The sequence below is a fragment of the Vigna umbellata genome, chromosome 2 (assembly GCF_029865625.1).
Source record: "Vigna umbellata cultivar VRB3 chromosome 2, Vumbellata_1.0, whole genome shotgun sequence".
Classification (NCBI taxonomy): domain Eukaryota; kingdom Viridiplantae; phylum Streptophyta; class Magnoliopsida; order Fabales; family Fabaceae; genus Vigna; species Vigna umbellata.
The window spans coordinates 1150778-1265153 of NC_142166.1; the positions used below are offsets into that span (position 1 = coordinate 1150778).

Genomic DNA, 114376 nt, shown 5'->3' on the forward strand with positions numbered 1-114376 from the left:
TTAATTTATTATTTTATTGATTTATTTTAAACTTAACAAAAAATAATACGTTTATTGTATTAAAATATTCTCAAAATAATTTATTTTGCCATATGATTGTCACTCATTTAAATATTATTGAAAGGCACAATTGCAGGGCATCAGTTGTATTTTAATTTTATCTTTCAATTACTTGACATTAATTGCATTTTAATTTTGAAGAAAGATACCTATTATGCGTCATAATGCTAATCCAAATTGAAATATGTACAATGTGGTGGGCCCGATATTTAATATAGTTATTTGCTTTTGTTACAAGTATATCATTGATAGCTTTGCAAGTATATGTGAAGTTTTAATTTTACTTATGTCTATTATTCTAATTCTTTCATACATCATACCTTTCGTGTTTTTCGTATCCTTCATTTTAAGTAATACAAATATAAAAATATAAATTTAAAAAATAATGATGGAAAATGTTTTCCATGTTTTCCTTTCTATATTTATACGGCCGTCCATATTATCTGGTATTTTCATTTTAAATGTATGAGTATTTGTATGATGTCTATTTAGTATCTTTTTCATTTCAAAATGATTAAAAAAATACTTATTTTTAAATGTACGAGTATTCATGCAACCATACTCTTTTACTGTGATCCTGAATTTGAATTAAAATAGGTATGAGTGAGTCTTGATAATTCATAGTTTATATATATATATATATATATATATATATATATATATATATATATATATATATATATATATATATACTCAAATTTCAACTAAGAATTCATAAATATAATTCAAATTTTTTTAATTTATCTTTTTATCTTTTTCTTCGTTGGCACTGAATCAGACGATATTCCTTCATCTGCTTCCGTATAACGAATTATACGATCATCGTACATACACAAACACAAACAAGTAGGGTGAGCTAACATGCAACAAATCATTTATAAAACATGCATAATTATTTTGATACACTCAACAAACATCATATAATAATTATGTCAGACACCCTCATACCATCATACAACAATCGCACCATAGATACTCATCCCATCATCCCACAATTCCTAATAGACACTCATCCCACAATATCTAATAGACATTCATCCCACAATACCCAATAGACACTTATTCGGATGATACGTAATAAACACTCATTCCACAATACTCACTAGACACTCATTCCAAAATACCCAATATACACTAATTCCACAATACCCAATAGACACTCATTCGGATGATACGTTGATGAGCGGTCATGGGAGGTTATGCACTTGTGATGACTTCTACTTCTTCTTACAAATACACTTCCAAAATATTTCATACCATCCATAAGGTTAGTCCTCAACACTATGTCCAAAACCGGCACATAGACCAGGACCTCCTGCCCCTCTCGCACATAATTCATCCTTCTCTACTTGAGACTGGATGATTATTAGAGTATCAGGATAACCTCCAACAACAGGACCCTCAACATCAACATATACACAAATACCATATCATTACAGAATCTCTCCACGAGACTCATACCATGCTCATATTCCTCAACTCATATTATACCATTACAAAATCTCCCCATAATACTAGTATCAGGATAACCTCCAACAACAGGACCCTCAACATCTTCATATACACTAATACCATATCATTACAGAATCTCTCCACGAGACTTATATCATGTTCAGATGCATAAATTCAAATCCAATATAATAAAATACAATCATCACAAAAATCATACAAAATGAATATATCACAAAATAAATTAACAATACTAACATATCACTATAAATGGTCACCGGAGAAGAATCAAATGTTTGACGAATCAAACTCACCATAAACAGTAGTACATATGACTAGTCACAACTTACTGGATTTGACCAGGGCTGCTCTATGGTCAGGGATGTACCAACTCCGGTTTTTAAGATTCCTCTATCCTACCATCACAATTATAATTCATAATTCCATATCTACCACAATAACCTGAATTCATCAGAAATTTTCATTCTAACAAGATATATTGCACAATAATTTAACAGTACATAATCTGTTCAACAAGATTTAAGTTAAAAACTTGTCGAGTAGACTTCCAGGAAAGAGATGTGTGTCACAATGGACAACTTAAATACCAAGTCTTTCCTTAGCCAAAGTGTTCCTCAACTAGTTTTAGCAAATTTCTTATTTACAGACTCAAAACAACAACATATAATATTAACACAGAAATTCAATATAGATAGATATATAACAAGCACCTATGTTTTTCATTAACAGTATTCACACAGAATTTCAAGACATGAATAGTAATAAAACAATACTAAATCATAATATAAAAGCTTAGAAAGGTTAGCTCCCTACCTCTATTCCAGACTTAATCTCTTGCTCAGAATTTGTTTCCCCGAAAACCCTCAAGAACCTCTACTCTTCTTGCAACTAAAAATTTCTTCCTAACTCTTTCTTCTCTATTTCTCAAGATTTCTCACTTGATTCTTCCTCTCTTTGTCCAGATTCTTAGAAAAGAGCTTGAACCCATGTTCTTGAAATCATCACAATTTTCTACCATTTAAGCTACCAAAATTTCTTATTTAGCTTTTCACATTTTATTTTTACATAAACTTATTATATTTTCCATTCACAAAGAAATTTATTATTACTAGTAATAAAATTGTTACTATTAAGGTAAATATTTTTCATGGGTCTTACAGGATTCACTTTCAAAAAATTTAAATTTTTTAAAATCATTTTTAGATAGTTTTTAAAAAATTAGGTAAGAACAAGATTAATCTTTTGTCAGATCTAAATAAATATTTTCAATTTTAAAAAATAATATATAAAAATTGTTTATTATGGGTTGAAAAATTTGTTTTCATAGATATGTCTTGTTTTAAAGTTTTTATGTAATTTTTCTAAATAAATTCTTCTATTTTCATAAAATGATTTGTGTTGTCTCGTTCTAACTTGATTGTGACACTCTGGTTATTTATGTTTTAAAACATATTTGGAGAAAGAATTTTAAAAACTTTAATCGAAGAATGATTCTATTTTATTTTATAACGTTTAAATATTTGTAATAATATTTAATATAAATTTACTTAAAATATATAGATAATTCAAAATAATTCTTCAACTAACTTATTTAAAGATTAAAATTAAAAGTATAACTATATAATACCTACTTCGTATTTGAATAAATATTTTTAAGATGAATTTGAACTTATATTTTCAAGTAAAATAAGTTAAATTTTATCCATGTTATTATTAATAAGAAACACTCAATTATCAACTAACTTATTCCACACAATATATCATTATAAATTTGACATTATTTATTCATATATCTGATAAGGTAATATAGTTGTATAATTTTAGGCTAAACTTAAATTTAGTGTTTGTTATTGTGAATTAAGCTTATTAAGATTTTTTTTAATACTACAAAAGCTTCACTTTTTGTTCTTTTATTTCCTTTTATACATATTCATAATTCATAATTCACAATAGAATACAAATGGAAGATGAGTAACGTCGAAATCGTTTTCTCTTACAATGAATACGCACAAAAAAATTAGTATTTACTCTTAAAATGAATGTAATGATTTTATTTAATAACTTAAATTTAAAAGAAAATCAAATAAAAACATTAAGAAAGGATAGCAAGTATTTGTGAATTAGATAACATAATCTTCATTCTAAACACATAAATAAGAGAACAATTAAAAACACCAAGTATTCATTAAAAAAACATGAAAATTTAATGATGTAACTGTTAATGATTAATGGTTTTGAAAGACTAAAGAGTAAAATAGAACATTCCAAGGAATATGCTTTGTACTCATAATCCCTTATGTACTTTGGCTATTATAAAAGGAAATAATTAAATGTAATAGCAATAATAACAGCGATGGCCAGTAGTGCGGTGCCTCTGCGCCACATACAAACTTGCTTTAATAGTTTTACTTTTTTTTTATTATTATTATTATTTGTTTTCTTTATCACTTTCCCATCTCAGCCACAAAGTGTAACAGAAAGTGTTCCAAAAAGATTCTCTTTTTTCCTATACCCACGCTTCCAAATTTTCACTTTTGTTTTTTCTAAGAATCACTCATACACCATTTTCATTTAGTTACAATAATATGTTTTTGTCTATTTTATTTAAACAACAATATACTTATTTTTATAATTATAATCTAATTATTTTTATTAATACACACATGTGTATGTTTTCATCAGTGTTAACTATATTTTAAAATATAGTATTTATTGTTTGAATTTGCATAAACTATAGATTTAAGAAACAAATATGGACTAAAATGTAAAATTTACTGCCTAAAATTATACATACCTGTAAAGTAAGTATTTAATATTAAAAATGAAAAATTAACTTTTAGAAGTTAATGAATATCAATTAGCAATCTTTTCCTTATAACAATTATTAATATATATATATATATATATATATATATATATATATATATATATATATATATATATATATATATAATTTGCATTTTTGGTGACGATAATGACACATGCGTAATTATTTTTTTGTTCCTTACGTGAAATTGACTACATTAAAGTTAAGAATAAAGTGATTGATGATCAAGTATCGAATTACTTTTTCTAATGTCACTATTTTTCTTTACTAATAATGAAAATTGATAATACACTTCATTTTTAAAATATAAATGACTAAATTAATTAAGGCTAATATAGAACCATAAATTTATGCTAATAATATAATGTTGGTTTTAAAATATGGATGTTAAAATATATACACTCACATAATTTTATAAATTTGGAATGATTCTCTTCATTAACTATCTTTGTAATTGATACTGATATAAAAATTAAATATGATATAGGTTAAAAAAGAATAATATATTACTTTCTAATCAATTTTAAAGGTCTTATGTAAATTATACAAGTTTTATTTATAACTAATATAGAAAAAAAAATATTATAGTAATTTTCGTACTAGTGTTATAATATCTAATATTACAAAAATAACCTATACTAGTAAAAAAAAGCGGATTCTGACGCCCCATATACGCTTCGGTTATTGAGAAATCAAAGCGTACAAGGTTATATACCTCGGTCCCCATCCAACCCGAGGTCCAAAAGCCATATTGCTTCGGTTAACACAAAACCGGTGCCTATAGCGTGACTACTGCCTCGGTTTGTTACGAAACCGGTGTCTAAACCCCTCCCTATTGTTTCGTTTGGAATGAGACCGAAGCCTATACACCTCTGCTGGGCACTGAAAAGTCTGAACCCATCCCTATTGACTCGGTTAAAGGTAAAACCGAGGCCTATTACCCGGTCAAATCTGTCACACCACACCTGACCCGCTTTTTCATTTTTTCCTCTTCTTTCCTCTGACACTCTCATCTCCCCTCTCGTTCTTTCCTCATCTCACTCTCATCTCACTTTCATCGAAACAGAGAGGGCGCGATCTCTCTTCTCCTCTCCCACTTGACAGCCACGGTGCGAGGACGAGACGCGATGGTGGCCGGCGTTGAAAGCCGAGGGGAAGCGCGATGGTGGTCGGCGTCGAAAGCGGAGGGGAGGCACGATGGTGGCCGGCGTCGAAAGCGGAGGGGAGGCGCGATGGTGGAGACGAGTACCGCGGCGGCGGTGATGGGAGGCTCGCCGATCTAAGGCGTTTGGCGAGGTGGCGGCGAGGTTCACCGATCTAAGAGTTGAACGGAGTTCCTTGGCGAGGTGGCGGCGAGGTGGTGGCGAGGTTGCAGCGAGGTCGCGGCGAGGTCAGGCGAGGTCCCGGCGATGGCGTCCTGTAGCGATGGCGTTGGCGAGCAACGAAGAGGTGTCGGCGAGGCGTCCTGCAGCGGTGGCGAGCAACCTCCCTTTTTCCCCAAATCTTTTCTTCTTCCCTAAACGCTCATTGTATCAAAATCCATACTTTTTTTTTCTCTGTTGTTTTGGGAGCAATTTTGTTAAGGTTGGTGTAGTTGATTTTTCTGTGTTGTTATGATATTTGGTTCTATGTTCTGAGATTTGGTTCTCTAAAAGGGAAAAAAATTCAATAACCCTTTGCTATTCTGATATTTGGTTCTCTTCTGATATTGGGGAAAAAATTCAATAACTTTGCTTGTCTGGACTGTGTAACGGAGAGATAGAAGTGGATTGTTTTGAAAAAAAAATACGCAATTGCCTCGGTTATTTTAGAACCGAGGCATCATCCTGTATCTTTTCAACCCGGTTCAAAATCGAGGCATAAAGCCACCCTCTTTTACACCGTCCGAATATGACTCGGTTGCAGAACCGAATCCTATTAAGTCATTTAACCGATGCCATTTCCTTATCTGTACTAATGATATATAAAATATCTTGCATTAAGGTGTTAACTTATTATTCTTCCTTTAAACTTTAGACAGCCAACTCTATATATAAATGACCTATATATAATGTTTTAAATTTTAAGATATTTTCTTTCTTGAGAGTTTGATTGTTATCATTTTCAATTGTTTCACATTGTTTGCGAACTTAACCTAAGTCTTTAATACTAAAAAATATGAAATTTAAATTGAGATTTTTACTTAACACTTAGTGCAACATCGACACGTAATATTATCATCACCATGTCACATTGCTTATATGATAAGATTCTCACTTAACACATATTTTTTTTTTAAATTAACAAAAATGAAAAAAAATATAATACAAATTAAAAGAAATTAAAACATTAGAAAAAACGAACCGACACGTGACTTATGAGCTAATGTCCTAAATAAAATCCAATTAAAACTAATAAAAAGACCTTTCAAACAAATAAGAAAATTTTAAACCAATTTTAATTTAGTTTATATCAATTAATTAGATTATTCACTATAAGGTAACACATTTAATTCTTTACTATAAGTTTATTAAAATATATAATAAATTCTCGATATATTGAAAATTTATCACATTTTAAAAACGAGATTAGTTTTAATGTCACTTTAAAATTCTCATTATTAAAAACTACATGTCATTGTCAATGATGAAAAAATGTCAGTAAAAGGATGGCTATATTTTCAAATGCGATGTTGAACAAGTGTCTGGTGATGCTATCAATATACTCAATTTCAATTCCAATGGCTAATAAGCAGCGTTTATTTATACCCTAGCTTTTTCGTACATTTTATGAAACTCTATCCTTTTACTATTTTTTCCCTCGTAAAGCGAATTTTACCTATAGACATAGAAATATCATTATTAAGATTAAAATTAATACTTTATCATTGTTAGATAAAATAAATTTGCCTCAATACACTATTCCTAAATTTTATGCGGACTTAAAGTCTAAATATTAATAAAAAATTTCTTTTGATGAGAACATCTAAATATCATACTTCAAAATTAATTTAAACTGAAATAAATTTTATAAAACTAATTTATTGAACAGAAATTTTAGAAATATTGTTTCAAACATAAAGGCATTGAGAAAGAAAACATAAATCACCTTAAAAAAATTAGAATCCAATTAATGCTTCTCTAAATAATTTGAGCCGAAAGAGCATCTCTACACATAATTAATATATAAATTCCAAATACAGGAACATGTTCTTGTCTGAGTTCATCAAGACTGAGGTAGAAGTAGTTATTCGTACGTAAGAACTTGTTATTTTTTGTCAACTTTTTTTTAAAAAAAAAATACAAATATTAAGATGGTGTAATACGCGAGACTTATTTTTAAATTTTACACAGTTTAACTTATTAGATGTGACATAGTATAAAAAACAGTTAAAAATCAGAGAAAGACTGAAAATAAAAGACATCAAATCAATATATTATTATTTTTTAAAAAAACAATATATATTAACACGTATGATAGAATTTGTTTGTTTTCTTTAAGCCTTTTGCTAAGGCCAATATCGGTATCATCAAAAGCTCACATGGTACACCACTGAGAACAGGCTCTTTATACACATGGAATAAAGTTCACAAAAACGATTGATAAAGCTTTTTCCTTAAAAAAAATAAGAAAGAAATGCAGGGTTTTGATTGACCAATAATTGTTGTTTTCTTTTTGCTGTTGTCTTTTCTAAAATTACTAAGAAGAAGAAAAGTATAAAGTTTCTCTATTGTCTGTTTTTTTTTTCTCACTCGTGATATTCTTTTGTCCATGATATCTTGTGACCCATTTCAGCTATTTTTATTCGATTTAAACAGTAATAGCCACACTGGGAAGAATTAACAAGTCACCAACAAAAATAGAGAAAAGGAACCCATTAATTGAAGAATATTAAAGGCTTTAACAAGTCATGTCTTTTCAATAACTCACTTTGTAGCAGTTCAAAATATTTATTACTTTTTTTTATTATTATATTTTCCTTTTTTCAATAAATAGTATTTTAGGAAAAAGAAATACTGAGGTTAAGTATGGTAGAGGAATTTGTGAATTGTATGATAGTGTACAAAGAGAATGTGATTTTCCGTCATTCCCATGTTATAATTTTAAAGAAAACATTCTTTTAATAATTATTTTGATAACTTTTTTACAATTATTCATGTACTAGTTTGTGATTGGTCGTTTCAAATATACGGATCAAGTGATACATCAAGTGATAAATAGTCTATTATCAAAAATTGTTAAAAAAAATTGTACGTATAATGATCCTAACTTTAAACCATTCTAGATTATCTTTATATTCTGATTGTACAACGGCTTTAATGATATATAGTATTTTAACGCATTCCACATTTTAGTAATTAAATATATTACATGAGATTACATTTATATTAATTCTTAAAATTATTGAAGAATTTACTAGAAGAGATATGGCATTGAAAATTACATGTTGGAAAGTAAAACTTTGAAAACCTGACTTACCGATTTAGATGTGAAGAGAAAACAGGTTTTGTGGATAACTTTCAAGGCACCTACGTACGTAGTTATTAGTTACAGACAAAGGAATAAAGACTGTTTTGACGTGTTCAAATATTACATCCACATCCACATTCAATCTTGTTAATGCTTTTCTATGCGTGCAAACAACATCTAGACCCAAAACTTAATTAATCATCCCTTATCCAAAATGGGATTCCATAATCATACCAAAAATCCATTCCTCTGTCTAAAAACCTCTAGTCCAAACATAAAATTCCAACCAATTATTGTTTATTTTTTCAAAGTAAGAATGTGATTTTTCAAATGTTATAAAGGGAGTATTGACTTTTAAAATGAGTATATTTAAGTGAATTTAAATCATTAATAGTTTACCACATTACTTTTAGATATTAATACGACTAATATATAGATGACAATACAAGACAGGTTAGTCGGTAAACTTGTAGGTTTTGAATTCATTGGCCTACATAAGTCTAACCAACATAATTTCTATGAGCTTGTGATGAGGTAGAGTGAGTTGGTCCGCTAGCTCCAAAACAATTCAAAATTCTCAATTTTTTTTCAAAACACACCTCATTCACTTATTTTTTGTGTTTCTCATTCCTTGTTTACATTTTTTCTTTCTCTCTCACAAATCATAATACAAAGTGTCTCATTCATTATCTTTTCCCATCTCGCAACAATACTTGCATAGTGATCTTAGTTATTTCATACATAACTATTAAATTTGATGAGAATGTAATAGTATAGAGTTTTAATCACTTCATTTTAATAAAACAATTGAATCAAGTATAAAATTTGTAAAAATTGTTGAACCATTACATACAAGTTAAAAAATAAATTTTATAAAATATGAAATTTATCATTAGTTGAGAAAAAGAATTAAGTCAAATATGCATGTGAACTCATACCAATTTCAATATGAATTAGATCACTATTTTCAACTCGCATATTTTATGTAGATGAGCTAAGACAATCTATATATTGTAGATTAAGTGTGAATCGAGTTTAAACAAGTCAAACTGATCCACATTATCACTTTTTTTTTTCACACAACCCATTACCCTAATTAAGGTAGTAATTTGATCAGAGACAAATAACTTACCATAAATATATATATATATATATATATATATATATATATATATATATATATTACTTATTTATTTATTTTGTTGCTAACTAAACAAACTTATGGGTCTAATTATGTCGTTTATTTGTCCTGTTTCTAGTATGTATCTATATAGTTTTGGATTGCATGTTTGATATAATAGTTTCTTCATTTTCTTTTTGGCTCAACAATTGGGTTGTTGGTCCCACAATTTATGGTGCGCAAATTGTCTGGTTCATAAATCAAGGACGGTTTGCATCTTATTCAATACATTATACGTAGCCATTATGCAATAAATTAAATTAAATGATTGTAGGGAAACTATTATTTACCACTCCTACAAAACCAATTTGCGGAAACAATAATTAAGAATTAACTTTATGCAATGTGACTTGCAGATACAATGGTTCCTCCAATGGCAATGTCGATGTGAAATTCATAATCATTTTCAAGCAATGCACAATTAAATTAATACCATGCATTTCAAAATTTGTTTATATCCTTCTCGGAAAGGACAGCTATAAACTATTTATATGTATATCTTTTTAGTTGAAATACTTCAGTTTTGATTAAAAAACATTTTAGTAATTTAATTAAGATACAATAAGCTATATATTCACTAATTCAATGTCATACGTTTATTGGTGTGTGTAAGTTGTATAATTAATCACACTTGAGTACGCAAACACAAGCTTAGCAGACCTAACACTCAAATTCCAACCATGAAATTTAACAAACAATGAACTTAAGTTGTCTACATAGTGTGTATGGATAATGTTTTGCTTCAAAATATGAGGCAGCCACTGTTTTCTTAAACTGATTAGTCAAACAAGGTTACGTGCTGCACAAATGACACAAATAAGGGAAAATAATTCATTAAATGTTGTGGTTTTTTCATTAATTAATATCAAGCATGTTAATTAAACCAACGACACATCTAATATTTCATATTAAAGTATTTTTGAAAAATATATCATTGATATTTATTATTTATTTACAATATTTAAAGTCGATAAAAAAAAGAGTTTGCTGAGAATTCCGCTTTCAATTTTTTTATGTGAAAACAATTTCATTCCAATAAATGATAATATTATCAGAGAAATTAATTAACATTTAATTTATAGGAATAAGATATCCGTGAAAAGAACCCATGAGAAATACTATATATAATCGAATATTGAAATAATTATTTTAAATTGATTATGTAAGAAATAATGTATTTAACTTACTAGTTGTAAAATTATTGCAATATCGGTACATATTAAAAATTGTAATAAAACACACTTCTTCACATTATGTCGTAAGAAAATCGGATTTATTGTTTTTAAGTTTATTCTGTCACTCAATCAATCAATTCAACTTTATTAGATAATTAATTAATTGTTTTAAGATAATACTAAAGAGAGGTTGAAAGTCTCACTTTCTAAGTTTTGCACCATCTTCCCCTTGTCTTAAAATAACTGCCACTTAAGTTTCTTTTTCTTTTGCATGAAGATTGAAAATAACAATAAACATACTATTTTAAAGTAGAAAACTAAAATTGCACTCATTCTGGGACTATAGTGAAGTGCTATAATCTATATATAGACAACTGCTATCAATAACCTTATGGAATTAGTTATGAATTTAAATAAATTTTTATGAAGATGAGGAGAAATGTACTCCCTACTCAAATAAAGAGAAAAAAAAGAATGATATTTTATAGTTAATTATAGCTATCTCAACTTACTTAATATCTTGTTTAAATTTAAACATCATTTACCACAAACATTATCAAAGATAATTAAAAAGAAACATGTTATTTATTGTATGAAATGATTTTTTTAAGAGAATCTAACTACCATTCTTAATCACTACACAATTAATTAGTTCTATTTTATATTTGAATCTAGAGGTAAAATCACCATAATTAATGCTTTCTTATGTAACTTTAAAAAAATTCCTCAAAGCAATTTCCTTAAATGCTTTTGCTAAAATCTAATATTAGATTGTAGAATACAAAGTGAGTAAAACAATGGTTTTTTGAAGTTATGAGTGTTATGGAGACTAGAAAAAACGTTCTCCTTATCCAAATGGCTCAATAATAGAGAAGATGATTGACTAATATTCAATTATTGTTACGCATGCTACTACATATTAAGAACAATACCTTAGAAAATTATTCTTCACTCTCTTTGTAAAATATGAGAGACATGCAGGCAAATTTGACTTCAATTCAGACCAATGTGCTTTTGGTTTCTTCCACAGTTAATCTATCACCAAAGAATCCGAGTTTTAAGACCTGAACTGAATGGATAAGTTTCTTCGATAATAAATGTTTTTCTATGAGTTGGAAATGTCTTCCGTGTAAATTCCTCAAGACACCAAACACTATTAGGTTAAATTTTTTTTAAGGTACATTTGTTTAATGTAGTACTTCAACCTTACATCTCGGTCTCCACACACTTCCCCAGGCAAAAGACGTGACTCTTTGCTATAAAAACTGAAAATATCAAATGTTTTAACACAAATATTTGACCTATTTATTGAATGAGAAAATTGAAATATATTTTATCTTATCTTTACTATTACTTAAACACTATAAATTTGTTGTATACGATATAAGAAAATAATTACTCTTCACTGATTGAAAAAGGTACTACATTTAATAGTGTTAATTTTGTTTAAAAAACTATATTTGAAATCTAGAAACAGTATTTACTGACTTATTAAACTGAGCAAGATTTATTGAAACAGAAAATTTAATATTTTGAAAAAAATTATAAATAATTTTTTTAATAAGTTATTATTTAAAATATAAAAAAATCAAACACCATTTCCTAATTTAAATTTTATAAGACATACCATTTCAAATTAAGTACCAAGATAAATTCTTTCAATGGACTCATATTCTATATCTATATAATAATACTAATTATAATTGAAAATTTTCTTGATAAATTTTATTTTAGATAAATTATGTTAACATTCTTAACTATTTTAATTTTTTTATTTTTTCAAAATTATTTTGATTACAAATTTATAAACAATTATATATTAAAAGATGAAACATTATTATTATACAGCTTAAAACAAATAAATTTTTACTCAGGATCCACATGAGCCGAAGTTAGAATAGATTAACGGCCCATAAAAGATGGGTACATGTTTTTGTATGAGGCCGAGCTCTGGCCTAATAAACAGGTAGATTACTTATAATCATGCCGGGTCATCCAATTTCACTCTCACAATTTTTCTATTTGAATTTAATTTTTATATATAAAGGTTTTTATATTTTTATTAAATAGAAACTATGTGTTAAATTTTTTTTAAAAATTAAAAAGAAGTTCTTTATATGTGTTATTTTTATTTTTTAATGACAATGTTCAATTTGTTACCTAATTCTTCTAAGGAGTAGTTAATTTTGAGGAGATTTCTCAAAATCACTTTTTTATATACATTTATTTAAATATAAATTAATGTATTTCAAAATATATATATATATATATATATATATATAGTTTTGCTGTTTTATCTCAATATTTTCTATTATGGATGAACTACCATTATAGATGAATTTTTATGACTAAATAGTGATTTGATATGTGAAAATGCAGGATGATTTTTAGTCGATTTTACAATAGGATCAAGTTAACAATGGTTTTTGAAAGATTAGCCGAGTCAAGAGTGACCTAGGATGTCATTGTCACTTTCTGAAATTTTAACTTCTTTTAAAATTTATAATATAAAAAAATTTTGTAGAAAGAAAACATAAGACAGTCTGTGTTGGTCTGCCTTGAACACAAATCCTGTCTTTGTCCTGTTTGGAAGTGCAAAACTTTAATTAATGTGGTCCATTGATCACTCCCAATTAGATCACATCATTTTCTCATTTTCAAGGTAACTTGTTTTTAGCATTCTTCTTTTTCTCATTCTTTTACCCTCACATTTTCATCCCAGCTACTTTTTCAATTTTCTTGGTCCATGTTATTACATTTGCAACTCTATTTCATATTCATATTGTTTCAATTAGGAGTACATTGTATATTATTCTTTGTTGATTCATTTGAGATTTGCCATAGTTTGGTGTATGATCATATTGTCATTCTTATTAAAGAATGCATTTTCCTAGTATTATTGAGAGTGCATTGTTGAAATTTAAGTGATTCTAAATTTTAATAAAATATAAATTAAAACACTAAGTATGAAATAAAAATAAAGTGAAACACCAATTAGTTGGACACCTAAATATGAAGAGATCGTCCAATTGGAGAACAGATGGAAGTGAAAGGGACAATACTTATAAGCCTCCTACAAATTCTTATAATTTTGAAAAAAATAACAATTTAAGAGTGCAAAAGGTTAAGAGAATAAGTAATGATAAATAAAATAAAAGAGTAAATATAACATCCTTTAAGGAAACTATGAAATGATACATCAATCATCTAGCTTGTAGAAGATCAATGAAATAGGTGAAAAATAATTTAATGAGGGCAAGAACCCGATTTAGACAATACAGAACCATTCTATAATCATTCTATAAGGAAACTAGCATGAAAATGTAGCGGAGTCTAAGGTAGTAAGCGTCAAACACAGATTTTATTGATTTGGAAAGTTATGATTAAGATCACAGTGTCTGTTGCTGAAAAAGAGATCTCCTTAAGTGCAAAATCTCTTTTTTTTCTGTGGACTTTGTTTTACAAGATATTAAGGTTCATGATTTCAAAACTTTTTAAGACCATATAGTATTTGTATATGATTTCGGACAATTCATTTATCTCTATTTAATATATTTCTTTTGATTGATACTTTTTTTATGTCTTTTATATCAAGGTTTATGTAATATTTTGTATCTCTTCTGTTACATTTTCCATGGACATAATCCACCCAATTGGAAAGAGAACTTTAATTAGGATAAGGATAATGATAATGTGTGATTTATTTGATTTTTTTGGAACATATAAAAAGTTATTTTTTAGTAAGTTAAAAATTTTATATCCATTAATATGACTAAATTATAATATATAAATAAGTGTAAGTCACTTATTTTTGTGAAGGTGAACATATATTTTACACTGATCACATCAAATGTTAAGATAAAAAAAGACTGATAGGTGACCAATTATATTTTAAAGTAATTGATTGAACTTTGATAAATCTTACAAGAGATTAAAGTGAACCCAAATAAAAACGATTCGGTTGTAAGATTTTTGTTTTGGAAAGGAATTTTAAACAATTTTTTTTTAGTGAGAATATGATTTAAAACATCACATTAAGTCGTCAATCAATTCTCAGAAGTTTGGAATAATTGCAAAGTTTAAACCTCACTAAAAACATGAGTTTAAATATTACAAAAACAAACAAAAGTGCACAAGATATCAAAGTATTGATTGATTGGATAGTCTAGATTGAAAATAGAGTTATGCATTTGAAATAAAATGGTGAAGGTTGGGTTAATATACTAGAAGAACTTTTAGCACAAAATAGTCAACTATATTTATTTTCATTGGTTAAATTTATTTATCCATGTTTGATATATAGTAGCAAATATTCTATACTGTTGGAACTTTTTAATGACTAGAAAATCTTTTGTCTAACTATTGAATTTTGAAAACAATTAAATGATTTCATTCTGTCTTTAATTCTTCCATAAGGAAAAAAAACAAATTAAGTTGAGATAACAAGTCATATGAGATTCAAACAATTAAAGGCTAATAGTTTATATATGAGGTTTTAAATGATATTAAGAATTATCAGTAGCCTTAAATTCAAAGTTGATATATTTCCATGTTTTTTACTTTTATTTATGTTGAGTTTTAGAAAGTTATTTGCTTTATAGTATATTTAAAGGAAACACTTTTAGAAGTAGTAATTGAAGAATCATACCTTAGTTTGTTATAGTTTTTCTTATCAATAAGTAGTTATTTAGAATTTAGAGAGAAATTATATCAACACTTGCATTTTTATTTTAAATATATACAAAGTAAGAAAAATCATTATGTAGATAAATTAATCAATTTGACTTTTATTCATAGAAAATATTAGAAAACATTACAAGTAACTTAATGTTTGACCTCAATATATTTATTTAAATCTTTTACATAATAAATATAATTTGTTTATATTTTGTAAAATGTAATTTTTATTATATTTGATATGGCCTTTCGTACTTGTTTTTATTTATTTATTTAATAAATTTTTATATAATAATAAATAATTGATGAACTTTGAAATGGTAAGATAATTAAGATGTAAAAATTTTAACATGAACATATTTGGAACAACACAACTTAAAATTTAGGTTTAATGTTTTAATAGGTCCTATTTTTGTTCAGAATTTGAAATAGGTCCCTTTATTTTTGGGCGTCTCAATTGGGTCCTTATTTTTGTTAATTTGATGCAAATAAATCTTTTAATAAATCTTTTCCGTCAATTTCATCAAAAGGCGTTAATGAATGTGTGACGTGGCCTGAGGACAGTATTGACACGTGTAAGGTCACGTCACACATTCATTAACGTCGTTTGATGAAATTGACGGAAAGGATTTATTTGCATTAAATTAATAAAAATAAGGACCCAATTGAGACGCCAAAAAATAAAGGAACCTATTTCAAATTCTGAACAAAAATAGGGACATATTGAGACATTAAATCTAAAATTTACATAGTAAATATATTTTTTTATTTTTTCCAAAGTTCCTATGAGTACAAAAACTAGTGTGGTACAAAGAGAACTTATTATACCACAACTACTTTAGAGGACCTACACTTTGAGACCTCTATCTAAGACTAATCTCATCTTGGTATAGACAACTGAATGAAATGATTATTTACTACAAACAGAGATATTATTAATGGATTCTCCTGTTAATGAATAAAGAGATTATGATAATTCTTCAGAATTATCATAATAACTTTTTAAATGTGTAATTTTAATGAGTATTATAATTAGAAAATAAAAATTATTTTTTCTTTATTTATTGATGTGCCATTTATTACTTAAGAATATTAGAGAAATTTTTGTTAGATAAGTATTAAAGTTAGAAATGATTTTTTGTTTATCAGTTTAGGATCATTTTGATTTATAGTTCGTTGTATTTAACTGGTTTGAAATTTATGTAAATTATTACAAAATGAGTTGGGTGAAACTCTTATCCCTAGTCAAAAACAATTCTTATCTCATTTGATTTTTACCAATTGGATAATCAATATTATACAACATAAATGCAGATACTAATTTGACTCATACTTCTTCGTGTCACGATAAAGTAATATGAAAAACAGAGAGATGATGAAACCTGCCAACAACACAATCTCCGAGAGTGTTATTGAATCCCTAGGATATAGAAGTTACATACACAAATGTTTGCATGAATGTTAATCCGTGACACGACATGTTTTGTTTTTATAAACACAATTAATAATGCTATCTGACATCAAACCATAGAAAGAACAAATTATTTAACGTTTTACTCTTTGAGAAGCTGTTTAGAATTTACCTAAATTCAAGAAACAACTTGTATCTGCACTTACAAAAACTGTTATAGATATTTACCCCATCACTGTTTTCCTTTTCTTTTTCAGAATGTTTTGTTCCGACATCCTGCCACAAGGTTTTGTTATATATGAATAATTTACTAGTATTTATATATGACATGACTTTTACCATCATTTTAGGTTGGTTACAGAGTTATGTTTTATTTGTAATTTAGAGATATATAAAAAATATGATTGGGTTAGTTTTGAGGTGGAACATGATGTTGGAGTTGATGATGAGACACAAAACAAAAAGATGTATGGCATTTCTCTGTACGAATGAGATGCCAACGTTAAATGCATGTGAAGAGATTTGCCTGTATTCTCACCCGATTTTCTTGAAACACGTTAATTTTAGCAGCATCGCCTAATGAACAAGCATGCGCGTGCAGAGGACCAAAAATTGACCAATTCAGTTTAACTGTTCCAGACTTATGTCGACATTCATTTTCACCAAAACTATGTAATTCATTTATAAGTATTTAACATACTTAATCACTGTTTAACAAACTTGTATAAATTATATAAACAGTGATTTATCATTTTATAGAAGCATAGCACAAAATACATAGTAGCTATCTTATTTGTGGATATGATGGTAAAATATGAGATAATTGCCAAAGTTATCTCTTATATAAGTATTTGCACAATATTAAACAAAAAAGTAGAATATTATATTTATATATTATAACCTAAAATATTATATAATCACTAACAATGATATCTCTAGTAAAACCTAACTAATTTCTTATACACATACATATAATAACACCAAAAAACGAAACAAAATAACATTCAACTAATTAATATAAATAATATTATATTTATATGAGTGAGTAAAATGTGGTAGTTCTAGAAATAGTAAAAGGTTAACCAATGTTCTATCCCATATTAAGATTATTAATTTGTGATATACTACTAAAAATATTCTTTAACCATTTTCAGTTCCAGCATTTCTTCTCTCTATGCACAGTACTTTTCAATAAAACTTCAAAAAAAGTCTCATTGTATAAGAGTTCTTTTAGGTGATATTTATGTTTTCACAGAAAAAGTTTGAAGGACATAAATATCTGGTAGCAATTGATAGAATCTACAGCTACTAGTAAGATAAAGGATCCCTTGTGCTTGGTTCAAACATCAAAACCTCTCGTAAGGATTCACTGTTATTTGGTATAGAAATAATTAATCTCATAAAACAACTAATTAATTGAATATCTTATTACACATTTTTTTTAATCTGAACTGGTGTATGTGTAGCATTGTACTCATGTTCATTCATTCAGTTGTTGTATTGGATAATCTTAAAAACACTCTAAACAATATCTGAAGAAAAAAATAATTTTTTTCTGGATGCATAAGCATTCAATTCTCACCAAATTCTGTGGGTTGTTTCTTCAAACAGTGGATTGGAAATTCTTTCGAGATTATCACAGTCTTCGAAAATAATTTTGAAATTTATTATGTATTTTGACTGTGAAGTATTACATGATGATGATGATGATCTAATTGGTGGATTAATTAATTTAAAGAAAGGTGATGAAGATGATTAAGGTCATTGAATATTTAACAGAATGAGTAGGTGAAAACTAATACAGGGTTGACCTAGCATGGCGTTAAAATTTCATGATGACTTCACGAGCTTTGGAATCAGGCAGCAAAAGGTGATCAGTTAGAGCACTGAGTTTGGGAATTAAAATACCCCACACTGTTTCAGACACTACTCCAGAAATCCAAAATTGGTCAGTGTCTCAGTACTACACCCACGGTAAACATTTACTGGTCCCCAACACAGCCCTTTGTTTTTTTTATGCAGAAACACCCATTAATGTTTAAATTTATTATGTTTTTTATGCAGAAACAACCATTAATATACACAGTAACTGTTGTAAAAGATGAGATGTATAAAATGAGATAAAACATGTTATGAAATGAGAGGTTTTTTTTTCCTTAAAAAAAGTTTGAAGTTTTATTTAGGTTGTTGGTGATGTGTTTTTGATTAGGTGTGAGAAATATGAGGAGTGAGAGAGAACATTTAATGAGAACCCCATCTGAGATTGACCTTACACTGCAGGGCAGGGCTCAATTATGAGACTGCAACGTAGAGTTATTACATAAGACGTGAGAATTAGGGCTTTGAGCTTTGCTTTATGTGAATTTGGAAATAGCAGGCAAAGGGACAAAAGCAACATTCAGTAAAGTAGGACTGGTGGGGAAGATCCCTTTGTAGCTAAGTTCATAGGGTTTTGTTTATGTTATTTCTCTGTCAATCAGAATGGTAGGAACCAAAAACCCAACAATTTATGCATTTTTCTGTGATGCTGCAATCTGCTATGTATATATCTGTGTGTGCCAACTCTCTTCATCTGCAATGTCCAATTACACTCTGCTTACTAATATCTATTATTCAACATCGATTCCACACCCTGCATGGCCCCATTCAAATTCAAACCTCCCCTACAGTTAATGCCTGTTCATGCATATGCTTCTCTCCGACTTTTCATTTTCAATAATTCTCATTTTATTACTTTCAAATTATTCCTATGTAAATTCAAAAAATATATATTCACTCGTTTTATTTTATTTAATAAAAAACACTATATAAACATATTTTATTATTGGTTTCTTATGATATATAGTGTTAATATATAAATTATCTAAAACTTTACATAAATCAGGAGAATCATTTACATTAGGGTTTATAAGTTTTTATATTTTATAAAAGGTTATCATAAAAATAAAATTTAAAAACCCATTATTCAAAATTTAATTGGAAACAACTTAATAATTTTTTGAATTAGAATAAAATTACGAATAACACAATTAAGTTCCTCTATCATACAAGCTACACGTGAGTATGTTCTCATTTGTAGATTTATGATGTAAATTAACTGTGTTTCTCTAAAAATGCATGTGAGTAGATTCTCTTGTTCATGGGACAGAAGGTCCTAGAATTTGTTTCTTCAAATAAAATAAAATAAAATAGTGTCCAAAAATAAACTAAAACAGAAACTAAAAAAAAGTTCAAATGGGTGAAAACAAAACCTGTGATTTCCCAGCTGGGTAAAAAATCAGAATGGTAGAGCATCCCATAAAAGTAATTGTTTATTGGATTGATACACACAGGTTTGACGAATAAGGAATGGTTAAAAACTTGCACAGTAAATTCAATGGTCAAAAGTCAGAACTTAAATCATTAATATATCTCAGCAGCTAGCTAACAGTTTTTTCAGTAGACATAATTATGAAATTAACTCATCTAGATTCTCACCTTGTGTGTATATAGAGCTGTTAAAAACTTCTTAATAAGAAAGTTAACAGAGTGTGAATAATATAGTTTCAAACACCATGATTGAATTTTTTTTAACATCTCAGCATTACTATATTCTTTCAGTCTATGAAATCTATATTTATTTTCTTCATATTCAATTCATTTAACTTCTTACACAACTGTTGTATCATGCAGCTTGTGGATTGGGTTTGGGAAGAAGGGATGCTAACTATTTATATCAGTAAAAAAAGTCAGATGTTAAACCAGAACAAGTTAATGCAAATTAGTAATATGTTAATCAATTGACATTAAATAATTCACTTTTGAACAAATTTTGAGCATATTATATGTATCCAACAACAGAACAAGGTGATTAATGTTGATGATGGTTAAATCCAGCTTACTGAATAATCCTTAAGGAAGAAAGATACATGGAGATAGAAATGCAAGCCAAGAACTGATATGTACGAAAACATTCACGGTTTAAAATGAAACCAAAATATTTTGCAGTTTGATAGGAAGAGAATGTCAGCAGAACCTGACATCATAATTTAAGAGGGCAGAGTGTCCATATCCAAGCAGGAATAGTGGGTTCATTTTTTGAATCCCAAGAAAACAAACTCTCATTATCCTTCCTGTCTCACCCTAGCTAGAAAGGGACACATCAACCCTAATTTTACGTGCAGGTAATCATCATTTATATTCACCGCTTCAGTGTTTGATGTCTTTTTTTTTTCATTTTCTTTTTCTCACTCTTAAATTTATTTCATTTATTGTTATGGACCGTGCTGACAGGACTGGGTTTTTTCATTATATATATAGCTTCCCTTACTCTCACATCTCATGCCACTGTTCAAAGTTGAGCTGAACTCAAAAGAAACACTCTTTCAGCTCAACTTCAACCACCTTTGTCTAGGTTTTCAACATGTCTTGTGTAATGCAGGACAAGCTCTTGAAGCTCTTGGTCATGATTCCTCGTAATGAAGGTCAAAATACTCCAAGTCCTGTCATGTGGTAGATGTTAAGGCGGTATCTCTCCTGAGCTTATTCTTCTTACGTTTTTTATTTCATTTTATCAACTTTATGAATAATGTTCAAGTTTTCTTGACCTTGCAAGTCCACAAAATGAATAGTGAGGTCAAAATTACTTGTAATTTGTTCATAAAAGTATGAGATTTAGTAGATTAGGTAGGATATTTTAGAAAGTAGGTATTTGATGCTATCCCTCCTTGAGCTTGACCTTGTTGGTTTACCATTTATCTTTTATTTATGTGTATTTTGCTTTGTGCAATAAATTTATTCTTCCTTTCCTAATAAGTGAAGATAGTGAATGGTTCACACCATCATATATTTGTCTGTTTTGAGTTGAAGAATTTATTTCTAGCCTTCCTCTTGGAACTTACACAGCTACTAATCATTCTTGTTTATAACAGTCAGTGTTACGAAGGCAAGAAAAACAAAAATACAAAGGTTGGAAAATAAAAAAGTGTCAGGAATATGAAAAAGGATAAAATTTTTTGCTCAGTGAGCTCAGTATCCAATTTAAGATTTTTGCTCAAGATATGTAAAACTGATCTTTAAGCAAGCACATTACAAAAAAATTATTTTTTTCCAGCATCCCCATCATTCCAGATTGATTGAAAAAAACAGAAAAATATATGAAAACATTTTAAGGAATTAGTAAAGTATCTTCTTTGGTTGATTTTGAGTTGGAAAAAGTTTCTTTCATTAATGAGAGAATAATATAAGAATATAAGAAAATATTTAAAATAGGTATATTTTTACTCATTTAAAAAAAGGAATTCATTATATAAGAATTGATAGAGAATAATTTGTGGTTATAAATGCAGTGAATCAAATGTCCACAAGGTTGGTCCCTATATTATATTAACTTATTTAGTTGCAATCAAATATTGAACCTAATAAAATGTTAGTCCAGCTAGTTGAATAATATTCCTTTTAAGAAAAAAAAAAGTTAATGAGTTTATTTTATAATTGTAATTGTTTTTTATAATTTGCTTTATGTGACTTTTAGTGGTCATTATGCTTATATGTAGACCAAAACTTTTTAAAATTCTAAGTAATCTTAACATTACAGGTCTTGTGATTTTGTCATTAATAGATCAAGTGAACACTTTTGAAGCAATAAATCAGAATATTTACTGATTATTTTGAATCCTTTTCTTTTGGTTCCAGCCAGTCCAAATTGTTTGAAAAGTGAATCTAATCTGTTGCTCAGTAAAAACTATTGTAGACTAAAAATTAAACCAAAAGTAAAGGAAAAATGTGTAAGTACTACCAAATGCAACATTCAGAATTTCTCGACATTTTGAAGGGGACTAATTGGAAATTTTGAAAAGACAGTAAAAAGAGAAAAGAAGTTTGGATATTCTATGCACCACACTTACTTGAGTGATCACACATACATGGTCTCTCACCTACTAAAGAAGATATGATAACAAGAGATAAATACATGCCCGTACTTTGTCCTCTACACAGTTTATATTCCGAAAGGTACTTTTTGCATTCTTGGGAGAGTATATGTCAATAGTTAACGGTCAAAATTGGATGAAATTATTAACTATTAAAATTAGATGAGGCTATAATCAGATAATAAAAGCTTTGAAATGTAAAGTGTACATCATTGTATGAATGAACAACTTGTCCTTATTTCCCCTGAAGTTAGCAATAATTGACAACCTAGTAGCCACTTAGTAAAAACCAACTATCACAATTGTATTAAAACAATCTCTTTCCAAGCTTCATTCCATAAAAAAAAAAATCCAATCACATCTATTTCCCACGGAAACACAAAGGAGGAAGTGAGAACCAAAAAGCACATCATGTGCTTACCAAAAAATGACAATATAACGAGAAGTCTCGTGTTGTTCTCCAAGGACCTTAACTTTATGTACCAACCAAAGGACAATTTTAAAATTAAATTAAGTTCACTTTCATAATCAATTGGAAAACTCAAATTTAACAAAATTAAACTGTAAAATAATTTTAGAAGACTTTATTGATTCTTCTCATAATCTTATATTTATAAAAATAAATTAATACAAAAATACATGATAAATAAGATATCTCTATACACAATATAATCATGATAAATAAGTAATCCTAAACACAATATAATCATGATAAATAAAATAACTCTTGACACTTAACAAACACAATAGTAATAAATTATTATGAATTTAAAAATTTCAATCATATATATCATGCGCTTTGCCAATATTATTACTATCACATGCCAAAGTTTATCTTTTAGTATCCGGGGGATTTGTTAGTACAAAATTTTAATACATTTGAGGTCCTCAATTGGTAAATTAATGATAGGTCCCTCAATTGGTTTATTGATACAGGTTCAGATGTTGCATTAAGATCCTAAAACCTGCAATATACATTTGAATATTATGTACAATTAACAAATGATATAGGAAAAGATAATACCAAATCCACATTCTATTCATTTTGCTCATGATCAAGCTGCAAGCACCAACACTTTAATGGTGCCTTGACTGTTGGCAGTTAAAATAGTTGGTCGATCACTCTTCCAACATACAGCACTAATAAAGTATGATCCTGTCTCATCTTCGGCATCATCCATATCAGGGGACCCAAACCTATGCCAAGTCAAAGGTTTTGAGATTTCCTGCAAAGCCCCAATTGAATAAGTAAAAGGTAAAATACACAAGAAAAAGACAATTTAACACCACAAACCTTGTGGTAGACAAATACTTCATTTGTTTCACTCCCGCATGCAATATATTCACTGCTAACAGTAAGACCAACAAAGTTTTTCTCATTTGCATGGCCTTTGAAAGTGCGAACCTACACAAATTTGAGTGAAAATGAAAAAAAATATATATACATCTATATTACACAATAGGTATCATATTGGTGCAATGATATTGATATACATTTATAGTAGACAATAGGTATGATATTGATATACATGAAATTAGTCTAATATAAACAACTATTAGCTTTTTAGAAGTATGACATGTAACATCAAGAAGCAGAGTGATGACTGTAACATTAAACTAAGTAACAAAAGTTAATATTATCCACAAACTAAATATAAAATGTAAGATAAATTTGAAACAAATCAACCAAATCATTTTGTTCCCGTTACTCACTGCTAAGTTTTCCTTCACATCCCATAATCTTAGTGTACTATCTGTTGATGCAGAAGCAAGCTCATAATTAGACAAAAATTTCACATATGAAACAGCCTTTCTGTGTCCACTGAAAACATGGACTGGCCGACTAATATTTCTCAAATCATAATAATGGATGTGGTGGTCTGCTGATCCAACCTGCAAAAATATACCAAGATGCCTGTATTAGATATATCAAAATTAAAGATGATCAGTCATTAACTAATTTCAGACTGCGATCAAGTTCAAATGATCCATTGAAATTTGATAATAGCAGGCAATTATACTACATGTTTATTGCTAATTATTAGCATGATATTTATAACATTTATCAACAATATTTATATGCTCCCATGCACTGGTACTAAAATCAATATGCATACAAGTAGCCCTTAGTCTAATGTTTTCTATAAGAAAATTTCTATATGCAGAATAAATATGGGCAGACAAGAAACACAATCATGTTGATATCTATTAAGTACAACTAGCACAAACTACTACTACAAAAACAATAAAATTGTGAGAATTATGAAAAAGAAAATGCTAGAGAGATCAAAGATATATAGAAAAATAATTATCAACCTTTAAGGAACCATTACTTCAGAGATATTTAGAAAAGTAATGATCAATCTACACAAAAATTAAAGGTTCTCCCATGAACTTAGCAAAATATCTGTAAGCTAATCATTGGAGCATAAATTTTATTTGACAACTTCCCTCAAATAAAATGATTATCAATCTCTCTTAGTTTAGTTCTCTCATGAAACTACATACAATGTGAATAGCTGTTTGCTTATAATAATACATGCTCATATGACAAATTTCTCAAGATTAGAACTCCTAGAAGAATTGTTTTATCAACACAGGTTCACAGGGAACTAATGTCATCGCCCTATACTCAACTTTAGCACTAGATCAAGCAACCACATTTGGTTTCTTGCTTTTCCACAGAACAATCTTGTCTCCAATGAAAACACGACATCCAGTAATGCATTGTCTATCTATAGATGATCTTGTTCAATCAAGATCATTATACACCGTCACCTAGGTATTTCTCTTATCTTTAAATATCATTCATGTTCTAGTGTGAATTACAACATTTCAATGGTCAAGACATGGAGGCCGCATAAAGGAACTAACCACTCGAACTGCAAAAAGACAACTCAAGTCTAGTAATAGTGTGAAATAAATTTCTCAACAAGTCTATTGTATCTTTTTTGGTTCAAGAAGAGCTCACTTTGTTTTGTCACTCATTTCTGATTTGAATCCATAGGACTATTCAAAGGTCTACAACCAATCATACAAATTCCTTTTAGGATATTGAAGGTGTATTTGCTTTGAGAAACTACAATATCTTCCTTTGCTTGAACTATTTCAATGGCCATAAAGTATTTAAGATATCCAAAATCTTTGATCTAGAAGTGATTTCATAAATGCTTCTTTAGCTGAGAAATTTTTGTAGCAACATTCTTTGTAATGACTATACCATCAACATCTATAATTAAGTTCACTCATTTCTCATAAGAAGTGATGTGATCCCAAGTCATGGATGATCTATGTTACAAGAAGATGAATTTAATACCAAGAGCTCAAGAAAAGAGAAATGAAGAAGTGGAACTTCAAAGTCAATATTAAGACTATGGAGGGAGATTCACAAAAGGAATGCAGAAGAGATTATAAAAAAATATAAAAATATTTCCTCTAATTTTCTTGTAAATAAAAATGTAAAAAATGTGTTCTTTAGAATTTTGAGACATAATTTGGACATTAGGCTGCTTTCAAAAACAAGGACCTTGGTTAAGAAATTATGTGCAACAACCAAACTAAGTCCTAGAATCTTCGTATTTCATGCAAGGACCCTGTTTAGAAAGGTGTGTGCACCAACCAAACAAGTCATAAACTCTTCCTTCTCTAGTTAGCCTATATAAGCATGTATACATCTATATGTAACATAACCCATACTTTGAAATAGAAAGTGTTGAGAATTCTCTCAAACATTGAGTTATGTTTGAGGCATATTCCTCATTTAATGAATCTTCTCTTAAGTTTTCCAGATTCAAGTGATGATTTCCCTAGTGAACTTTTCTTTCTCTTAGAATGTGAGTGTTTCTTCATTCTTATTCTCTTCAATCTTTTATAGTTTGTTGACTCATGTTTTGTTCTATATGTTTTTACATCCTATGTCCACGGCCAAACCAATCCAATCGCATTGAAGGATTCTTAACCATTTCTACTTAATGAATTCGTTGTTCTTGATTTCTAATGCATGGACTCACTTGTTTCTTCACTTCAATAGGTTCAAACAAGTTATAATTCAATTTTAACCAATTAAATGTCATGTTAACCGAATAGATTTGAGTTTCAATGGTTCATAGTTGAGTGAAAGTCGTGTTTGATAGATCCTAACTTCAAAACAGACACAGCAAGAAGTATCATAGTGAAAGATTGGATGATCTATTTTACCATGTATCAACCCAAAAGTTTGTACAATGTGAATGAATTTTCCATACCAAGCATGTGGCCATTGTTGAAGACCACGGAGAGATCAACACAATTTACAAACTAACCCACACTTCTCCTAAGCAACAAACCCAAAAAATTGCTATGTGTAGATTTCCTCCTCTAGATCACCATGAAGAAAAAATTCTTCATACTCAATTGATGGACAGGCCAATGGCAAATAGTGACCACAAAAAAGAGTTTGACCATATACGTATGAGTATCCTTTGGCAAGCAATCTAGCTTTAAGGAGGTCGATTTGACCACTTGACCCAACTTTAATAGCATAAACCCACTTCCATCCAACTATCTTCTTTCTAGTTGGAAGAGGAATAAGCTCCCATGTCTAGTTTTTATCAAGAGTTTGCCTTTCAATAATCATGGCTTGTCACAATCTAGAATGATAAAATGTTTGTGTACATTTTTTGGTTAGTAATAGAGAAAACAAATGAGATGAAGGATAGAAAAGAAGGAGAATCAGTACCTTTTCGAAGAGTGGAGTCAATCAGATAATCATTATCTACAGTGGTGGTACTTTAGAGGGTGGTGAAGGACATGAAGAAGAGGATTTACTAGGTAACATTGGACCAATCTCGTGTATTCCTGCACTAACAAGTGACCAAAGGAAGTAATGATGGTTTAGGTAGAATTGGAGGAGAGGAACCTTGAGAAGTGATTTGATTAGGTTTGCATGAGGTGGAAAAGGCAAATGTTCAACGAATGGGACAAGTCTTGTTGCACAAAACTGGCATCTTGGAATAAAGAAGGAAGGAAAGAAGTATGCTCAAACAATGTTGCATTGCCAAACATGTACCTTCTAGTTTATAGAGAATAACAACAATATCCTCTTTGGAGATGGGAATATCCTGGTAAAACACATTTGATAACATTGTTTTAGGCTTTACACTGATGCAATTTCTTGACCTGTTAGGATTTGGTCCAAAACATGATCACAGTTTGGGTGCATGGAATGGAGGATCATCACGATACAGAACTTATCCAACTTCTTCCCAATCTCTTTCAAAGAATTAACTTCTAAAAAATCTTCAGTTCCTTAGCAAATTATTGAGCTTCAGCAATAAAAGAAGTCACGTCATGCTTGTTTAAGAGATGACAGTTTGAGAATCATTAAGATGTTGAATATCATTTGCAAAATTATTCTTATCCTTCTTCCAAAAGGAGTTACAAGTGTTGAATGCTCTAAGAGTTCCCAATATATTGGATTCTACATATTGCCACAACAAGGTACAAAGCTGAAAGTCAGTTTTCATCCACTACTCAACTTTGTCTAATGGTATTTTACTATCATCTTCTTCCAAATTATTATGGAAACCTTTGACAAGAAACCAAAGTTCAACAAATGCAGACCAAGATAGGTTATCTTTGTCATTAAACTTTGCTGAAGTAATGGTTGGTAACCCAAACTAGGAGTGGGCAATCCCAAAGGCAATTTCAGATCAGAAACAGGGAATGAATGGGCAAAAAGGGAAACCCTCATGGTATCCAAGAGAGCCTGAACTCCAGAGGAAAAAAAATAGGGTGGTAAAGGGAAATAAAGAGTTCAGTGTAGCACAAGTGGCGGTGCGACATCATTCCAGTAATGCAAGGCAACAAGGGGACAGCATGCCCGTAGATTAGCTACACAAGAAAGTTATCATGAGCAGAATCTGCCTCCTAGACTGCCTTGGTTCTCTTTTGCTCAAAAAGAGGTGCTCTAGATCTGGTGCTTGCTGGAGAAAACTGTGGTAGCTAGTGACAGAAGGCAGTGAACTACAAGCTAACCAGATGTTTGTCATAGAGAAATGGTGACACTAGCTGGTGGCAGACAGTGATGGACTCACGTTACAATGATAGAAAAGACGGGATTAACCCACCCTTATACCAAATTGAGAGAAAAATTTGGAAAATGCTTACGAGAGATTGTTTCATCTCTTGGCAAAGTTATTCATTTAAAGGAACCCTTATATTAAAGATATACAAAATAATAATGATCCAACTACACATAGGTCAAATAGGTAATACAATGCATAAGTTAACATATTTAACATGGTTAAATAATTATGACAGAAATATCATTAATTATAATAAAGTAAATATAAAGTATATTGCTTTGTGATGACAAACGTCACAAGTTCACAGCAGAATAATAGATAGAAGATAGTATGAACTGGATCAAATCTAAAATGAACTAAATCTAGATACTTGTTTCTATACTTTAAAACTGAATGAAAGGTACATACTGCAATATAATTGCCAGATCCCGGATTGTACTTGACACAACATATGTTTGCTTTCATGTCTATATTTAGAACACTAGCTTCCTGATTTGTGCACCAAACTTTGACCTGCTTGAAAAGACACATATTAAAATAGACACCATGGTATCTGATTATTCAATCACTTTCAATCATACAACAGATACCATGCCAATACCAATTAAATTCGAGTAAGCAAAGTGCAAAAAAGTGGGAAAACTTTTAAAATCTGTAAAAGGCGAAGTTTAAATTAATATGTCACAAACATATTAAGTATGTTTCATTACAAAAATATTGGAAATTACAGAAGCAATCCAGGGAAATAGCCATCAAAACTACCAAATAAATGTTTGAGTACCTTGCAGTCATCACTACCAGATACAAGCATAGAGGGATCTGTTCTTGAAAAATCAACACTCCATGCTCGCTTTTCATGCTCTTCATATTCCATTAAACTCTGCAACAGGAAAAATAATAGCCATGGGTAAATATTCTGTAGAACATTTCGACAAGCATATAACAATCAAAAACGATATTAATGAATTAAGACAACAAAACAGCTGATACAAGAATAAACTGACCATGTGTATTCAACAATTACCTTCCGAGTGGTTACATCCCAAACAGTCACAATTCCTTCATAATCACTGCTAGCTATTTGGTTCTTCGCATATTTATTCCAACTCAAGCAACTAAGTTTTGAACGTGTAGACATCTCCACAACTGGACAATGAGCATCTGTGGGTTCATTCACAACCTGGAAAGCAATAACATAGGGAAAGGTTATTTTGTATTCATAATCTATTATTATTTGTTTAAGAAATATTTAAAGGGTGAACCCTTACACTAGGTTCAAAAATCCTACAGAAAGCGTGCCTTATGCTTTGTTTAAATACACAACCCCTCAAGCATCATATTATACATAGTGCACAAATTTCTCATTTTGGTTGTGTAGGTGCACTTAGTTATACTAGAACACAAATTTAACGAAAAAAAGACCATAAATCAAATAATTCCAATTTTCCAAGGAGATGCTTCTACTTTAAATGAAGTATGTGAAATTCTTTAATTCTTTCCGATTTTATGATATACTTCATATGTCCCATGAAGGGTTACTAATATGTTCTGTCAAATATCAAGAGGAGAATAAAGGTTTTGCTGAGAACAAGGTTTTGTAGTTGAATTAAAGACAAATCGGTCAAATTTAAAGACATTGTCTATGTAATAATATCAGTGAAAATTTCATCGTCATAAGTCATAAGAGGAAAATGTTTTATTCCAAGTAAACTATGAAGGGACCCCACTACCACCTAAGAATAGATGAAACATTAATTAACAGATTCTATAAAAACACATTTTACAAAAGTGCTAACATTAACAATGAAAAGAGAATAAATAAAAAACTATATTTAAATTCGAAGTAATAGGGGATCCATCTTACAGCAGAAAAGTCAAAAACTTTAATGCGCCGAGAAACTCCCGCAGTAGCAAACAAATCATCATCACGGTCAAACTCTATGCTGCAACATACATGTTAAATCCACGCATTCAGAAAATATATTTATAAGAAAATTTGAGTACTCAAATATATGTATAAATGTAATATGGCCACTTTATTCAATGAATACAGTTTATTCTGCCTAACTTTATACATATAAAGTCCTACTTGTCTGTTAGAGTGCCTAGTATTATTATCTCAACGTGAACTATCTCCAGCATAAAATGTGAACCAGTATGAACAGCAAGTTTAGTACCAGCATGACAACACTATCACGATATAGTACTCAGCCAATCACAACCCCATATTTTATAACCAATATGATAACAAAGGCCTTATACACTAAACTTTACATCAAAAAACTTGAAAAAACTGCCTATGATAACCATATCTGAGAATTCCAATCTAGGAACATAACAATAATGAGAATAAAATTTTTATTAAAAGTCATTGCGTAAACTGTTCCAGTAACAACTGTGACCAGACAGGTAGACACCACAGTTCATCAATGGAATAATTTCCAGTAAATTCACAAGTAGTAGGAGGGATATTGGGTTACTGATTATCAAAGGATTTTGCAGAGTCCAGATTTATGTATTGAGAAACCACTCGGCTATCTACTATACATTCTAAAAGGAATTATTGGTATCAGAGGACATCATGACAAAAGTTCTTCCATGGGTAAAGTTAAAAATACTGTTTAGACGTAGTTGGCATTACAAGAGCTTAAAGAATTCAAGCAAAGGTAAAGAATTATAACATACACCTTGAATTACCACCACTATTTCTTACAGATAATTCTTTGCATTTTTCTATTAGTTGTTAGAGATATTTCTCTTTGTATTTTTCTGTTAAGTGTGTCTTTTAGTTTGTTGTGTTTATTAAATGGATGGTGTAATCAGTTACAACTAACTCTTCCCAAAGGCTATTCTCTAGTCCTTATATATAGGTCTTCATATCGTTCTCTCGTCTATCATAATTTCCTTCTACATTTCATCCACTAATGACTTTTCTTATAATTTGTGGATGCTTACTGTAGATTTACTAGGATTTTTCTTTTAAAACGCATATCAGACGCCTAGTCCATTTTCAACAGTTTCGATCATGGTTAAACTTCAGTTTAATACTAAAACTAAAGTCGGCAAATGGACAGGGATGATGAATTTCATCCTTTTCACGATTATCTTACTTCTATTAGCATTAATCAAAGAATCATATATCCTCATACACATCATCATAATGCTACTATTAAAGGAAAGCACCACCGTAGTCTGGAAATGATAGGTTGGAACTGAACAAAAAGATTTATTAGGTTTTTTTTTAAAATAAAGGCAGCACAAATAAAAAATATCAAAACGCAAGTGTTCTATAAACAATTTCAAAATTCACCTGGACACTATATTTGCTGAATGAAATATATCCCCATGTCTTAGTTCTGCAATGACTCTCAATCGACTGTTTCAAATGAAGCAAAATGGTTAGAGATAACTGTATATAGCTAACTAAATATAGTAGTAATTGATATTAAGCCCAGAATTTTTTGTTAAGAACCCCATTGGAAAGGTAGAAATGAAAGAACGATTTATTTAGTGGCCAGAACTGAATAAAGCAAGGAGACCTTCCTTAGTTAATACAAGATACAATTTCCTACATGACTGCTTTCTTCCTCACGAAGCAGTGCCTGGCTACAAAATCAAGGCCATCTAATTGAACCTACTCGAATAATCTAACAGAAATCTTAACTGTTCCTAACCAATTTGACTCTCTTTCACTCTCAATGCAAAGTACCCTTTGACCCTCAAGTCCTAAAAACTGGATATTTGAATAAACTGATAACTATACCTGTAGCGTGTGAAAGTTGTCAAGACTGACTGAAAATCTTCAAGACCAGCACTATAACCTTCTCGACTTATGAGACTCATTTCCCTTTCTTGTTGGCTATGGGGCTTATCAGCTGCATGTCGTCGCTTTTGTAGGTAACACTCTTGTAGATCATTAAACTAGACCACAAGGAAGGGAATAAAAAAGGAAAGGATTCAGGGAGGAAAAAGTAAACCAAGTTTATGGTTGCAAATTCAGAGATAAAAATAAAATAATAAAAAAAAAAGGTATATGCTAAAACTCTTTACAAAATTCATGACCAAAGTCACATGACAATAATAAAGAAACTACTTTTCTAAGCTAGCTAAGTTTTTAAAGGTATTTCGTTTCTATGACTGATAAGACATTCATTTTAATTGAGATTGATTATAAATTTGTATCTCGAGAAATTGTATCATGATACATTGATATTTGTGTCTGTCTTAATTAGTTAATTCTAGTTATGGTCTCAAAAACAAAGCCTGCAAGGGTATTGAATTAGAGATAATTTGCTTAATGCATTACTAGCACTATTACATAAATATAACGTCTTTAGGTCAACGAGAGTTTCATAACATATGTGGCTGTCAATGTGCGTACAGCACAATCATGATACAGTTGAATCTTAAAGCATGACTCATAGATCTATATCTTATTGTCATCAATTTTATTTTTCTGTAAAATGATAAGTATCCTTTAAATCTGTTTCCTTGCTAAACTCCTCAATGTATACTACTTACACCACTTAGATCATTTCTTATTTTTCTTTGCCTTTGTTGTCCAGACACATAGTTCACAGGAGCTCCATATTGATATTTGCTAACCATCTTTTTGCATACAACCCATCCCTATTCAATATCTACCCAATATACAGCTTTTAGAATTTAAAAAAACAAGATTTCTACCTTTTATCATGTCAACTAACTCTTTTAGCCTTCGCGCATCCTAAATTTGTAGCTGTCTTTTTAAGTTCTGTAGAACCAAACAACCTGGGAGCTAAGTCTAAGTCTCTCCTAATATGTGCTATAGCCACATTAATTCAGAAGCTAGTGGCAACATAAATGATCATAAATTAAATATAAAAAATGAAGAGTCTAAGCTCAACTTGTGTTGATCAAGCAGAAAATTTCAACATTATTGTTCGTACATTTGAATGGGACATGTTTATGAAAAAGTGCAGAACTACTTCTTCTGGAATAAATGATTCCCAAAAATTACAATTTTTAAAAAAAATTCGATGTTAAGATTTAAATCTTTTTCCAAAATTATAATTGCTTTTACCCGTCATGAAAATAAACTTATTCTGAGGCAAGAAGCTTTTAATAAAATATCTGAAACCAATTGACATAGAAATAAAAATAGAAATGTAAAATTCTAGGCATGGAATATTAAACTAAGAAAACCTGTGTATGGACCCTCTTTTTTCTAACTAGGGCAAGACCCGATTGATTTATATGTGGTGAATCTGATCCAGTGACGGCATCCCTTCTCTGAACTCCATGCCCGTGAGAGTTAATTTGGGACTTTCCATCATTTTTCTTAGTATGGCTGCCTGACGACAGCCCTCCTCGACGAAGATTTAGCGGACTAGATATAAGGCCACTGCTGCTTTTGTCCAGTGACGAATGCCACGATTTTCTTCCACCGGAATCATCAAGCATTTGCAATTTTACAGAGTACCTGTCTCGTGCTCGATACAAATCCATTCTATGTTTCTCTACAGAATTAATGTCCTCTTTTATAAATTGGAGATCAGTTTGAACCTAAAAGTGAAAATTTCAAACACCAATTGTAGCAATAAGCAGAGATAAATGTAACAGAAATCAGTAGTGCTATAAAGACCAACTAGTGCAAACAGAAGAAAGAAAAATTGAAAATATTAGCAACTAAGCAATAATTTAGGGTAGAGAGAGATTGCAGCCAGCACACCTCCTTCAACTCATCAACTTTTTGCTTGCGTAAGCAATGTAGGAAATCTAACAATATTTGCATATTTCTCTCTGCTTCTTCTTGCTCCATTTTTCTTTTCTTTTCAGCAAGAAGTGACAAAAGAGTGTCTAGCTCTTTAATTGTCACATCACAACCCTGTATTAAAAACATAAAAAACAGAAAAAGGAATCACAGACAAGATAAAGCACCAACGATATCCACAGTTTCATGTGAAACAGAAATATATAATAATCTAGTGATCTTCAATATTCTAAATTGTATGAGCTCCAAACAAAAAACGATATACAGCTGGTTCCACAACTTAAATAAAATCCATTACAAAATTATATTCAACAATAAAATGACATGAGTTAAAAACAAATATTACATTCCTTGATCTAGCCTAGTGACATACAATAAAAAATGCAAGAAATATATAGAGTAAAGAATGTCAAAAACCAATTTCAGACCAAAAGTTGTTAGCCCTGTTCAAATTATGGCTGTTATAGTATTGTACAGCAAACATAAAGCTGTTTCTGGGAGTACCTATCTATAGATTAAGGAACACAGGTTGTAACCTTCCTCTTTGAGCTGTACTTGTACACGTTCTTTTATAGATATACATGTACATCAGCGGAGAATACACACAAATTTTTCATCATTTCAAGTTAGTATCAAGAGCCCTGTCACCAGACCACCTCTTGTTCACTTTCTCCGGCAATCAGCTATTGTCGTTTTGTCTAATAAAGTCATGGTTAGGTGTGCCTTGAGGAGTGTGAGCCAACCTCAATGGTAGCCTGACCAAAAGCTCTTTGACATGTTGATTACCACAGCCCCTCACCAAACGTGTGTGTCCCAAGGGTCGCCTTCACCACTCCAGCACCGGAATCACACCATATCACCGTTGTTCATTTCATCAACATCATCTAGGTAGGTTTCTTCCCTTATCCTCCTAGTTCATTGCACACAACTCTCTCCCCTTATAGACAGGGTTTCTTCCCCTCATGGCGAGGTTTTCCCCCTCTCTCCTCAAATTTGTCTATGGGTATTGTCTTTGGAATGCCCACTAGTTTTTCTCCACTATTACCGCGACAAAGCTCAATTACAAAAGCTATTCATCTTAGTCCACATTCATGGAGTCATGGTTCCTTGATCAAGGATATAGTGACCATTTGGTAAAGGAAGTTTATGTTGTTCCAAATGAAGAAAAATCTAAAAGGTAAATAATCGATTTCTAATTACATGTTGCTTTATGACAGTCAGATGATCAGAATGTCTCAGAAATTCATAGATCCTTTAAGACATGTTCATTTTGGAAAAAAATGTGCCGGATATTTCTAGTAATAAACATTCAACATCTCTCTGATGCAACTCAAAGAGTAGTCTCTCTCACATAGACCAATCACGATATGATCTCCCATGTAGCAAAGGCACTAGCAATAGAAGAAGAATTATCGAGATTTGTTGTGGCTAATTTATTGAAGAATGTCAACAAAAAATGTGATAAGTTATACATGGTCTTAATTCTAAGAATTCTATGCTCAGATTTTGATCATGTACATGACCAAATTTCAATTGGTGATCAAATTCTTTCAATGAACAACTTAGTCACTAAACTTCTTTGGGTGCCTACCTTGTTGACAAATGAAAATTCAATTGAAGTTATTTACACATCAACAATGGTATCACAAGAAAGTGGAGGAGGTCAATGCAACCGAGTAGGACATAGTGACTAGAGTGGTCATGCTCAATGTAGATACTGCAAAAGAATGGGTCATACCCAAGAGAGTTGGTACTCCTCGAATGGTTTTCTGACAAGGACTACCAAGAGTAATTAAAACATGTCTTTTTTCTCATCCTCTGTAGAAGCTCCTATGTCCATTCAACATGTTCTCCCTTTTCCAACCTTTAGTCCTCTATAGATTCCAACTTTAATTCAAACCAATCTAACATTGCCCCGTGACCTTTCCTTACATACCAATGCAAGACACAACTCCTCCCACTCTTCCAAAAGTCTCGCATAATACAAATCCTCCTCCAACACCTTCTCCCACCATGGATCCTTCTCCATCAACTCTCACATGACTCCACTTCAAATTGGTCTATTACTCTTAAGGAAAGGTATTTGATCTACTCATAATCCATATCCTATTTATAATTTGTTGGGTTATCATCACTCGTCTCCATTGTATTCTTCTTTTGCTTTTTCTTTGTTTGTCCCCATTGTTCTAAAATTATTCATGAGACACTTAATCATCCTAGATGATGACAAGCTACGATTGATGAAAAGCAAGCTCCTACAAAAAAGTGGCCCGTAAGAGATTGTTCCTCTTCCATTTGGAAAGAAGACTGTTAGAAATCTCACATCGACTAGAAATAATACTAATTTATGATATATAAGTGGATGCAAACCTCATCTTACAAGTCGGTTTTGTGGGGTTGATTTAGGCTTAAAGTCCACTTTTTAACATGGTATAAGAGCTACTAGACATGCCACCATGCATGACGGAAAAGGAACAAATCCAGAAAACAAGCGACCTCGACTCTCTAAATTGCTACCATGTTGTTCCACCCGCTATCAAGCCATTATCGGACCACCCATTAATGTTTAATCTCACACTCGAGATGTATATACCTTGACGTAAGGGGGGTGTTGGAAATCCCACATCGACTAGAGATAAGACTAATCTATAATATATAAGTGGGTGCAAACCTCACCTTAGAAGCCAGTTTTGTGAGGTTGAGTCAGGCTTCAAGTCCACTTCTTAACAAAGACTATTGGTCGTAAATAGGTCTATGCTAATAAAGTTGGACCTAATGGTGAAATAAATTGCCTTAAAGTTCAATTGGTGACAAAAGGATATATACAAATTTATGGACCTGACTACAATGACAATTCTATTGGTGAAAAACAAGCTCCTACAAGCATTGGCACGTAAGAGCTTGTTCCTCTTCCATTTGGAAAGAATACTATTGATTGTAAATAGGTCTATGCTATTAAACTTGGACCTAAGGGTGAAATAAATTGTCTTAAAGTTCGATTGGTGGCCAAAGGATATATACAAAATTTATGGACCTGACTACAATGACAATTCTTTCTCATGGCCAAAATCAACATTGTTAGATGTTTTCTTGCAATGGCTATTATTGTCATTGGACACTTCCCCAACTTGATATTAAACTTTATGACATTAAACTTTATGGTGATCTTGAGGAGAAAACTTACATGGAGAAATCTCCTAGATTTGTTGCTCGATAAAAGTCCGGTGTTGTGATTCCACTAAGCAATAACCCCAAGCTTAATTTGGTAAATTAAGTTATATTATGGAGGCTTTCGGATTGAAGCAAAGTGAGAGAAATCATTCAATTTTCTATTTCCATACTTCTCCTAGGAAGTTTGTTTATATATTAGTCCATGTTGATACCACTAGGACCTCTCTAACCAAAGGAGCATTTAATTAGCCATTTTCAGACTAAAGATCTTGGTTTTTGAAATACCTTTTGGGTACCAAAGTTAGTCAATCATAGGAAAGTGTTATCATTTCACCAAGAAAATATGCTCTTGACATTATATAGGTTAGTGAATTGCAAGCTTATTGATAGTCCCACGGATCCAAATCAAAAGTTGATAGGGACCAAGTTGAAACTTTTCCAGATCCAAAAAGATATAAGAGGTTGGTGAGAAAACTCATTTATCACAATATTACAAGACCTGACATTTCTTATGTCGTGGGAGTTGTTTATCAATTCATGCAGAATCCTCACATTGATCATTGGAATGTTGTAATTCACATTTTCAAATACACCAAAAAGGCTCTATGACAAGGTGTTAGGAGATGGAGTGTTTACGAGAGAAGGAATAAAACATTAAATGCCTAACTACCTTAACTGCTATTGCCTTAGCAGTTAAGAGGAGCAGGGTTATTGGTTGTATAAATAGCAAATAAACAATGGTAGTTGTTTTGTTGATTGTTTGATTGTAGTTCTAACAGGATTTGTCATCCTGAAGGGGGAGGTTAGGCTCTTTGTATTTTCCTAGACATTGGATTCTTACTATGATAATACAAGAGGTTATTCATTCTTTCTGTCTTGTTGATCTGGGGTGTTAGAGAGAGTTTTACCTGGGTTTCTTGATAGGAAACTTAACAATTTGGTCTGACCTGTCAGATCCCAAATTGGGCGCAAGAACGAGTTATGGAGAGAACGACGAAGGGAAGACTGGAGGGGTTGGAGATTACAATGGAAGGAGTGAAGGTTGAGTCTGCCGCCGTACGATAGGACCTGCAATAATTAATGCGGATGTTGGGGGCACAGACTAACAACCACGACGGAGACTCCGATGGGAGTCAAACGTCCGTGAATGATAATTCCCTAAGGCACGATGAGGAGAATGGAGGAAGAGGGAGCGGCGATCATCAGGGGGTGAAAAATAATTGGAGGAAGAGGGTGGACTTACCCACGTTCGAAGGGCTAGAACCTCACAGTTGGATCAATCGGGCTGAACGATTTTTCGATATCCAGGTGGCGGAGGAAGATAAGGTGGAACTCGCGTACATCAGCATGGAGGGCAGCACGACCAGCCAAACAAATAGAGATTGATTGTCATTTAGTATTGGATTTATCAGCCACGACCAGCCTCCATACATTTTCACTATGTTCCTGAGAAGGCCTAAAATTAAATTTATATGTTTCAACCATGGTGCATACAATTAATATGCTTTAGCTTGAGGGAGAGTTTTAAAAGTATGACTCCTCTGCAGCTTACATAAAGTTGTTTTTGGGATGTACTTGTACTCAGCTTTGTATACATACATACATACATATACATACATACATACATACATATATATATATATATATATATATATATATATATATATACACACAAACACAAACACGTATATACATCAGCTGAGAATACATAATCACTGATTTTTCATCACTTTAAGTAGCACAGATAGTTTTGGCATTGGGGTTCCTTAAACAAGGTCTACAGTTCAATCCCTAGCTTGGACACAAAGTTAAGGTACTACAGTACTACTTTACCTCAAAAACTGTGACCCACTACGAGGGAGACTACACCTCCTGGTTATACCAAAAAGGAATAAAACCCGCTCCAGTTATAATATAATCCTCTTCCATCTGCTCTACTATTATTAGATGGTCCAATTATAGAAACATCTACAGACATTCTTCTACGCTTATATTCATAATTTAACAGAACACAAAAAGTAAGATGAACAGACTAAGATACAACAAAAACCTCTTACTATTGCACAAGTAACATGTTCACCAATGGACAAATTCTAATCAAGAAAAAGAGTGAAAGCACAACTAACCTTTTGCAATGCCTGCCGGAAATGTTCCACAGGTGAAGCAGTTTTTGATATTTGACGCGCAGAAGTCTTCTTCAGTAGCTACAATGAGGTACATAAACCGTTCAACAATGAGCTGCATTTCCAATATATTTGGAAGATAAAAGTCACACTCAAAAAACTACGACGTTTCAGTCAGCAACATTGCAAGTGTCAATAATTAATTACAAGCGCCAAAAGAAATATCAAAATACTCCAGACAGCTTCACTCGCAACACACATTTTGCTGAAAACTTAACGATTCTTCTCTTAAACACGGGGTTTAAGAAAACTCGCAAGCGAAAATCAATTCAAGTTTCGGTGCAAAAGCAACGGAACTATAGAGGAGGTGATGAACGAATCACACGCTAAAAGTTTTAGTAAGCAACATTACAAGGAGAAATTAGTAATTACAAGCACTACAAGAGCAAACAGAAAGATCTAGGGACTCGAACCAGCATTTTTCGCCACACACATTACTCACAAAAATAAAATAAAAGTAAAAATAAAAAACTAAACGATTCTTCACTTTCCGGAAACTCGCAAGTGAAAACGAACATTGCATAATGAAACGTAAGTATATTCTATAGAGAAGAGGATAAAAAGGAAGCGAACCCTGTCGAGTAAAATGTTAGGGAACAAGTTGGTGTTGGTGAGGTAGTGGCCGCAGCAAGGGCAATCGTTCTTGTTGCGGAGGTGAGTGATGATGCACATGTAACAGAAGCTGTGGCCGCACGCGGTAAGGAACGCGTCCTTGATGATCTGCATGCAAATCGGACAGAGAAATTCCCTGTCCGGCTCCGACGTGGAGGCCGGGAACGTGTCACCAGATGCGGCGGCGGATGCGCCTGTGTCGGCGGCGGCTCTGGAAGCCTCCGGTTTGACGACGGCGGGGACGAGAGGCCCCGCGGAGAGCTCTTCCATGAGGTTAGTTACCTTTTTTTATCGCAGAGTTGAGGTTGAGAACCTGTGATGGTTGTTTTGGTTCGGCTTTGGGATTTTGGAGAGAGTGAAAGAGAGAGAGAGAGAGAGAGAGAGAGAGAGAGAGAGAGAGAGAGAGAGAGAGAGAGAGAGAGAGAGAGAAAGCGTGTGGGTGTGATGGCTTGCTCTTGAGATTTGAGGGAGAGAGGGAGGGAGTGGGGCCCACAGTTGTAGTGATGTGAGGGTGAGAGAACTCCACGTGACGGATACGCTAGCACCATGATGTTGCAAGCCACGTCACAGAATGCCAACCTCCAGTACGAATATAAATAAAGCAGAAAATAAAAACATAATGAATATCAACGTCTATTTAGTGGTGGATGATACATGAACATTCATTTTTTAAATTATTTTATTAAACAGTTTAGGATTGTAGAAAGATAGAAAGGCTGAACGTATAAATATTTTTCTTTTTTATTGTAAGACATGCCCAATAAATAGAAATTTATAGATCTGAGTTGATTATATATGAAGAAAATTATTATTTATAATATTCTATTTTTCTTGAGCAGCCTCTCATTGTACACAAAATTAAATATCTTTTGTCTCAATTTTATAACTGTCTGATAAATTTCATTAATAATATGTATACAAAAATCAGCACAGTAGATTAAAAGTTGTGCGATTAATTTTCGAATTTATTTTATTTATCCGTTGAGTTTCATGTTTCTGCTAGACTGTAATCTCGTTTTCCTACAAGATCACACGAAACGGAAGCGGCATATTCGTTATGTTTGGAAGATATAATGGTTATGCATAAAAAGGATAGCTGTGAGTTTAAGAAAAACAAAATCTGTGATTTTTACAAATTTAAAATTTATTTAAAAAAAAAATTGCGTAACTTATTGTAACACACTTAAAAAAAAATAGCATCTCTTTATGTTCAATACTTTTTTATCCAAATTAACATTATTTATGACTTTTTCGAATCAACTTTCTAGTCTATTTTGATACTTTTCACATTTTACAATTTGTTAGTAGAGGAGAAACTATATTTAATTGACTATTTTTTGAATTTTTGATAATAATAAATATTAGTGTAATTAAATAAGATAAAAAAAGTAATAAAATAATTATAATTTTCAAAAATCATATATCACTATGAACTATGAACTTTTGAGAATGAAAATAATTATTTTTTATAGTAAATATCATTTTAACTTCCTTAAAAAGTATCTCTCTTATATTTATTTTTTATTGTGTATTTACCTTTTAATATCGGAATTGACTAAAGTATTTGAAAAAAGAAGTGAAAATTTAGCAAAAAAAATATCTATCACATTAAAAATATAATATTGTTTTAACCATATATGTCAGTGTTAGATAGTTATAATGAATTTGGAAAGTTGACGGGAGATAGCGGTAGCAGTTAGTAGTATTAATGCATAAAGGTTTGTACAACAAAACAATGAAAGGTCGGACTCACCTTTTGTAAAACATCCTTCCATTAATTGAGGGTAGGTACGTATGATGATATTTTGTGGATTGGTTTAGACCAAAAATTGTATATACATCTTTCACTTGTATAATAATAAATAAATAAAACAATGTTGTGTATTTTACGTGATAATGAGTTAAATTTTTAATACGTTCATGATATAAAATTAAAACTTATACTATTTTTAAGTGGATATTTTAAAAGCTAATAAATTCTAAGTATATGATAAATTGATTGTGTAAATATTTTTCACCTTAGATTAATTTATTCTAATTAGAACTAAAGAAGAAAAGGTTACATTTGTTAATATCTTTTTTTTTTCAGCCTCTGTAGGTAGACTTTTCCAACTCATCGATGTCGATATAGATATTTTGTTTTATTAAGTAGAGGTTGACATACATCTTCTTTTTTGAGAAAATATGATCATGATAAATAAAAATAAAAGTTTAAATAAGTTATAAATATCTAATATATTAAAGTGTTCATGTCATTGATTTTGTAAATCTTTTATATTTTTGTTCAAAATATTTGTTGTCTATTTTTTCAAATAAAGAGACCTATTACATTATATAATATTTTTCTTATGTATTTGTTCGTTATTTTTTTAATATTTAGATTAAGAAAAAAAATGACATTTTTGTAATGTTTATATTGGATTTTAATTATGATTTTTACTAAGTTTGTAGTGTGATGTTATCTCAACTCGTTTTTTTATGTAATATTACAATTTCTTTTCAATGTTTTTGTTTTTAGTTATAAGCTCTCACTTACCTGCTTAAGAAGAACTAATAAGATTGTGGGGGTGATATCCTTCCTTTGATGCTTGGCTCTGGAGAGGAAAGAACTCGGATAAGACTTCAAAGTGAAATGGTAGTGTAATTTTTCTAGTCCTCCATGCAATTAATATATTTAGCATTGAGCACCAACTCCTTTTCGTTAGGTGCTAGCATTACATAGGTCAAACCTGGAAACTCAATATCCAATACTAAGAGGTAGAACCCCAGCATCAAAGACAATTATGCTCGAAAAAATGTAGCATTGAGTGGCTTAAACACTTAGCGACACATATGCTGATGTGGCAAGTTTGTTATATTTCTTCTAGTTGCTTGAAGGAAACCAAATCTTTAGTTGTTAAAGACACGAAAATACATCTTTGGAGAGCTTGGAGGTTTGTTAGGACTTGTGGGAACAATCTCTTCTTCCTCTTTGTATCTTCATTTTCTTCCATCTTCCATTTTATAAGCTTGAGCTCTTCATAACAACAAAAAGTTAAACCCATTTTGTTGGGAGTAGATGTAACCACTAAACTCTTGTGTGTTTTGCAAATGTTTATATGGTCATTCATAGCTTGATACTTGGTTCATTGGGTATTGGAAAATATCTTTTGAAACTTATACTTGAAACAAGATACCTAATGGAGTTTGTATCTAAGGATGAAACTTAACTCATTAGTTGTCTTAAATCCTAATTCATAAAATGAGCTTGCTTATTCAAGGGATTGACTTATAATAAAGAAACATAATCTCGTTCTACTGAGGGATAAGGGTTTGAATAGACTTGTGGGTCGACATTAGGATATTAATGGCAAGGATGTGAGTTTTTTATATCCATGAAAAACTATATTCAATCTTAATCATCAGTTTACTACTTGAACGATTTAATACACTTACCAAAATGTTAACACTCATGCACTAATTTACCATGTTGGTAAACTTGTATGAGCAAACTCATTTCTTTGAAAACTTAGAAAAAAACATAAAAAAATATATTACTCCTCTTTGTAGTGACAATACGTGTTTCCTACCAAGGTAAAAATTAAAAATAATATCAACAAGGATCACAACAAAAAGTAAAAGACTTTTGAAAATTTATCTTACGAAACCATTATTTTCACATGCATGAGGTTATTTGTGTGAGTGCAAGCTAACACCGAACATGTTGATTTCACCACTTTCAATTACCATGTATGAGTCAAAACTCCTACAATTAGGTGTCCTCTTCCACTTTCAATATACACCATAACATTATCATCACATTTAATAACATGTTCCCTTTTCTATACCACTACTTACTTTGGCTTTTGTTTCTCGTCATACAAAATAATTTTAGTTTATAATATCTCCTTAAAGAAATGTGTTTGTTTTTTTAATTATAACTATAAAAATGTGTTGGAGTTTTAACATATCATTGTTGTTGTAAATTCTTCAACCAACATGTTATCATGTGTTAAGAAAATTTAATCAATACACTGTTAACATGTTGGCAACATGTCAATAATAACAATAATGATCATCTCACTCATTAATGGAAAGATCAAATGGAAAAGATCTTGGACAAAGAATTTTAAATTTAATACATAATTGCATGAAAAAATTTAATGGATACTAATTTTTTTAAGAAATTAAAATTTACTTAGGTTAGAAAAAACTTAAAGAATTATTTGGATGATTTCGTGGATAGAAAAGGTCATTTGCAAAAGCAAAGTATGTATTAAGTGGTGTTTCTGATAAAATATGTGCTAACTTAAGATTTCTAACTCAATATTGTTATTAGCTACTGAATCAATTTTACATTTTTGTTCACAAAGATTAAACTAAAATTTGTATGTTGCTATCAGTTTGCTTTAATCAATTTTAAGAAAAAAAAATTAAAATACTAATTTATATATTATTATTTGATGCATTCATAATGATTATTTTAAAATAACTATTTATTATATGATACAGTTAGACTATTAGTTTTTTTAATATGATAAAATTATTAATATCTTTTAAAATAATTTTAAATAAAATAGATAAATAAATTATTGATTATAAAATTAATGAAAAATAATTAATAAATATTTTTTATTTTAAAAATTATATATATATATATATATATATATATATATATTAAACGATTTTTTATGTTTTAAAACCTTTAATATGTGTGAAATGATAATAAAATATGATATATTTCTGGATAGATTTTAATTGTCAAAATATGATAAAATATTATAGGGTTAAATATGTTTTTAGTCTCTATACTATCAAGTGATTTTGGTTTTAGTCTCTCTTTCAAAGTAAGGTACATTTTAGTCATCCTCCTTAAAGAAACTTTGATTTTAGTCCTCTAAAACTAACACCGTTAAAAATTAGCTGACGTGACTAACGGTAGACTGACCTACAATTTTTTTTTCAAGTGTTTCTCACCTTTTCTCCCTCTCTCTCTCTCTTCCTTCCATCTTTCACCCAACTTCATCTTTCACAGCATCCCTGGTCACATCTCTAACGTAACCAGCTTTCTTTCTCATGGAAATGGCAATCCCTTTCTTTGTCTCCTCCATCACCAAAGCAATTTTTTCCCCAATATCATCACACTTAACTTCACAACTCTTCCCTCTCGCAACCTCCACGCATATTCCAACCTCTTCCTCCAACAACTTGTTTGTAAAACCGCTCCGCCGCCGTCGGCCATCCCAGAATAGGCACCGCCTGACTCAGTGATTCCAGCACCAAGTTCCACCCGTAGTGACTTAGAAACACTGAACCGCAGAATGCCACAAAATCTCCAACTGGGGTGCCCAATCGCGAACCACCAAACCCTTTCCCGATTCTTGAACCCTCTCGACAAAACCCTCCGGCAATCCCTTTCAATCCCTCCCACCACGGTCTCCCTCCTAAGACATTTTCCAAAGACAAGGACGAGTTTTCCTCTGACTTTCTCAGATTTAGAGGTTTTTGTATCCTGATGTCGAAAGTTGGGATGACAACATTGGTCAATGTTTGATTAAGTCGTGTATCCTTCAATAGTTCACGAGTTATGTCATGTAAAAACTCTCCATCGAATTGGGGACTGTTTCCAGGTCTGCATGTTGGTTGTTTCATCATCAGAAACAGAAACGAAATCACGTTATTATTTGTTGCCGTCAATTGTTAATATTGATTAATAGTAATGTTATTATTATACCCAGATTCATTGAATATATGAGGGCCATTTTGTTTGTAGAAGTCTACAATTTGTGATAGTTGACAGGATGATTTTAACTTATACTTTATAAAAACCTCATAGAAAATTATTAATAAGGATATTGTGAGGGCTGTAAACTGTTTTCATAGAAAATTATTAATAAGTTAGGCTGTGTTGACAGTAGCCAAACTGAATTGCATCTTGAAAGACTCTCAGATAAGTAAAAAGTATAAAAGAAATTAGTTAAGTTAATAAGATTTATAAATAAAAACCTTGAAAAATTTTACATTGGTGTTAGATCTTTTGTATAATCATATTATACTTTGAAAATAGTTAATATATCGCAATTAAAACATTTTCCAATTAAAATATAAAGAAAACATAAATGTTTAAAACAGTTTGTGTTTAATAATGGAGAGAAAAAGTTTTACGCATTCTTCATTAAAATATACATAATATGATGGAATGGATTTTATTGTATTATCCTTTCCATTTGGAACCATTTTAAAACTCTGCAGCTTATGTAAGCACCATTATCATGCAGAAAAAATAAGCTCTGGCCAACATTTGTTTAATAATGGTACATGCATGTATCCTGCAATCGGGTTGTGGAAAGAGTTTCATCTGGGTTGTGAGACCACCAATCGGGTTCGACATAAATTCGGAGTTCAAAGAAGATGAATGGTTGTCGGAGGGTTTTGTCGAGAGGGTTCAAGAATCGGGGAAGGGTTTGGTGGTTCGCGATTGGGCGCCCCAGTTGGAGATTTAATGGCATTCTGCGGTTTCAGTGTTTCTGAGTCACTGCGGGTGGAACTCGGTGCTGGAATCACTGAGTCAGGCGGTGCCTATTCTGGGATGGCCGACGGCGGCAGAGTAGTTTTACAACTGCAAGTTGTTGGAGGAAGAGGTTGGGATATGCGTGGAGGTTGCGAGAGGGAAGAGTTGTGAAGTTAAGTGTGATGATATTGGGGAAAAATTGCTTTGGTGATGGAGGAGACAAAGAAAGGGATTGCCATTTCCATGAGAAAGAAAGCTGGTTATGTTAGAGATGTGACTAGGGATGCTGTGAAAGATGAAGTTGGGTGGAAGATGGAAGGAAGAGAGAGAGAGGGAGAAAAGGTAAGAAACACTTGAAAAAAAAATTGTGTGTTAGTCTACCGTTAGTCACGTCAGCTAATTTTTAACGGTGTTAGTTTTAGATGACTAAAATCAAAGTTTCTTTAAGGACGAGGACTAAAATCAAAGTTTCTTTAAGGACGAGGACTAAAATGTACCTTACTTTGAAAGAGAGACTAAAACCAAAATCGCTTGATAGTATAGAGACTAAAAACATATTTAACCCAATATTATACAATAAGAGTAAAATTCTGACGGTTTTTAATTATTAGTAACTTTTTTTCTAAAATAATATCAACATTTAAATTTTTGTTGCATAAATACTTTTTAACATATAATTTTGATAATTATTTTAATTGTCAGAAATTTTATTTTCGATTATTTTTAACTGTTAAAATCTACAATTTTCACTTTTACAAATGTACACTTTTGTTAGTGAATTATTCTACAAGTTTTCGTTTAGTTGAAAACATCATTTTGTGGTTCACATAACTTCTTTGTCTATCTTTGTTCTTCTCTCATTTTGTATTATTTAAGAAAATAATCTAGATTTTTCAAAGCTTATTAAGATTGAACATTATGCTTTAGCATGTGAAATTCAGTAGCTCATTTATATTTTACAATATTTTCATATTTTCTTAGTTCAACGTGTCATTTTATATTGGGACAAACGATTTATCATTCAAATTGTTTCAAATCAAGTTTTTTTCATGAAAAATAACTAAGTATATCAATATTGATTATCATATCATTTTTAACAAGGTCAATGCTTGTTTACTGAAGCTTCTTCCAATATCATACTTCATGCAATTAATTAATACGTATACATTTTCTACTTAAGGAGACTCTCTTGAAAGAGATTTGTTTGTTTGTTAACTTTTTTTTATTTTATTTTTCATATTTACTATACTGAATCAAACTTTTAATCATTAATACAACATATTATTGTTGATCCATGTTCTTTGTGAACATAAAGATATTTGTTGGCCACATTTTCACAATTTTTTAGACATAACTTTGCAAACCTTGAAAGAAACATATATGTTGGAACTATAAGATACAAGATAAAAAAAAAGACTAAATTTGCATTTGCGCTAATAAAAGAATGTTATACTTAATATATCTTCTAACTCACTTGTCTTTTATTGTCTTAAATGTTCTTTGTAGGTAGTAGGACAACTTATGCATCTAAATATTTTTTTAAGAAAAAAATTATTCATTTTTATAAATTTGAAAAAGGAAATACATTTTAGTAAAAAAAAACATATTATCTTAGTCTTGTCATACACTAATGATTTAACAAATGATATTTTTTAGTATGATTTTCTTTTCCACTTCTAATTAGACACCTTCAACAATAAATGTTGTGACAAAAGATTTATAATGTGTAATTGGTGTGACATTAAATTAGAGTGGACCATGATGGAAGAAGCAATAATAATGACATAGTGAAAGGAAATACAGAGAATGGAAAAATTACAGTAGTAGCATGGTAGAAGAGAGTTATTATTTTGTGTTGAAAATGTTGCTCACAAAGATAAAAATGTTTGCAACATTGTATATACTAAAATAAAAGGGTAAAACTGAAAAAGTGCATCTGTGATTTGTGTCCTAAGATCAACAAACTACATTGGTTCTAGTAATAATTGATTTAAAATATACAAAAAATATACAAAATCCTACAAGTAATAATTTTTTATGGTTTATTGAGTTTTCAATAAATTTATAGTTTTCAATTAAATTTATATTATCTAATATTTTTATCAACAAAATGACATACCTAGTATTGTAGAAGTTTCACATAATAATTAAAGATAAGTTGGTTTTATAAGGTTGGATTAGGTTTATCATTTTATTCTTTTAATAAATACAAATTTTTAACTTAAAAAGTTATTTAAGAATAAAAAATTATACAAATTTTTTATTTTTATATTATTTTTAATAAAAGCGTTGTATAGTTTAATTTTTTTTACTAAAGTAAAATATATAAAAAGTTGACACATATATGCACTGTTTTCACTACTATATAAAGAGAATATAAGTTAATATTAAATTTATATTTTAGTATTTATTTAAAATATAATTATATAATAAATAGAATGTTGTGGTTAATATTAAATTGAAATTAATTATATATACACAATATTAATTTAATAATTTATTTCTTCATTAAATTTAAATTAGTAAAAATTAAATTTAAATACATTGAATGGAAAGTGAACTTCATCTAAATTTGTCAAACTTTCCACATTGCCTTAAATGATCTGGGCATTACAAGTGTTCTCTGTCAAGGAAAGACAAAGCCATCTTTTTTGTTCCTAAATAGATTGAAGTGCAATGTCTTATCAGACATTCAAGACCAAATAAAGGGTTAGAAAACGTTCTCCATCATCACCTAACACCGATTAAGAAAATATATTTTGGGAAATAGTTTTCATTAGAGATTTTTTTCTGTTTTTAGAATAAAAAACTATTTTTAATTTTAATTGTAATTATTTTTGATAGTTTATTTTTTGTTTCTACCATATAAGTATATCTTTTGTAGGTAAAAAACTGTTTTTTTCTAGATCCAGAGAAATTTAATTATTTAAAAATTATTACATTTTAATTATAATTAATTATTAAAATAATTTAATCTTTACAACTATCTTAAACACAAATTTGAGCTATTCCATTCTTCATTCTAATAGTAAATCATATATCGACAATAATAAAGTTCAAAAATAACATATAAAAATAGTTAAAAATTTATCATTTATCTATCAAATAGTAGAATAAATGGTCTAATCAGGCTCTCAAATTGTTTTTCTTTATCATCCTGGCCCTGCAACAAAGAAAAAAATCAAATAAATTCCTGATTTTCATTTTATAATCCTGATCTGGATATTTAAGTAATAATATAACATATTTTTAACATAAATAAAAAATATTAACTTTAATTATTTAAACCAAATCCTATTAAAAAATTAATTAACTTCTATTCAGCTTGAGATAAAGTAAAATTTCCAAATTAAATTAATCATTTAGTCTTTAATACTCTTCTATAGAACTCTATACCTTTAGTTATTTGAACCGATCCCTTTTAAAAAAGTTATTTGACTTCTCTTCCTATATTAATGTAAAATTTCAAAAATTAAATTAACCATTTAATGATTAATGTTTTTCGATTCCAGTTATATTTTAACTTGGTATTTGAGTTTAAATATGTCAAAAATATATAAATAATTCAAATATTATCTTAAAATGTGTTTGACACCTCAAACAAATTTAACTTAATTAAATTAGAAAGAATATCTATTAATTTTTAAAGTTAAATATATTAAAATTTAAAATAATAACAAATTTCAATTTTACATTTAAGATATAAGTTTAAAAACTAAAAACATATTTAATCTATTTTTCTTATAAAAACTTAAATCAAGTTTATAAATACTAGAATTTCCTATGGATAACACTTCATGGTTAGAAGAGTCTTGGCTGCAACATGAAATGCATCTCACCTCTTTCTCTTTCCTTCCTGTTATGTCTCTGTGCAATTCAAAGGTATTTCAACATCGCATTCCCTTGCCTGTGGGTTTCAATATTAATTCATTGCAAAAAGATAAAGAAAAAAGAGTATTTTATGATCTTATGAACACTACTTTAGCTTACAAGTTTTGGGTTAGAAAAAGTTCATTCTCTTGTATTTCTTTAGTCAGTGTCTCTGTTATTATCTCTGTATTGAAAATATTCTTTACAAAAGGTTAAACAAGTGTGTCTCGTTATAATGAAGTGATAGAGAAGAATTTGTGTTTAACATGAGAAAAAGTATGAATGTGAAACGACTCAAACCGTTGATTTACTCTTGATTTCAGTGTGTCATCTCAAAATGCTATGATCCCTCCAAGAGGTTGGAACTCCTACGATGCATTTAGCTGGGTCATTTCCGAAGAAGAATTCTTACAGAATGCAAATATAGTTTCTCAGAAGTTACTTTGTCATGGATATGAGGTGTTGTATTGCACTCTCATACTCTGAATATGTTTAGTAATGAAAAAACTGTGTGTAACATTTCCTCTGAAAGAATGCAGTATGCTGTTGTGGATTTCCTCTGGTACAGGAGTCTGAAGGGTGACAAAAATTCTATTGATTTTGATATGATTGATGAATGGGGAAGAATGCTCCCTGACACTGAAAGATGGCCTTCTTCGGGAGGAAGAAGAGGGTTCACTGATGTAGCTAACAAAGTGCATAATATGAGTTTGAAGTTTGGGATTCATCTTATGGCTGGAATCAGTACACAGGCATTCAATCATAACACGCCAATACTAGATACAACTACGGTATATTGCTTCTCCATCATCTTTTCATTCTTCTACTACATTCCAACTCCATGATATCTTATTTAAAACATAAACTTAATTCTACACTTGGATAAAAGATCATTGATTCTAGTTTGATAAATTTTTTTAATATTTAAACTAAGTATTTTTAATTACAATTTAACTAATTAATTATCTTTAGTTTTTATCCTCTATTAATATAATATTAAATTAACAAATATCTCACCCACTCCAAGTTGAAATAGAAAAACGTAAGTAGTTTGGTTTTTAATAAAAAAATGTCGATATTTAAGATTTTCTATGTAAAAAAGATTTTAATATAAATAGTTTTTTTTTTAATCAAAGTGCATGTTTGAAAACTGATAATCTTAACGTAAATAAACAATTTTAAATATTTTGATTTTCGATCTAGGATATTAATGTCATAATAAAAAGAGATCAAAAGGTGAATAATGAACTATAACAGTATGATGTTAGCATGATAAAATTTAAATTTGAATTTTTATTCAAAATTCATATACTATCATCCTTATACTATATCTCTTTATAGGCTAAATTTATCAACAACTCTGACCCTATTGACTAAAAAACATGGCCTACTAATTACTCAATTACTTCTCACTGGATAGTCTTTATTTTCACTAATTTTGATCTCCAATCATAACTTAGGCTTATGATAATTCAACCCACTTAATCAAAAAATTAAAAAATCTAAAAGAAAATATGATGGGGTGAAACTTTTTTTTCCTTGCAGATAACATTAGTGTTTCAATGTCATAGGTTTATTTATGTCCAAAACATAATCAATATTATTTTAAAAAATAAACTAAAATGACATCAATAAAGATATAAAGTACTAATAATAGGAAAAATATATTTTCGTAGATTATTTTATAAGATTTTGACACAATACTGATTCATTATTTATTTGTTTGACATACTCTAAATCCAATAAAAAGATTACACATGTATTTTTATCAAAATATTCTCAAAAAATTATATTATTGCCCTTAATAATAATACATGCAAAATAGTATAGCCTTACATTTTTAATAAACGCTTCTTTTTATTTTAATTAACAATTCTTTTAGTCATACAATTTTCGGTTTAACACGTATATCTATATAAACATTATAAAAATATATAAATTCATAAATATGACAATATAATTTAAAAATAAAATATTGGTGTATAATATACCGGTCAATTTTATTTGAACTTATTTTTCTGCTTTTGAACCTTACCAGGGACAACCTTACATGGAATCTGGTCGAGTGTGGTACGCGAAAGACATTGGAATCCCGTCAAGGGCTTGTAGATGGATGAATAATGGTTTCATGGCTATAAACACAACAACAGGAGCTGGAAAAGCCTTCCTAAGATCAATTTATGAGTTATATGCTTCTTGGGGAGTTGATTTTGGTATTCAATCCACTATAATACATTCTTCTTATCATGTTTGTACTATCACAAATTATGCAACACATTCATTTCTTACAGTAGATCGTGCATTTTACTTTCAGCTTTGACACATTTATACGAATTTTCTGCTTTGATCTGTTACAGTGAAACTAGATTGTGTATTTGGTGAGGACCTGGATTTGGGTGAGATAACATATGTATCAGAGGTATACTGCAAAATTTTAAAAGCCAAGACGTGGAAAACATTTCCTCATTTAAGTTACATTGTATGCAGATTCTGAATGGCCTTAACAATTCCATTGCATTTTCTTTGTCTCCTGGAGTCAGTGCAACACCAGAAATGGCTGAGATGGTTAGTGGTCTAGTTAACATGTACCGTGTAACAAAAGATGACTGGGATAAATGGCCAACAATCTTATCTCATTTTAATGTATCAAGGTATTTGATAAAATGCCATCCAATGTTTGACTTCAAAACATGTCAATTTCTCTTCAAAATATGTCAATCTTCGACATTTTTCATTCGTTTCATTTACCTTTCAGAGACTTTGCCGCATCTAATTTAACAGGAGCAAAAGGTTTAAAGGGACAATCTTGGCCTGATTTGGACATGCTACCATTTGGATGGCTAACTGATCCAGGTTAGCCTAAATTCCCTTGCATTTCTACTTTTTCCTTGATTCATTAGGATCAATGCATAATAGTTTTCTAATTTACATTCAGTGAGTTTTTTTGTTAGATGTTTAAGAATATAAAGTACAAAAACTTCTTTTTTTCTGTTTTGTTTTTCCATAGACGCTCATGAAGGTCCACACAGGTTTACTAACCTTACTCAAGATGAGAAAAGAACTCAGGTACATATGCAAAAGCACACAGCATAATTGAATTACTGTATATTGGAGAGAGGACATATATTCATGTAAAGTAATGAATTCTAAGTGGTGTTATTCTCATCTCACAGATGACTTTGTGGTGTATGGCAAAGTCTCCCATTATGTATGGAGGGGATCTACGGAACATTGATCCACAGACCTATGATCTTATCACAAATCCTACCCTTCTGGAGATAAACTCTTTTAGCTCAAACAATCAGGAGGCACGTGAAAAATTTCTTGCTTTTTCTTTTGCAATCAATGTTTCTTAAATCTTACACTGGCACTGTTTCTGCTTTTTTTATGTAGTTTCCTCATATCACAACATTAGATGGTGCCAAGACCGCAGGACACAATGTCACAAAAGTACAGTCTACTTACTCCAATCTTGCAGCTGAAGGTTATCCTGATGGAGTTAGATCTTGGATTGCAACTGGAAGAAACGGTTCGTCTTAACGATAACTAAATTAAGAAACTACTAAAAGTTTTGTCCAACTAACATTAATTGTTGTTTTGGTTTTGGTTTCTTTCAGGGGAGGTCTATGTTGCTTTTTTCAATCTAAATGATGGGAAAACAACAATATCTGCAAACATAGTAGACCTGGCTATTGTGCAACCAGGTGGAAGCATGTTGAGACTTTGCTGGGGAATCGAAACATGGAGTGAAACATATGTAACAACGAATGATGCATTATCAGCAGAAGTGGCAGGTCATGGAAGCGCATTGTTTGTCCTTCGTTGCTTTTAAAATTTGGCATCAAATCTTATTTCAATATTTATATTTTCATATTTCAACTTCAATCGATGCTTTTAATTTAGCAAATATTTTGTTCGACTATACTTCTATTAAAAACACAAATCAAATGTTTATATAATCTCATGTAAGAAATTCTTGACTTTGTGAGAAAATCGAACAAAGCTTGGAATTGAAAGATCAAAGAACCTATTGTTTTCTTCAAAAATGTGTTAAAATTGTTTTTTATATATATGTATGGGCTTTGGAAAATCCCCATAGGACTATTGGACTCACTTACTTGGCCCAACGGACAATTTCTTTTACTATCCCGTTATTTCTTCCTACAGCTCCATAAGTGTGAAAAAAATCCAAATTATCTATATATCAGGATATTTTATATTACATAATCCGAAAATAAATTTCAAATATTATACAATCTGAATATATATTTTATATCATATAATATAAAATACTTTTCTAAATTACATAATCTAAAAATATGTATTGTATAATATGAAACACGTTTCTGGATGACGTAATATAAAATTTAAAATATATTTTTGAAATAAAAAATGAATTTCAAATTATGTAATTTGAGACATATTTTCGAATTATATGTTCAAAATATTTTCTGAATTATACAATCTTAAACATGTGTCTAAATCCTACAATTTACAAATTTAAAACATGATTATTATTTGTTTATTCTGAAATGGGATGAGGATAATCCCTTGTGTTGAATCCGTACCGTTCGGGATTAACTTGCAGAAGACACTCTAACGCTCAAGTCAGATTTTATCTCCGTAGATCTTTCTTAATTTAATTATTTGTCCAAAAAGTCCTTTTACCTCGAAAGTAAACCCCTATTTATAGAGTTCAAAGGAATCTGACCAATTAATTTACCTCTTAATGATTATTAATGCAAACCCTAATTACTTAATAGTAGCCGTTGTGACATTAATTGCGTCTTAACTCTGTTCAACGGTTGTCAGAACCAAATGATTGTGGAACGCTTTCTTGGACATCCACCCGCTGGGTTTAAATGCGCCTTAACTCTGCAATTTGTCATCCTACAGATCCGCTAGCTTCAGGCCATAGTAACATTATTGTTTTTTTACTTTTTCAAAACCCATTGAAATGAAGAAACAGAGGTAGGAAAAAAATAGTCAGCCAAATGAACATTGCCTGATTTCAAGAACTTTGATGCTATTGGACTAGTTATTTTCAATTTTCATTCTTATTGTCATTGATTTACATCTGACTTTACAAAATAATAAATATTTTAAAAATAAAAAGTAACAAAAATATAAGAATGTTAGAGTGAGATGCGAAAACACTACTTGAAATAAAATATCATATAAAATGTTAGAACTCAAATTACAAAAGAATGTTTATTTACCATACATTGGTAATATGTTACAACTCAAACAAGATAATAATGAAATAGGTGGTAAGTGGTTCCATTTTTTCCATGGAAATTGAATGTGTTTCTCTTTCACATGTGTTGACGAATGCAAAGTTGGTTGATTTTACTTAGCATTTGGGTGTCAAGTTTGTGCATAATATGTTGGTGGCTTCATGCCAAAGTTTGACCATTGTGGCCATGGAGTGCTTTTAAAATTCTATGACCCCACTATGGTTACTGTTGTGACCTTCAAAGTCAATGATTATTATCACTCTTCATGCACCTATTCGCCTATTCTTCTTCATTCAAAGTTTTTTGCATGCAAGTTACCCCTTCTTGCTATGTTATGTTAATACAAAGAATCAGAATATTTGTGGCCAAATTCCAGGAAAATAGCACAAGCTTGAGTGCAATTTTCATGCTATTCGTATTATTTCCTCTCTTTTTAGTCAAAGGTGAACAAATTCCTTTCAAGTGATATTAATGAATCAAATTAATGTATAAAAATAAAATTTTAAAAATTTATTGTTAAAATTTTGAGTTAGAAGTGATAGTTTAATATCTATTGTAGCATTTTGTTTTCCTTGATAGGGAACATATGCAAGTGCATGGAGGAAGGAATATGTGCTTTAGATTGATTATTTGACCATATCTTCTTACCTTTGCTTGATACATTGAAAATTCTGAGTGCTTCTTCCCAAATTTATTCCTTGTTTGACCTTATTTCTTTGTTGCCCAATGGAAGGGAAAATAAATTTCTTCACATCATTGTGTTCTATATTCCTGTATTGGAAATTGTGAGGATGAGAATCATGAGTTTTATTGTTTAGGAATAGTCTATTATTAAATGTTACAAATTATTGTTAATTTATTTATGGTTTGTTTTAAATAATTGAGTTTTCCAATATTGAATTGGAGGAAAAGAATTGATTCACAATATTTTTATTTATTTATTAATTTTGATCTATATTATGTGTATACTGCCTTTTCAATTAATATAAAATTGTTTTAGATTAATTAATGGTGTGTGGTAAAAATTTCAAATTTATAATCATATTAAATATTTAAACTGCTATCTAACACTTTTGTAATAATCTTATTTACTTTAGTATGTTTTTTTTTCCGTTGCCTAAAAATATCACTCCTGCGAATTAAAAGTGATCATGGGCTTTTTTTTTTGGTCTGGTCCAGGTACTATAAACATGAAACATACGATTAACTCGTTTTTTATTCAAATGCTAGAGATTTTAACTGGTGAATTCAATTTGATTCTTACAATATGAATTATAATAGTATATTATTTTTAAAACTTAAGTGAGAAAGTTTTTAAAATTAAAAAAAAAATACATTTTTTAAAATAAAAGAAATGTTTGTATATAATTTTAAAAAATTGAGATATGTTATAGGACTTATTTGTTCATCTTTATAATATAATTTAAAAAAAAAAACATTGTCTATCTTGCATTAATCTAAAATATGAAATTAAATATAGCAATGTCAAAGAAACATAATTAGTTCAATCATTTTAAACAATTTTAAGAACTAAAATGTTGTTGGAATCGAAATTACATTATATCATCAGACAAAATAAACTTAAAAGTTAATTACTAAATATTTAAATATGTGTCATCAATTGTTGTCATATTTGTAATATATTATTTTTGGATAATGAGATTGAATCGTGTCAATTATCATAAATATAAATGGTAAATGGGGTGTCAAAGTAATAAGAATGTCCCCAATATAACAGAAACTAAACATACCAATTAGGTATTTCAATTTCTTAAATTTATGTAAATAAAAAAACTAAAAAGTTATAAAATAATTAGTATGTAACTAAAATATTCATAACTCTATCACTGTTTGGATTAAAAGTATTATTCTGATATTTTATACCAATTTGTTCAATGTTCATTTAAATAAAATCTCAAAAGAAAATACACATATATCTATCTAGCATTTATATGTTAGGCTAAAAACTCTTTTATATCATTCTTACAAGTAAATTTAAAATAATTGTTCGTAATATACAAATTAAAGCCAAATAATATTATAGAAGAATTTTGAATGTGACATTTAACTTCTTGATTGAAAAATGTTGCTGATTACTTGACCTTCATCAATTTACATGAAAATGTTTTTGACCCTTTAGAAACCAACTCATGTTTTTGTTTAACATGCTTGTCGTACACGAGTCTCACTGTCGGCTTTTATTTATTTTTAGTATGACTCTCTTGCAACCACTACTAAATAATTAATAAGTCATGCAAATTATAAAAATTATTAATTAAAATATTGAAACAAAAATTTTAAAATTGAATTTCACTTCCTAGTGTGTATAACACTAGTATCTATCTTCAAAGGAGAAAAAAAAACATAACAATTTAAAATCAGTTTATTTTGGAAAAAAAAAGTTATCAACTAAACCACTGAACTTTTACATGTACGTTTTTTCTCTTTTTCTACAGTCTTTATTTTATATATTTAAATTTTTATATTAGTTAAAAATATAAACTGATTGGTTTTGTATGTTATTTTTTCCATTGTAATAAAATAATTTAAATAGCGTGGTATATATGTAGTCAACAACACTCTCTATGCCTTGTTGCACAATTCATGATTATTGTTGACTCGTTATCTTTATATTTGACTATTAAATATGACGTCACAAACAAGATTATTTTCTAAATAAAAGACTATCAGCATTTTAAAGTTTCCATAAATAATAAAACATCTTAAGTTTTAAATGCATATTTTTTGTACCTTATGCTGAAAAGATGGATGAGTGTTGAATGAAACAATAATGCGTTTTAATACTCAAAAGAAATATTTTCATAATAATTAATTTTAATAACAAAAGTAATAATTTAGATATTATTTTTAAATTAGAAATTATTGATAATTTAAATATTTCTAAGAAATTATAATTAATTTCTATAAATTAGTTTTAAAATTAGTCATTAATATTAATTATCAAAATTTTGATTAAAAAATTATTTTTAATTAAAAAATAATTTTTAAATATATTTTTATACTAGAATTAATTATTATTTAAAAATTTTCTTGTAATTTTCTTATAGTATTATTTATATTTAACTTAAATTACAAAAAGAATGAATCAAGTTCTTACTCATTAAGTAAATAAATTTAAAGTACATTTTTTTGTGTTACTAAAAAATAAATGAATAAATATCTAAACAAATACCATACAAAGATATCTAAGGTAAGTTCCGTGGGTGACAAAAAATTATTAGTTGTATTAATAAAACTTCTATATATATAACAATTAAAATTCTATATTAATAAAATACTAATAACCATTACTATCTAAAAATAAAATAAAATAAAAAAACTTTTAAGTTAAGTATTTGATCCCAACAATTTTTATTCATGTTTTATCTTTATTAATTTTTTTCATTGAGCTTTTCTCCAATTAATTTCTTAAGTTATTATTTTCTCATTAAATTTCGTGCGTTATTGTTTAGTTCATGTGTTTTTATGATAATTTCACTTTCCAGTAATACTAATTTCTAGCTGAGAGATGAAGAGGAAAAAAAAAATTAAATACTACTTCTATTTTTTTCTATGAAATAAAGAGAAAGATAAATTTTCTTCTCTATTACTAAAAGAGTCAGATCACTTTTCATCTTGTTTTGTCTCTCCTGTTATTAAATTGACTATGTTATTAAATTGACTAAATTTGTACATTAACGACAACATCACATGAAAGGACATATTAAAAAAATAATAAAAAATATAATTATCCAATAAATTGGTTTTTAATTTTTAAATTTTTTAAATTGTAACACAAAATTAAGACTAGTCCATTTTCAAAGCTTTAATAAAGTTAATTACAATTTTTATAAGATAAAATAGATTTAGTGTTTTTAACCTTTCATTTTTTTTACACATCAAATGGTGTTTCAGATTGATGTATGAGTTGTTTATATCGTTTGATATTATCTAAATTATCGTTCTGAAATACTATTTAAAACGTAAAAAAAATTAATCCCATAAGTTAGTAAGAGTGTATCCGTTTGTTTTTTAAGTTGAAAACCAAAATGTATTAAAGTTTTAAACATTAACAAATTTTAATTTTGCATCTAAATTTAGAGTAAAAACATGTTTAATCCTAAATTGCAAATTGTAGTTTTACAAATGAAAATATTTATCATTGATTAAAACTTCAAGTGTTTAACAAATTTAGGAATAATTAATTTATTTTTCATTAAACTTTTCTAATTTTAAAATTTTCAATTAAAATTTTAATGTTTTTATTAGTTAGATAATGGGATTCTTATCTCGCTTCTTTATTAAAATTTAGACAAGTCATTTCATACAAGATGAGTATAACAAAAATTACTAAACAAGTTAAAGAATATATTGATTAGATGAGCAAAGTAAAACAACTAGACGAGATTGTGGATGTATTGACATAATAATATACATTAGACAAATCATTCACATATTTATTAAACGACTTTATCAATATATATTATACATATTAGACGAGTCTTTCCACTCACAAATAAGACTAGTCTATGAATAAACATTAGACAAATCTATTCATTTTCTGCTTAGATGAATATTGCAATACGACAAATTTTTTCATACATTAATTATATGACTATAGCAAAAGCCATTACAGATGTCCATTAATATATTAGACGAGTTTATTTATATATTGATTAGATGAATATAACAAAAAAATATTATGAGTCATTCCATACATGAATTAGATGAATATAAGAATAGCATGTATAACACACATCACACGAGTTTAGTTATATGTTAGACAAATTCGTTCATTGACATAATAAATGAATTTATTAATACACATTATGAGTCTTGCAATATAGATTACACAAATTTGTTTGTATACTAATTAATCGAGTATAATAATATATACACATTAGACTAAAATGTCCATAAACTGATTAGACAATCTAACAACTCATGTTGAACAAGTTTGTTTATGTATTAATTATATGAGTCTAGCAATTTACATTACATCATTTTGTTTATACATCAGTTTATATTTTTAGCGAGTAAAACTCAACATTATTTATATCTTTTATAATTTAAAAAAATTTACTCTATTTTTACACATATTTTATCCTTTATAATTTTACAAAATCTATTATTTATGATTTTATAAACAATAACTTTTAAACCTATAAATTAATTTTATTGATTCTATTCAAAATTTAATTATAAATTTTAAAAATATTTATTAACTTTTTCTCAATGCCTAATTTTCTTTAATAAACAGACAAATGAACATCATCCACAATGTGCGTAGACACATTTTAAAACTAATAAATAAATAAAATGATTGAAATTTATTTAGATTAAAAGAATAATAATATTAAAAATATAAGATTAAAACAGTTTTATTTAATATTAATAAATCTATTTGTTACTATTACCATAATTGAAAAACTCTGTCGAGACAATTTTTTTGTTCTTTCTCTCTTTCTCATAACACTTGTTTCCCAATCACTTTTACACTAATTATTCAGTCTAACTTTTCGCAGTTCTTTCTTCGGAATCATAACAGTGAACCCTAACATATTTAAAAAAGAAAGATAACAAATTAAAGTTGAAACATATTCTGAAGGAGCTTATCATGAATATACAATTCCAATCAAAATCAAAGACATAATCAAAAGACATACATACAGTTTTCTTCGGTAACAAGGAAAACTGAATACTGTCGTCAATGGTGACAGTGTTGAACTGAGAACACGTGGCAGAAGGTAGTGACTAGTTGATGAATCATAGTGTGCACTCATCAAGTTTCTTGACTTGGCCAAAAGATACAGTTACAGTTGTATTCATATTTTACTGTTCCTGGAGACCACCTGATTCAAAATTGATTTTGGAGGAATGGGTCATTTGACACGTGTTCGTCCACCATTGGTGGATACATTTGTTCCGACGTGTCGCAGGACCACCAAATCTTACGTTGTCTGCCGTGAGAGCGAAAGATACTCGGCCTCGTTCCTCGTGCCCACTCGCATCGTAATACGTATCCAACGCTCACTTTTTCACTGGGACCCACTTTGATTCACCACCATCACGTTATTTCATTCATCATCAACCTAATATAACAAAATCAAGCCCACTCAAATTCTTTACTGTACAAATTAACATAAAATCATTTCATTTCTAAATATAAATAACTTTTTAATAAAAATAAACATATTTTTTTTTATCATAACTAAATTTAAATTTGTCATTCAAAACATTGCAGTATATGATTATACTAATATACGAGTGATTTATGGTCCAAGTTTTATCAAGATTTCAATTTTCAACTTTTATATGTTCACTTTTTCCCCCCGTAAAATCTAATTAAAAAAATTCAATAATGTGTATTAACAAATTCAATTTGAAATACAGACTAATTTTGTTTAATTGTGCATTTATTTTTTTTCAAATAATAACAAGTAGAAAAAATAATAATAAAAAGTTTATTTCTCGAATTAATTGAAGATAAAATACAAAATTAATAAGTTATAAAAATACTAATATATTAGCATGGCTCTTTCCATGTGTTGGTAAAAAAATAGTTAACTTAGTCAAACTAGAGTGACTTGAAAAAGTTGCAAATCCACTTTTATTATGGGTTGTGAATTATACTTAGGTTAAAGACTAAAAAGATATACTTATACATTAAGTTAAGACTTGAGAATCTAATAGACAAAAATGTTGTAAAACACATAATATTGAGTTACTAAATTAGCCATTAGATGTTACCATAAGTTACTGATAATATTTAAAATAATCTTTGTATTAAAATCCTTTATTAAAATAAGAAATTGAGATTATGGGGTGCAAAAGATGCATAGTAGTTTTAAGGGTATAATGGCATATGGGAAAAAGATAGGTATGAGACGTCCTTCTATAGCTACCTTCCACCCTTCATTTCTAAGAAAGTTTTGAGACACATAAATCTTTCATAAATGAAGCCCATATTTTTTTCAAAAATAAAACAATGATTATGTTGTCTTTCTCATAGCGTGGGAGAACAAAACCAATTTTTTTTTTCAAATATCTTCAAGTTAGGTTTCTTCTTTTCGTGTCACTTTTCCATACTTAGGAATCTATAGTAATACTGATGTATATATAAGAAAAACTATTTCCCATTTAGATCCAATTATATGTATTTTATTTATTTATTACTGTATTTTCATTTATAAATAGATGTGTTAAAAGTTATCAATAGAGATATAATCAAATAATAATAATAATAATATATAAGTGAGTGTATATTTATTATCAGATCTCATACTGCTCTTTATATGTAATGTCTTCAGCATAACAGAGTATTTTGAAGATCCTATATAAAAATATAAACTATAAGTATTATAGATACAAACTTTATTTTAATAAACATATTGTATGACTACGAATTAAACTTAAAATATTTTTTCTTAAGAAGATAGATTAAAAAATGAAAAATAAAAATAATAATAATATTGTGTTTATGTATGAAAAATGTTGTTTATACAACTTCAAAAAATAAAATGTGAAAAATAAACTTAAAAATATGAAATGCAAAAAAATATCTAATGTTAAACTTTCAATATTTTGTAATAATTCAGTAAACAAATACAACACATATGTTTAATATTTATCTTTACATTCATTAAACAAAATGTTTTATTAATTATAATATAAATATTATTAATATATACACTCATATATTATAATAAAATAAATAATAAAATAAGAAATAAAAAATAAAATAATTTAATATTTTATTAATATATGTTTCTGTATTATGAAAAACCGATAATTAAATGCGTGTGTGTTTTCATATTATAATAAAATAAATATTTTTAAATATTTAAACAGTAAATAAAATAAAAATAATTAATTTAGATTTTGAAACTTTTAAAATTAATATATTTATATTATTTTAAAATATACTTTTTTATATTCAGATTTGGTAATATTTTTTATTTTAATTTTATTTTAACCTTTTATATTTCATTTTATATTTTTTAAATTATATATATATATATATATATATATATATATATATATATATATATATATATATATATTAATTCTTCCTGCACCTCACCGCCTTTGTCCTGCACCCCCAATTTTACTTCTTTACCCTTTATTTAACAAAATGTCAAAACTTAATTAATTGTTTTGTTTCCTAGTGGTCGCACTTTGAAATGCATTTTATATATTTATGTTGTTTCCTAACCGCACTTCAAAGTGCGTTTGCTAGTGGTCGCACTTCGAAGTGCGTTTATATATTTATGTGCATATTTTTATGGTACCTAATTCCAAAAAAATTACATATATAATAATTAAATTATTATAAATAAATCCAAAATAATATTTAACATTACATATAATAATTATTATTTAATTCAATAAACAATTTAATAATTATTTCAATTTCATAAAAAATTAAAAACTTAAATAAAATTAAATACATAATAAATAATATATTACGAAAATAATAATATGTTGAAAAATAACAAATTCAACAAAATTTAACAAACAAATAAAATAATTCAAAATATATTAAAACAAAAAATTTTATTTAACAACTAACATAAAAAATTAAATTTATTATACTAACCTAATAAAAATAAAACCTAATAAATAAATATATACTAACCTAATAAAAAATAAAAAAACTAAACCCTAAAAATCTAACGCACTTCGAAGTGCGGTTTGTCTTACGCATTTCGAACTGTGGTGGGTGGGTTTGTGCTTTCCGCAGATCGAACTGTGGTGTGTGGGATCTCCGTGCTTTACGCATTTCGAACTGTGGTGGGTGGGTTTGTGCTTTCCGCATATCGAACTGCGGTTTGTTTTTTCCGCAGTTCGAAATGCGGTTTCTCTGTGCACCTGACCACACTTCCAACTGCAGACGTTTGTGACCGCAACTCCAACTGCGGACGTCTGTGACCGCAACTCCAACTGCGGACGTCTGTGACCGTAACTCCAACGGCGTTTAAGTTCTTCGGCGACGAACACGAACCAACCTCCGGCGCACGAAGCGAGCACCCAACCAAGCACATGCATAGAACAACAAACAAAGCAGATGGAAGGTTTTGCAGATGGAAGGTACTAGACGCCAGAAAAACCTCACTGTGAAAAACAGACGAACCACGACGAACGCAAGCACGGACGAACGCAAAGCACGAAGGACGAACGCTTTGCACGACACGAACGTAGCTTGGCACAGGGAACCCGGAGAAAAAATGGCAGAATACGGGGGAGAGAAAAATGGCAGAATGAGGGAGAGAAAAAGAGAGAGAACTGATCTGGAAAGGGGGTGTAGGGTTTGAGTTTGAGATGCGGCAGACAGTTAACTTTTTAAAAGATTCAAAATATTCTCGTTAAATGTGTGAAAGACGAAGGGTATGATTGAAATTAAAATATGTTTTGGAGATGAAGGGAGAATCACTCATATATATATATATATATATATATATACACACACATACGTGTGTATGTATAAAAAAAAATATTCCATTACAATAATAAACCCATTACAATTTTTTCAATTTTCACTCAATTCAAACAATTTCCCTTTTCAATTTTTTTTTCACTTCTTTTCCTTTCTATTCTCCCTCTTATCCAAACAAAACATAAATATAAAAAAATAAAAAAAGTGTGACATCTAAAAGAAATTTTCATTAACCAGATTAAAAAAATGCTATTTGATTGCATAATTTATATCTTCACCCATAATAAGCTATATTACTTAAAAACACTATGATTTTTTTAAATATAATAATTAATATAATATAATTGATTAGATATACTTTTATTATAGTAAAAAAATATTTATTTTTATTTTCTAATTTTATCGTAGAACCATCCTAAAAGAGTCATTAAATATCAATTAATTTTAGAGATTTTAGAGACAGAAAATAATTGATCACTGTGTTAACTAATTTAAAACTAAAAATCATTGACATTTAAATTAAAATATATTATGAATAAAAAGTTATAATTAATTTATTTATCAAAGTATAAATTGATTTTTAATATTAATTACCAAAATTTTAGCTATGTTATTCTAGAAACAAATTCTTTGGTGCAATTTTTCCTCTTTACTGGAAACATATAGTTCATGCATTAGTCTTATTCCTAAAGTAATGTGGATTGTTACTTGATCTAATATATTTATAATTAATGTTAAAGAATAAATTAAAATTTTTAATTCACAATTTAAATATACATTTTTATTTAATGAAAACTATTTTAACTATTAATAAGTTTTGTTTATAATTTAACAAATTAATTATTTTTTAACTTTAAAATTAATTTTTATTTAATGATTTTGTTATAATACGTGTAAACAATAATCAGGGAGATGCTGTAATAATGCTTCAGATATATTACATCTATAAATTTGTTATGATGTTATTTTGATATGGAAACAAATAATCAGGCATTTTTTTTTTCAAATCAATGCCTGATATTTACTTAAAGGAGTCTAAATAGTTTGCATGATGTATCCAAATATACTGATAATGATTAAGAATTGTATTATATGTTGGCAAGAAAGGATAATGGTTTCACTTTCCAACTCTTTTAACTGTGAAATGAAAAAGAAACAGACATTGTTGTAATTGTTTGATGGTGGATGACACTACTGGAGAACAGAAGTTGATATTAAGACAACCTAATTCTCTGACCAGAGGATGAACAAAAATGGTAAAGAATGTTGTTAATGAGTTGTGCTAGTTGGTTGATGCTTACCCCACAAAGATAATGCCATTAGTAAAAAATACAAATGGGTTAAACATGGACCACCCTTACCCATTCTTAAAGGACACCAATCATCATAATCAACCACATCTTCAAGATATACTAGCCTAATATTTCCTTCTTAACCCAAACAAATCACTCATTTAATATTATTTCATTACCTTTTCTAATTCCCCTTCAAACAATGGATCAGTCTCAATTATATTTCAACTATATTTATTATACAATATTTTCTGGTGAAAATTATAATTTTTTCGTGTATTGTTGAAATGATAATTATGATATTAGCCATACTAATATTACATCATGGGTGTACTGATGATGCAAAAACGCATGCTTCATTGATTAAATTAAAATAACGCTGCCGACAAGAAGAAACGAAGGGCCCACCACTCACTTTTCCAATCAATGGCCAATTCATTTCCACGTGGCGCGTATCTAAGTTAGCTTCTCTCAGTTCCCTTTAACGGCGACGATTTTCGGCAACACCACCGATACGTCAATGCTGCACTGATCTTTTTACCAGAAGTTCTGGCACTCATTTGAAATGACGTCTCTACCCTTGTAACGACCTGGAATATTTCACCGTTCTACACGGTTCCACCGTAAATCGGACGGCGAAGTCCTCCTTCTCGTAATTTGACTGTTTAGATCCTCCAAATTATCATCTCATTCTTTGAAAGAAAATTGAAAAGTCTTCCATTTTTTTCTTCGTTAGTATTGACAACAAATACATCAACCGTCGGTAATATCTGAAAGTCAAAATATATTCAACAAATAAATCCCATTTTTAAATAATTTTTTAATTATACCATTTACAATTTTAGCAAATCATTTATACTATGAAATATAATAATATGTTTTAATCCTAAACGAAAGACTAAAGTAATATCAAATGAGACTTAAATCCTTATCCTTCCAAAAAGAACATAAAAACAAAACAAATTAAATTTGAATAGAAATTAAAAAATATAATTTGAGGATCAAATTATGTTTGGAAATCCAACCGAGATTGTACGACTGTGGAATGCGCAGAGACCGTTACACGGTTTGACTGATAAGTTTGTTGAGATTATTTTTTTACTTTCTAAAATATTGCAAATTATAATTATTGACTTGTGATGCTATTTTTAATGACACACATGTCATGTTTCAAAGTTATATTACATGTTAAAATACAATTATTAATAGCTTTTAACTGTGTATAAGTAATTATATATATATTTACGAGTTGTCAAAATGATAATAAATAATTTTTTATCGTTTTTATTTAACACTCTCTCACTTTGTTATAATGCAAATTTCATCTTATCTTTTTACCAGTAACTAATTTTTATTATAATAAATAAATCTGAATATTCACAAATCATTTTAAAATCCTTCGTGTATGAGTGTGGGATACAAACCATTCTACCAGTTAATTAAAAAAATGTATATAATTGTGTATAGTGGATCTACGTATAGCTCAACGAAACGTTTCAAACCAACGGTTAACAACAAAGTTCAATGTTGATAATAAAAGCTAATATTAATTAATTTAATAAATTGAATAGATTCTAATATAATTTCGAATATTATTGTTTACGGACAACAAAAATGCAATAAAAAAATTGCAATTAGAAATCTAACGTTACATAACATTACTGAAAAGCAATCGAACGATGGTTGATAGAAAACGATGGTTTTTCATAATGTCAAATCTCCAAAGTAATTAGATTTTAAATAGTGTTGCACCATTATTTTCACCACCAACGGCACACTTACTATAAACTATTCATGAATTTTATTTTTCTAATAGAATAGAATGCTTGAAGAAATTCAAAAAAAAAAAAACTATATCAATTTCAAAGTTAAAAACAGGACTAGGCTCATCTAAAAACAAATCATTATTTATATGATATTTAATAATAACATTTTCAATGCATACTTATTTTTGGGTAGTATTAAATGCATAATTCTATCTAAAAAAGGTATGGTACAAATTTATAATATTGGATGTTTGGTTCTCCGTGTCTCAAAAGGTCATACTTTGTGGCTCCGTCCTATTAAAAAAAGAGTTCAATGGAAAGTAACGGTAAAAAGTTGTATACGAAAACTAAGCAGAAATTGTAATAAATACAGATTTTGGATAATTAAATTTTAAAAATTATCGTACATTTTAATCAGATAATAATACTAAAAAGAAATATATATATTGTTTTACAATAATAGCATTGTGGTGCAAAGAATGGGAGAAGAAAGTTTTGAGGCCATGAAATTAAAAATAGGCAAATTAAGATATGAAAATTATGATATAAAAGTGGTATATATAGGGTTATCTGTTGAAAAAAGATGATGAATGGTTGAATATGAAGCTAAAAATGGAGAGGTCTATTTATGAAAAGAATTAAAGTGGTTAATTGAGGAGATTTGAGATAATATTAAGAGTTGGTAAAAACTTGAGAATTCCAAAATTGGCATCTACTTTTTCAGGCTAATTAAATTTTGTTAAGAATCCAAATTTGTAGTAGTGGTTGAAGAGCACGCGCCAAGTGAAGGAAATAAATATTGGTTCACGTAAACGTGTTGTGGAGGTGCCACGTGGAGGGCAATATGGTACAGAGAATTAAATGTTCGTACACGCGCGCAAGAACCTTACTTTAGTATTACTGTATTAACATTATTATTATTAACTTGTCGGGTTTCACATTCAAAGATCCAAAATGTTCCGTAGATTGCAGAACCACAGCCAGGAACTCTAATCTAATTTGACGCCAACTTTCATCCAATTGGAATATTACTAAATCTCTTTTCACGATTTCACATTTGATTCTTCTCAATTTTACCTCCGATTCTCTCTTTGCACCTTTGTTTTTGTGTTGGTTTTAATAATTTTCTTTTCCGGGCAAAGTTTTGTTTATTTTATTGTTTTCAGTCTTTGGTCAATTTTCACTCTCTCCTGATGATCATTTTACCATGTGGGGTGAGTTAATTTGAGAGTGTTGTGCGCTGATTTCTTCTTAAAGGCTCAAAAAGGGTCTTCTGGGTTTGATCGAACAACCAAAAAGAGTCTCTTGTTATCATTTCAACGCTACCAGATGCCAGAAAACAGGCAGGTTCTCAGGAATGCTGATTCTACACCTTCTGGTGACAACATTGAAGGTGGTGCAGATTTTTCTGGTGATTCATTTTCCTCTGTTTTTCTGTCATGATTCCTGCTTTAAATGGTCCTGATCATCGCTTAATCATGTTGCCTTTCTTTTGTTTCGCTAGGGAATGTTAGGTATTAGATTGTCTTCACAGAACCATTTTCTTTCGTTTATGATATCGTGGCTTTCTTTTTTTGGTACGACGATTTTGATTTTGAGAATTCTGGTGATTCACACAATGTATTGCGAGAGACCTTTGGGGATTTTTTAAAACATGTTTTAGTTTTTTCTTTTCAAAGTTTACTTTTCTAAGCTGAGCTTTTATGCTTGATCACCCGTGGGTTTACATAGTTGATGAACCTCTTTTAACGATGCAACGAAGGATCGCCTACATGTTTTGATCTTAAAATCTTTTAGGGAACACTATTGTGCTTTTTGAGGTGAAAATGTTAGCTATTGGTTTAATTTGCTCAAATGAGAGCTTGAATAGACTTTGCCTGATTCCTGACTGATCTGTTTCGTAGAAGCGATTCGTCGTTTGAAAATCAATGATAATTGGGACAGAGATGCTGCAGCTCAATCTACCCAATATCCAGATCGACCCGGTGAACCCGATTGCTTGTATTATTTGAGGACTGGAATGTGTGGTTATGGGAGTAACTGTCGCTACCATCACCCTGCCCATATTTCAATTGTAAGAGCTCTTTCTTTTGTTTCCTTTTCATTCCTTGTCTTCTGAATATATATTAAGCAACCCCTTTGGCCAAACACTGGATTAGTTTGTATAATTGTAATCTCTTGGTTCCTATTGAAATTCTTAAATCTGCTTCTCAGTTTTATCATATGCAAACAAAGGGAAGTTTCTAATACTTAATTAGATGTTCAGGGTTCTCATTATGGTGAAGAACTCCCCCAGAGGACCGGGCAACCTGATTGTGAGGTATGTTTATTTTGGTGATCAAAATGTAAATGTTTTGCAACTTTTCCCTCTGTTGAATTTGTTAGGAGTGTAATTTAGAACCGTTCTTGTGTCTCTGCCTAGCAACTTAAGCTTAGTCATAACAGATTATTCTTTATGAAACTGATTGTGGATGCGTTTTTATATTAGAACTCTACAGTGAAATCAAACGAAGTTTGAGGTTTGTTTTGTTATTAATAATAAATAAAATACCTTGCGTCTGTAGAAAACTCCATAAGAAGTTCCAAAGTTATGCGTTTCATATTTTGCAATGTCCCTCTGGCAGAAACTTTACCTGGTCTTTTGCATTTATGTTTGTCCTTTTTGTGGTCCCTTTCAATAATAGATCTGATCTGTTTGAAATGTTTAGCTTACTGATTACTGGTGCACTGATAACAAACCATTAAATGATGGAAAAGAAAATGTCAAACTGAAGTAGCGATACCTAATGAACTGGACAAAAGTAGAGTAGTTATGCTGTCAGTGTAACGTCAACCATTTTGTTTTCTATTGATGATTTGTTTGATTTTTACTGGTCATTTTATGCGGTTTTTGTCTTATAGATCTTAATCATAAGATTTCATATGATGGCAAAATTTTATTGATGCCAGCTATGGCATGCTTGAACTAGGAAAGGAATAAAATATATGAACTTGAGGTACACATCTATCATACTATAAATATCGGGTTACGGAACCCAAGTGTAATCTGAAGAATTTTGTATGCTACACAGTCCATTTCAATGGAAGATTTATTGTTCTATTCCGGTGCTTTTCAATTTGATTAACTTGTTTGAGATGTGCATTGCAGTATTTTCTTAAGACAGGGACATGCAAATATGGATCCACATGTAAATACCATCATCCAAAGGACAGGCGTGGTGCTGCTCCTGTGTCATTCAATACTTTAGGTCTTCCAATGCGTCAGGTTTGCGCATCCCTTTGCACCTTCAGCATTTTTATAATTGATTGCTGATCATTTTGTTTTTGTTGATAAAAGAAACCGTTGCAATCTTTCAACATTCTTTGATTGTTGTTGCATTTAGGAAGAAAAATCATGTCCCTATTACATGAGAACCGGGTCTTGTAAGTTTGGTGTTGCATGCAAGTTTCATCATCCACAGCATGCTTCCATTGGAGCATATCCCTTGGCTGGATCTCCTACCTCAACAATTATCCCTACATCAGGTTTACCATATGCCGGAGGGTTTCCTGCATGGTCAGCAGTGCCAAGAATGTCATATTTATCTGGGCAAGGTGTTCAATCTTATGTGCCACCTTTTCTCTCTTCTTCACAAGGCATTATACCCGTGCAGAGCTGGAACAACTACATGGTTAGTTAAGGATGTTGAATGTCCTGTTCATCTATATATTTGCTCTGGCCTTACTCAGTGTTATTCTGTCGTTGAATTCGACCTGTGTGGCCAGTATTTCTCTTCATGAATGATTGCAAGGGTTATTTACGTTTGCTAATTGTTACAGAAAAAAAGATGGAAGTGGATATTATTATATCTATTCTCTCTTACTGAAATTTTACTCTCACTCATAATGTTTTGGATGGCTGAATGAAGCATTAAGCAATAGTTATTTTTTACTTGGTGGCATCTAAAATTTTGTCGTCTGATTGATGTATAAATGCAAGGGGATTATAGTCCATCGTTACCATGTTTTAATTCCAAGTGTCTGACTGACATGTCTAGATACATATACCTATAGTTATTCATCATACTTTCCATCTATTTTATTATGGTGATGGCGAAGCACATTTGGAATCCATATCCCTGTTAATATCTGAAACGAAAAAGTGTCTTGTTCTTAAGGAAATCTTTGGAGCATCTGGCCTTTTAATGATAATTAATGATGTTGGGTTTTGGTTACTAAATTAAAAAGGAGCATACAGTTAACAGCAGTTTCTGCAAATTGAGTTAAAATCTTTTGTTTTGACTGTGACTTTGTTTCTCAAAATAGGGAAGTATGAATCCAACAATGCCTACTGGTTATCTTGGATCTAATCTTGTTTATGACTTCATGAATCTGGGGGAGTCACTTTTCGGCGGGCAGGCGATAAATTCAGCTCTCCCAAATCGACCTGATCAACCAGAATGTAGATACTTTATGAGCACTGGGACCTGCAAATATGGATCCGATTGCAAGTTCCACCATCCAAAGGAAAGAGTATCTCAATCATTAATAAATCCACTTGGCCTTCCTGTGAGACCTGTAAGTTCAGCTTCTCCAAAAATAATTTGTGATATCACTTTTAAAGTAATTCTTATGAAAGTTCACAAACTGTCGTAACAGAGTGTGACTGCATGATAGTAGGAAAAATCAGAGTATTTATTGCTCCTAATATACTGACAAGTTATTTTGACAATCCATATTGCTACCAAATATGGCTCTTTAGTGTTTAGATTCCTGATTTCAAACTTGGCTTATCTGCAGGGGCAAGCTGTATGCTCTTACTACAGAATCTATGGAATGTGCAAATTTGGTCCAACATGCAAATTTGATCATCCAGTGTTGACTATCCCTCAGAACTATGGCTTGACCTCACCTGCTCTAGCACTTGATGCTCCTCTTATTAGTAACCAAAGAGGGTTGTCAAGTGTACAACCACCTGAGACATCTCCTTCTAAATTATCAAGTGACAACAAGCTTCAGCACTCTGATGCAAAAGCTGCCACAGAAGATTCATCCAAACAAGCTGATACTACACCAAATTCCTTCCCAGCCTCCTCAGAGCCTTTACATGACTAAACTACTTCAAGTTTTATTTTTCTTTGGGACAATTTATTTTTTCCCCACATTTTCAGGAGAAGTATATCATACACACATACCATCGATTCCCCCCTTTTCACCTGCAATTCTGTCGAGTTGGATAGTTTGTTCAGAGGTTGTTGTGACAACCACTACCTTGTGGGGAATGGAAGGCATTTTTTGTGGTGAATAAAATGCAGGTAGAAAGTTTATGACCCTTCTTTTTTCCCTCTCTCTGCTGAGGTTGGTTTGGTATAACACTTAAAAAAGGTAAATGAAAAACTCAGGGATGCATGACAAACTTGTCACCAAATTTTTACCCCATTTTTTAAGGGTCTGCCTAACTGATAACAATTAATAATTTAGAGTGGTGGCTATGTAGAGTTTGGAAGTTCTAGATTATTGTCGGGTGTTTTCCAGCAGATTTGGTCATTTGTGTCTTTCATGTCTCTGATGTGAGTATAAACAAGAAAGACAATAATTATAGGAAGACTTGTTTATCACGTGAGTAGGGTCTATTAACCTTATTTTGTCTTTTTATCTTGTAATTTAGGAAAAGTACGTGAATGATTTAATTGTTCTGTGGCATGGTTAGAATTCTAAATACCAATTTGAAGGAGAAAAACAAGAAGCATAGAAAATAAAATACAAAGAAAGAAGACAAATAAGAGAATACGGAATCCATGAGCATTACCAAATGGGGTGGTGTTGGTGCTGGTTTTCTAATGGATTTAGATTCTCTTTTTCTTAAATAGTAAGATCTGATCTTGTTTGAGTACAAAAGATATTTTTTTTACATAATTAGGAGATTCTCCAACCACTCCTGCCAAGTTTTTGCTTGGCAAAACTTATTTCCAAAAAGATCTCTAATTGAAGAAAATCAAAGGTCTCAATCTCATTTTTCAAAGTTCAAATTATGATGAATTTGATAATATGGACCTTGGCTGGAATAAAAGGCCAACACAGGCCAAACCCTTTGGATTGAACAAATTTATTTAAATTTTGTTTAAGATTCCTCTAATCGTAAACAACAAAATTTACAATTTAGATTGATCAAATTTTAGTACTTAGATTGATTTTAGTGGAAGAAACTGACACTCACAAAACAATACATTATGGTTTAAATTTTTACGTAATATAAGATAAATACATTTACGTACCGCCGTTTTTTCAACAGGATTGATTCTTACGTAAGACATTTATGAAAAAAAAAACATATTAACGTGTAAGCATATATTTAAACACGTGTTGATTGGTTACAATAAAATCTATATTATTTAACTCCGCCTTTTGTTATTCCATTCTCTTTCCTACATTTTAAATCAATATATATGGATGCCTCTCGATTTTAATATGTTAGAACATTCTTGTATTGGTCACTTCAGCTACGACAGAATAAATTTTGTGAGAAAAAAAATTACTATGATAGATTAAAGTATACAAAAAAGATAATAGATGTACCAACCATTATATATAGGTTTAAATTTGATTTTCCAAATTAAGCAGGAGTTTATTATCCAATTAATATAGTTGAAAAAAGAAATACAAAAAAAAACAGGAATGTTCCCGTAAATGAAAACAAAGTGGGGGAGAAAAAGACAAGCAATATCACATACATTCCCTTCCAATTAGCAATGGTACATTAAAGTTGGAAGAGTTAGGCCAATAAATGATTAACTCATCATTAATCACACTTATTGTAAGAATTAAGCGTTGATTAATGATATATTACTAGGTAGAATTTAGCAGGCGATGCATTAAAGTTGGAGACATCAACATTGTGGAAGTATTTTGGAATATTGGAGAAGAGAATAATAGCATTAAGGGTGTTGGGTTATACGTTTTCATGTCACACCACCATCGAATAAAATGGAATGATTGCTTTGGGAATAAAAACACGATGGCTGCACATCGTGGACCAAGTTGCCTACTCGTTTCAATATTCAGTACAATTCAAGACTTACTGAATAATAATTCTCATCAGTTTCGATGAATTGTGACCTATACATGTATTAATGCTAGATACACTGTCTTTAACTTTTGAACGATTTTGAGATCAACATGAAAATTATGCTTGCAAGATATGGGTTATGTATTCAATAAGTATGTAAAATTTGTGTTCAAATTCTATATGCATACTTTTCTATACTTTATCCAAGTCTCCAAAACCAAATGGAGCCTAAAGACTATTGTCTCCTCGTATTTGTAATTTTTTTTTCACCTTTTATAAAAAACAAATTAAAATCTTCACATTTTCAGAAAAATAAAATTCAATGTACTTAAAATTAAAATTTTAAATTACATGTTTGCACTCTAAATCATGTGCAACAAGTTTGTTAACGGAGTTCAATCAGATTATTAGTTAGGAAGGAAGAAAAAACCGTTAAAACATTTATTAAACATAAGATTAAATATGTTTTTAGTTTTTAATTTTGAAAGTAAAATTAATTTTTTTTCTATCTCAAACTTTGATATAATTTGGTTTTCAAAATTAAAAAATAATAAATATGGTTTTCTTAATTCAACTGTCTTAAAAATAATTTTGATGTATTAAATGATGTTTTAAACTTATATTTGAATTCCTCATACTTTTTGATACGTTTTAAGTTAAATATGAGATTGAAACACATTTAAAATATGAAAGAAATAAATAATTTCATTGAGTTAAGAGAACTATATCCATTTTAGAGATGATAATGGGTCGAATCAAATACAAATAGTGTCAATCCGCAATCCGATCCGCAATAAAAAATTCACTTATTACTCCGCTCTACTATCCGCTTGATACCTGTTAAAAAATACCCGTAGGTATTTTAAAACGGGTTGGTACTTGTGGATGCTAGTGAATATTTAAAAAATATATTTTATAAATTTTTAAAATAAAATATAAATAAAATTAGAAAAATATAAATTAAATAAATATAAATTAAAATTTAATTTAATTAAATTTAACCTATTAAAAAATAGAATAATTTTAATTTTAATTAAATTAAATTAATAAAATATAAATTAATTTTTTTATTTTAATATTTTGTGGGTAATGGATACTTCAAGTACAATATAGTACAGGTAGAATAAAATAAGATTAAAGTTAAGAAAAAGTTGATTTATTCATGACATCAAACACACAAAAGTAGATAAAAGTGGATGTTATCTATGTGTATAATTGAACTTTGCAGGACTAAAAGACAAGGGTGTGCATGGGAGAAGGGTGGAACTTCTACATGATCATAGTTTGAATTTTGATTTTTGTGTAATTGGCATGTGATAGTTCAAATTTATTGTTATTGCAATGTGTTGGTATTCAATGTTTGGTCGTATGGGTTTGTGTTCTTTCTTGTTTTAAAATTTGTTTATATTAGAGTTTCATGTTTATATATTTTATCTTCGAAGTGAACACGATTATGAATGTTTTAGGGTGTTTAAAGCACATTTAAATTCCTTTTGGATGATGTCATTGTTTGGTTTCCAACAATCGAAGATTGGTTTTAGCATGAAATGGAAGAAATTTAGTTTTTGCAATGTGAATAGGGCAATTCATGCCACCACCAATTAATACTTGTCTAAGGCTCTTAACACTTGGTTACTTAGTTAAGCCTTATGTGCTTGTAGTTTTAGCCTTTGCCCCTCCCTAACTTTAGAACTAGTAATTCTTCTCTTACATATTCAATGTTTATGTTATTTATGCATTTTTCTTTTCCATCTAGCGTTAGACCTTCCCTAACTTTATGACCAGTATATTCTTTTTCATTTATCTCAAAATAATTTTTTTTAAAATATTTATGGATTGAAACGAGTATCTAGCGGGTACTTGCGGATTGAAAAAACTCTTCAGATTTTTTTGTACGGATAGTGAAACAAGTAGTGAGTACAATTTTTTATGCGGATTATGTAGTGGGTTAATCATATCCGTACTTGACCCGATTCATTACCATCCCTAGATGTGACACACCACTAAACTATCTTGACAACTTGAAAACATAATACACATGTCTTAAACAGGTTGGGAATGTGGTACAATGTCTACCACATAAAAAAAAACTAATAATATTGGTCATTGAAAACTAAATTCATAACTTTCTTAAATGAAAATAGAATAAAATTTGAAAGAAAAACAAAACTAAAAAATAAATAATAGTTTAGAGATTAAAAGTATATTTAACTATATTAAATTTTATTTTTTTATTTTTTTATTTAAGTTTTTTTTATCGACATTTCTTTTATTGAAATACTAAATAAGATCTAAAATATGCTAAAAAGTTGTCACCTTTTAAGGACAACCATATTGGCTTAGCATGTCAAAAGGATGAATTCACAAGTTAAACTCTTGGAGTTATTTTTAACCTTTTAATTCATTAAACTAGTACTAATCCACTAAAACTATCAGTTATAAATTTACATGACTCTCTTTATTCCTTACACAATTGAATAATCAGTTTAAGAAGATGATCTAAATACTTTTTCATACCATATATGTTTACACATAAAAGTGATTCTTAATAATTTGAGCTTAGCATGACATTTTCTACACCCAATAAGCAATAGAAAATATACCTGATTCATATAATATTAGTTAAGAATAATGAGACTGTTTTATACATGTTTTTTTTATACATTTTAAATTATATTATCTGACAAATGTAAGAATTTTAAAAAAATTATTTAATTTCTAAAAAAGGTGCAGACAACCATACACTTTATAGATCTCGTGAAATAATTTTGGAGTAAATGTTGTTGAAAAAATGTAATATATCAAAGTAATATATCTATCAACGATAGATTAATGTAGAAAATATTATAACTTTATGATATTTTATCTTAAGGTCATGTTAGTATATTGAAATCTCAAAATTCATCAAGTGGGATTACACTAAATTCATAATAAATAAAATGTACTCATCATAAAAAAATTTAAATAAATACATTAAGATAAAATATTAAATTATTTTCTAGGAATGAAAGCTAACATATCAGTATAATAATGTTTTTTTACGAAAAACATGATAAAGTTTTAATTGCATATGCATATATAAATACAAACACATTTTATACTATTTTATCCGGGATACATTACATTTATAGTGAAAACACAATTATTATAAACAAAAATAATAAAATTGTTGTTACTATAATTAAAGAAAATAAATGTAAATAATTTTCACAAATTCATTAGAAATAATTATTTTAGTTTTAAAAAGTAGTTAAATTTAAAAAAAGGAAAATGATTAGATTTAAAAAAAATCGGTATATAAAAAAAGAAAATCTCCATTATAAGATATATAAATGTTTAAATCATAACAATTTGCAATTTCAAGAGTTTGACTGATATTATCATGTTGTCTAGATAATACAATGAAGTATAAAACTTACAATAACATAATACTGGTTTTCTATTATAGCTCCAAGAGCAAGTATATTTATTGAAGGAAATAAAAGAACAAAATTGAAAATAAGTTGTTTTTATAAGAAAAAAATACATAAAATAACACAAACATCTCTTACAAAACACAAAGTATAATTATTATTTCTTTTGGTTATATGATAGAAAATAAGCATAGATGTAATTGGTTAACCATCCAGTACTTTTAAATTGTATATCCATTGAATTAGCTCTATTGTATTATTATAAATATATCAAATAATATTTGAAATAGTTTATAAAATACATTATATATATATATATATATATATATATATATATATATATATATATATTCAAACTATTTTAATTTTCTATGTTTAAATTATAATATATCTATTTCATCTTTACTTATAAAAAATATCATTTTCAGTAAACAAAAACATGAAGGTTATATATAACTCAGTGAAAAGTTTCATTTGTTACATAATAAACATGCATAATAGTTTACAAAATTTTTATAAAGTGCACAAACAAAATAAATATATATTTAATTTAGAAACAAAACAATTTTTTTGAAAAATATTTTTGGAACTTAAAAGACACTCAATCTTAAATTTTAATTACTGTACATCCTTTCATGATATTTTCTTAAAATGCTTTAATTTTAATTAATTCATGGCTTTTGTTACATTATTATCCAATGCATTTTGCTTTTTTTGATCGATAAAAGATATTCCATAAAAAATATTAAAAAATTAGTAAAATTCACACACACACAATAATGGATGTAAGTGTAAAAAAATAATTAACCATATAATTTAATCATTTATTGAAATACCATTAAATTTAATTTATTTAGATTTAGGTTTAAATTATGAAACTAAATATGTACGTGTATATTTATTTATTTATTTATTTATAAGGTATATAATGAATAACAAAAAAAATGTTAATTTTTTTTTATTAAAGTCAGCATTGCATCATGAATTTATTCAATGAAGAATTTTTTTTTTGGAAAAAAATTGATTATATTTTTATGAGATAAAAATTTAAGAATAAATTTAATATAATACCAAAAAAATTTAATTAATAACAAAAATTATTAAAGTTCTTTAAAAGATGAAAAAAAAGTGTATTTTATATTGTTAGTAAATTCTTGGAATTTTTGTAATATATATACGTTTAAAATCTTGAAAAGGTTTTGGGATGCTCGAGTTTAAGTGGAGTGCATTCATACCTCTTGTTGCCTCCTTAATACTAATTCCTTTTGGTTTAACATGTTATCATGATGCCTTTGAATTCCAAAATATTTATATACATTTTTTAGTTTTCTTTGTGTGGGAGTCTTACTGTTGGCAGATTGGTCTTATACATACTACTAAAACGGTTTAAAACATATTTTACTTATAATTTTAATATTCAAATATATAATAATTTTATGACTAACTCTCCGCGTTATGCTTAAAAATATTAAATAAAATTTGTGATAATTTTAATAAAAATATTATTTATTTTATATACATAAATATTTATTAAAATATTCTATCATGTTTTAAAACAATGAAAGTTAAAAAAAATTATAATAATAACATTTTTAAAATAATGAAATTCTTAAAAAAATTATTTATATTAGATTATTTTAATATTAAAATAATTAATTTTTACTCTTTTTAAATTATTTTCATTTTCTAAAATATCATTTTTTAATCTTTATAAAACACATTTTTACTTTGTGCTAATCAAAAAGTGTTTTAACATTTTTTTAAAAGAGACATGGTGAATTATGTCTAAGGATATAAAGGATTATGCTTCAACACAATAATTTTTCAAAATTGATTATGTGCTGATTACACTCTCAACCTTACTTAACAAACCAAATAACAGTATTTTTTTTACATTACCTTCATCCATAAAACTTCTAAAGAATACATAAGTCTAATAGACAAAATACTAGAATAGTAATATTTGATTGTGTTTCTCATTTCTTTCTTCACATCTCCAATAGGACACCTTTGTCTTTTTTGTTTTTTGTTTTTTGTTTTTTTTTTACCGTTTCCTCCTCAAACCTTTATGTTGAAATGTGAACAATAAATAACTTAAAATTCAAATATAATATATAAAATATAAATAGGAGACTTTTTCTCACCGTACGCATACACAAACTAATTTAATGTGTGAATACTAAATATCTTAATTCATGCAAACTAAATGAAGCATTACTTGGTATACTTGGTACACTTTTACTTTTTATAGCGTTACTTTAGGTTATAAATCGTGATTTAAGGAACCTAAAAGATCACTAACAGTTCAATTACTGAACAAGAGACACACTATGATTGAAACCATGCTATTTCATCTGTCTATCCATACTTTATTACTTTCCCATTCATTTAACTTTCCAATAGAAGGCAAATTCAAGTTAAACCAACAGAAAATGTTTGCAATGTAATAAATATGCAATGAATAATAGTAAAGAAGAAGTGTGAATATTTGTGGAAAATTATGTTTGTTTTATGAAAAGATTTTAAACATGAATGGTGAAAAGAAAAAACATGTGAAAATTAGAGAAGTGTGGTTAAAAGTGAAAAGGTGTGATTAGAATTGGGAAAACGGTTGCTGAGAATTGTGGTGGTTGGACATTGCGCTTTGGTCCGAATAACAACAATAATTACGACAAGCAAACGCCTAACACCATAATCACATCAGGGGCAGAGAGCCCCCAAACACCACCACACAACGACAAAAGGGTAAAAAGGACATTTAAAGTCACCATAATGAATCTATTGGAGCAAACGAGGCAAGACCACATCATGCGACTCCAAACCTAAACGAGAAAGGAAAAGAAATGGAGAAGAAACGAGATTAAGAACTGGGGTTTGGAAAAGGTGGTCTCTTGCGTCTCGATCGAAACCATCTTCTTCTTCCAAACGATTCCAGTAAAACATGCGACGAGGGAGAGCCACCGCTGCTGTCGCCGCCGTCCATCCCTCGGCGGACCAGGAACCTCCCACCAAGGAGACGCGCTTCCGTGGCGTCAGGAAGCGCCCCTGGGGACGATTTGCGGCAGAGATTAGAGATCCGTGGAAAAAACAGCGCGTGTGGCTCGGCACCTTCGATTCAGCCGAGGATGCAGCGCGGGCCTACGACGCTGCGGCCCGATCCTTCCGCGGGCCCAAGGCAAAAACCAATTTTCCTTTCCCGAACCCGGATACTGACCACTCCCACTCGCAGATTCCGCTCTACCAGGCTCACGGGCTCTCCAAGTTCGACCAGGTCCAGGTGAACCGGCCCACCACCAGCGGCATGAGCAGCACGGTCGAGTCCTTCAGCGGGCCTAGGGTTCCTTCTTCCTCCACTTTCCACCCTCGCAAGCCCATCGTTAACCCTATTGTCCCTCCTCTCGACGATTGCCACAGTGATTGTGACTCTTCTTCCTCCGTCGTCGAGGACGAGGACTGCGTCCTCACTTCCTCGTTCCGGCAACCTCTCCCCTTCGATCTCAACCTCCCGCCTCCCGGCGCCGACGATGACATCCCGGCCACCGCCCTCTGCCTCTGATGACGGATCGGTATAATCCTCCTCCTCCTCTTGATCCTCTTGTTCCATCGATGTCCTTTAATTAATTAATGTTTACAAGTTGTTAGATTGTTGTGGTGTTGTAGAGTAATATTATAGGCACGGAGGGATGGAGGTTTGTGTTGTGGTGGTTGTGGCTGTGTTGTTGTAAGTTATTTGGATCCTGTGTCATAGCATTGGACCTGATCTGAAAACTGGTTGGTGCTTATGCTTTCTTCGTGGATCTCCTTCTTACCTTACCTTACCCAATTAGAACTTACTCTTTTTGTTTTCTTTTTGTACAAAAATTATGGCAATCAGATCATAGAATAAATTACATTCTAATCAATTGCACACTGTCCTTGCTTGCTTCTTCGTCATCATCTTGCATAATCTGCATTCCATCATTGCATATGGATTGGATTTTTTGTGCAACAGTGAGTAGGACTCTGCATTCAGATGCTGCTTTGTTTTATCTTAATTCTTGTTCTTTGTTATGAGAAAAAATCGTTCAAGAATCTGGATTTTTTTCAATAAATCTTTGATGTTAATTGCAAGAGTTTAAAATATAATCACCATCATTGCTTTGTAGACCATAACTTAGTTGATGACGATGATATGGATCTGATTTATAGGGGGGTAGTTCGTATTACTTCTGTAACTTTTTGTTTGAACAAGGACTTTCTTAAAATAGAGAAAGATATGTTTTTTATCCTTCACTATATCTCAAGATTTGATTTGAGTTCATGTAAAATTTTAACATGTTTGTGTAAACATTTCTCAAAAGTGATATATAAGCGATGTGAATATCAAATACTAAAACCATGTGTTTCTTTGAAGATGTTGGGATAAAAAACAGCATATCACATTTTGATTAAGTATTGTCTTTAGGATAGTTTGAATAACCAAAACATGTTATTACCCATACAAATACCACTTTTTTGTTACCATAATCAAACAATAGTTTGGAGAAATTGTGTAAAAGTAAAAGTGAATAGGACTAAGTACATACAAGGATAGAGACATTTACTTTAAGATGTCGGAAAATTAGGTCATGTATTTGATTTGTTATAATGATTAACAGGGGTCTTGCATGTTTCATGCCCGAAGGCCATAAATTTAGGTCTTCACATCTCTGAAGATCTCAGACCTTGATTTTTCTCCTTTCGCTATTTTGGAAGATCATTTTTGGTTTTAAAAAATGTAGGAACTTGGTTATCTTAGTTTGTGATAGGAATAAAATGAACACACATGTGATGGTTGGGGGACGCCACCATCCTCCATGTGATTAATTAGGGAAGATGAATAATATTTCATTTCATCAAGTTTCTGGCTTCAGTTAGACACCATAAAATTCCATGACATGGTTTGAATGTCAAACTTTTTCTGCATGGTATTTACTTAAAGCTTGAGATCGGTACCTTCTCAACAACCCTATTGATAAGGCAAATGAAAGTGTGTTGTGCACAAGAAGAATTTTCTGGCTTTTGTTTTGAAATAAACTTCTACTGAGATGATTGATTTCTGAACAGAAAGTGGATACTGTGCTATTTTCTGCCTATAATATTAATCAATAATAGCATAAAGTTATACCTTTATCACTAGGAGTGTTACCGAAAATGAATGGTTAACATATATTAAAGCCATCATGTTAATGGTTTTAATAAAGTAGAAGGAACATTGAGAATATCTGGTTTATACTAAATATGAAAAAACATCTGTGTTGTGTTAACGTTTTTTGATTTGAACATATAAAAGATACGAACAAATATGATTTTTCTCTGTTGATATGGATATCATTATCTTTTTCTGTAAATTTAAGCGAAAGAATCCAACTTTGTAATGATTGTATAAAACGAATATTCTTCACCGTCCTTGTGAATAGTAATTCTTTAACAAATAAACATATTACTTACAATAAAAACAAGAAAGAAGGAACAAAACTTATCCTTCATGAATAAAATAGCACTAAGAAAAGCTGGAAAGAAAAGAAGAAGCTTATAGCGAAAGTATTAAGGAAAAGAAGCATATTTCCATGAATCAAAATAATACTTTACACGCACATATAGTTTGGATGGTTCTACGTTAATTTTTTTTATATACTTAGATTCAGCTTCTAAATAACAGATCAATAGTATTTTTAAGTGCAGCAAACATTATTCTATTTCCATATGTTGTGAGACTGAAAATTTGTTTCGAATTTAGTTAAAATTAATTTCAGGAAGAAACCTTATCTATGTTAGACTTGGATACGAATTTAACAAAAATGGGTATAAAACAATGTTAGACAATTATTGTAATTAAAGATGGATTAGACAAACCTTTGAGAAGATTACAAATTAACCCCTTGTGTGGGTTTGCGAGAACTTAACGAATTGCAGAGAAGGACAGTTTGCGTTGAGTTGTGATAAAAAATTTACCCACATACTTAATCCAAAATTGCATAAAGGGCCTTAGGTGAATGTAAATGGAGATCTACCAGACCCTACAAATGGGCACATATCTCATTCAACAAAGATAAAAATGGAGAATGAACAAAAATATTCCTACTGTTTGATATCTTTTTACTGGAAAATTAATGTATTTGCATTCTCTTTCAAGGAAAACAACAATAAAAGGGTTAGTATATGGGAGAGATTGAATAAACTATCAATAAATATTGTATCAGTAATACTTTTGTATATAAAATGAAATTATTGACCTAAGCATTTAATTATTTGTATTGACTTTTTTAAAATTGAATAACAATAAAATTATCGAATTATTTTTATTTTTATTTTTTTAAAACTATATATAATCTAATAAGATAACAAATAATTATATATAAAATGTGTGAGATATAAACTTACAATCCAATGAAAAGCTTTAAAAAGTAAAGTATGATTCAATTAAAAGTTATTAACCATTATAAAAATTACTTTAGTGGAACATTGTCTCCCCCTTGGCTTATTATACTTATGAGGGGAATTCGAATTGCGTCTATGGTATTCAAAACTCGCTATTAGGTAGAAAATTTACTTCATAGTGATAATAAATTTAATACTTTACATTAATATAAAATAATTTAATGTCTTAATTAAATATATAATGGCTAATGTATGGTTTTTTAAATATGATAAATATATATATAATTTGATAAAATTATTATTATTATGAAATTCAACTTTTAAATATTTAAATAATCTCATATGTAACAAATGATAATGAGTATAAACAAATATATAACATATAAGTTTATAAAATGTATTTATAGCTTTTTATGAAGAATTATAGTTTTAAACTTTTAAAATATATAAACACACTATTAATAATCACACTTGTATGTCTCCCTCATATTGTCATTTGTTTATATAGTTGACAAAATAAGTTAGTCCAGTCTATGGTTGTTGCTCCTTCCACCATCCCAAGTGTTTCTGCATCTCCCCACTATTTTCTTTTATTCCAAAAATACTTTACACCTCTCCACTAATTTCTTTTATTCCAAAAATACCTTACACCTCCCCACTATTCTCAATAATCTTTCTCTTTCTCTCTCAGCATTAATGAAGCATTTATATGGCTTATATTTAAACTTGTGATATATTGCAAAATATAAAATTCAGAGGAAACTTCAATATTAGTGCTTCTATCACTTTCATTTTATAAACTTAAAAGTTAGATGCAAATACAAAATAATAAACATAATAATATTAATAGTAAATAATATATTATTATTATATACTAACTTTATAATGACGAAAGAACTAAATAATTTCCAAATCTTTAACAAATAACTTTTCTTTTATATTTTAAGTATTTAATAATATTTTTATATTATTTATCTAATAAATTAAATACTTTATTCAAGTTATTTGAGTCAAACATGTCGGTAAGTTAAAACATAATATAATGTTAAAAATTATAGATATTAAATGTTAATTTATTAGATATTTAAGCTTGCCTCTCTGTAATTTCCAAAAATCATTTTTGCCTAGCTACAATTCTACTTGCTTATCAGCAATTTCCTTTGGAAGTTTGTTTTACCTAGCTCGCCCAAAGAACTTTAACTGCCTAGTGAGTGGAAAGGTTTGAAACTCTTTGTGATTTTATTTTTTGCTCTCATTCAATGGAGTTTTGGATCACCTAACAAGTCTACATAAATAAAAATGAGAGTGATTTATGAGTTTGATCAATTGATTATAATTGGTGTTTGTATCTCTTTTACAGACAATGCTTGACACAAATTAATTCGAAAAAGGACTATTATGAGCCAATTGGTCCAAATTCATATACATATGCTCAAATATTTCATATATCATACATCAATTTAGCACACAAAATTTTACACAAACATTTCACAAATACTAATTTACTTAAGTTCATGAGAGGTTTCTAACTCAACCAAAAATTACAAACTAGACATAATACAATTTCATTAGAAATCAATATATAAATCACAACAAGCATAAACATTTATAAAAATATTACCAACTTCCCTTATTTGGATTATAAACCACTAGTACAAAATTTTTCGCTATCTTTAAATACCTCTACTCATACAAATAACTCATATCAATGATTTGGTTATACTCGGACGATACTAACGAGGAGAGATTCAACTTGAACTCTTAAACATTACATGCAAGCCCAAAAAACCCAAGTTTAAAACAACTCAAATGCAACAAATTTTTTAAAAGACCAAAATAAAGGACAACAAAATGAACTTATCTTCTTTCATAAATCAATTTTATAATATTACCTCGACAACATAAGTTCTATTTTGATTTTAAACAATTATATAAATTCGTTAGAATCTTAAAGAAAAATTAGAAGAGAAAAAAATTCAAGAAAATAATGATTTTCATAAAATAAAATTGAGTAACTCATACTTCTGTATATAAATTAGACTTTTATTAATAAAATAATTAAGTTTATTTTTTAAAAGACACTTATTTTTTTACACATTTTCTGTTCCATGTTAATTACTTATATTTAAATAACATTTTTATTTTCAAAATTTCAAAGTTCCCTTCCCCTAGACTAAATTTTATACTAATCTTATATTATTTGTATAGATGTAATAAAATTTTTAAAATATACTAAAATATGAATAATTTCATTATTTTATTACTTTTTTAATTTTTTCACAATTTAACGGAAATATTTATGATGATATAAAAACACATGCAACTATTTTTATTCAAATAAAACAGGTGAGTTGGGAAAATACTTACTTTATATATATAAACTTATTAACTGTGCAACTAACTATTCCTAAAAGGTATACTTAAAATCACATTGTAAAACAAAAAAGGATTACTCCAAATTATATTGCTAACATAGCGTAACTATACATAATGAAAGATAAAAAACTTCACGTAAATAGAAAAATTAAAAGGTGACAATTTATGATTTAACTTATAGCCTTTCTTATTCTCACTGCACCTTGATTTAACAAAATATTTAATTTGACATAAGAAATGTAAGAGAAGTTTAAATATTATGTAGATAACATGAAATTCTAAAATAATTTGTCAATTCTAAACATATACATCCAAATTATCACAACTTGTTTGGACATCTTGTAGTCCAATAACTAAATTGCAAAATAATTTTACTATTAATAGACAACATTAAATACAAGGCTTCTTACATAAAATATCAAATTTTATAGTAGAAATTTATTACATAAAATATCAAAATTTTATAAGATTTCGAGTTTTTGTACTTTTTTTTAGCTGCTATGTAAAATACCTATGAAAAATTCCCTATCAAACTATAATATCATTACATTTTCAAATTATAACAATTTTTTAATTATTATAAATATATATTTTAATATATAACTTAACAATTGTTTCGGTGTAAATGTTTTCCGGTGTGTCTTTGTTGCTTCTAAATGTCTGGGGCGCTCTCTTCTCCTCCATTGTTGTCATTCGCGCTCCTTCAGCTCGTACCGCTCGTCTACTTTCGCCAAGGGAGGGGAAGTACCTGCGAAGATACTCCGACGCTCAAGTCAGATGTGAGTTATGGAACCTCAGCTCTCAAGAAAGTGATTATATTATCACTGTAGAATATTATCTAGAGTTCCTCGGGCATAAGTGGAACATAGAGGAACGTACCTGGACTTTTGCCGTGTCATTGTATTTATAGGCCAATAAAAATAACCTTACCTAAAAATGTGGTTAGTTACTCATAAATATCTTAACCGCTTAAAATATCTAAGATATTTTATCCAATAAATATCTTACTATACATACGATACAACAATTATATTTATTATTATGCTTTTCAAATTGACACTTTTTTTTATCATTCATCCAAACATAGTTAAAACATGAAGTTACTTTAAAATGGTTGATAATAGGCATGAACTTTGATTTTAGTTTTTATGAAAAATAGTTTTTTATTTTTCAAAAATTTAAATTACTATATTGATTTAAACATGATTTTTTTAACTCAATAACTAGTGTGATGTGATATTAAGAAAAACATAATAAATTTTAATTTTAGAGTAATTAAAAATATTTTTTTATGGAAACCAAAATAAAAAATATCAGTATTAAAAGTATATTTAAGCTTAATTTAAAATATATTTAGATAAAATTATAAGTACATAAAATTAAATACTATTTTATAAATGAAAATGGTCAATTGCTATTTACAAATATAAAAAATGCAGAAAGTGGTTCCACTGCACATCACCCTAAACTTGAGTAAATGTGTTTTCTCTGGTGTGCTGTGTGACTCCATTTCTTTTGTTTATCATTGAGAACTCTGAAGAATTGAGCAAGTTTTGATCTGGATTCCTAATGCTGTGGTCGTTTTGTTAAAAATTTCAGAATCTCAATGGAAAACTCAGACCACGACGAACCCGAGAAGAAGAGGCCTCATCTCACCTCTGTTTCTTCTCGCACATCTAGAAACTCCATCAACTCTCCTACCACCAACAAAACTGTAAGCCCTTTCTCTCGCTATATGTTTTTGTTGTGCATCCATGTGTTCATATATATGTTGCTTTTCACCTCTTTCATCACACTATTGTGCTCTGTTGATGATCCGGTTCTGAATTTTTGTAGAGTTTGCTTTGAATTTGGTGTATAATTGCATTCTTTGAACTGCTTGGTACTGTGGACACAGAATGAATTGTTTCTTTTAATCTGGGTGGATGAAATTTTGGATAAAGTTTTGATTTTTATGACAAGGGGGTAACAGCGAGATTGTGCTTATTGTCAACTTAGTAAAGTCCATTAACGAACTTAGCTTCTTAAGATAATTATTGGTGATACTTTTTTACTAGTTATAGGAAAAGTACATGATGTATGCTGTAAACAAAAAAGAGAAAGGTAGTGAGAAAGAGAATCAAAATATCTGTAGTAAGTTTTAAACTAATCTCGTGACAGTTGAGAATTCTAATTTATGCATATATCATTCTAAAAGAGAATTACAAACGAAAAAAATTGGTGTGGTTGCTAAGGGGTTTAGCTCACTTCATTGAGCAGTGTGTGTGGGCTGCCAAGAGGGGAGTAATTAGCAAGGGTGACTTTGATGTCTTGTGATTGTTGATGTTTTCATGACACTGAGAGCCTTTCATTTAGAAGATTCAGGCAAGGGTTTTTATGAGCATTGAGATGCTTAACTAGATTCAGGTAAAAAAAATGTTTGGTTTCTTGTTTATCATGCAATTACTCTTTCTGTGTGGCATCAAGATTCTTTTTCAATGTTAGTTGTTCAATAGTTTTACTTGTGTAACGCGGATGGTATGCTCCCCCAGGCTGATGCAGGAGTCTTACAGTTTCAGAATCAGCAGCTTGTTCAACAGATCGACGTCCAGAAACATGCTTTGCATGGCCTTGAAGAAAAAATTAGAGAATTAAAAGGAAAGCAAAGTTCTTATGATGACTTGTTAATTGCTTTGAACCAACTCTGGACTCAGGTTATTCTTTATCATCATGCTCTGGTTTCTTTCACCCTCCGTTGAGTTTAGTGTTCTCCTCTCTTGAAAATAGCACTACCATATATAGAGTATGCCCGGGATGTCATTGGATGGCAGGCAATGCACTTTTTCTCATATTCCTGTAGGATAATATGCTATCTGGCTTAATTTTCTTATGTCTTTCTAGTTGGTTGACGATATGATTCTTCTTGGAATACAAGCTGGGAGAGGCAAAGGCAAAGACAAGTTGCGGTATTTGACTGACATTGAAAATCCTGAAGGTATATACACACCTACAAGTACTCTTTTCTTAGTGTAAAGGTAATTCAATAGACTGACTTGACTTACTCTCTAGGTTCACTTCCTTTGTGTCCTGCTGAGGATATATTTCTATGTAGATTAATCCAGAAAGATTCCATTAAAGGAATCAGTGATGATGAGATCACTGGTTATGTTGAGGAGGCCCTTGGTTTGCGTCAATCATCTACAATAGAGTTGTTGAAACTCCTAAAAGATATTATTGATGATCAGATGGAAAGATCAGGCGGTATAGCTCAGCTTTTGGACGGAGATATATCTTCAGAAGGTAAAAAATAGGATATGCAATCCTGTTGTTGAAGCATATAGTTTTTGTTTAAAATATTTTTATATCATATATCAGTGTTGTAGAATAGTTAGAAAATATTTATACAAATGACCTGTTGTTACTCATTCTGGTTTGCAGATGCTATAACCCTAATGACTAAGATTGATGATATGATGAAAGAGGAGGCAAATAATTTGCAAGAAGTGATTGATACTCTCCATGCAAAGCATAAAGAGTATACTGTTGGTATTCAAAATTTTATCAATGAGTGCTTACAAGAAAAATCTGATATTAAACATCTAGCAGGTCTGTAAAATGTTCTTTTTTTTCTTTTTCTTTTAAATTAGTTATTGTGAACTTTAGAAATAAAAAAATGTGAAATTTAATGAACTTGATTATCATATGCTATGGTTTAAATGGATTACAACATGGTTTAATAGAAGAAGATTTCCTCGTATTTAATAGTCCTTTTTTTTTCTGTTAAAGTGGTAATATTATATGTTGTATGAATAAATCTCCCATTTGATCCCCAAATATGTATCATTCATTTAGACTGAATTTATGTAATAATCCTTCTAGAAATGAATTGAATGTTTTGAAAAAATTTCAAGGACCAAATGGGGCCTTGCTCCAAAATTTTTGGAGCTTCTCTTACTGGAAAATTGTTTTTGAATGTCTTGCACACATTATTCTTCTCTTATTGCTTTGGTAATTGATTAGCTTTTTGTTTGAAAATTATTTTCGTTTTGTAACTCTTTCTTTATAGATGAACGTGCTTAAAAGGTTAAGCTAAAGTTAAATTAGGAAATCTTTTATTCAGTCTATATGATGCTATGTAAAAGAATGCATAGTACTTTGATTAGACCAGCAATCTTCCTAAGCGATAGTCATTAAAAGTTGAAAAGTCAATCAAGCTACGTAGTTTGGAATGAGCTGATCTTGTTTTATCCAATTGAAAAATGGAAGAAAATTTGTTAGTGCGGAATGAAACATTTTTAAGAAATTAATATGATTTATAGTTGGATTATTTTATTGGAAAATTATAATATTGAAATTTCTTGTTTTGCAAAATTATAAAATAGGTATTGATTTGATTTTGAAATCCTATTGATTTTAGATTTGTATAAATCCTCCATCCAATTTGGTTGATTTGGGTGGATATGTTTTTATTTTAGTTTTAATTGTTGGATATACCAATTCATGTGCACGTTTTAAGGTTGGTGAATAGAAGAACAACTACTTAAAAAAGTTGACTTAGGTCATGACGCTCCCACCAATTGAGGCTTGGGGGGTTGATGTACTTGCCCTACTAGTGGATAGGCTAGTTGGAGGGTTTGAACCTATGGCTGATCACAAGGCAGCAACCTTACCATTATGCCAAGGCTTGCTTGTAAGCTTTTCTGAAATTCAAATATAATTTAGAAATAACAACATCCTCAGAAGAGGACGATGGTTCTTTTGTCCTGTGCTTAGGAGGGAGAGAATTTTAGTTATGCAGTTGCATAATTCAATAATGTTGGAAAATTATAAAGAAGAGTTAAATTACAGTGTTTTAATTGGTCTGGTTAAAATTAATCAGGAATCGATATGACCAGAATTAATGTCCTTAGATTTATGCAGAGATTTTATGCGTACTTTTAGAAATCATAGAAGGAGAACTGTGATTGCTTTTATTTTTTGGCTGATTGCTTTTCATAATCATCACTAGAGTATTTTCTTGTCTTATGTAAAGGTGAGCTTGATGAGATTGTGGCTGAACTTGAAGAGAGTAGAAGAAAACTAGTCAATTTGGAAATGCAAAAGGATACGTCAATAGGGATGAATTCTCCCAATGCAGATGCAGTAAATGGAAATCTGTCTCCTGAAAACATTGCGGACAGGACCATGGGTTTGCGTGAGTTGAAGGATTCAATTGAAGAAGCAAAGGTTTTGCTCACGTGATTTTCTTTCCCTGAATCTGTAATTCCTTTGTCCTTGTTCTTTATCTAAAGAAGATATATGATTGCATAATGTCATAGATTGTGGACGCTGATCGTATCTCTGAGCTCCAAGAGGCACAGGAAGACAATCAGACCTTGACAAAGCAATTCCAAGATCTTCAGGTTTGTAAGTTTGGATTATCTAGTATGATCATATTTTCTCGAATTGTTGAGATCAGTTCGTTATAGAATCCCATGTAAAAGTTAGTTTCATCTATATTTATTTCCAGAATGAACTGAAAGATGATAAGTACATACGCAGTTCACGAATATACTCTTTAGCTAATGATCAACTTCAACATTGGACATCTGAATTGGCGCGGTATAAAACATTGGTAGAATCTCTGCAGGTTAACAGTGCTTTCCTTTTTTTTTTCCTTTAGTTGTGTTACAGTTTGGTTTTAATTTCATATTTGCGGTTTCCTCTTTTACAATTTCTTTTAAATGTTATTTTAGGCTGGCAGTGTTCATATTGCAAAATGGGAGAATGAACAAAATTTGAAATTGGAGTCTGCTGATTCTGCAAGGCAGCTCCTTGACAATTCTGATCATAGGATTGATGACCTAGAGCACCAGTTGCAGAAGTGTATTATTGAAAAGAATGATCTTGAAATTAAAATGGAAGAAGCTAAACAGGATGCTGGTCAGCCTTTAACTTGTTTTGTGTTAGAATTGTGTTGGATGTGATTTGATCGCTCAGTTTCTTACAGTGTTATATATTTCAGGGAGAAAAGATATCAAATCTGAGTTTCGTGTCATGGCTTCAGCTTTATCTAAAGAAATGGGAATGATGGAAGCTCAATTAAAGCGATGGAAAGATGCAGCTCACGAGGCTGTATCATTACGGGAGAAAGCACATTCACTAAGAGAAGTATTGAACGTGAAGGTTGTTGCACAAACTCATTTGATATTAATATAATTTGCCATTTCATTTTCTTTCCCACCCACTTTGTGACAAGTCTTCCAAATAAATTTATCTAGTTAGATTGAATCTACAATGTTCTCTGCTTTGTCACTTACAAGGAATTTGGGTTTCACAAGAGCATGTCTTTTAGCTGACTTAATTTTTGTTGTTAAATGTAAAGAAATGATTCAATCAAATGCTAACCTGGCTTGTTTTTGAAATATTACTCTAGCATACCGGAACAAGTAAAAGGACTTTTAATTCAGTATAAAGTGACATTATTGAATGCAATAAATATATCCTTCAAAATTGTTAATTGTTCCTATAGACATTGAATTCCAAGTGTCCATTTCTTTGTTTAATGAAGATGATGCAGTTCTGTATGCATGTTAAATTATAGCAAGTCAATGAAAGACTTCTAAATTGATGCAAGTTAACAAAAACAATACACTTCCATTGCAATAAATCATGGTTACTGGATAAAACACTATGGTTAGTATATGATAGTTTGTGGTTATAAATAAAAATGGAATTTTTTTTTGTGGACTAACCACCTTGAATTTAATGACATAAAATTGTTAGTTGGAAAAATGAAGGAAGAGCATATGGGTGGAAGGTTTTGCCACTTACCACTAGTAGTGTATAGAGTAGTTTACAGTTTTAATCAGTTTGGTACTTAACTAACTAACTACAGTCAGTTAGGGCGAGCTGTAGTCTAGTCAAAATAGGCTGCACAAGAACTTATTTATTATATTTAAATACCTGAAATTTTAGTTTACATAAACCTCTCTCTCCTTTGGCTTAGTTCTACTTTCTTCAAATACAAACAGTATCCACTGTAAATAACTAACTGCAGTCAGTTATGCTGAGCTGTCAGTTAGCTATGCTGAGATGAAGACTAGTCAGCATAGCCTCCATAGCAAGTTACTGGTTCTACATAGATACCTGTATTTTCAGTTTACATGAATCACTCTCTTTCAGCTTAGTTTTACTTTCTTCAACCACATACAAGATATACCTTATTAGCATTAAGGTTGGCTAATTACTTTGTTGTGATGCAGACAAGTGAACTAAAGAGCCTTGCAAACAAATGTGCTGAGCAGGTTTTGGAAATCAGGTCTTTAAAAATGCTGGTAAGTCTGCCTTGGCCTTTAACTTTGTGTCACTCTTGATCTATAGGCATTTTCTTCTTTAATGGCTTTGCTGTATAGCAGTGACTCTTCTCAGTTTTCTTGTTGGGGTTTAAGTTGATTGATGCCACTTACATATTACTTTCTGAATCTAGAGTATGTCTGTGACTGAATCAGATATGATTGCAAATCTTTTCTGTTGTCTTTGATTTGTATCTTGCATGTGCACGGTCATCTTTTCTTCCAAAGGTTACATAAAGATATTTTAGTTGTGATTTTAGGGGGATTCTTGATTCTCTAAACTAATTTTCAAATAAATTGATTGTGATATTTTGGTGCAGACTGAAAAGTTACAGAAAGAGAATCAGGAGTTAGAATTTGTTTTGGATATGTATGGCCAGGAGAATTATGATAAAAGGTATGCTGATTTGAATTATTAAAATGGTGGGGTGAGTTTCTTGAGGATAATTTATGAGGTAGCATTTCTTATAAAAAGTATATGCTGAGTTTCTGATACATCACAAATGTAGCGACCTTTTTGCACATATTGTTTGCAAATAATATTTGTTAATGCACTTAAGAACCAGTATGTTCATGTATTGCTTAATAGAACACAATTAGTGTTCATGGGTATTAGTGTGTGATGGTTTGCACTCAATATTATCCCATTAACTAAGTCTCCAATTATATCATACCAAGTTATGTGCTGATTGAGTACAGAGACTACCAATGGACTCTTTTATGGTAGTTCCTTGAATCTCCTTGTAAGTTCAATATTTGTCTTACACTACATGTGATATTTGGAAGAAGGCTCTAAGTGTGTATTTTAATGATTTCCAACAACTGTATGATATTATTTTTTTGGTTTAGCCACCCTCTAGAATCCAAACTATATTCCCATACTTCTAGCATGGGACCCCATACCTCTAGCATGGGACCCCATACCTCTAGCATGGGACCCATACCTCGCAATTGGATTTTAACATAGTGGATCCCAAATAAACTCAGAATCTTCTGTGTTCTCTATCTCTATATTCATTATTCATGTATCCTTTGTACAGTTTAATCAACGGAGGCAATATCCCAAATAAGTCCGTAATTTTCCTTTGGTCCTAAGTGTTTCCATTCATGGTGTGCAACTTGTTAAGCTTTTACTGTTACTTGAGATTGAAAAGAAATAATTCTTGAGGGCTTGATTGATCCCTCTCATAATCTTCTATTTATAAAAATAAATTGATACAAGAGTACATGATAAGTAGGGTAACCTTAGACACAATATAATCATGATAGGGTAACCTAGACACAATATAATCATGATAAATAGGGTAACCTAGACACAATATAATCATGATAAATAGGGTAACCTAGACACAATATAATCATGATAAATAGGGTAACCCTAGACATAATATAATCATGATAAATAGGGTAAATATTCTAACACTCCTCCTCAAGCTAGAGCATACAAATTGTATGTGCCAAGCTTGGAATAAATAAACTCAGTCCAACAAAATCAACTTGTCTAAAATGTCGAGGCAATAGACGTGGTAACTCTGACTTCGAATAAGATGTACATATGCTTCAGAACATCAAGAGAGAATGTCTATAAACCAAATTGGACTCACAAACCAGCGTAACCAAAGAGACTCCTCATAAGCTTATGGAGAATAATATTGGACAACCACGAAACTTCATCTAGCACCATGAACTTTAAGTAGGATGACTTTGACAAAGTTGATTTCCATCAAAAGTGAATGATGAGTGGTAGACAACGACAAACTGCAGAGATTGGATTTCCATCAAGTAAGGATGGGCCTGCATGGCTAAAAGCGACAAAAATGCAGGGACTGCTATATCTGATTAGTTGGGGCCTATAGTGGCTGAAAGTGAAAAAAATGCAGGGACTGCTATCTCTGACTAGTTGGGGCCTGCAGTGGCTGAAAGCGACAAAACTGTAGGGAGTGTCATCTCTGACTAATTGGGGCCTGCAGTGGCGGAAAGCAGGGACTGTCATTTCTGACTAGTTGGGGCCTCTGACTAGTGGCTAGAAACATACTCCCCCTCACTGCAGGGACTAAATTGCCATTACTGACTGATGGGGCCTGCAGTGACTAAATTGCCATCACTAACTGATGGACCCTGTAGGAACTAAATTGCCATCACTGATTGATGGGGCCTGTAGTGGCTGGAAACATACTCCCCCTCACTTTAAGGACTAAATTGCCATTATTGACAGATGGGGCATGCAGGGAATAAATTGCCATCACCGACTGATGGAGCTTGCAGGGACTAAATTGTCATCACTGACTGATGGGGACAGTAGTGGCTGGAAGCGACAAAACTACAAGCACTGCCATCACTAACTGACAAGGTGATGGGGCCTGCAGTGGCTGAAAGGAAAAAACTGCAGGGACTGCCATCACTGACTGATGGGGCATGCAGTGGCTGGAAACATATTGCAGTGTTTGGAAACATACTCCCCTCACGACAAACGACGAAAATGACGATGGCGCCGATGACAAATCGTGAAGGTGGAAGATCATAATGGTCTCCTTTATTCATCAAAGCATCCAAAAACATATCTGACCAGGGACTGGTGAAATTGTTTGACTTAGATTCTGAATCTTGCTAGAAATAAATTTCCCTCATGCCATGAGGAACCTTCAACCTATGACTTTGGTGTTGAAATTCCTTGGTGTTAACGAACTAATAGCACTGACTCTCTTTGGAGACTTGTAAATAAATGACACAAGCTATCAGGAACATCACAACTGCTACAATACGCAAATGCTAAAACAGAGGTATAATGCTGAAATAGAGTTTTTTTTTTTTATTTGGTCGAGCGACAAACAAGCGCCGAAAGCTTATCGAAGAGAAGTCGTGTGTGACAAGATGAGAATGAGGCAACGACTAGGGATGAGTCGCACTCCTCGAGGCGCACAAAACCCCTAACTTCGCCAGAGAAAATGTGACAATGGCGGAGGCGAATGTCGAACAAATGTGGCGTGCATGGCGGCGCCTGGATGAGAACTAACCCTCTCGCTCAAGGAGGCGATCCAGATCACTAGTCGTCGGACTAAACTGTGGCAGCAGATGGCAACAGACGACAATAGACGGTGGTCGGCAGCGGACAATGGCGGACGGTGACAAACAGCGTCGGGAACAGAAGTTGATGGTGACAGACTTCTGTGGACAACTCCTCACAGTGGCAAAACAGGGTTTGATGGACAACGACAAATGGCACCAGACAACGACAAACGACGTCGAACAACTGCAAACGGCGCCTAGACAGCAGCAAAAGGCACCGGGACAACGACAAACTGCGCCTGGACAGCGGCAAACGGCACCTGGACAGCGGAAAACGGTGCTTGACAGTTGTGGACAACAAATAAGGTTTGAAGACTAAACAGAAATCTGAACAGGACTACTCATTGAAGTATTTCAGAAAAGATGAAATTTTTAAGACCGCCGGTGGCCAGTGCCGCCACCGGCGGCAACAAACACAGAGTAGGAAGAGACTCAGACAACCTGCTCTGATACCAACTTGAGATTGAAAAGAAATAATTCTTGAGGGCTTGATTGATCCCTCTCATAATCTTCTATTTATAAAAATAAATTGATACAAGATTACATGATAATTAGGGTAGCCTTAGACACAATATAATCATGATAGGGTAACCTAGACATAATATAATCATGATAAATAGGATAACCTAGACACAATATAATCATGATAAATAGGGTAACCCTAGACATAATATAATCATGATAAATAGGGTAAATATTCTAACACTGTTAAATTTAACTTAAGAGGTAAGTATTTAGTTGTTCGTGGTAACTTGCTACAGAATTTATTTTGCATTGAAATCAAAATTATGTATACTGGGATGATTCGATCTTGATTTTCTGTAAAACTTGGCTATCAGTTATTCAGAGGTTAGAGAATCTGAAAGTAAGGCTCACTCTCAAGCTGAAATACTAAAAAATGCTTTGGATGAGCATAGCCTAGAGTTGAGAGTAAAAGCTGCTAATGAAGCTGAAGCTGCTTGTGAACAAAGGCTTTCTGCCGCTGAAGCTGAAATAGAGGACTTGAGGGCCAAGCTGGATACGTCTGAGAGGTTGGTCTTTAGGTGTACTTTCTGTATTGAGTATGGCTTTGCTTAATCGACAAACTTGTCTATCAATTTTACTTCCCTCACAAACCCATATTTGTGCCTGTTTATTTTGGGAGAGAAATTTGTTGTTATGAAGAGTGGTTCTGATACCTTGTCATTAACCAATTAACCTAAAAGCTCAGGCTGTTAAGATACAACATCCCTTTTATGCTTTATATCTTTGGCATGTACAATTTTATTGAAATAAAAAATCTATTTTGAAATTTGTTTAACTCAAGAATGTCTTGACAGTTTATTTTTTTTTTTGTTTTTTTCAGTTGTTTGTTAGAATGTTCTTTATCAGATAGAAGTCCAATGTGTCCTCTTAGTATTTTCAATTTTTTATATTGACTGTTGTCATATGAATGGAATAAACCTTTACAAACTAGCTTGTCTGTTAATATGCTGATACATACCATTTCCATGTTTTATCTGTCCATGTTCAGGGGTATTTTGGAGCTAACTGAGGCTATTAAAGTTAAAGAAGCTGAGGCAGAGGCATATATATCTGAAATTGAGGTTTGCTATCTGACTTTTTCTCCCCCTTCGTACTAGATGAACAGAAATAAGTGGATTTGTTTACACTAACTCTCATTTCTTGTGATATAATTATTTGATTGCTATCATGAAGACTATTGGTCAAGCATATGAAGATATGCAGACACAGAACCAAAATCTGTTGGACCAGGTGATTGAGAGGGATGACTATAATATTAAGGTATATCTTATTTTCATCTTCAGTAAACACTATCTCATTATGATCTTCACCGTTTTTCCATGAACAACAGCAATGCATAGGTTATTTTCCTGGCTTTTGCTGTTCTGGTTGATGAAAAATATCTGGTTCGACTTTGTAGCTAATATATTAACTTCTGCTGTTTTGTGTAGAAATATATGTCAATATTTTGAAGAACTGATTATTCATGAATCCACATGTCAAAGTTAGCATCTGGTTAATTTATAGAAAAATCATTTTAAAAGGGTGGACTACTTAAGTGGATTTTATAGATCATGGATATAAGATGGAATCATTATTAGGAAGTTTTTTGTTTTTGGAGAACGTGTGAGCAGCATATTCTAGAATCAGCTCTGGATCAACCTAGAAATTTGGGATAATCAATTTTGGGAAAAATCTTAGACAATAATCAATTTTCTCAAACATCGTGAAATTTTGCTGTATGAGAATTGATTTTGGCAGGGATAAAATCTCACTCAAACAAGAACTTTTTTACCCAGAAAGTTGTGCAATTTACTAAATCCTAGTGATATTTGCTCAAATAATTCGACTTTTGGTTAGTGAGATTATGTTTTTATAATATTCTGATTCTAATGCAGCTTGTATCAGATAGCGTGAAGGCAAAACAGGCCTACAACACTCTATTGACCCAGAAACAGGCCTTAGCTAAACAACTTCAACAACTAAATACTTCAATAGAAAATTCAAAAGCGAGGATTGCACATAGTGAAGAACAGGTCCAACTTCCCCCGCTGCCAGACCCCTCCCCCCTCCACTGGTCCCTTTTTTTTTCTAATATATTGGGAAATTATGCTGAACAAGTTTGCTACAGCAGCAGTTGCTTACTGTTTTGTTAAACAATATTTTGAATCCTGCAGATGAAAAGCATTCTATCTGAAGCCATTAAGTGTAATCAAGAAGAAAAACACCTTGCGGTCACCCTGGAATTTGCAAGGTGGGAATTGGCAGATGCCGAGAAGGAATTGAAGCTGCTCAAGTCTTCTGTTTCCTCTTCAGAGAAAGAGTACGATCAAATTCAGAAAGACACGGAAGCTATTGAAATGGAATTGGAGAGTGAAAGGTATTTTTTCTTTTCAAGGAGGTTGGTCATACATCAAGTCCTGATCAGGGATAGATTTTCAAAGAAAGATTTTACATTGCCACAACTTGCAGATACAATTTCAATTCTAATAATGATCCTCTAGACTCAATAAATTGAGGGATTAGTAAGGTTGGTTAGGGGTTGAATAAACAATGAGTCGCAAAAGTAGTCTTGGAACTTAGGAATCTTGGGATATGTCGTGCAGGAGTTCAAGGAAGAAGCTAGAGGAAGAATTAAGGGAATTGAACAGCCAAATTGCTGAGCTGACTTCTGAAACTGGAGAAACCACAATACAAAAACTTGAAAAAGAAATAAGGATATGCAAGAACATGATCAAGTGTACTGTCTGCACTGATCGTCCTAAGGAGGTAACAACATGCCGACTTATCCAATTTCATTCACTTCTTGTTTTCATTGTACTTAATTTGACTTGTCTAAAAGAAGTGTCATGATTTTTATGAAATAGGGATAATAGCCCAAGTTGATTTGACATATTTTCTTGGACTTACAACTGCACATATGTAGTATCTAAGTTATAATTTACAACGGCAACAAGTAAAAGTTGATGTGTGTATTTGGCAGGTTGTGATTGTCAAATGCTATCATTTGTTCTGCAATCCATGCATTCAGAGAAATCTAGAGCTTCGGCACCGCAAATGTCCTGCATGTGGAACAGCATTTGGACAGAGTGATGTCCGTTTTGTAAAGATATGAGACAGATGTTTAGATAACTTGTAGATAGGAGTTGATTTTATTGTTTTGGTTCCTTGGTTCCTACTGTTTGTCATTGTTACCTTCATTATATAGGTTCAAACAAGCATTCCTACCTCATGAGCAATTAATATATGCATTAGAGAATTCACTTTTTGTTGCACTTTTTTGTGTCACATACTCCTTCCTTTCTCACACGATATAACTTCTCAAACTCCGACATTTTTTTACTGAATTTATACGATTCCAAACCCAGAATACGTTTGAAAGAAAATTAGTTCATTGCAGTCTGACTGAAGAGGCGTTGACCAGCTTTATTTAACCACTTGAAGTATTTTTCTGAGCTACTTTTTACAGAACAAAGCCCTTTTTTCTTTGTTTATACAGGAAGAAGTGTTGACATGTTTTACTACAGTCTAACATATTTTTAATATGCTCTGGCTTAGGAATTAGAATTAGAATTGCTTTTATAATATGCATTGTTGCGTTTCGGAAATAATTACGATTTTTATTCAGAATGTTTGTTTTGCCAACGTAAAAATTCAAAATTTCCAGGATGTTATATCCGGATACTTTTTTCTGTAAAACGTGTCTTGTCGAAACTAATTTGTTTAAAATACTTTTATAACGTGTAATCAGCGAGCTTTTTAATAAATTCTAGATTTGTATCTATTCACATAAGTATTTTGTATAATATCTAACAAAGTCAGTTTATAACAATTCTCTATTACAAAACACAACTTATACAAAATAAGATCACCTTAGATTTATACTACAAAACCATCATCATTTGGAATTGTATCCACCACTACGTCATCATCTGCTTACACTATTAAGGTAATCATTGTAAACAAAGAGAACGCAAACAAAAACAACACAGAAGAAAATGTTAAGCTAATGTGCAAAAAAAACATTCATAAAATAGGTATAAAGATGTTACCATACATAACTCATTCATAACAACAATCATATCACATATAAAGACTCATACTAGACTCAATGATCTGGATACATGTTTTGATATCAGACTTTAGCGAATTATGCACTTGTGGTGGCTTCTACTGCTCTGTAGAGTCATTGCTAATGGTTTCACCCTACCCCACACAAGGATAGTATGTTAACATCTTTAGCCAAAATAAAGCTCCTAGACTAAGACTTCATGTTCCTCTCTCCACATACCTTACCCTTTTCTATCCCATTCGCAAAGTAGGACTTTCAACATCACCTTAATGTCGTTGAACGCTATACTAGATATCAAATCTATATTTTGTACTTTTTAAGAAAACTTATACATGTTCAATTGATTAAAGAAATACTTTTTTTTAAGTGAATTAGTTCAAAACAATTTTAAATATTGAAACTTGTACTACTTGACCAATTACTCAAATTATAACTCTTTTAAACACACAAAAATCAAATCCAAACCAATAGGTTCACAAACCAAACATTCCAATAAAAATTATCAATTCATCAAAGTTCACCATACAACATAGTCATACAATTTTTGAGCCTACCCACAAATCAACGAGACTCAACACACAATTCAATCAATTAACCATACAATCATACAATTCTATATTTCAAGGTATACCTATCTTAAAATAAATCAATTAGCTTCCCTTACATGAGAGACAAACCAAACTGTTCAACAACCCTTAAAACACTTTCAGATACATAAGAAGTCCAACTGCCCCTAAGAACAACACAAACATGTGATCAAGAAAGACTCCCATAAAAGACTAAAATACTACATGTGATCTAAGGTGAGTCACATACATAGAGAAAACACATAGTTAAAAAAAAATGGCAAAAAAAATCAATTTATTCTATTAAAGAAATTGATCAGACAAAAGTGGAGAGTTTGTCTCAAGAATCACTCTAACAATTTTCAATCTTAAAAAATATGAAGAGAAATTAAGAAAACCTAGAGGAAAGGGAGATAGCCCATGATGAAGGTTTTTAAAAAGATGATGTTTTTAAATAATAAAACTCAATTATAAAAATTATATTTATACTTTAAACTTTTAATTTTTAAATAATTGAATAACACTATTTTAAATATATTATCAATTCTAAAACACCCATCTCCACAAATTTCTCCTTTATTTCCTTATATATAAAAAATCTAGTTTTGTCCATTGTAATTTGAAAGTAAAAATATTTAGAAACTAGATAACTTTTAAATTGTGTAATTTGAAAGATAAACTTGCAAATTATGTAATTCGAAAGTAAAAAAATAAATAAAAAATATTTTTCAAATTACACAAGTTTTGAAAGTTATTTTATTTCTGAATTATATAATTTGAAAATTATTTTTAACTTTTGGATTGTTTAATTTAGAAATCATTTTGGAAGGAAAAAATTGGCTTCCAAATTGTAAAATCCAAAAATTTAGGTTACATAATTTATATAGGTGCACTAAGAAACTACCATACATAGGTAAAGGAAAGTTTATTAACATTTTGGGTCAAAGCCCAAAGGTGTAGATGAAGCGAATGAGAAAGGTGAATACTGGCTTGAGGAAGAAGTAGAAGAAAACGTTTTTCCCTGGCAGTTTGAGAAAGCGAGCACTGGTTTTCGTGATTTGGCGTGGGAAGAACGCTTCTTCTCATAGAATCGCACATGCAGCGATTAAGGAGTTCTGTGTTTTCGGCGCCCAACCTTAAGAAAAAGTATCTCAATTCACGGGCTGCGATTCAAGACACTTTTTTTTCCACAAAGGTTTTCTCTTTCTTTCTCTATCTCCATTCCCTTTTCTCATCTCAACTCACATCTCTCTGTGTTTTAGGATACGTTTGAGAGACATCGCGTGGTCTTCACTGTTGGAACTTCCATTGCTTCCGTTGCCACTGCTTGGTTCGGTCTGTCTTCTCTCTTCTCTTCTACTCTTTGCCCATTAACCACAATCACTCACTCACTTTTTTTTTTTTTTTTTTAATTTCATAGGTTACACCTTGCGCCATTTACATGACACCAAAGTGGATCAAAGGCTTCAATCCATTGAAAATGCTGTATACATATAAATCACTTTGCTTCTATTATTGCCTTTTCCTTTATCTTGTTTGAAATTTATATCATGTGCTATGTTGTTGTCTCTGTCAGATGCAAAACAATTCCAATCTCCATCATACCGAAATCAAAGACATTGTCGCAGGTTCGGGAGGTTGTAGCATTCCTGCTTGTATTGCTACCGCGGGAACTTCCTTGGTTATCGGGTTAGTCTCTCCTCCCTCACAAACAACAACATGCTCCTTAACATTACTGCATCAATTTTGAAAAATTTGCGTGGTTAATTTACCAAACATAATTATTATAGCATGCTATGATGGTTGTTATTCATTACGAAATGACCGAAAATTGCCGACCTCATTCTATTGGAAAAGGGCTGTGGTCGCTGTATAATGGTAATGCTTTGATTATAAAAAGCAGAGATTAACAAGAAAATAATAATTACTTAATTATGTAGCTGTAATGTTCTGCTAGAAATTCCCAACCTTTCATGACTCTTGATCTGTTATTCAGAACCTTGTGAATCTTTTTGTTTCTCGCAGTTTGCATGGATTAAATTAGGTTACTTGATGCTGAAGGTTGAACAGTACTTAATTTTCCTAATAATCCAGTGATGTGGTTCAGTTTTCCAACTAGTTTTACATCGACTGAGAAGGGACTAGTGGTGATACAACTCTCCTGTTTTAGCTGGGCCTGGGACCGGCTATTCTATAAGACTAGGCACAGTAAATTTTCCAACTAGCACCTGAGAAAAAAATTGCAAAAGGAAAAGAGAGATAGATGAAAAAGAATTTAAAAGGATAGTTAGAACCAATAAAATTATAATGCAAAACTCAACATGTTAGCAAACTAAATTTTAGATTTTTAAGAGGATGAATTTACCATTCTGATTTTGGCATAGCATAGCACATATTAATTTATTGGCTCTAGCCCTATTATTGTTTGGGTTCCTCATTCACGCCTACAGTTAAATCTATCGCCCCAACATTCTGCAAGTTTACTTTACATACCGTGCTACTACCCTTGTCTAGGGATGGCAAATGAACCCATCTATGAGGATGTCTAAAGTCATCCTAATTTTAATGGGGAATCCCCGTATTGACTGGGCGTGGATATGAATAATAATACTTAAGTTTTTAAATTGGGTATGAGGATGGGATGATAACATGCATATGACCCCTTTATATCACTTAAGATTGAAAAGAAATAATTCTTGAGGGCTTAATTGATCCCTCTCACAATCTTCTATTTATAAGAATAAATTGATACACAAATACATGATAAATAGGGTAACCCTAGACACAATATAATCATGATAAATAGGGTAATCCTAGACACAATATAATCATGATAAATAGGGTAACCCTTGACACACTATAATGATGATAAAATAGGATAAATATCCTAACACTCCCCCTCAAGCTGGAGCATACAAATTGTATGTACCAAGCTTGGAACAAATAAACTCAATCCGAGGACCCCTTAATGACTTAGTCAATACATCTGCGAGTTGATCGTTTGACCCAATAAACTCAGTACATATTTCTTTGGTCAACAACTTTTCACGAACAAAATGACAATCAATTTCTATATGTTTAGTCCTCTCGTGAAACACTGGATTTGATGCAATGTGGAGAGCAGCTTGATTGTCGCAATACATCTTCATAGTATGGATGTCACAAAATTTAAGCTCTTGAAGGAATTGTTTCACCCATATAAGTTCACATGTTAATGATGCCATTGCCCTATACTCGGCTTCTGCGGTTGATCGAGCTACTACATTCTGTTTCTTACTTTTCCATGAAATAATGTTTCCTCCCAGAAAAACACAATATCCTGTTGTAGACCGTCTATCAATAGGTGAACCTGCCCAATCTGCATCACAATACCCAGATACATGAATGCTTCCTTTATCTTCATATAACAATCCTTGCCCGGGAGCCTTCTTTACATACCTTAGAATGCGAATGAGAGCATTCCAATGGTCAACACATGGAGCCTGCATGAACTGACTAACCACTCCAACTGCAAAGGATAGATCTGGCCTTGTAATAGTGAGATAAATCAGTTTGCCAACCAGCCTCCTATACCTCTCTGGATCGGAGAATAATTCACCTTCTTCTGTCCTTAATTTCTGGTTTGGGTCCATGGGACTGTCTACCGGTCTACAATCAATCATGCCTGTTTCTTGTAATATATCAAGAGCATACTTCCTTTGGGAGATTACAACTCCATCTTTTGATTGCGCTACTTCAATGCCTAAGAAGTATTTGAGACTTCCAAGATCCTTGGTTTGAAAATGTCTACACAAGTACTCTTTTAGTTGAGATATTCCAACAGCATCATTTCCTGTAATGACAATATCATCAACATATACTATTAAGTAAACACATTTCCCGAGAGAAGAATGACAATAAAAAACTGAATGGTCTGCTTCACTGCGTTTTAGCCCAAATTTTTGAACAATGGAGCTAAACTTTCCAAACCAAGCACGTGGGGATTGCTTGAGGCCATATAGAGATCGATGCAATTTGCATACCATACCAGACTCCCCCTGAGCAACAAACCCAGGAGGTTGCTCCATATAAACTTCTTCCTCAAGATCACCATGTAGGAAGGCATTCTTGATATCCAATTGATGAAGTGGCCAGTGACGAATGGCTGCCATGGCAAAGAAGAGACGAATAGTAGTCATCTTGGCAACAGGAGAGAAAGTGTCACAATAATCAAGACCATAAACCTGAGTGTAACCTTTTGCAACAAGCCGCGCTTTGAGCCGATCAATTTCACCATCAGGGCCAACTTTAACTGCATACACCCATCGACAACCAACCGCCTTTTTTCCTGGGGGAAGGGGCACCAGCTCCCAAGTATTACTGTGGTCAAGAGCCTGCATTTCTGCAATCATAGCTTGTCGCCATCCAGGATGATCAAGTGCTTCTTTCACATTCTTGGGTATAACAACAGAGGACACTGAGGATAAAAGAGAAAAATAGGAGGGCGACAATCGATGATAGCTTAGAAAATTATAAATGGGATGAGGGTTCCGAGTGGAACGAGTACCTTTTCTGAGGGCAATAGGCCATGCTGAATCATTTGCACCAGGAGGCGTGGGAGGAGGTGACGAGGGAGAAGAATCTGAAGTAGGAGATTCACCATTGTCTTGGGGAGGTGGACTATCCATTGAGGCCCTGTGTGGGATGATCTCAGTATATGGAGAAACAGGTGTAGAAGGATTGTGATCAAGACTTGGAATGACAGAGACAGTGGAGCTATTCGACTCAGCCATTGGAATAGGAAGGACTTGCTGGAGGATAGAAACATCCTGAACAGATGGAGAGAAGTAAGGAGTCTGTTCAAAGAATGTGACATTGGCAGACATGTAATACTTCTTAGTTTCAGGAGAGTAACACCGATATCCTTTTTGAAGTCGAGAATAGCCTAAGAAGACACATTTGAGAGCGCGAGCGGAGAGTTTGTCTAGACCTGGAGACATGTCATGAACAAAACATACACAGCCAAACACTCGGGGAGATGTATGAAAGAGAGGATCATTAGGAAACAAAATGGAGAAAGGGACTTTATTATCAAGAGAGGAGGAGGGCATCCTATTAATAAGATAACATGCAGTTAAGATGGCATCCCCCCAGTGATGGACAGGAATATGGGCACCAAGCAAAAGGGTACGAGCAGTTTCAACCAAGTGTCTATTTTTTCGTTCTGCTATACCATTTTGTTGTGGTGTATGAGGACAAGTAGACTGATGTAAGATACCATGGGAACTCAAGATGGCAGAAAAGGAGGATGAGAAATACTCTTTTGCATTATCAGTTCTTAATATTTTGATTACTTGACCAAATTGATTCTTGATTTCATTCAAAAAGGATGTAAAGATAGCTAACAATTCAGAACGATTTTTCATAAGATAAACCCAAGTACATCTTGAATATTCATCAATAAAGGTAACAAAATATCTAAAACCAAAGGAGGAGATACGACTAGGTCCCCATATATCAGAATGGATGATGGAAAAACTAGAATTACATATTGATTGAGACCTTTTAGGAAAGGAAGATCTAACATGTTTTCCTAATTGACATGACTCACATTCTAAGGTTTGGAGACTACTAAGTTCAGGACACATCTTTTTTAATTTGGACAAATGAGGATGACCAAGTCGATCATGTAGCACTTTAGGATTAGGAGCAGCAACACAAGACACCCTTGGACGAGATCCAAAATGGTATAATCCGCCAGCTTCATATCCTTCTCCAATCTGTCTCCCCGAACCACGCTCCTGTATAACAAAAGATTTATGATCAAAGGTTATTGAACAATTTAACATTTTAGTCAACTGGCTTAAGGAAATTAAATTAAAAGGACAATCAGGGACAAAAAGGACTGAGTTGAGATTGAGGGAGGGAGACAAAGAAACATGACCGACTCCTTTGGAAGAAGTTTTAGATCCATTTGCAAGGGTTATGAAATGAGGTTTTTCTCGAAAGGAAATAGATGAGAACAAAGAGCTATTACCAGAAATGTGATCAGAAGCACCTGAGTCAATTACCCATGAATTTTGACATTCCATAGATTGAGAAACGCAGGCGGTTGATGTATTGGGAGATTGAGATGGTTGTGCCAAGCTGTTAGACTTTAACCTTAAATACTCTTGATATTCATCCTCAGAAAACATAGAAGTGGAGGTTTCAGTTTTCGAAGTGGAAGTTTCAGTCTTCGAAATATTGGCGGTTTTGGAAGGGAAACCATGTAAGGAGTAGCAATTCTCTTGAGTATGACCCATCCTTTTACAATATGTGCATTGAGTACGTCCCCGACCTCCTCGTCCTCCTCCTCTAGTGCCACGTCTTCCTCTTCCTCGTGTGGCAACCATGACAGATGGTTCCACTAGTTCATGCGCTTCTTGAGTTTGAGATACCGGGACACGTAGAAGGCGAGTGGTCAATGTTTCCATAGAGGGGACCTCATGACTAGTTAGAAGTTGATCTCTGAGATGATCAAAATCGGGATGTAGGACACGAAGGATCAACACCATGTAAAATTTGTCTAGTTTCTTTTTGATATCCTCTAATGGATCTACTTCCAAAAACATCCTAAGTTCTTCGACAGCAGATTGGGCTTCAGCCATGAAGGACACCATATCATGGTCAGCCATTTTAAGAGCTGCAAGCTTGTTCGTAGTGTCATAGAGACGTTGAATATCGTTGGCATAAATGTTTTGGGCTTTCTTCCAAAAGGAGTGACAAGTTTTGAAAGCCCTCAAAGATACAAGAAGTTTGGGTTCCACTGATTGCCATAACAGGGTACACAACTGGAAATCTGCTTGTTTCCACTGAGCAGCTTTTTCAATAGGCACATGGCTTCCATCTCGCTCAAGGTGGTCATAATGCCCTTGGCCGAGGAACCACATTTCAACCGCAGCAGACCATGATAGATAATTTTTTCCATTTAGCTTCTCGGAGGTAATTGATGGACTTCCAGAGAAGGAAAGAGTACTGTCAGACGCCATCTCTGAAGAAGACAAATAGTACTAGCGAGGAACAAGAAAACCCTAAGGGTTTAGACGAAGGAAACTGTGACAGTGATGGACGACCGGTGGCCGGCAACGGCGGGCGGTGAACGGCGGCCGGCGACGGACGACGGTGGCCGGCGGCGACGGTGGCCGGACGGTGGCCGGCGGCGGCAACGGTGGCCGGCGGTTGACGGTGGCCGACGGCGGGCAGCGGCGGGCAGCGGCGGGCAGCGGCGGGCAGCGGCGGGCGACGAAGAACTGTGGCGCCGGACAGATATATATTACGAGACAGAAACCAGAGCGGGATCGACCCGCTCTGATACCAACTTAAGATTGAAAAGAAATAATTCTTGAGGGCTTAATTGATCCCTCTCACAATCTTCTATTTATAAGAATAAATTGATACACAAATACATGATAAATAGGGTAACCCTAGACACAATATAATCATGATAAATAGGGTAATCCTAGACACAATATAATCATGATAAATAGGGTAACCCTTGACACACTATAATGATGATAAAATAGGATAAATATCCTAACAATATCCATTCCCATGCCCATTCCTGTCCCCGTACTTATTCTCATTTTAAATTACTAAAATCCTTTAATTTATTAAGTAATCTCACAAACTTGCATTAACCTGTCTTTGTTTTTTAGTTTCCTAACTTATTTCTTAGGCACACATTGATCAATTTTATTTTTTTTAACTCTTACCCACACCTTCCCCACCTCTTTGCCATTAATTACAAACCTCATCAATTTATCTATTTTAGATATTTCTTGAATTTCTTTTTTATGTACTGGGGAAACATGGGACAGGATATTGATTTTTGCTTAGAGATAGCGACACTGTGATCAAGGTAAATACACTGCGAGGAGGAATGTGGATGACAATACTAAAATGTTACATGAATGATTTCGTGAATTACAATTTTAAACCCCACATACCAACATCTCTTTACACATAAATTTGATGCTTCTTAGCTTCAAGATCTCAAGCTTCTAAAATTTGGGGATGACAAAAAAATAATTAGGTGTTGTTTTGCAAATCGGAAGGACTTTGGGTGTGGGAGGAAAACAGGGAGGGGGAGGTGTCATTCCATTTCTTATGTCTGGGTTTTGTTTTCTCAAACTCAAATCATTCTTCCAGTGGATCTGCTTTTGAATTTGGAATATTGTTCCAGTATGATGTCAAGTTTATTCGTTATATGGACAAGATGCCTCAGTTAAAATCACTTAAAAATGCATTAATCTGTGAAAGGAAATACTGCCATGCATTTGACCTGTTGATTGATTCTAGGTGTTGGCGTACATGTTTGACGTGAACATGTCTCCTCTGTTGATTTGTTGTTGCTTGTTTCATAAGCCATTCATATTGACTTTTATTTTCTTTGATACTTTGCTATCAGTGGATTTAAACATTCTGATTTTCTTTTTGCTATGAGTTCTCACTTTAGCTGATATACAGGTATGCCTTAGGATGGAGGGGTGGAAGCTGGTATGCAACTAAGAAGTTCAGAAAGGAGCAAATGAAAATGCTAGGACAGATTACACCTAGAAGATGGCAATTGCTTGGGAAGATAAAACCTAAAGGGTTGCAATTCCAATTCCTTAGAAGGAACCTTACAAAACTCAAATTATCTGATAGTGCCATGAAAACATCTGAGTCAAGTATAAAGGATGCAGCTACTACACATGTTACTGGAAAATCCAATTAGTATACTACTATAAAATGGTTCTTTAAGCAACAATATTTATTCAGATGGCTGTAGATACCAGATTAGGCATTCAATTAGATAAAAATATTAGCAACTTGGTATAACCAATTATCATCAAATTTTGCACTGATAATTTATTTTGGCCTGCAGCTGCTCACCCTTAGCTTCATAAATTCTTCATCCTTCATGATAAGTTCTTTAGAAACTTGTGTTGTATTTGATTGTTAAATTTATAATCGAGTAAATACACATACTTTGATTTTGGTGGGTGGCAAATAGAACTCTCTTTATTGGAGGAAATACACATTAGATTTGTGTTATGTAGGGAATGAACAAGCTCTCGATGGTCTAATTTTACTAACAAAATTTTCGACCAAGATAATATAATTCAAGAGTGACAGTCTAAGAAAAATGGAACAGAAAAGAGAGAATAACGATGAATGAATCTGTGTATAGCAGCTCTCAAATACTTTAATACGCATATAATATTACTATTATCACAATTGAATACATTTATTTTGAATTAATTTAAGATACATGCACGAACTCTATAACCATTTGTAATTTAAAATACTTAAATGTTTATAAAGATATAGAAAAGGTGAACTTATCTTATTTTTAATTCTGATCAAGTAAATACGTAAAATTCTTTATTATATCACTATTAGCTGTTTCTCATTATAAGACAAATGGAATTAAAAACTTATAGAGAAGGTAGGAGATGTTTTAAAAATAGTTTTAGAAAAATAAATAGTTTTTATAAAATAAAATTCAATTATCATTTTTTTATAAATTAACCTTTTAAGAATAAAATGATCGAATGTTATTTTTTAAAAACTATTACTACTAATCTTTACTCATTTTCTAGCTGCTTAAATAAATAAATCTCAAAGATTTAATTAAAAATATTTTCATAAGATGTTGAAGTATATGAATGGATGAACTAAAAATATATTTAAATTATTGATTAGTTAGCAAAACCTCCTTCTCGTATCTCTATAAATTTAAGGTTAATGAACAAAAATTAACAAATATTTAATAGAAAAAATATTAATATATTTTTGTTGCTTAGCATAACCTCCTTACTTAATGCATTGAATTTTATGTCTATATTATTTGTTGTGCACAATAAGTAAAGACTTATTTAGAAATATTAACTAAGTTGTTAGAAATTCTAAAATATCAATTGTACAAAAAAAAATGAAATACATATAAAAGACATGGGAATTAGGTAGTATATGTATTATTATAACTTCAGTTGTTCAGTCTTCATTAATACTCAAAAGGAATGAGTAATAATGATTCAGTTCTCACCATCCCTTGTTATCTTATTACTAACTGTACATATGGGTGTGAAAGTAGATTATGTAAACAGAGCAGATTGAATTTTAATTTTTAATACATTAATCTGTTTTGATCTGTCTTGTTTAATATGTCAAATTGATGAGTTAAAGACAGATAAGTATATTTCTAATTCGTTAGTGCGTTTTGTTTTAATTTTTTAATTTTTAATTTTTTTTTAATTTAAAAATTAAAATTAAAATAATTAAAAGATTAAATTTTTCTATTAAATTTTTTGTAAAAATATAAATGTGTATATTATTATAATTTAAATCATTTACATTTATTAATTAAGTTTTAATTATTAATGTAATTGAATATTTGAATATATAAATGTAATAATTATTATTTAATTAAAATATTTGAAAATATTCATATTACTAAATATATTTTAAATATTTATTTATAAATATGTATACAAATAAATTAAAAAAAAATTAAAGAAAAAGTGGGTGGCTAACTTTTCAGTCTGTCAGCCTGTTACGTGGTAGAGCCAGTTGCAAGTTATGATC

General features: G+C 30.7%; 6 protein-coding genes and 1 pseudogene across 11 annotated transcripts; 6 read left to right on the plus strand and 1 right to left on the minus strand.

Moving 5' to 3' along the window:
* Positions 1-23905: 23905 nt before the first annotated feature.
* LOC148203128 (E3 ubiquitin-protein ligase COP1-like) lies at positions 23906-41320 on the minus strand. The gene is made up of 13 exons (XM_088105678.1): positions 40903-41320; positions 40273-40350; positions 34934-35089; positions 34408-34767; positions 32987-33144; positions 32534-32599; positions 31088-31166; positions 30248-30403; positions 30005-30103; positions 29632-29736; positions 24872-25051; positions 24453-24563; positions 23906-24384 (listed from the first exon to the last, which is right to left on the minus strand). The coding sequence occupies exons 1-13, from the start codon at positions 41209-41211 to the stop codon at positions 24214-24216; spliced, it is 2028 nt and encodes a 675-aa protein (XP_087961804.1). The 5' UTR covers positions 41212-41320; the 3' UTR covers positions 23906-24213.
* Positions 41321-47231: 5911 nt separating this feature from the next.
* On the plus strand, positions 47232-47788 carry LOC148203129 (UDP-glycosyltransferase 92A1 pseudogene; annotated as a pseudogene).
* A 3436-nt stretch (positions 47789-51224) lies between these two features.
* LOC148203130 (alpha-galactosidase-like) lies at positions 51225-55220 on the plus strand. 3 transcript variants are annotated; one of them, XM_088107888.1, is made up of 11 exons: positions 51225-51313; positions 51625-51760; positions 51841-52092; positions 53340-53514; positions 53659-53720; positions 53789-53952; positions 54057-54154; positions 54309-54367; positions 54475-54609; positions 54695-54830; positions 54919-55220. In XM_088107888.1, the coding sequence occupies exons 1-11, from the start codon at positions 51255-51257 to the stop codon at positions 55131-55133; spliced, it is 1491 nt and encodes a 496-aa protein (XP_087964014.1). In that variant the 5' UTR covers positions 51225-51254; the 3' UTR covers positions 55134-55220. The 3 variants fall into 3 exon arrangements, with proteins under 3 accessions (XP_087964014.1, XP_087964016.1, XP_087964015.1); XM_088107890.1 differs by lacking the exon at positions 51225-51313 and having other exon boundaries at positions 51629-51760; positions 51870-52092; XM_088107889.1 differs by lacking the exons at positions 51225-51313; positions 51625-51760 and having other exon boundaries at positions 51835-52092.
* A 14745-nt stretch (positions 55221-69965) lies between these two features.
* LOC124845098 (zinc finger CCCH domain-containing protein 3-like) lies at positions 69966-74629 on the plus strand. 3 transcript variants are annotated; one of them, XM_047322140.2, is made up of 7 exons: positions 69966-70443; positions 70937-71106; positions 71299-71352; positions 72181-72297; positions 72416-72703; positions 73338-73589; positions 73812-74629. In XM_047322140.2, exons 1-7 carry the CDS (start codon positions 70362-70364, stop codon positions 74124-74126), a joined length of 1278 nt encoding a protein of 425 aa, XP_047178096.1. In that variant the 5' UTR covers positions 69966-70361; the 3' UTR covers positions 74127-74629. The 3 variants fall into 3 exon arrangements, with proteins under 3 accessions (XP_047178096.1, XP_047178097.1, XP_087961805.1); XM_047322141.2 differs by having other exon boundaries at positions 69966-70425; XM_088105679.1 differs by lacking the exon at positions 69966-70443 and adding an exon at positions 70466-70852.
* Positions 74630-82262: 7633 nt separating this feature from the next.
* LOC124845097 (ethylene-responsive transcription factor 3-like) lies at positions 82263-83392 on the plus strand. The gene has a single exon (XM_047322139.2). It carries the CDS (start codon positions 82432-82434, stop codon positions 83044-83046), a length of 615 nt encoding a protein of 204 aa, XP_047178095.1. The 5' UTR covers positions 82263-82431; the 3' UTR covers positions 83047-83392.
* Positions 83393-89722: 6330 nt separating this feature from the next.
* LOC124827233 (E3 ubiquitin-protein ligase BRE1-like 2) lies at positions 89723-102423 on the plus strand. 2 transcript variants are annotated; one of them, XM_088105680.1, is made up of 20 exons: positions 89732-89756; positions 89865-89979; positions 90797-90958; positions 91146-91239; positions 91314-91544; positions 91683-91850; positions 93277-93470; positions 93563-93646; positions 93754-93873; positions 93980-94166; positions 94249-94409; positions 95489-95560; positions 95899-95975; positions 99484-99675; positions 100158-100230; positions 100343-100429; positions 101047-101184; positions 101326-101528; positions 101755-101917; positions 102132-102423. In XM_088105680.1, exons 2-20 carry the CDS (start codon positions 89872-89874, stop codon positions 102261-102263), a joined length of 2646 nt encoding a protein of 881 aa, XP_087961806.1. In that variant the 5' UTR covers positions 89732-89756; positions 89865-89871; the 3' UTR covers positions 102264-102423. The 2 variants fall into 2 exon arrangements, with proteins under 2 accessions (XP_087961807.1, XP_087961806.1); XM_088105681.1 differs by having other exon boundaries at positions 89723-89979; positions 93754-93858.
* A 2312-nt stretch (positions 102424-104735) lies between these two features.
* On the plus strand, positions 104736-112785 carry LOC124827231 (uncharacterized). Its single transcript, XM_047300242.2, has 5 exons — positions 104736-104981; positions 105049-105121; positions 105207-105271; positions 105363-105475; positions 112274-112785. Exons 1-5 carry the CDS (start codon positions 104883-104885, stop codon positions 112521-112523), a joined length of 600 nt encoding a protein of 199 aa, XP_047156198.2. The 5' UTR covers positions 104736-104882; the 3' UTR covers positions 112524-112785.
* The last annotated feature ends 1591 nt before the right edge of the window (positions 112786-114376 follow it).

What these genes read in the sequence shown, in the direction of transcription:
- LOC148203130 (XM_088107888.1), top strand. Translation starts at nt 51,255, where the DNA reads ATGAAATGCATCTCACCTCTTTCTCTTTCCTTCCTGTTATGTCTCTGT. An exon ending in TCTCATTTTAATGTATCAAG is followed by an intron (nt 53,953 to 54,056) that starts GTATTTGATAAA and finishes TTTACCTTTCAG; the next exon opens with AGACTTTGCCGCATCTAATT. An exon ending in TGGATGGCTAACTGATCCAG is followed by an intron (nt 54,155 to 54,308) that starts GTTAGCCTAAAT and finishes GTTTTTCCATAG; the next exon opens with ACGCTCATGAAGGTCCACAC.
- LOC124845097 (XM_047322139.2), top strand. Translation starts at nt 82,432, where the DNA reads ATGCGACGAGGGAGAGCCACCGCTGCTGTCGCCGCCGTCCATCCCTCG.
- LOC124845098 (XM_047322140.2), top strand. Translation starts at nt 70,362, where the DNA reads ATGCCAGAAAACAGGCAGGTTCTCAGGAATGCTGATTCTACACCTTCT. An exon ending in AGAGCTGGAACAACTACATG is followed by an intron (nt 72,704 to 73,337) that starts GTTAGTTAAGGA and finishes TTCTCAAAATAG; the next exon opens with GGAAGTATGAATCCAACAAT. An exon ending in TTGGCCTTCCTGTGAGACCT is followed by an intron (nt 73,590 to 73,811) that starts GTAAGTTCAGCT and finishes GCTTATCTGCAG; the next exon opens with GGGCAAGCTGTATGCTCTTA.
- LOC124827231 (XM_047300242.2), top strand. Translation starts at nt 104,883, where the DNA reads ATGCAGCGATTAAGGAGTTCTGTGTTTTCGGCGCCCAACCTTAAGAAA. An exon ending in TTCAATCCATTGAAAATGCT is followed by an intron (nt 105,272 to 105,362) that starts GTATACATATAA and finishes TGTCTCTGTCAG; the next exon opens with ATGCAAAACAATTCCAATCT. An exon ending in GGAACTTCCTTGGTTATCGG is followed by an intron (nt 105,476 to 112,273) that starts GTTAGTCTCTCC and finishes GCTGATATACAG; the next exon opens with GTATGCCTTAGGATGGAGGG.
- LOC124827233 (XM_088105680.1), top strand. Translation starts at nt 89,872, where the DNA reads ATGGAAAACTCAGACCACGACGAACCCGAGAAGAAGAGGCCTCATCTC. An exon ending in ATTCAATTGAAGAAGCAAAG is followed by an intron (nt 93,471 to 93,562) that starts GTTTTGCTCACG and finishes ATAATGTCATAG; the next exon opens with ATTGTGGACGCTGATCGTAT. An exon ending in TCAGGTCTTTAAAAATGCTG is followed by an intron (nt 95,561 to 95,898) that starts GTAAGTCTGCCT and finishes ATTTTGGTGCAG; the next exon opens with ACTGAAAAGTTACAGAAAGA.
- LOC148203128 (XM_088105678.1), bottom strand. Translation starts at nt 41,211, where the DNA reads ATGGAAGAGCTCTCCGCGGGGCCTCTCGTCCCCGCCGTCGTCAAACCG. An exon ending in GATCTGGCAATTATATTGCA is followed by an intron (nt 25,052 to 29,631) that starts GTATGTACCTTT and finishes ATATTTTTGCAG; the next exon opens with GTTGGATCAGCAGACCACCA. An exon ending in ATGTGAAGGAAAACTTAGCA is followed by an intron (nt 24,564 to 24,871) that starts GTGAGTAACGGG and finishes AAATTTGTGTAG; the next exon opens with GTTCGCACTTTCAAAGGCCA.